We start from the raw sequence: 105,974 nt of genomic DNA, 5'->3' as shown, positions 1-105,974 counted from the left end.
TGGCGGTCCGAAGAATTTGTACTCGGAACCGTTATATCCTGCCGGAGACAGGAGGCAGGGGCGAGGAGCCTACCCCGTGCAGGACGGGACTCAACTGGTGGTGGTGGGGTGGTGGAGGTTGCCATGTTAGCACACTGAAACAGCAATGTGATAGATTGTGAGCAGACTTATAAAGCAATGGCTTACATGTGATTGGCTAGGAGATATCTAGCTAATGGTGCGATGATGTACAGCTGCTAATCTTCTCGCTAGAACTACGATGCACTTACATTTACTCCACATGTTTAAAATGAAATCCAATCCTAGTGCTTATTTAAATTTTGTATCATTTATTTCATGTTATAAAAAACTACCATAGTATTTGGTCAGCAAGTTAACAGCTTTTTATTTCTGCAGGCACTTTAAATGGTGACTTGTGTGAAAAGACCCACAGCCTCATTAAACATGATTTGAATTCTCCACATTCTCAGCTCGGCTCTCCTCAGATGACCCAGCCAGTGCAGGAACTTATATCTGCACTTAAAGAGCTTCTGAAGGTGACTGAAACACTGAACAAATATCCTCCTTTGTTTCATTTTTACTGCTTCTATTAGTTACATACTTAGTCACCATAAAACTTTGTTCGCAAACCTTTTTACTTCTGTAAAGTGAGTGAAATAGGATATTTAAGAGAAACAAATAAAAGGCGAGACTTTTTATCCATTGGGAGTTGATTTGACTATGGATAGTGGTCTCTATGCAACAGGTGGTTGGAGGGGTGGGGATTGAAAAGAGTCTTTTTTTTTTTAGTCTTTTATAGGGATTGCATTTTAATGAAAGATTACGAATGCAAGCATTTCTGTTTTCTTTGTGTATCTGCTAAAATTTTTTTTGTTTTTTTTAACTTTTTGGAAAACGTTTACGTTATGTCCTAATGAGATTATTTAACCACAAAAGCTGTGATTTAAATAGATAAATGTATAGCTTGCATGTGCTTTGCACTTCAAATGTGAGTGTTTGTGAATGTGTGGAGTTGGCGTTGTGACAATATAAAGACACACAGTGCTCGTAACTTTTAGAACACCTTGGCTTACATGGAAAACACCATCTTGAGCATCGCGCTCCTTGTTTATAGCAGATGATAGCGAGCAGAGCGCTAATTCACTTTTTAGTGCAAGGCACATACAGACTACATATTTATTTAATTAAATAGCAGCCTTTTGCGGATTAACAATCACTTTGAGTCACGTTGCAACCTGCTTTTCCGGATTGAGAAGCTACCGTCATAACAACACAGAAACAAAAGCTCAATTTAAAGGAAAAATGTACAACAGAAATAGATCACTACTGTATAGTTATGTAATATTCACTTTAATACTACTACTACTACTACTACTACTACTACTACTACAACTAATAATAATAATAAAATGCTGTTTTGACAAAAATAAATAATGTAGTATTTTGAGTTGTAAGGTTCTGTAAAAAATTAATTTGATAGAAATAATACAGTATTATGTTGAAAATGATTTGCTATATTTTCATTTGATTAACGTTTTAATGAATGCATTTATTTAATCACCATTTTGATGATAAATTTGAAATAAACTGTTTATATTGAATTGAGAAAAAGTAAAAAAAAAAAAAAAAAAAGGAATCGTTCTCAGTATCAGACTCGGTAAAAATTGTAACATACTCATTCTCGTTCTCAAAAAAATGGTATCGGGATATCTAATTAACCTAATTTTGATTTCATGTTGACTTTATTATTAAAGTTATTAAAGAACAGTAGAATGTGCTATGCTCAACAAATTCTCATACTCACAGAACTGTCAGGGACTTTTAGTTTAATTATTAATTAATTAATGAATTATTAATTAATTAATTAATTAATTAATTAATGAATTAGTTTAAATCTCAGGTTATTCTCTGTCTCTCTTCCTCTCTTGTTTCAACAGTGCCATACTTTCTCCATATACTTAGCGGTTATGCTTGCTTAAACACACACACACACACACACACACACACACACACAGACTCTCTTACTAACACTTGCCACGTCTGACCCCCAGGTCACACCGAAGTGACTTTGCACCCTGTGTGTAGCTGGGCCTCTATGAAAAAGTTGGCCTCGCATTCCTTCTCCCTCCAACAGGGGATGTCCTGTGACTATGACTAGCGAGAAGGAAGTTTCTGCCGTGAAGGATTATGTGCAGTTTCCTCACTCAGAAGCTTTGGGCTTGTCCTCTCCCACTCTTGAAAAAGCAGCGAGTCTATAAAGTGGAAAATGGTGTGAACTAAATACCTGCCTCTCCAACCACCAGGCTCACCTTTGTGCCACTTCTTTTCCGCCCAGCTCGTCTGCGCTTGTGCGCTAGCAAGGAGGAGGCAGCCGTGCTCCGTCCGCTTTGTGTGGCTGTACAGAAGTGCTGTGGGTGGGAGGAGGTGGAGGAGGTGGAGAGGGAACAGCTGCTCCCCTCACAGAAGCCGGTTTCCCAGCCTGACAGGCAGCTAGAGGCAGCCAGCGCCGGGCTGTTGTCCCGGGAGCCCTCAGTTGGTTTGCCAGCCTCTCCCCTCTGCCTTTCAGCTCCGACTGGAGTTTTTATGACAGCACCGAAACCCGAAATGGACCAGAACGAGCAGGATTCTTTCTCAAGGCCATGCGCTCGTGTTCTCAGTGAGTACTTTGTTTTCTGCTAAAGTTGCGTGGACACAAAAGATTGTGCTCTCTTACGAGCTGAAATCTTCCGAAATCAGGTCCTCGGTTGTTCTCTTTTGGCTTTTGGTGTTGTTTTATTTTGGCTTCTTTCTGCTTAGTTGAGAGAAATGTCAAAAACTCTTGTTTCCTCTGAGAAATAACTAGGGCAGTTTATCACTCATGCTGAGCTGCAGGTTTTCGTGAAAAGAGAGCTTTGTTGCTTTTGAATTGCAGCTGGGGTAAAGGGTCACGGCCAGAGGCACTGGTTCTGTGTGTGTGTGCTGTGAGTTAGTGTATGTGTGTATATACATACCAAATACAGAATACAATCTGATAAAGGCGGTTTATGAATTGATGAAAGGCTATTGGTATTGCTTTTGTGTTTTCACAGGAGTTTTAACACGTCTGAAAGTTACGGGACACAACAGCATGCTTTGAACTTGGCAGTGAATGAGAAACTTTGCTTTGAAACTGTTTGAAGGACTCTACAGAGGGCAGTTTGCACAGTTACATACCTCATGGCTAACGAGCATTGAATCAGTGATGCTTTCACAAAGTATTTGGAGGAAATTTTGTTAGTCCTTGAACTAATTCATTATTTCGACAGAGTATTTTGCTGTCTTTGGAATTTAGGAAGTAGTATTAACATTCTGGTGATTGAAAAATATACAGTAAATTGATATTTATCTAAATAATATATACAGGATATCTATATGTAAATCAATGATTGAGGCACACATCTTATTCTAAGATGTTGTTTTCATTAACACAGGCTAAATTAATGGACTATATTAAGCCAAGAACTCAAGCTGCATTGTCCTCAATTCTTTACAATATATAAAGAAACTAAAGCAATCTGTTTATTATAAAGCTGTTCTGTATATTCAGGGACTTTTTAAAAAATGAATAAAATCAGCTTTTTATGCAGTATAATTGTGGTTATGTTTAATGACAGGGCCGTTACCATAGACGCTGAGACATCCTCCCCAATATGGGAATTGTGCTCGATCAATGTGGGTTTTAAATGACTGAATACATTTGGTCCCACTAATCTTAAATATAAAGTAGTATTTGTTTTGTCTTCTTCTATATTTGGTTTATTAGTCCAGTATTTAGTAATTATCAAGTCTAATTGTTTATTCCTGCAAACAAAACTTTGATAAGTTGTATCAGTCAATCTTATCAGTCCGAAACCTGTGCTTGCCTTTATTGACATTTATTTTGTTTTTAGACAACCTGCCTGCCTAATGGACTGTGACACTTCACCTGTTCTTTCAAGAGCCCAACTTTTCTTTGTCTCTAAGAAAAGCTGTGGTTCACCTTTTCTGTCGCCCACTCAGACGACCTTGTTTCACAGGAATGAGATGTTTGGACAGGCATTGTCACACGGCTTTCTTTTCTAGAGTGCCGTTTAAAAGCATTGCCGGAGGCATTGAAAAAGTGGGAATGCAAAAAAGATAAAAGATAAAAGAATAGTACAAGGCTTCCAGGACATTTTTTTTTTTTCTTTTTTTGTGAGAGCAGTATAGTTGTCAACAGTATGCAGAAAGAGAGAGGGAGAGAGCACCACCGCTGAATGTAGTTCTATATTTTAGGTATGTAGGTCACTATCCTCTAAAGAAGTAGATCTGCACACCTTCTTAATGAGGACTTCTGAAGTCTTTGTGGCAGATGGTTTATTTTTGGATCTTTGCTGTTCTATATTAAAGTTTCTTCAGGGCACATCAAGTTGATGCGCAGGCTTGAAAAAAAAAAACACAAAGTCCTCTCCTCTCCTCTCTTTCTATTGGGCCACCTGAAACCTGTTTCTATTGGGCCACCTGAGCAGAAACACAGACCTATGCAAAGAAATAAAAAAAACAAAATCATAATGCAAGATAATTTATTTTTAAATAAATAAATAACAAATAATTATTATATAATTGTTATTATAATTGTAATAAATATTGTGAAATTTTTAAAATAGAAATATAAAAAAAAAAAAAAGATGTATTATTTTTATATTTATATGCTGCAAATATTTGGGCTAACTGAGAAATAACTAATAAATAATGAATAATTATTATATAATTATATATATATATATATATATATATATATATATATATATATATATATATATATATATATATATATAATTTTATAGAAATAAGATATGTATTATTTTTGTATTAATATATTGCAAATATTTAGCATTAGATAGACTGATGAAATGATTTACCCTTTTGTTTTTGGAGAAAATCAGAGAAAAACTGGATAACTTTTGTCAAAGTAACTCCTGCTTTCTTATACTTATTTAATATTTGTTAATATATTATGATCTCATGAAAACAAGACAGAAAAATAATAAAGTGTGGTTTCTGTGGGCTTCTGTATGTTTGGAAACATTATTTTCATGGTTCCGTTTGTTGCCGCTATGAACCTAAAATATCTGTCCTATTTTAGCAGACTTTTTCCATGCAAATAAATCAGTGCTTTATATTTCTAAGATTTTACAAAGTTTCTGTCAGCTTTAATTCCATACTGAAAATCAAATGGACATGCGGATGAACTCTAGTTGAAATGCGGTCCATTTATTTAGCTCAAATTTAAGAAATCTCTAGCTTTATACCACACATTTTTGAGTGTGCCTTCTGAGCAGAATATATATTTGGTCTGTGCTGGAGCAACATCAGAAGTGGTGCAGCTTAGAGGGAACATTGGTTTAGATTCTAATGAGCAGTGCTGTTCTTAACTTTAGTGATTTTGACAGGAAGGAAAGGGACATTATTCTGTGTGTGTGTGTGTGTGTGTGTGTGTGTGTGTGTGTGTGTGTTCTCGGTGGTCTACTGCGGTTTTAACGGGCTACTAGGTGGATGCGTGCTTGCTCTCAGTTGACAAGGAGAATGCTGAGTGCCGCATGTGTTTAACTGCCTTGCTGGCTGTAAATTTGTCACACTGTCATTTGCCAGGAGGAGAGTGAAAACCGCAGTTTGCCACTGAGCTTTATGAGCTGCGAGCTTTCAGGTGCTGTGTGGTCAGACAGTGCTTGTGATCAGGAACTGGGCCTGAAACATGTTTTTCTAGGTATCGAGTTTCCACTAAAGCTCCTGGCTTTGAGTGGCATGTTTTAAAGATCATTTTTGGATGGGACTGTGTGGATGGATGTGCAGTGAGCTGAAAAACTTTCTGGATGAAGAAAATTTTCACTGGAAGACAGAAATTCCAGTGTCTCTGATTTAACTTTAGACAAACTTGCAGAAGAACTTTATCTCGGCCTGTGTTTTCTTTCTTCTTACAAAATATATATTTAGGTTTATTACCGGTAGTTTATTGTAATTTTGTTTAGTTAATTATATTTTCATCACTTTGTAATGACATTTAGATTAGCTATCAATTCTCTGGCTCAGAGAAAGGAATGCTTAATTGTATTTAAATAAAATGAAAATACTTCTTAACCAACTTCTTCAGCTTTGGTTCTGGAACCCAGAGTTTGAATTTTAATCATTTTCCTGATGTCTCTTTATTGATGACATATTCATTTTCCACATAATAAATAACATCTGTTTATTCTGTTTTTAAATATTTAGCCATATGGGAAAAATCCATGTTTTTCTTCAATAAACAGTTTTACACAATACCTTGATACCAAATGTTCAAATGTTCAAAATTATATCCTTCAAAAGAACATAAATACAACAACTTTTTAATTATATCCAGCATATCCTGGTTTACTTAAATTTTTAATTATTAGACATAAATACTAAATGTTTTATTTTGAGTTGTCAAGTGTTTTCAGGCTTAAGTTCATTTGAACTCTGACGCTCCACAAATTATTAGTTTGACTACAGTTTTTGTTAAGGTTTCCGATGCCTAGTTAAGTGTGATTTATAGAGGGAAACACACACACACACACACACACATACACACATGGGTTTTGTTATCAAGAAACGGTACTAAGAAGCTTTCTCTCCCTCACACACACACACACACACACACAATTCGTGTCCTGGAGAGCCATAAAAGAGGTGATGTCATGTCTGAACGGGAGACTGTGTGTGTTTGCACTGATCCGTTTTCATTCAGGACTGTTGAATGGCTCCGATCGCAGTGAAAGAGGACCAAAAAAGCCCTGAAATCCCCTACAAATTGATTTCTGACAGTCTGAAAGATCCCTATTCTGGTCAAATTTAATTTAACTCAAGCTTCTACAAAAAAGTAGACCTGCTAGTTTGTGCATTTAAGGGATTATACCTTTTCCTGAATGATTTATTTAAAAAAAAAAAAAAAGGAGTGTAAGATGGCCAAATAAAAATACAAAAATAGAAGAAAATAAGATTTAGAGAAAAAATATAGAATTTCAAAATATTGTTTCAAGTAGCCTTTAAATATATTGGAAATGATTGTGCTCTTCTTTACTGTCTAAAACTAATGCCAACATATTGAAGTGGAACAGTTTACTTTGTTACTATGCTATAATATAAAAAGAACAATAGATTAAAATAGATATTTATGTCACAAGGAGAGATTTAAAAATATGTATGAAGAAAGGTTAATTGTAGGGTTATATAATTTGAGTTTGGGAAGATTAGTATTATTGTGTTTAAAAGTACTTTTGATTTGCTTTAAATTTCCTGGCAAAATGCAGAAAAAATTCACATGCATTTTTTATCTTTTTCCACAGATTCCAAAATCGTGAAAAATTATCGTTTTTGTTACTGATATTTTTCTGATATTTAAGCGAATGAGAAGACCTTTGGGAGTGTGCCTGTGTGCTAAAGAATAAGAGAAATCATTATTTCATTACAGTCCCTTAGTTCATACAACATCACTTCCTCCTAATAGGTATGTTGACGAAGCTTAGGAAGTGAAACACATCTCCTTGTTTTACGGCTGCTGAAAGTCCTGGTTTACTTGTTTAATGTCCAGCAGTCTGTCGTTCTTGCCTTTCTAGTGTCCTAAAGGGACAGGGGTGGGACAGCATTGAGAGCTGGTGCTCATCAGAGGCTTTTGACTGCTGTCTGAAGAGAGGGGAGTATTCAAGACACAAAAGACAAGCACAGATATTTAGTGTTAGATAATGACTGGCCTGAGCAGCCCAGTGAGGGGTTAAACTCTCCTATTGTTTGCATGCAATTAGAATATCACTGTTTTGTCTTGTCATGTCATCAAGACTTTACATACAATGTTGCTATAGCAATAAATCTCCTACAGTTGTCATTTCTTCAGCTATGTTTATGATAATTTAAGGGCTAGTTTCAATAACTGTATGGCTTTTGGGGTGTCTAACCTGTACTTTAGTTAGTTAGTTAGTGGTTGTTTTTTTTTCCCCCCATCTCTGATTACTTAACCTTCTTTAAAAAAAAAAAAACATGTTTGCATTGTGCAGTTTTGCATGCTAACAAATATGTAACATAAATGCAGGGGTGGAAAAAGTACTGAAAAATCATACTCAAGTAAAAGTACTGTTACTTCCCAAAATATTTAGTGTGAGTAGAGTAAAAGTACCTGTCCTAAAAACTACTCAAGTAAGAGTAAAGGAGTAGCTCATTTAAAAGTACTCATGAGTTGTGAGTATTGAGTATTGGGTTGCGAATGCGATGACCCCTTATTATAAACACTGTATGCTGCATTTTCAAAATGTAGCACACATACCGTAATTTACATTCCCTTTTATGGCTGTTTGCCAGAAAGAATAAAAAATATAGGTATTTTATAGGTATTTTTGACTGCCAAGTTTTAAAATACATCACTTATCTATGATAAACACTATATGAATGTGGTTTTTAAAAAGTCAAAGGGCAACATGATTACAGAAATGAAAAGATGAAAAAGTTATTTTCAATTTTCAATACGATCACCATTTTAAATCGTAATGTATGAAACAATTACATTAAAATCAATTTATGTGTAGGGTCTAAAAATGCCCTTAATGCCAGCAGAGCGAGTTATTGTTGCGCATAAAACATGTTCAAAACAATGCAAGGAATGCACAAAAACGCTAAAAAAGCAGGGTCACTTGGCGTGTCATGTCCCTCTGCCCGCACAATAGAGGAGGTAGAGCAGGGGTGGGAAAAGTTGTTTGGTACAGGGGCCACATCGGGCTTTAAAGGAATAATTCACCCAAAAATGAAAATTCTCTCATCATTTACTCACTCTCATGCCATCCTGGATGTGTATGACTGTCTTTCTTCAGCAGAACACAAATGAAGATTTTTAGAAGAATATCTCAGTTCTTTTGGTCCATACAATGCAAGTGAATGGGTGCCAAAATTTTGAAGCTCCAAAAATCACATAAGTGAACATAAAAGTAGCCTAATCCATGTGACTCCAGTGGTTAAATCAATGTCTTCAGAAGCGATATGATAGCTAGTTGAGAAACAGATCAATATTTAAGTCAATTTTTACTATAAATTCTCCTCCCTGCTCAGTCAATCTCCACTTTAACTTTCACTTTCACATTCTTCTTCTTTTGTTTTTGGTGATTCACATTCTTCATGCATATCGCCATCTACTGGGTAGGTAGAATCATTTCTAGCAAAAATGGACTTAAATATTGAGCTGTTTTTCACCCACACCTATCATATCACTTCTGAAGTCATGGAATTAACCACTGGAGTCATATGGATTACTTTTATGCTGCCTTTATTTGCTTTTTGGAGCATCAAAATTTTGCCACGCATTCACTTGCATTGTATGGACCTGCAGAGCTGAAATATTCTTCTAAAAATCTTAATTTGTGTTCAATAGAAGAAAGAAAGTCATACACATCAACTATTCCTTTAAGTAGTACATGGGGGGGCCACATTGTCCTTTTGAGATACAATGTTCCGCATTGATTTAGTTCTTGAATCTTTTAAGCCCAGAAATAAATTAGTTGTGTTCTCATTCTAATGTATAATGCACAATTTTCTGAAGTGTATTTGTGACTGATGATGGGAATATTGTTTTACTCTACAAAGTAAGATACTTTTCTATCAGGCATTAGAAAAAACTTGATAAAGGCTAAGCATAATTATAAATTATTTTAACATCTCAACTTTCCTGGTAAATTATTTTACAAATTAACACACTCTCTACATCAGGAGTCGGTATTATTAAAAAACTAACGATATTAATAAAAAATATTATTATTAAAAATGTCTGTTTTATTATGTTACATTAACACTTTTAAAGCTATTCAAGTTATTCAGCCAAAAGCATTGAGCAGTTTTCTTGTTATTGTTGTTTGATTAATAGCCTTTTAATGGAATACTAGACAGTGGTCTATTCGGTTACATGTACACTTCAAGTCCGACATTTTGATACAAATAAATTTTTTGTCCCACTGTTAACGTTCACTTTAGACATAACCGACTGGGTTCAAATTAATGCCTCACCAAGACGGGCATTGGTGGAATTACGATGGGTATTTGATCATTTAGGCGCGTACCCGCATTAGCGGTCTCGGAACATACGCGCATGTTGTGCACAGCACACAAACTTAAGCCGCTTGTCAATCAAACAGCGCGCAGCTACAGACGCCAGGAAATAAAAAAATCAATCTTTTATATTTTATCTAGATTATCATGTTCGATGTAATGAACACCCCTGGTCTAGATGTAGAACATAGGCTAAGTATAGAAAATTACACAAAAAGTTTGTGACACGATATAGAGGACATCTCTTTTTTCCGATAAACGTCGAGATCGTTTTACCACCCAGCCCTATTGATAACATTGCATTATTCTCTCACAGCAACCCGATAATCTCAGTGATAGATAGCTAAATTACAGGCTGTTATAGACACATAGAATCTAGTAAGCAGAAATATGAAATTTACCTCGTTATATTTCTTCAAATTAGAGGCAGAATTAATGCTGATATCTGGCTTGAGCTAAACTCACATGACACGATCAAGCAATTGGCCTTTTTTCACTGCGAAAAGCCCTTTCAGGGGCGGCTGTGGATGTTCAGGTGTTGAACTGCGCTTAAGGCATTCTCCACAGTTAACTTGGTGCCCGATCTACAGCTGCCGTTCAAGTTTTTTACGTGTGATTTGATTTGACGGGAGTCACGAGACTCTGCCTAGCCAGTCACATTGATGGATAAAAATAAAATCAGGACAGGGAAGTAGCGAACACAGATGGTGGGAAAATAGCGCAGTAAAAGTAGGTACAGCACTTAAAATGTACTCAAGTATAAGTATAAAATGTTAAACTACTTAAAAAAGTAAAATTCCTGGGAAAACTACTTAATTACAGTAATGTGAGTATTTGTAATTCGTTACTTTACACCCCTGCATAAATGTCAAGTATGTTTTGAATTTGAAAATCCAAATACTAAGAGATTCTTCACTTCTTGGGGAATGCATTGGCAAAGTGTGTGTGTGTGTGTGTGTGTGTGTGTGTATGTGTTGGACTAAAGCGCCCTTGAGAGGCAGGTTTAGAGGCAATAAAGGAAGATCTGGGGAGGGGAAACTCAATAGCGGCAGGGGCTTCTGTTGCTATTGTGCTCATGAAGTCTCCAGCATCTGTAGACAGCAGTCTGTGAAGTAATGAGTCGTCTAGATTTATATTGACTGGTCTGTTGCGGTGGCCATGGGGACGATTATATTTGCTATTCAGAGTGAAAGGATTACACATCTAAAATAATTGAAATGCAGGGAATGAATAGATGGAGGTTGAAAATGAGGCGGCCACGCTGCTAACCAGCCTTCCCCTGTCCTCTCGCTTTCTGCTTTTTTTGCCCTTATGTGACGTCTTGAAAATAGGACGTTGTAGATTGTAGCTGTTTTTTATATACTGAATATATATTTTTAAAGGTGCAGATTTTTTATGAAAGAGTAGCATCTGCTTTTTGAATTGTTTTTGTACTGATATATAAATAACAAATATTAATGCTGATATAATCTAAAAAATAATTCTGTAACCAACATAGTTTCATGACAACTTGTAATAATTTGTACGACTTGGCTCATATGAAAAAGTATGACTCTTATTCCCATAGTGACCAACCAGTCAACAAACAGAATTACATACTGATACAGTAGATCGTAACAGTCTGGTTCCGGAAGTAAAAATCCAATTAATTTGTTCAATAGACAAATTGATTTTAAACGATATCTTATAATCCTTTAAAGACAGACCTACCTTGAGCTCTGAGTTTGTTTATCGATGGTATTTGCTTCTGTTAAAGCCATCCGTCTGCATTATTTCAACTTCATTGTTTAAAAATCTTGTTTGAAAGCTTCACCAATCAGAGAACTGCCCACTCCCATGACGCACTGTGAATGACGTAATCGAGTTGGTGTCTCTTCACCCTTAAACTACTTATCTATTTGTGCATATTGGAATTATTTTAAACTTAAAATATATTGTTTCTATACTTACAATCAACAACCTAAAATCAATAATTTTATATATTCCCATAGTTTTTTAATTCAATGACATCATTTGCAATGCTTTATGGGATTGTAGTCCGTGCCCTCATGAAAAACGGTAAGTACCTTTGTCTTTTTGTCCAAATTTCAAATACTTTTTTGCCTCAAAACAAAGTTTTTGATGTTATAATTTACCTCAGAGCTGGTTGGTTTGGTTCATGGCTTACAACTCTTCTTTTTTCAGAAAAGTCTATGGGAAAAATTAATAGGGAAAATACTTCTGGAACCAAGACAGCTGTAAAAGTGGGCGAGCACTGTTGCGCTCTATACAGGCATCCAATTCTAGCTAGCCTCCTATCCAACACTTTATTTGAAGAAAGGAAACATCTGAACAAATTTGCTTGCTTATTTCCATATTTATGGAATATAAATGACTGATGTCAATAACCTGTAATACGCTTCCCTCGTCTCGTTCCAAACCATGTTTTCTTTCTTCCTTTGTACACAAATGTTATTTACCTATTATAATCATGGCTAGCTTTAGGGTTTGTGTAAGAGGTTACACTTTATGGTTAGGTTAAGGTATGGGTTAGGGGTTAAACTTTGGAAAAATCGTAATAAAATTCTTCATTTGTTCGTTTATTTTTCTCTTTGTAAAAGTAAATGTTGTACGAGCCAACTTGTTCGATTTCTTCCGATTTTGTTATCTTGTGCTAAAAATATTCTGGGTTACATGCAAAGAATTTTAAGCATCTGGGGCATGCTGTCCATTACCACAGAAAATTATTTTGACTTTTACTTCTGTTTCTAAAAAATAAATAAATGCGTTAACACTTGTGTGCAATTACAGTATGTCTTATGAACGTTGTTCAAGTTCATTTCTATACACATGTTTTTTATTTTTACAAAATGTATAGCCTCATACATTTCTGTTAAACATGTAGCCACAATGTTTGGATCGTTTACGCATATATGATTTTATCCTCAATTAATCTTAGGCTTTACATATTAAACTCAATAAAATTTGATTTCTCTCTGGAAAACAAAATTCCCTGTTTGGACTAGGGTGATGTGACACTAAGACTTTCTCTGTGAGTGGGAACCCGATCTGGGCTGGGCCAGGCCTTCAGGGAATGGGGTTGGCTCTCTGTTTACAGGCTCTGATTGGTTTCACTTACGGCCGGGCGGAGAGGCAAACATATGCGTGTGCTCATGAGACCGAAAGCTCTTGAGGAGTCCGTCAGTGCGGAGGGTGAGTGTAATGCAGCTGAGGGGTCCACAAGTCTAAACCGTAGCCGCCTGCCAGCAGCCGAGTGCGGTGAACTCTGTGCCCCGGTGTCAGGGGAGGGAGTGGGGTGGGATGTGTTGGTCGAAATCCCCAGACCACGCTGTAATACGATCAGACCTTAATGGTGGTCAGGGTATATTTGAGCTCTGGTCCATATTGGCTGTGTCTAGAGTGGTGGTTGCATAAGTCGGTCGTTTGGGCCGCAGAGGTTCGAGTGTATCTTTGGGATAACCAAGCACTGATGTCATGTTGTTATTTTGGGTTTGTGTGTGCTATGTTAGACCTGTTCCATCTCAAGAAACAAGATTTAATATGGGCGGAAACACAGTTTCAGGGTTAGAGAAAACAGCATGTTCTCTTTTGAAAAAGCCTCTTTGGTTCAATCCACAAACTGAGCTGCTTTTGGGATCGTTTACTGTGATTTCATTCGACATACTCTGTATTTTGAAATTCTTAATTTTATCTCATAATGATTAGTTTGGTCTGCACATTTCATTCAGAAATTTCTGATTGTATTTCAGATATTTTTCTGTAACAGTATGTTATGAAGTAGTTTCACGTTTGTTGATTGCATTACAGTTTTATATAATTTTACCACATTCTATCCTCATTTTTGTAAAGCTTTTTCTTGCAAAGAAATTAATTGAACTTAATTAAAAAGTAATTATAAGAGCCAAACAGTCTAACATTGCAAAAGAACCAGAAAACAAAAAGACACTAGTCAAGCAAATTGAACAGGACTGACAATTTCTGTATGTACTCTCTACATTTTAAATGATTATGGATGTTTGATTATATATTTTTCTTCTGTAATGTGTGTGAATGTATCTAGAGGGAATAAAAAAATTGTGTAAGGAATATTCCAGATTCTATAAACGATAGAAAGAAAAAAAGAAGAAGAAGCAAAAATCTTAAACATTTAGTAAAAAAAATTAAATAAAAATTAAAACTTGTTTTGGAAATAAGAATTTGGCAGTAAAATTCTAAAAGTGTCCTGAAAATAATGTCACAATATAAAAAAAAAAAAAAAATCTTAACAATCCTAAAAGTAGATTTCATTTTCTTTATGCCAGTATAATTTCATATTTTTGGGGTAAAATATGACCAGGACATTTTCTTGACAGGTTTTGTGAGAATTAGAAATATATTGTATTTGGTTTTGTGTCATGTACTGGTGTGAATTCTGCTGATTTAAATGTCACCAAGGTGAGGTTATCTAGCTAGCAAAATTGCAAAATAAATTGTGATAATCTTGGAAACAACAGAAAGAATGAGTTATAAACCAATCAGTGATGTTTTGGACTGTATGTTAATTTATATACATTAGCTGTCGTGTAGTTATTTTAGCTGTATCATTTCAAGCTCTTATTTACAAATTACAAACCTAGTATTTTTTTATTGAAGAAAACTTAACATTTAATAAAAAAAATATATATATATATATATATATATATATATATATATATATATATATATATATATATATATATATATATATATATTTTTTTTTTTTTTTTTTTTTTTTTTTTTTTTTCTATAACAGATTAACATACCTGGCTAAAAATAAAATGTAAAGTGTTTTTTGCGATGGAGCCAAAGAGAATATTGGAAGGGCAAATAAAAATCTGAACTACCCAACCGGGCCGGCAACAAAAAGAAAAAAAATTGTACTGTTGAGCCATGTCTTTCAGTTCTACCCCTCTCATTTCTGTATTTCATTTATCTCTCCATTCCAGTGCTTTCCGAGACTATGGCGTCACAGGAAATGATGTGTATTCCATGTAACCTAGATGTGTCCACCTGATCAGCTCTGTGTGTTCCAGGCATGCAGAGCTGCTGTGGTGCAGCCTAGGTGGAATTCTAATTGCGTGTGTTTGTGTTTGCACAAGCGTGTGATAGCGCAAATTATGTGTGCACACGTGTGTGCGCATGTGTGTTTGGGTTGACAAGCTGCTCTGCCTGACATTGGGGTCGACCCTTGTGTGTGTGTGTGTGTGTGTGTGTGTGTGTGTGTGTCAGGCTTACATATGGCAGAGGTGTTGTTTGGGGGGGGGGGATGCACTGAGTCTATTCTATACGTAGAGACACAAGGCAAATAGGAATTTTTTAGTGACTTTTTCATGCCCCGTCCCTCTTGACTTCCGTGGTGACAGGATCTTGCAATTTCAGGCGCTGGTGTTATGAAGCATTCAGATGGTAATTAGGGCCGAGGGGGGGGGGGGGGGGCAGATTCTCACATAAACTTGATTTGTCCATGAATAGCTGCTTGTGTTGGCTTGACCTCTCCACTGCCCAGAGACACCAATCACCCCAACCCCTACAGATTCCCGAGATACACACACGCACACACAAATTCTCTCTTTCTCTCTCTCTCTCGCTGTCAAACATACACGCATATACTCAAAGTCAGCTCAAATACAGCTTAGCATTCTTAAAGACAGACCCAACTCCGCTCCTCTCTTATATAACGTCTGTTTTATTATCCTTTTTTATGTTCTCTCTCTTTTCCAATTTAAATGGACCCATTTAGCCTTGCTTTACCTCTTATTCTTCTTTGAGATGAGGATGGCTCTGTTTTGTGGGTTCTGATCAGGTTTCAGATGGGGTTTTTCAGTTGTTCTGCCTTCACTTATTGTGGTCTCAATCAGCAGAACTTTAAAAGTAAGGAAATATAAAACAAATGTACAAATATAGTAAAATGTTTCAAATCAACATGAAAAAATACTAAAATGTTTAAAATAAAATAAATTATAAAACACAAAATAAATAAAGTAGGTAGAAAAATAGAATAAAACAGTGATATTAAGTTCATGGATTTCAGTGGGTTAGTGTTCAATATTTTTTTCCACATTATTATAATATTATAATTATAATACTCTAATAAGCTACACTCTTCCAGACAAATCCAGTACAGAGAATGCAGAAGAAACCTTTTTTTTATTTTTTTATTATTGGGTCCTGTTTTTGCCTTAGGCTAAATAAAGTGTTCCACAATATATAATGTTGCCTTAGGCTATATTTTTTTCCTGAATAAAAACATTTGTCCTGGTTGAAATTGTGCTCCAATCGGCTCTATTCTGCCACATCACATTACACTTCCTGATTATGTGTTAATCAGAACCCTCCCATACACATACACATACACATACACATACACACACACACACACATGTTGGTGCAGCTATCATTATGAGGACTCTCCATAGACATAATGATTTTTATACTGTACGAACTATAGATTCTATCCCCTAACCCTAACCCTACCCCTAAACCTAACCCTCACAAAAAACTTTCTGCATTTTTACATTTTCAATAAAACATCGTTTAGTATGTTTTTTAAGCAATTTGAATTATGGGGACACTAAAAATGTCCTCATAAACAATATTTATAACATAATACCCTTGTAATTACCAGTTTGTAACCTAAAAAAAAGTCCTCGTAAACCACTTAAACCTGCCCACACATACACACACACACACACACACACACACACATGTTGATGCAGCTATCATTATGAGGACTCTCCATAGACATAATGATTTTTATACTGTACAAACTATAGATTCTATCCCCTAACCCTAACCCTACACCTAACCCTCACAAAAACTTTCTGCATTTTTACATTTTCAAAAAAACATAGTTCAGTATGTTTTTTTAAGTGTTTTGAATTATGGGGACACTAGAAATGTCCTCATAAACCACATTTATAGCATAATACCCTTGTAATTACCAGTTTGTAACCTAAAAAAAAGTCCTCATCCTGTTTTATTTCCTTTCGTTTTTCCCTTCTACTGGTTTTATCACTGTATGTATTAGTTGCTTCCTGTCTGTGAAAATCATTATGTTTGATGCATAAAATTGTTTCATCCGAAGCTTGGGATTTTGCATCTCTTTTTGAAACTCATCTGAATTTGTTCCAGTATCTTTCATATTTTTGCACAATAACAGTACAATTAGACAATTGATTAGACAACATTCATGTAATGTTTACAAAGTTGTATATATTTTATGTATATTTTTATATATTGTGTAAATCTTGATTTAAAAAAAAAAAAATTTGTGTTCAATGTTAAAAGGTTATGTACAATACATTTTGAGAAATCGCTTAATTTCTTTTAATATCTTTTATATTTTTAGCAAAAGAACAATACAGACAGACAGACAGACAGACAGATAGATAGATAGATAGATAGATAGATAGATAGATAGATAGATAGATAGATAGATTGTAGTACTTCTTAATTCAAACCAGTGACACTCAATTGTCTGGAAAAAAAATCTCATAGGCATTTATATTCATTTTGTTTGTTTTTGTTAAATATGGCCATTCTCAGCAATGCACGGACCTCTCATTGTTTTTCAGCAGTGTTGCTAAGGGCTGAACTAGACATGAATCCATGGGTCACAACTGCAGATTACCCCAAATACCAAATTTTTCTCTGGCTACAAAGATAAGTCTGACCTTACTGTAGTCAAATCCGGAGACATCCCGTTTTAACAGAAATCAAATACACAGAGATTTGAAGTCACTGGAATTCCCCTGTAAATATGAGAGTGACATCATACGTGTGTTTTGACGGAAGGTATCTGGGTCGTGGTAATATTATTGTAAAGGAGAGGACACTTTGTTGTTTCTCCATCAGTTTACAAAATGAGTCACAAAAGCAGACTCTATAATTGTTAGCACACTCATGTGCAAAGCTGTGTGTTTCTCAAGGGAAAGACCTGTGCTACAGCGATAGGTATTCCTAAAAATGTGGGTGTTTAGACACTGCAGGAGCTGTAGCGTCCCGCTGTCTTACAGGAGCACATAATTAAAAGCTCTTTGTGTTGTGATGATAGGGCTGCCCTTTTGTTGCTGTTGAGCAGAGCTCTGATCGTGAGGTGTGGGTTTACTGGAGTTTACCATCTCAAAACCTTTGCTGTGAGATTTGATCGTTTCATGGGTTGAATTGCACTTTCTTGCCTGAATTTGATTGAGCAATCTCCTCTCTGTCTTAGAGGGAAGTATATATGTAAATATTTAAATGGTCTGCTCCAGAAATTGCTCTTTATTAATGCAATCTCAAAATATATATATATATATATATATATATATATATATATATATATATATATAAATCTTATCCAGTAATAACAACCAACTAGAAAAGTCATGGAAAATGTATTTGGTCAAAAGTTGTAAGAACCTTGAATATAGTAAATGTATTACTCCAAAATGCCTGACGGCTGATTTTTTTTTTTTTCTCTCTTCTTTTTAAAATGCTAAATACACCTGCAAAACTTGACAGCAGTAATAAAATTTGTTAATTACCTATTGTGTGTCGCTAAGTTAACAATAAGGCTGTTTTACAATACGTTAAAGAACAATACAGCTGCCACAGCAGTGTCTGAATGCAGGTGAATGAATGTGTGTTTGACCTGTGGGGGGTGAGAGGGGCTCTAAATGTCAAACCAGAGAGCTATTATAAAGTGAAGGAGACGCCGGGGGTTTTGAGCATTGGCCCTTTCCTGCCCAGACAGAAAGGATAAAAATAATGTTCTTGTGGCTGATGTACACTTTTAAAGACCATTTACCAGGAGGGTTTCTTTTTCCTCATCTGTTCTTGCATATTCGTTTGTTTCTGATGCAGTTTTCTTACCAAAGCGACTAATCGGAAAGTACATATAATTTGTCAGGGAAGATTATTTCAGCAGGTAGCTAACGACACAAATTGAGAACTAACACGAAAGCATAAGTCTCTTGCTGTTTGTACAGGTTTATGGTGCTGTTTAATATGTCTCACTTTTACTCTCTCCTCTCCTCTCCTCTCCTCTCCATTCCATTTAATCAGTTTTGTCATGTTGTCATTCAAGGGGAGTGACAGATAGATGGCAGTCCATATAAAGATGTAGATCAGAATGCTCTTTCATTCTTCTGGGCATTATTTGCTCTGATTGCTTTGATAATGTATGTTATCAGTTTGCATTAGAATTTACATTTTCAGCATCAAATAGTTCCAGTCAGATTGTTTGTAGATTTTTTTTTTTTTAAAGTATAAAAACCACACTTAAACATGTTTCTGGAACATATCAGTGATTTTGAATGGTCTGAGCATTAGTGGTGATTTGTGCGGGGATGTATTCACTTACGTGTAGCCGTGAGGTTCATTGGCTCTCTGGAAGAGATTAAACTCTGCATCTTCATGCTGTCTGAGCATGTTTGCTGCATTTCTTCCCACCCATGTGGATCTCTGCATGTGGTCATCCTGATTGCGTGGTTATTTCTCACAAACAAGCAGAAGAATTCTCCTTTAAAACTCATTACCTATATTTTAGTCTTATAAATTTACTGCATGCTACATAGATACAATGAGTTAACAAATAATATAAATGTTACTTCATATAGAAGTGTAATTATGCATGATTAAAAAAATCTACACTGCAGTAAAAATAATTATAAAAATAAAAAGGTTATAATAAATGATTATTAAATAATACAAATAGTTTTAAATGTAAATAAAATATGTTTAGTTGTAATTATTATTATGTAATATGATTATAGTTAAAATAAACATGTTTATGGTGTTGATGAAATGCTTTTATGGGTGACATTTTAAATAATGTGGTCCCATAGTATTTTGTTGTATAATTCTTTTACAATGTATATTTCAAATATTTGATTTTATAATATTTTTGAATCATAAATATTCTAATTTTCCTCCCTTTATCTCACTTAAATGTACATGTAGACTGTACTTGTGTATTTGCATTGACTATTTTCTTTGCATTCAATTGCTAATATACTTTTAGCTGGTTTAATCATTAAAAATAATTGTAATATTATTGTTGTAATTAAATATGGTTAATATTTATTATTAAATTAAAATAGTAACAGGCTAATCAGCATCATCCTTGTTGATATTATTTATATATGATGTATTTTTAGAACAATACATGTTTTATGTCATAGCTACAATATATAATATAGTGTATTATTTGTTTAAACAGACCTATTAAAAACTGTTAATAACTTTAAAATCTAATTTATGCTGTCTGAAATAAAAGTTTTGCATTGCAATATTTTTGAACATCATTTTTTTTAATGCAAAATAGTACATTTTATGTAGCTAATTCTGTTTGCAATTTACATACATATAGGCTACAACATATAGAGAACTGAAAGCTTTGTAAACCTTATAAATAAAATCCACAATGTGTCTGCAAGGCAAAGCCTTTCCAACAATTTAATTAATCCCTCCGAAGAATCGAGCTGCAAATTCTATGTAAAAGAGCAAATGTTTTATTTAATTCTGCTGTCTGCTCATATCCGAGAGAGCTGCGGTAAAATTGTTCTTTATTGTGAGTGCTTGTCTCTTCCCAGAGCAGATCTCATTTTTTTTCCTCTTTGCTTTTACGGCATTGATTTTCTGCGTCCTGACAACAATGACATTGTCTTCTCACTTGGCTGATCTCTTTCCTTCCTTTGCCTTTGAATTTGCTCACTTTCTGCTGTGGTTTTGTCCTCCGTCCTCTAGGTCTCAGCGTCATATGGACAGCGAGTGTCTTCGTCCCTGTGTCTCTAAATCATTTGAATAAGAACAGAGACACTGATATCTGCTTAAAAACATGCATGTTTCACTGACTGACTTTTCTAAAATCTTGAAATGCAACCCAAAAATAGATTATAAAATATCTCCCACAAATCTTAGAAATGATATATTAATTATATATGTGCAAATATTCGTTTTTCTTCTTCTAAAGTAATATTTTGAAAAAAGAAATTAAATAGTTTTAACAGACATTGCTGTTCCTGTAAGATTATATTTGTATTTGTAAAAATCATTAATGTTCCTAGATTTAGGACTTCAGATCCTTAAACCAAAATACCAAAAACCTCTAAAAAGAAGACAATTATATAAGATATTTAAAAAACAAATTTGATTATTTAAATAATACACTTAACAAAATATATAGGTTTTTGCATAGTAGGCATTAAAGCTAAAATGTTCTGTATTTCATTTTAAGGAGGAAGTCTAATGTCAGATTCAAGCATGTGTTCACATTCATATTTCTAATAATAGACATTGAAATAACAGTTGATTATTTACTATATTTTGTGTGTGTGTGTGTGTGTGTGTGTGTGTGTGTGTGTGCATTCTCAGCAGGGAAATGTTTTAAAAATGACACGCCATTTAAATTGCTCAGTTTCCGAGTTCACCTGTGTCTGCTGTGTATACGTATATATACACTGTATGTATGCAAAAACTGCCTCTGTCAATGTTATTATCTTTAAAAAAATTAAAATCTAAAGATAATTGTGTGTTATTTAGTGTAATAACAGGCAGGTATTATTTATTGCTTATACTTTTAAACCTTTATATCACTCTTACCTCATTTTATTTTCTTGATTTGTTTGTTAATTGCCTCTTTCTGTATTATGAAAAAGGGAGAGAAATAGAAAAGAAGATAAATAATTTAGTAAAGAATATTAGAACCTAAAAATATGATTATTGAAAAAAATTATTTCTTTAATACTTTAAAAAAATCTTAAGGCAGACATACTTTAGAAAAATGTCTGATCATTAAATGAAATTAGAAATTAGAGCAATAAAGGAGCAGTCCAGACTGACCGGTGGAAGAAAAATGCTGGCTAAGCTATCTGTTTCACACATGCACCGACAGAAGGTTCGATATGCATTCGATCGATGAATGAAAAGGCACAATGGCAAAATTGGACGGGGCTTCTTTTCAAATCCACGTCCCCAGCGTTCCCCGCAGTCTGCATTTCCACGGCAGGCAGAGAGCAAGGGTTACATCAAGGCTGCTCTGTGGACCGTGCAAACAAGTCTAGACCAATGACCTGCTGAATAGCTCCCTTTGAAGAGCACGCAAGTTCGGTCAGGATGAAGAGAAATTGAGGCGGACCCTCTTTTGAGTGCGGAGCAGCCCGTGGCCACTGGGAGGTAAGGGGCAGGGGAGATAGACAGCATCTGCTTCCATGGTTACTGGCCGGGCATGGAGACCTCGCTATTGTGGAGAATCAGTTCTCATGCTCTCACCAAGGAAATGTCACACATTTTAAGAGCGGCCAGTCCGGGACGCTCTCTTCATCAGCCAGACGCTTTTTCTTTCTGACTGTAATCAAACGATAGCACATGGCAGCTTAGAATAAGCGGGAAAAGGAGGGGGGTGCAGAGAGGAAAGATTTGGTGATCAGAAAAGAAAAATCTTATTTTGGAGTAAGATATTTGGAGTGAGATTTCTGTCTGGGGGTGATTTGAGAGGGGGTGGGCGTCTTTTTTTGTCTTTTGCCTCATGTTGTGATGATGGATCATTGTGGAACAGGCCAAAAGTCAAGGTGTATATTGTGAAGTCAGGGTCTTTTGTTGTGTCTAGGTAATATTTATGTAATTTGGCTACATTGCGGTTCGCTTGGAAGAGGTTTTGCAGTTGACAGTGTGTTTCAAAGAAAATTGTCCCTGTTTTTGTCTTAAAAGCCTGTTTTCAGTAGCTTGTATCTTTTGATTTTATAAATAAGGTTACTATATTAATTTACTGGCATAATTTACTCTGCCTTTTTTTTTTGTTCCCTAATGACTTTCTTTCTTCCATGGAACACAAAAGGAGATTTTAGGCAGAATGTTAGCCTCTGTCACCATTAGATTTCCTTGCATCTTTATCTTTTTTGTATACAGTGAAAGTTAATGGTGACTGAGGCTGTCATTCTGCCAAAAATCTAATTTTGTGTTCCACGGAAGAAAGAAAGTCTTGTTGGAACAACATGAGGGTGAGAATTTCCATTTTAGCGGGGAACTATCCCTTCAATACATTGTGCACTATGGAAATGTAGGCGAATATATATCATGATGTCAGATGTCGGGTGTGTGCGGATGGTTTTGGGTTGGGTGTTTGTCTTTCTGTGGGGGTTGTGGTGGAACGCTGAATTTGGCCGTGCAGCTGACGTCTGCCCTCCCATAGAGAACACAGAGGGGCCAGATGGCAGCGCTCTGCCGAGGGTTCAGGGCAGAGGATTTGTCGGGGGATCGTGGGAAAGTCTTAGGCTGAGTTCACCTGCTCAAAGAACAGCCTCGGGATTAGGACCAGCCCAGATTTAAACCTCAGTTGTGAACATAAATAGATAATCAGAACCTTGGAATAAATGTCTCATTTACTCTCCATTTGAAATTGTGCTACCTGGATTTTCGTTTATTTATTTATTTTATTTTTATTTTTTAAATAAAAAAAACACCTAATTTTTGTGATGTGAAGAATTATGATTTTTATTCAACAAAAACAGCATTTTATTATTATTATTATTATTAGCCTATTATATATTACCATTTTATTATATTTTATTATTATATTTATTATATTTTATCATTTTAAATTTAATAGGGGATTTTATACCTCTTCTTAAAGTATTCTAAATAAGAGTACTGACGTATATTTATATAGTATAGAACATTTTCTGGATCTTATTTTATATAATAAATAAAACTACACATATAATATAAACTATATATAACAACATAGAAATACTGTATATATAAAATATATAAAAATATATTTAGTTATATATACAATTAAAATATATATATATAATTTTATATTTCTTATATATATATATATATATATATATATATATATATATATATATATATATATATATATATATATAGTTTATTTATTTATTTGTACACAATTCCTCCTGATTTTTGTGGAATTTATTAGATTTATCTGGATAATTATTGGATCACATATGTATTCTAAAATGTTAAATAATTTGAATGTTAAGAGATAAAACCATTAACAAATTTACTGTCATATTTTTAATAAAAAATACAGACACATACTACTAGTCTCTATATGCCTTGTAACAAATTTCACAGCCATTTGGATGATGTTTCACAACTTTATTTGAATACTTGTTTTATTCTCTATTATTTAACTTACATTGGAACAACGTTGTTATGTCTGTACAATGACAATAAAATCACTTGTTCATGATGATTCAGAATAGATGTATTCCTTCCCTAGCTCAACCCTGAAATTAAGTATCTCTTTGATTGCACCATAAACTTAAATGAGATTTGTGGTATTGTCAGAAGCACGGTTAAGAATTCAATTACAAAGTCATTTTCAATATTTAAATAGATGATAATCTAACCTCTTTGCAAAGATTTACATCTTAGCAGGGCCATTTGCTGTTTGTGTTGGAAAAATCATGTTCTAAATAAGCTGTCACTTGAATAGGAGAAAGGGGGACAACAAAAAATATTTGTTGTTTTCATCTTGTTTTTGGTCTTATTCTGAAGTAATTTCTTCAGCAGTTCCTCAGGGTTTTCTTTGCCATTCTTCAGTGTGAGAAGTGGATCTTGGCGTGGGCTCAGGAATTTGGGCCAAGAGGTGAAGACAGAGAGCGTTCTGTTAGCAGAACCACGTGAGGACACTCATCTTTGTACGTTCTGTCCAAGTCCCTCATGTTTCATAAAAGCAGCTGAACGCAGGGGCCATGATGGGGTGTTTGCCTGCTGACAGCACAGGGCCATCATGGGTCAAACTCAAGAGCTCTCCAGCAGCTGAGAGATCAAACATATCCGCATGATGCTGAGTAATGATATACCGCTCGACTCACACTTTGAACTCTGGGAGTGTTTAAGAAGCCTCTTTTAAGTTATGTCATGCAGGCATTAGGTTTGTTTGGCTTCGGCTGTAGTTGAGGATTTAGTTTGCATTCCAGTTTTCACTGTCAAGAAATGTGATCATTTAGGGGAGTTTTTGTTGACATAAATCATACTTAGTGGAGTGTGGAAACTTTGTATTTAGAAATATGAACCTTTTTTTCTTAGTTCTGTTTAAAACTACTTTCCGCTTGTTGGAATTCAGACTAAGTTTGGCTAGAACGTTTTAGCGAGCACCTATGGAGAGATCTCGTATGGATAGAGATCAGAAGAGGGTACAAACTGGGCAGGGGGATCTCATTAGTATTCATATATATTTGTACGTAACATTTACACATACATTTTGTACACATACACATTTGGATGGACGCTGAAATGTACAGTATGAACATACTTTTATGTATGTACAGCTTTAGAGACATACATCTTTTTCGAATCCTCTGGTTACTGTTCAGAACAAATTCCTGCAAACTTTTCGAGAGTTCAATACTTTTGATGCAATCCCTTAGCAGGACTCTCATCTATCAGTGATTAATAGAGAAAATTTGTCCAAGAAAGACCTTTTTAGATGGCAAATTTATTTAGATGGGACTATAGAAAAAGTAAATAAAAAGTAGTCATTTGCTCTCTTTGTATTGCTGAATTTATTTATAATAAGTGAAAAACAGTTGATGTTATAATATTAACACTTTTCACACCTATACTGATTTTTGTTTGTGTATGGTGTCACAGTTGTTTTGTGACTCAATTCTGTAGGACTGCCCCCCAACCAAAGATTTTAGTTGTTAGATTAAACCATTAGTTGACTAGTTGTTGCACGTTTATGATATTAATTTAATGACTTAAATATATATATTTTGGGGAGCATCAGGAAATGGTTTGAGTTCCAGGACTGAGAAAGAATGTTATAAGTAACATTGCTAACACTGTTCTACATTACAGAGAAATACTAAACCGTAATAATGAGCCTTTAAAATATACATTTTACAAGCGCACGCACGAAGCGAGCCACAGCGACACCGGCAAAAGCAGTAATGATTCTGAATGTGTTGGAAAAACCAGCAAGGAGACTGTCTGAACATTTTGTTAATTTATAGAGAGAAATGCACATTAAGGTTGTGCCGACAGACGATGATCTCGGGGATCGACGATGGTCAGAGTGATTGCCAATAGCTGATGTCTTTGACGATGTCAAGACGATATTTGGCTCGTTTTCCCATGAATGTATTCAATTATTATTATTATTATGCTATTATTATTATAAAATTAATATTACAAATAATTTGCCCGTAGACACACAGACATGCGCTTGAAGAGACATTTTATATTATTATGAACAGATGATGGAAAAGCCGTCTATGCGCATGTATGACACGCTGTTTAAATGGAAAGGTGGTTACTTATATATATATATATATATATATATATATATATATATATATATATATATATATATAATTTTTTTGATCACTTCGTTATTTTAATTGCTTTTTCATTTCGTTTGGAGTGCAATTTGAATTTAGAAATGTATTTGATTTAAGTTTTTCGGTTTTTAAATAAATTAATGTAATTTTCAATGCAAAATCACTAAAGCAAGAATATACACCAATCCCTCAGCCTGGGGGTTGCCGATGTAATTGGATATTGTGATATATATATATATATATATATATATATATATATATATATATATATATATATATATATATATCGTGAAGGAGGGTACAAAACAAATGTATTCACACACATGATGTATTTTCCGGACAACTAAATACCCGACCGGTAGAGAGTGCACAGATGAAGTAGATTCTTTGCCAGAGAGATGTTGACAACTGTTGTAAAGCCATCTTTCAAATAGTTGAAAAACACACATTTTAATTGCACTTAATTTTTTTCCAGTTTCATTTCAATTTTTAGTTAAAATAAATAAAAAAATAAAGTTTTGAAATCAAGGTGTCTTGCTTTATGGTGTAGGCTTAACCCTAACCCTGCTTAAAGATGCAGTATGTAAGATTCAGTAACCCTTGTTATTAATGACACCTGTGACCGTTAAGTGAACTGCAGCCAGCTACCTGTTGCTCATGCACACACTCCATAGGGACGCGAGCGAGCATCAACCAAAACAATGACGTAACATATAAAGTGACTGAACGTGATTCACTGACTTCATGCTGACAGATGATGTAGCATAATTAAAATTACACAGTTATGATTGTTTTACTACAAACTTTGAGACTGTATATTATATTTGACTCTCCAGTGCTGGAACAAGGCTAAAACAAAGTGTGGATATACTGTAGGTCTGACTATGCAAGACTGTAGTTTGAAGTAGTCATTTTTCTTTGCATGATACACTGACTGCATTTATGCGATAGCCTATGTCGGCGTTAGCTAGCTAGTCAGCTTTATCAATAGCTGTTAGCTAAATTTGGTGGATGATGACATAGAATATGTTTATAAAATAGACTGTACATTATAAATATGTTGACATAGTTCAGTATTGATGTGATTCCATCATAAATGTCATTTTGATATATCGATGTGCTATTGTTTTATAATAATAGAATGTATATATTTTCTGTATAACCAAGTTATGTTAAACTAATGAATGGGTCTTTTTGCATTATCTTGAACATTGTCTAGCATTAATTACTTGTGTTATTGTAGTTTACCATGCTGAATAATTACAGATTAACATTGTTTATGTCGGTTACCATGAATCAGCATACCTGACTTTTAGGGGGCTTTCACACTGGGCACGTTTGCTGCGGTCCGATTCCGAGTGTGATTGTTCCCGGTGCCCCCCGCAGCTTTGGTCTGGTTTCACACTCACTTGATTCTATCGAACCCCGGTCCATTTGCGTTCATCTTACATCATCACAAACACGCATGGAGAACACAACACGACTCATCATACTTTTTGTTTTTTTGTTATTTTGGTGCCATTATGCACAGCAGAGTGAACGACAACTGTGTATATGTGCGCTTCATGGTGTAACTCATCAGATGTCCAGGGGAAGGCGGCTTGCTGCTGCTCGCAAACGGCGTTTTTTGAGGAGACAGCTGATTGCAAGGAATTCATTTGCATCTTTGTTTACACTGCACGCTTACTCACGCTCGTGTCCAAGGTGAAGTTATTGCCACTGTCATCTCCTATTATACCCTATATTTATAACCTATAATAGTATTTATATATAGTATTTATAAGATGTATAGATAGATAGATAGATAGATGTCGACATCGGCTAAAATGCAAGCACAGGTTACTTTACTTCCTGAACGAGTGCGCACCCGAGTCCGAGTTGCTTTCACATTCACACGAATCGCGCTACAGTTCCATTGCAACCGAACTCAGACCACCTCCTACAGGTAGTCTCGGGTTTGGTACCGTGGTGCGCTCCCCGGTCCGCATGACAGCTTTCATATTATGCGAACCGTGCTGTGTTTCGAACTAAACTGCCAGTGTGAAAGCACCCTTAGTATAAAGAGAAGATCGTCGAAATTATTTGAAAGTTATGAAGCAAGGTAGCTTGCAGTTCGTCAGCGTTAACAGGCAAGATCAAGTTAGCTAAAATAACACAGATCAATCCTTACAGCACTATATTTCACATGCTTTGCTGTTATGTAAGCTTACCTGTCCAATAAGAAGAACGCCAATTTAGGGTCGGTTTTGATCCCCAAAACCGAACGAAGGTCCCTCCAGGAATCAAATGCCCTGCCGATGTTCACTCTCGTTTTTTCACTCGACTACGATCACGTTACCGCTTAGCCAGATGGGATTCAGTAGATAAATGTTTTTTTTTTTGTTGTTGTTGTTGTTTGGCTTACTCTGAGTTTGTGTAGGAGTTGGTATTGTGCTGAGAGCCGGATGTTTGCTGAGTCAAGGCTCTTGGGAGCACGCATAAACATCCGCAACCCGCTCCCTTCACATGAAAATCAGTCTACAGGCTTTAATAGGCAACATAGGAATTCCGGGAAGGGCAAATATTTTAAGTTGCGTTACAAGCCGTTCACACATTGGCAAAAAAAGGCAAATATTACATGAAGATTTTTACATATTGCACCTTTAAGGAAAATTACCCCATAGTCACACCTAGCGTCCAACCAGCGGTAATATCGGTGTTCATCGGTTTGAACGTGAATAATTAATTACCGCATGGACCAGCCATGTAAATGATCATGTCTGTCCGTCACTGACTGCGTGACTTCGCCACTTCCTGTGGAGTTTTTTTATTCTGCGACCAACCGACCAATCAAAATTTGGTCAACCAAGACTCTTCTCATCGACTAACGTTTGGTCGACTATTAGGGGGTAGCCCTACAGTTTTCAGTTTCTTAACATAATTTTTTTTTTTCCAAAGTATGCGGTAATGGAGAGCATCAGTTTTTGACAGAGGAAAACGGCGTTCTAGTAAACGAGACGTAAACATAGCTAATTTAATGTGTTTAAAACTATGCAAAAGGGTTTACATTTAGATGGTGTCAATACCTTGATAATAAATGTTTATTGTCTATGCAAATATACAAAAAATGTATGTGTGTCAGCCTATATTAATATATGCACCAACAATTAGTATGGTGAATTTGCTGACCTGATTGCATCATGAACTGTATTTTTATTACAGTAATTTGCCTCTAGTATCTGAGCTCAAATTCATCCATCACATAGACACAGCTCTGCAGTGATTACAGTTGTGAGGTTACCTTTGGCTGCACTGGTCGAAAGTCAGTGCTGTATGCCAACAACTAAACTCATGTACACCCAAATGGAAAATTCTGCCATTATTTACTTACCCGAATGTCATTCCAGACCTGCATGCTGTTATTTTTACCACAAAAGGAGAAGTTTTAAAGAATATACACACTCCTTTTTTTATACAAAAGCTTTGTGTGAGGAACAGAGAGAAATTTAATAATTAAAAGCTTCATTTTTTTTTTATGCAAAATGTAATTTTAGACTTTGTTTATTATTATGTTTTTATTGTATTTTATTGACAGGTTTTGTGAGAATCACTCTTGTATAAAGCTTGACAGTCGTGGTAACTATGAGTTGCCATTGACTGGATACAGGTTTGGAACAGAATACAGGTTTGTAATGACATAGGTGTCTGATAATAATAAATGTTTTAGGTGCATGCTTTTCTTTGTTGATCACTCATAGCTTTGAAATTACAATGGATAATGTTTTGTTTCAAAGTAATAAGAATGCGTAAGTGTCTCGACCCTTGGGAAGGGGACCCATTGCAAGGGTGTGTAACTCCTTTAAGATCATTGTTCCGAACAAAATGGCCCCCCGGTGTGTGTGACACTTTTCTCAAAAGCTTCTCATGAGGGTTTTAAAGGGTTAACGGCAAACAAAAGAAACTGAGAACATGTAACTCAGCAGGAGACCCTGTGGAAACTCCGGGCAGCCATAATCTCGACCCAATCACTTCCTGTTTGCTTTACCCACAATCAGGAATTTGTCACAGGGCTGAATTAGAGATGGCAGCCACATGTTGATTCAGAAGCATATTGACGTGCACATGAAACATTCTGAGGATTTTATTTGATTGAATCAGTTTTTTTTCCCCCAGTCCCTTTAAGTGCAGAAAAGTATTGTGATAACTCATTAACTGTTACATATAGATGCTAACTAAATAAGAAGATGATGCAGATTGGCTTGTGTCTGAGCATGCTACACAACTTCTTGTCCAAGCTCTCGTCATATCTAGAATGGACTACTGCAATGCTCTTTTGGCAGGACTTTCTGGATGTACAGTCAAACCTCTGCTGTTAATTCAGAACACGGCAGCATGTTTGGTTTTCAACAATCCCATGAGAGATAATATCACGCCTCTCTTCATTAAACTGCACTGGCTGCCATTGGTTGCTTGCGTCAAGTTTAAGGCATCGATGCTCGCAAACAGTCATTTTTTCCATGCCCCCTGTCTACATTCACTACCTCTAAGTCTATGTGCCCTCCAGAAGCTGGAGATAGGTGAGTGAACATCGCCTCTTGGTGCTATCTCACAGAGGCACAAAATCGCTTCCTCTGACTTTCACTTCCGCCGTTCCTCGCTGGTGGAATGACCTTCCGAACTCCAAGTAGCTGATTCTCTAACTTTTTTCAAGAAACACCTTAAGACGCATCTCTTTCATGAGCACTTGACCCAACCTTACTAATGCATTACTAATCTTCCTACTAAAATCTTACTAATTCTTCACAAAAAAAGAACCACTGTTTCTCCTACTTTTACTTCTTATGTTATTGCCTACTTATGACAAATTGCTTTTGCTGTATTCCTCATTTGCAAATCACTTTTAATTAAAGCGTCTGCAAAATGAATAAATGTAAATGTTGTGTGTATGTTTAACCCTTTGACTTATTGTGAAATCTTGTACTTATTGTGATTTCCTGTACAAAGTCTTCTCTCACCTTCATAGGAATTAATCAATTGTTGTCAATGCCCTGTGTCTTTTGATAATCAATAATTGTATCTTTTAGAGTTTAATGTTTCCAGATTCTGTTAGTTATTTGAAAAAAATTGGGTTTACTCTTTGTATGCAACTGTGAGCTCTGGTTTTGTTCAATCAGAGGTGGCAGTTTTTGTTTTGCACAAAAATGCAAAACAATTTTGGTTCAGCAATTTCCTGCACAGTGCAGGGGTGAATAATAATTATGCCTTTCCATGTTGCTCCTGCTGTGCCCTTCCAGTGTGCTGCTGAATCAGCAATGGATCAGGCAGCAGAAAATGCCATGATTTTCATGCTTAACGCTTTTTATCATGGCTGCAGAACAGTGAGTTTACGAACTAGACAGACTGTGTGTGTGTGTGTGTGTGTGTGTGTGTGTGTGTGTGTCTGTGTGTGCACCTTGAGTCTATATTGCACTGCAGTCGATATAATTGTATAAGTTTCACCCAGTTAAGGTTGTTTTTCAGGCTTTCGTTAAAAATGCCTGAGCAAAACTCATGTGAAAACCAGAGTTGATTTATTCTTGTCAGAGAGCACGACTCAACAAAGCATTCTTTTCATGGTGCTTTTATAAGCATAGAATTGAATATTCCTCTTGATTGTGATGTCTACCTTTTCCCTGGCCTCTATAATTGTAGATGATTGCCTCAAATGAGACTTAAATGTATATTTTAAGTGTGCAATTTTTTTTCTAAAAGCTTAAACACATTTGAGCAATGTCTGAGGTCTCCTATCCATGTCTGTCCATGTCTGCTGTGTATTTTCAAAGACAACAAAAGGCAGACATGGGGAAAATTTTTAAGGAAAGTACCCAGAAGTGACAGGAAGCATGCGCAGTAATAAGACCTATCACCTCACTGGCCAACTGAAAATAAATCTTGTGTTGAGGCAGATTACAACGACCGACTAATTCCCCAGTCACATTATGAAGGTGGAAAAATGTATTAAGTGATGGGCAAATATTTTTCTTGCATTTTACTGATATAATGAAAATGGAGTTATGGCATGCCACATTTTGTGAAAAGGATTCAATAACTTCTTGATAAAGAAAGGTTGAGTTGGGAAATGAGGATTGTTTATAACTTAGTGTAGAACCAACTTAGTTCCATTTAAACAAAGTTCTGTGTTTTGTGTTATGTATACTTACGGTTTGTGAGACTTCGTAAATGTGTTGTTAAAGATACACATTTAAAACAGAGTTTTGTAAGAAAAACATTACATGACAATATGTTTCCAAAATGTAGTATGGTGTTTGTTTCGCTTATTTGATAAGTACATACAGTAGTTAGGACCAATTATTATTAAAGTACTAAAAAGAATCGTTAATAAAATCATTAAGTGGGATCTTAATCTGATCCAGAATCATTAAATTCCTTAGGATTCCCATACCTTTAGAAAAGTTGTTCTTAGAACATTTGAGAGTAGCAATATCAGTCTAACAACCTCCTTTATGTAAAAATCTCAGTAACTTTAATAAATATAAAGTTCTATTTGTCTCCAGTCTGGAGAGTTCCAGAAGAGTTGATGAGCTATGTTGAGATTTTCATTTTTCCTCTGGCTTCTTACCTAGGGGTCTTGAGAGTAAGCAAGACTAATTAAACCTGAAGTCATTTAAATTCATTTTAATGGCCCTGGTCAATTAACATGATGCATTCTCAAGTCTTGTTTAATGCCATTTTTATAGATCTGGTCCTTTGTTCTCACTTGCGGAATACTTTTTTACTCTCCAAAGTTTAATATTCAGTATTCATAATGTATTGATTGTTTTTTGTGATGGTAAACAAGATCTATGTTTGCTTGTCGCTCACGCTTTGCAGCGTTTTGGTTATCGATGTGGGCTATTCACGCATTACTTCATTTAATTAAAAGCCCTTCTGCGTTACCGCTTGGAGTTGCTGTTTATGTTATTGACCATAATTTAATAGAGAGCCCAGCTAAACCCAACGCAGTCTTTATTATTTGTGATTTTCTTGAATTAGCATAATTTAAATGTAGGTTTCGTTCCTTTTGCAGTTGTTGTTTTTTTTTTTTTTCTTTTAAAGAAACTCTATATGAACAAATCAGATGCATTATAGGCATGGTGCGAATTACGCGGGGTCTGGGGGGGTCTAAGTCCCATGAATGTTCCAAGAAACCCCATAAAAAGCTTATCTGGGAATTGTTGGAAGGTGGTTTTAAGTGAGTTAACCACCCTGCCCCTCGAAAGTGTGTATTTGCATCCTGATTGTGGGATCTCAATAGTTTTTCAGTAGGTGAATTGCCCTTTGAAGCTTTGAGAAAGTACGTTCAGCTGATGTGTCTAGGATGTCCTTTTTGTTTCGCAAATCTCAGCAAATTAGTGTTTGTGTTGTGATTAGATAACCTGTCCCGTGGTTGTAGAGCTGCCCAGCAACATGCAAATCTGTTACGATTTCTTATTCTATGTAAAGACTTTATATTATAATTATTGATTAAAGTTTAGCCCCTTGCCATAAATAAATTCATGAAATCAGCTTTAGCTGAATCAATGCCTTTTAACCACTTTTTTCTATGTGTTAGGTTGCTTCACTCCTACTGGCTGTTTGTGTGCTCTGCACCAGCTCTCTGCTTCCCTTTTCCCCATCAACAGCCTTGGTTCTGAACCTGTCTCTGCCCACCAAAGGCAGCTGCAGCCAATGAGGCTTGCTGAAAAAGTGTCAGCATTTAATACAGACCCACCCATCCGAACTGATTGGCAGTCAAACAAAGTCATTTTCTTGGCTGGTTGCCTGGCAAACCTCTGCAAGCATTTAAGGAAAAGCAGAAAGCATGGTCTCTCTGCACTGAGAAAACCTCTAATCTCACTGCACAAAACCTATTCGTACCATCAACTTTGTTATTTTTTTGTTGGCCCTATCTCCTTAGAGGCTAAAGCAAACTAAAGTACGAGTCTGACAGCTTATTACCAACTGCATTGAGACTAGATTGTTTTATCGTGTTTCGATTGATTAGGCTTTGCTCCTGCAGTTAGTAAATGTTTGCACATGTAAATCTCTACTGTCTCTTTTACATCATGTTTCCAGATATTAAAACTGATATTGGAAAAAGTTGGAACTTTTGTCACAATAAAGTAGATTCCACTCTGTGCTAGGGCATGGCTAAATGTCAAACATTCACAACATTTTCGGCAGTAGTTGTTGAGCGGTGGGGGGTGGGGGGTACTGTAATATAGACTCCTCCGCTTAACTCTCTGCGCTATTAAAGGCACCTCCGCGTTCTTAAAGGCACCTCTGCTTAAAAGAGCACCTATTCATTTGTGAAGGGCACCTTTAGATTTGTGAACGAAAGGGGCAGGGGCTTATGCCCCTGTATCCACCACGTGCACAAAAATACATATACATACTGTATATATGATTATACATTTAATCCACAATAAATACAGAATTATTGAGATACATATACAATATTGTCATAAGACTGAAAAATATTGAAGTATATTTTTTTTTGCTATATCGTCCACCCCTAACCTGCGCACATATGTCTTTTTTAACACATATGGTTCATCTGTGTGGCTAGAGAAAACATAAAGTCAGTTACGATGAAGACCTGTCGCATGTCTACATGGCTTTGAAATGAAAATAACAGTTTTTCCACAGTGAATTCTCTCAAATAAGAAACGGACAGTAAATCTGCCCTTTGAGCTTAGTCAGTGGTGCAAGTTTGTGGTGGAGATTAACAAGGCATGTAGAAATAATGTTTGACATTTCACTTTCGGCAGTAATAACTCGGCTCGGATATAGGGGTAGGTCAGGCAGGGTGGGGGGGGGGGGGTCGGCACTGCAGAAAAATTTCACTCTGGTTTCTCCTATCATATCTTTAATCACAAACATACACCAGTGGAGGATTAATGTCAGGCTATTCTATCACCTTCAGCCGACATTGTTTATAGAGCCAATGAATAATTGCAATTAAGAACGAGAGCGGCGAGTGTTGATTTTCTGTTGCCATCTGGTTCTTTCACCCCTGTGCAGTGAGCAGCGTGTGCAGTTGGTTCACCCCGCTGAAGGGACCGCATTACGACTGTTTCACATTACTGCGACGTCTGTCTGATTTTCCCCCCTGTCTGGTTTTCAGTGGGTCGATCTGTCCTGCGGGAAAACCTTCCTCCCTCTGCTCTGCGTTTTCTATGCAATTTTTCTCTGAGCTCAGTTGAACTTTGACCTTAGCGTACTGCTTCTCTGGATATGAAACTGCCCTTATTTGAGGTGACGAGGCGGCATTGATTTCTGGAAAGACTGTTTTAAAAGATTATATTTTATGATAAAGAAGTATAATAGGTTGCATCTATGTAATTTATTGTATTATATACAGTTTATGATGTCATGGATGTCTTTAAGGATTGATTTTGGAAATTGAATATAAGTATAAGGTCTTTGTGCATGTGTGTTTGAGGGGGGTCGCCACTGATATTCTCTTTCTTCAGACGTATTAAAATGGTAAACCATGTTTTTCGGACATGTTAATCTACACTCCTCCAATTTTCTTTTTTTCTTTAGGCTTGCAAAAATACCATTTTATTAGCTCGTTTTCAGACATATATCATGGTAATACCATATTTTTTGGACATGTAAGTTAACACTCTTCTGATGTTCTCTTTTTCTTCAAACGTTACAAGACATACCATATTATTACCATGTTTTTTGGACATTAATCTTGGTAATACCATGTATTTTTTATATTTACCATGGTAATACCATGTTTTTTTTTTACATTTACCATTGAAATACCATGTTTTTTGGACATGTAAATCTACACTCCAATTTTCTTTTTTCTTCAAAAGTTACAAAAGATACCATATTATCATGTGTTTTGGACATGTTCCATAGTAATACCATGTTTTTTGGACATTTACTATTGTAATTCGAGATTTTTTGGATATGTTAGTCTGCACCCTTCTGATTTTCTCTTTTTCTTCGTACGTCACAACCATTATAACCATATTATTACCATGTTTTTTTTGGACATGTACCATTGCAGTACCATGTTTTTGTACATGTAAATCTACACTCCTCTGATATTCTCCTTTTCTTTAAAGGTCACAAAAAATACCATGTTATTACCATGTTTTTTGGACATGTACCATGGTAATGCCATGCTATTCTTTGGTATACCTTTGAGGACCATGTAAATACTATAGTACATGAATATGTTAAACATTCAGTATTATGCTATATATCATTATACCATTGTATTACTATCTGATACCATTACTGTCAAGTACGGATTAAGAACTGAGAGGCCCATTGGCTGGTACACCATGGAGGCCTCCCATGACGTGTCACATGACTACGTTCGCCTTTATGCGCTACAAGACACTTGCCAGATTTGGTTGGGTTTTTTCAAATTGACAGAAGAAAAGTTTGGAGCAATGACTTACACAGCCAATTATATGTACTTTTTAATTATGAACTGATCCAAAACCATGCATTTTTAATAGGGATGTGCATGGTATTCAAATACCAAAATCACTATTCGGTTATCCTGCACGTGTTTAGAGGTCTTCAACCCGATCGGAGTCTGACGGTTCCCTACAAACCTATGGGTTTGGGCCAGGTTCGGATCAGTTTTCAAGTAGGCTATAGGGCGAGTTACGGGCTGTTCACATGTGCGTTGAGGCCATGTAAACGCACTGGAAGGACGTCTTATATAGTTATGCCACAACTCACTTTTTTCAGTGTACCGCGCAGGACCAATGCATTTTTTTTAAGACTGTTAAGTTTAAAATAACTTTTATATTTATAAATGCATCTCAAGACACCTGCATTCTGTTTTACAATTCATTGTGTAGGACCATCGCATTTTTTTAGACAGTTAACTTAAAAATAATTCAATATTTATTAATGCATCTCGAGACACCTGTGTTCTGTTTCACCATTATAATAAACGTTCTTTATTCCCAAGTCCTGACTCCTGACAAATAACAGAATAACTGTTTGTGAACTCTCGCGGTTAACCAAATATTACAAAAGGTTACTGTGCACATAGTATTAAGGCATCTTTCGCTTTATCATTAAACAGTCAATGCATGCAGGACTTAAACATATTAAAGTCATCCATACTGTTGCACAAATTCTGTCTTTTATATGAATTTAAACCATCAGCTTTGTACACAGCCAGGGTAAACTGCACCTTATCTTTGCGTTTTGTAAATCAGATTCTGTTCTATGTACTCCTTTAAATAAACGGGCTGCACCTGTGAGGTGCAGGTTCTCTGAGCACGCACTCGAGTGTCTGTGCTCACGCTGCTGTCACCCAGCACGCATTCGGTCGAACAAATGGTATTTCACATAAGGCTGACATTTAAGTGGATTTATAATAGATATCTCAAAATAAATAAATAATTGATTTAGCGCACGGGGCCCTTTGGGTTTAGAGGCCCCTGGGCAACGGCCCAATCGGCCCAGTGGTTAATCCGTCCCTGATTACTGTACCATGATGGCATCACTGTACTGTTTTAAAAGGGCAATCAATCAGCAAGCTACAAGAGAAAGTCATGTGACAGACACGCCCACCTTGCCTTGTTTTTGTGTGTTTTTTAATCATGCATGGAGCTGATGCAAACTAGCGATGTTTAAAAGCTAAATTATGTGAGGAAAACACATTGAAGGTGTTTTCGGTGCATAAATTAGATTCTCTCCCTGTTGAATGTAGGCTGTGTTTTAGTCCTGTGGTGAGACTTAGCGATTGCTCTGAACTGTATGAATCCAGCATGAGGGGAGTTTCTCCAACCCTGTGTGAGAATTTATTGGCCCTGGAAGTTAAGAGTGATGTTAAAATAGTTCATCCTCACAGGTCTGCACTTTCAAAGAATAGGCTATAATACATACACACACACATACACACACACACAGAGAGAGAGAGAGAGAGAGTGAGAGAAACAGAACCATTTACCTATTTCTTTTGGCTTATATTGTAGTTTAGGATGAGGGAGAAACCTGGACTCTGACTTTCTGCTTATGTTATCAGGGTGGAAGATTTGGACAGAAGTTTGTTTAACAGATAAATCTGGCATGAGCTTTTAACTTTAGGTGCAATGTTGGATGCTGTTTTTTTTTTCTTTTTTTTTTCTTTTTTCTTTTTTTCTTTTTTTTTTGCTGTGAGTGGGCCAGAATTGTTCTTTTCTTCTTGTTTAAAAGATTTGACATGATCTTCATGTTTAAAGGATGCACCGATATATATATAAAAAAAAATGGGCATATACTGACTGTCAAATATTATTTGTATGTTATGGACGATTTCCAATATTATGTCTAATATTATAAAACTATACTGTTTTGCCTTTTAATATAAAAAAGCATTTACACTAAAGCTTTAATATACAATTTTACATGCTCCAAAACATGTACAGTAAAAAGATGAACAGCTTTTTAAAACTGATACATAAGTATACTGTTTAAAATAGAAAACTTAATTATTATTTTCCTAAACTAATATCAGCCTAATCAGACTGATGCTGATAATAATAAAATAATAATAAAATAACTGTGAAATTGGCTGATACCAATTTGGTAACATCGTATAGTATATCACACACAAAATATACATACTGTACATCTTCTGTAGCTCCCAGTTTTGATTAATTATAGACATATTTGAAATTTGCCAATAATTTATAAATGGCCCTGTACTCAGAGGGTGCTTTCACACTTGCACTTTTGGTGCGCACCCGAGTACACTTAAAAAGTTGGTGTGGGGTACGGTTCGCTGCTGATAAGTGCGCAATCGTACCAAATTGCAGAAGTGAACCACTTGTGATAACATATAATTTGCGTCTTTGCAGGCTCCTGATCATGATTACTATGGTATTATGCATTTCTCATACCTGCTTGTCTCTAAATAAATCCCCTTCATAGAGCAGCTCACATTCTTCACATCTCTTGCAACGCATCCGCGGGCTCGCGGCAGACAAGCGCTAACATTCATCACATTCATCATTGCTCATGCAATGCATCCGTGGCAGACAAACACGTGTTGTGCTGTGTATCTAGAGTTTTGGTGGTAAACAGATGAAGCTAGTATCTTCTTCAATTGTTACCTAGTTACAGTGGTAAACAGCTGCCATTTGTACTCACGTTGATGACACAATATGACCGCAGTTTGGACCCAAATAATATGATATGAACAGAGACCAGCAGAGGCAGGGGGAATGGGGAGAAAACAAACTTGGGTTCATGTGAAAGCACTCTAACAAACAGTTTTATGTACACAAATTAAGTTTAGTGTTTGTTGTAACTTATTCTACAAACTGAAATTCTTCAACTGACTATTTAGATTTAATCTTGTACGAGTTCTTCATCCTAGTCTTTCAGGGCCAAATCAATATACACTCACATACATAAACTTCAACAGATCAACTCTTGTGATTAGATGCAGATCTACTGACTGCCGTCAGAGAGTGTTGGGAATTTACCCAGGAACAAGGGTGAATGAGTTCATGGTGATCAAATCCAAACATCTACAGTATTATAAAGTGATGGTGATTCAGGGCTGTTTTTTGGGTGGGAATTTCAGTTTTAGTGCATGAGAAGATCATAATCATAATGATTCACTTCACTGAAAAGCATCCCTCAAGTATACTTGTGTTGCAGTAAAAAGATTAAATTAAAAATTCATGACATGGTCTTTAACCGCATTAGTTCCAGCAGGTCAGATTTCAAATCCAGAGTTCTTAATGTTTATGGTGAAACTTACACACTGTACAAAAAGTTAAGAACACTCAAAATATAATGGCAACGGGCTATAAGGGATTTTTTACTTTTCTTAACTTTTGAATGAAGTACATCACACAACTAAAATGTTTAGATTTACAGTGCAAAAAAGGAGAAAAGTTAAAAATTCAAGCCGACATGATGTATTGCAATTTTTGAGTTCTCTCAACAAATGTAAATTATCCATAGTACTTTAGTTATCTTAGCTTTGTTTGTTCATTAAACTGCTAACTTGTTTCTAACCTAATTCAAATTGAATACTTTAATTAATCTAATTTTATTATAAATTAATTAATTTCATTGGATACCATAGCGGTAGCAGGGATATATCATTATCTGAGATGCCTTAAACTGCCATTTGAGGATAAGTGGCCAGTGTCTGATAAGAGACCAACATCTATTGTCTCCCTCATTTTACAGCATATGGTTACATAGCAGACACACACATGGGTCTCAACACTTTTAGCACAAATCACAATGATGGTAACACTCATCAAATAAAAAATCAAGTAAAAAGATGAGCTGCGAATTATTACTACATGACAAATAACTGAAAGTGACAACAAACACAACAACCAATAGCATAAATAAAATCAGCAAACTCTAAAACAATGAAAAATAAGATGGTAACACTGCAATTTGCATAATGTATTCATGTCACGGTGCATGCTGGGAATCTGAACATGTGAACATGACATGTATAGTTCTCTTGACTTATATTATTGAGTTCCACTGAGTAGTTTTTCTAAATATGATAACTTATTACAAGTTCAGCCAACAACAACTTGAATAATTGAGTTATCTCAACAAGATCCAATCCAGTACAGTTATTCTAACACTACATTTTAAGTTATGATAACAATAAGGCTAAATCTTTTTTACAGTGTACAGATAACTTGTTCAGCAAACTCTTGTTTGCAATAGAAAAAACTTGCTTCTGTCTTATTCTTTATCATGCACAGTTTTAAAGGATTGTTTGCCTTAAAAGAAGAGGATGCCTTGCAATGAAGACATGTAATTTATGTCATTTCTTTTTAATAAGATATACAGTAGACCCTTAACACATAAACCTCAATAATGGTGACAATCAACGAACAAATTGTTACATAAAAGGTGATTTCTGAATATCACTACACAAAAAACAACAGAGATGACAAAAACAACAATGACTGCATTAAGTAAGCACAACTAACAATAGACCTAAAACAGTAACTGTATAATTTATTCATTGCTTCAGTGCATGCTGGGAACACACAAACCCTTTACAAATCATCAACATTGTTCAAAATTAAATTATTTGTCCAGTATTTTTTAGTTAATGTATTGCTGCCTTCAAGTCCTCCTGAGAAGTTCCTTCTTACTCTGAAGACACATTCAAGTGATTTTTGAGATAAAGTTGTAATTATGACACTGTGGTTCATGTGCGCTCATCTCATAAATATGATAATTTCGACATGACAGGCAGAATATGAACTCAGTTCCCTACAAGTTTACACTGGTGTCCTAGCAGAGTAACCACAGGTGTAGTTTGAGAACCAGAAAGTCTCCAAATAATTATTTTGGAAGAGTATATTTTGTTGTTATTATTTAAAACCTTACAAACTTTTTTGTGAAGTGTTTCACTTGAAAAGTGTACTTGTGCTATCTTTTTAAAGGTGTCATGAATTGGATTTTTATTTTATTTTATAATGTTCCTTGAGGTCCACTTATAATGTTAGTTTGATTTTTTTCATTAAAAGTAGTCATAATATAGGAATAATTAGTCATTTTCTGTCCAGTTTTTGTGCCTCTGATTCAAACGCTCCATTTTTTGGGGGCGTGTGTTCTTGAAGACTTCAGTGGAAACGCCCACTGCTGTGATTGGGTAACATCTTGGCATGTGGATAAGTGTAAATGCCCCCGCCATTACGCACGTGAGGGGTTGTTTTGAAAATTTCGGATGGTTAAAAAAATGACAACCGGAGGAATTCATCCATACATGTTTGAGCCAGAGTCTGATCCCGAATTAAACCCCGCCACAAACACCACAGATACTGCAGTCTGTGACAGTGTGGTCAGTAATCACTGTAATTTACTTGTCTATTTGTGTAATAGGTATTACTTTTATTGTTGTTTAAACCAAGACGCTACACAACGGTTGTATCTTGTTACATAGTTGGGGTATTTTCCAACAGTGAAACATTTCTGTGTTTTACAAATGCTGAGTAACGCATGACAGTACCAAATAAAGTGTAAATACATGGTGCTATCACATTTATAACAGTGAAAGGATACACTTACCGTGTAACATGTAAACGTATACAGGATACATTCACCGGTGTTTGTCGCACTGTCATTCGTCATATAATCATCTTTCGTCATATATTCAGTGTGGTGACAAACGCATACGTTGTTCATTACAATGAGTCATGTTTTCATTAAAAAGGAAAGAGATTGTCTAAATATACTGATATCAATACTCTTTAGGTGCATCTGTGGCAATTGTGCCATCATGCCAACAGAACAAGAAAATATATGCTGCTTAGAGATCCCTGTGCATTAAAATGAATACATATAATACTCAGTACACTTCTAACAGTCTGTAACATACGAAGCAAAACATTTAACATGGATACTCACACTTGTTTGTTGCGACATCACTGTCGGGTCCAATATAGTTGGCACTGCATCAACTTTCACTGCAAAGCCTGCTTCGAACTGTGTCTTGTTTGTGAAAGAATCATCGGTAAAATGAAGCGAGCAAACAAACACGTTCTTACCGATGCGATCCGGGACTTCATTAAAAATAAATGTCAGCCACTCTTTCTTAATGTTGGGATCCTTGCGAAGCAAATGCAAGAAATCTAGTTTCCCACAACCTGGCACTGCACAATGTCTTGACATCTTCGTGGCCACTGTGACATCTCCTGTTGCTCCAAAAATAATCTCACTGCTCTACTCTAACGGCAAAACTGGTGGGCGGGCCTAAGCAGTGTCGACGATAAAGTAGGCGTTGATCTATTTATGCAGAGTCTGGCCTGTGCTGATGTAATACCTCACTATGACGTATTAGTGAGGAGGAAGTAGAGAACAAGTCATTTTGGCACCTTGGTTTCAATAAAGCATTTTTTTGGACTAACAAAGAAGTTTTCGGTTCTGAAATTTACAGTATGTTTTTATAGTGCTATGAACTATGTCAAGATATCATGGTAAGTTTGATTTTCCAATTCATGACCCCTTTAAAATAAATGCATCTTGCTTTGATATTTTGTTATTTAATGCAGTGACTCTTTAAACCTGGGGTTAGCAAGTGTAATTTCCCTTTTGCCTTTCGGTCCTCACCTCATTGCCTATAGAGTCATTCTATCCATTAATGTTGGTGGTAGAGATGATATATAGAGGTCATTCATGACCTCATGAGTGTGGTTTTAACCAGGGATGCAGGAAACGCCCACATGTGTGTCCTCCCATTTATCGAGCCTCGCAGCATCAGCAGTTTCAGGCCAGAAGCTCTAGGGCAGCAGACTTAGGGCGGGAGTGAGGGGGGGAGCTATGACATTTCATTTCTTATTCAATTGCAATATAAAACAAAGATAGTGTGTTCCTTGTTTATCATCAACCCTTTTGTATATCTTGTAACATGATTATGTAAGTGTTTTATTCACCACATATTCATGTTAATAAGCAGTCTCTAGGCAGGTTGTACCGACAGAATTTTCCTAAATTTAAGAGGTGAGACATGTGATATGGCCGAAATGAGTTTAATGGAAGACCCTGAAATATATTATTATATTATACATTTTGCAGTCCCATAGGTCTATGCAAGTAAATGTTGGTAAAAAAGTAAAAACAAAGAATGAGTGATCACAACAATTACAATAATCCAAGTTGTTTCTTCTTAAAAATGTAGTTTGTTTGGGAATAAAGATGTTATGGAGAAATGGCCGACCGCACCATCTACATTTAAATAACAGGCTAAACAAGTAAATCTTTATATTAGTGAAATACTGTGCTACAAATATAAATCTGTACTCATAAACAGCTTGAGATGAGCATACATTCATGGAGAAATATTTAAATATGTCCAGGATCATTTAAACAAACTATGAGTAAAAACGTGTGAAAACATTGCTGTGACAGGGGTAATGAATGGTCATTCTGAATCATTATATCTATGGTATTTTAATAGAAAGAAATACTCAGCACTCATGAATATTTGTAAGCTTGTTACAGTTTTTCCGGCAAACCTCTGTACTAAACACTTTGCCAATCTGAACAGTAAACATGCTATCCCCGGGGAATGTTCGACTTATTAAAGCATGACAACAAATATAAGCATCCACAAAACATATTCAAACAGTAAGTGAGTTAACAACTTCACCAAACAAACAGATAACTTCTGCCACGTGAACATCCATACTTGAAGGCAGCTGGTCCGAAATTTACTGTGGTTATGTAATACTTCAGCTCCGCCCCAACTTCCGCCCAGAGACTGCAGCCCTAGCGCTTCTGCCTTGAAACTGCAGGTGCTGCAGAGCCACAGCTGGATACTATTGCATCTATTACACTTTAAAAACCCTGGAGGTAAACTTTATCACCCCACTATCTCTAACCTACAAACTATGATTATGATGAAACGCTGTTTGTGTTTGAAATACAGCTTAAATGAGTCATTCACACGCACAGGCATAATGAGACACACATCGAGACAGGGCATCTTTCTCAACTACCATTTGCAACCAAATACGTTCTCAATGGCATTCCAGTGCAGATTCGGTCGAGAATGTTTTTACCAGCACTCAAAAAGCCTCAATACGAGCATCATCAAAATATATTGAGACGTTTCCTCCTCTTGTAGCGTCTAAGTGACTTTGCGTCATTGTTAGAATTTAGCTCATCTCTGTGTACTCTGCACAATTCCTCTTGTCCTTATGATGGGCATCATGCCAGGTAGAGGTTGCCATGACTCCCAACGCAACCCCTTCCTTCCCAGGAAGGTGGTGAATTTTCTGGGGTATGCTCAGGGAAAGGTTTTATTTGAGACAAAAGATGTCTACTCAGTGTCAGCTGAATGCTTTCCGTCTCAAACAGAGCGTCATGTGACCCGCTGGCGAAGATTTTGTAAAGGTTCCAGGACAGAGGAAGGGAGAAACTTGGAAAGCGATGCTAGTGAGAATTCCTTCTCTTTTTTTCCTCTTGTGTTTTGCTAGCTGAGAAAATGGCAGACGAATCTGTGTTTCAGACTTTCACCTGATTTTTACCTGGTTTTGTAGAACTTAATATTGGTGTTTTTTTAAATTATTTCTTGTTGTGTGACTCCCATCTGTCAGTTTGTTTTTCTCGTTGTGAATCTCGCAGGTTGTTTTGGGTGGTGTAGAAAATGTGGTCACACTTTATTTTCGGTGTCTTTAGCTACTATATACTAACATTAAAATACATACAATACAATATACTTAATGTGTAACAATATATTGTTCTGCAAAAATTCTTTCAAGTTTCACATTTGCTGCTACTGAAGTTGAGGTACAGGTAGGTTTAGGGGTAGGGTAAGGGTTAAGATTAGGGTTTAGGGTAAGGGTTGGGGTAGGATTAGGAATAGGTGTAATGTTAACAGTGTAACTACAGATGTATTTAAATGTAAGTACAATGCAACAACATGTATGTACATAAAAAGTACATTTTATCAAATGCTTAAGTACATAGTAGTTAAAGACATCTAATATATAGTGGGTCCAAAAATGTTCCTATAGAATATTTCAAAAACTAAAACCGAAACTACTTCAGCCACATCCACACTAATCCGTTTTCGTTTGAAAACACAGTTTTTAGTTTCTTAATGTCATTGTTTTCCAAAGTATGCGGTAATAGAGAGTGTTATTGAAATGGAAAATTGCCGTTAAAAAATTGCTAATGTGAATGAGAGGAGTAATCAATGCGTTTTCAAACAAAAGCATATTAGTGAACCTGGCCTTAAATTCTGCGAATGTATGTAAAAGTTGCCACCCACTTTGGCAAATGTTTACTAGGGGTGGGGCAGGGACCTGTCAGTATGATATTATATCGATATCTGTGTCACGATACGATAATATTGCAATTCGCAATATTGCAAGTGTATTTTGATTAACATTTTTATATATTTATATCTTTATCCCTTGTTTCTCGTTTATCTGCATAGGACATTGTTGCTTTGCACAATCATATTCTTAGCTTGTTCTGAGTTTGAAATTTGGTTGAATTAAATGATTGTTCGTTGACCAAATGACACAGTACGTTTCGCCTTTTCCCTTGCTCTGAGTGGTCATGAAATTTTGTTTCTTTACTCCCGCCTCTAATGCTGACATTCGATTAAAATCAGTAAGCAGGGGTGGCAGTCAAAGGACAGCAGCTGTTTGCAAAACATGCAGTTTTACCACCTTGACAGCTCTTGTGTTGGCTTTTAAAATCGGCATGTTCTTGTCTCAGCTCACCCTCACAAACAGTCACGTATGACGTTCTTTGGCAGGGATGTGATCGAAAAAGCTGTTGACGCCAAACTTTTAGATATTTTCCCAGGCAGTGACAATATATGTAGCCATCTAATCATTTACCTTTTGATCAAAGCATAAATGTCATGGGTGAGTCATGTTTTCACCATGATCCACTTCAGTCTCCATGTGTTAGTCATTTTTACAACTGTTGTTTGGCAGGCAAATAGTTGTATTTGCACTAATATTAGAATTTAATTCAATATACGGTACATGCAAAAAAAATCTGTAGTGCCCTATACAGATGGCATGTTGTATAAATATTATTCAAACCATGTAATAATCCTGATTTAGGCACAGACTTAACATCAGAATAAAAATAAAAATGGATTCCATTTACTTTCTTAAAGGATTAGTTCACCCAAAAATGAAAATTCTCTCAAGATTTACTCACCTTTAAGCCATCCCAGATGTGTATGTCTTTTCTTCTTCAGCAGAACCGAAACGAAGATTTTTATAAGCACATTTTAGCTCTGTTTATCCATACAATTAAAGTGAATGGGTGCCATTAGACTGCTGGCTGTTTGACAGTCCAAAAGGCATATTTAGGCAGCATAAAAGTAATCCACATGACTCCAGTCTATCAATGTATGTCTTCTGAAGCAAATCGATGGGTGTGTGTAAGAAGCAAATCGATAAATAAAATGTTTTTAACTTCCTACCCAGCGCTGTACTGCTGTTTGAAATGACCTAACCGTTCATTCCTCTGTTGTAAACAAAGCACGCTTCCATCTTCTCGCATGAAAGCGCCATCAAGCTTACGACACGCGACAGCTCCGTGGTGGGTCGACTGGTAGCAGGAAGCATTTCTTAAAAGTTAATAAAGTTTTAATTATAGATGTATTTTTTTTACACAAACCTGTCGATTTGCTTCAGAAGACATTAACGGAGTCGTGTGGATTATTTTTATACTGCCTAAATATGCCTTTTGGACCATCAAACAGCCATTCACTTTAATTGTATGGCCATACAGAGCTGAAATGTGCTTATAAAAATCTTCATTTTGGTTCTGCTGAAGAAGGAAAGTCATACACATCTGGGACTGCTTAAAGGTGAGTAAATCATGAGAGGATTTTCATTTTTGGGTAAACTATTCCCTTAATACACTTTCCTTGTCTTATTGTGAACTATTTATCAGTGTATGTTATTTAAAATAAATATGTTTTGTCCTCACGATTTTTCATCAAAATGAAATATAATACTAGAAATAATAACTTACTCCACCTCTGAAATGATTTTCCTTTTCAGTTGACATCACCAAGCCCTTTTATTTTCACATAAAGACACAATCAATTACCGTTCTGCATTTGTTCTCATTGAATAACCTGTTTCACTTGAAAATACGTCATATTATAGAAGTAAAATGGGTTGCGAATGCCATTACATGTTGACTTCAATTTAATTATTTGCTGTAGACTCTTAACTGTTGATGTGCTTTCTTATGTCGTGATTTCTTTCTCTTCACAGCATGAAAAGAAGGAGCAAACTTGGATAATTTTAGCATCTTCACTGAAATTTGACCAGGTCAGTTGAAGCTGTTTTCTCTTTCACCCACATTCTATATTTATTGAGACTCCACGACCTTGTTTTGTTCATGCAGGGGAATATTGCTGTGGTTTATCTGATTTGCAATGGCTCATCCTCAAAGACTCTGAGACATGCGTATGACCTGGGATTGGGTTTCAAAGCTTTGACCACTTGTCACAAACCCGTAGATCCGATCTTGTGGCGTAATCAGCAACCCAAGCTCGATTCTGTGGGTCTCTGTCACTGTGATGAACTCAACAAACCTTGGGAACCTTTCATTTAGCACAGCGAAGTCTCTCTAAAAGGATAATCCATAGAGGATCTGTGAGAGTATTATATCATTCATGTAAAAATTTGAATCATACATTTACTGAACACGCAGAAGATGACTCCTGGCAGCCCAGAGGAGCGGGAGAGAGGACGTGTGCATCCAGGCTGAGGTAGTAGGTTGTATGGTTTCGAATGACACCATGGGAGTTAACTGTACAACCTTCTAGCTTTCCTTGGAGTACACTCATTTCATCAAGAAAGACTCCTTCTCACAAAGAGGAACCTCTAAAATTGCATGTGAACTAGTGTCCCTTGGATTTCTTGACAGATGCTGGCTTCAATATACTGGCTTAGGCTATTTTGCTACTTTTTTAAATTATTTTTATTTATATCTCAAGTGAAACAGGTTTGGGAAATGGTTGCAGGCCAGACTTCAACTCTCATTAGCCACATAAGCATTATAGCTCAATAGCTAAAAGCATGTGTGCTAACTGCTTTTTGGGAATTTATACAGGTCTTAAATCATTGGAAGCAGTCAAAGATTTATAGCACAGGATCTGTTTTCAGTGCAGTTTAGCACACAGATGATTTATGCAAATTTATATTTCCTGTTGCTCCAGGATGGGACAGACTGTCAATTTCTGTGTCATTTTGCAGTGTTGTTTATACCGTAACTATTGTTGGATGGGGACATGTAGCATATTTTTAAAACTGTAGTACATATTCACTAAAATGACTACATGAACAACCACTGACATTACAGAATCCCTTTCAGCTGACTGCACAAAGTGTGGTGTCAGATTATCTTGTGTGTTGCCATCAGTGCAGAATATCAGTCTGTTTTCCCTCGAGATGGTTTATTATGGTAACGTTCAGAAATTACACAGAATCTGTGCCCACAAAAAGCTCTGCAGATTTCGAATGTCTTTCATTATATAATGTAATTATGCTTTCAACTATTATTAAGAGTTTAGTACTATCAGTTCTGTTTCAGACATTTTATCATGTTTAAATCCATCCTTTCCCCAAATATCTGTGCAGAAAATGCGGAAAAAAGTCTGCAGATTCAATCTGAACCTATAAATCAGTTTTTGAAATTTTGAAACTCATTTAAAGAATAATCAAATTTTCTCATTTTTTTATATGTTTTGTTATATAGCCATCAGGAGATTTCTGTGGCAGGTTCATGTTGTTAGGATGAGAAATCCATTTCCCATGATCTGCCCTCTGCCTGTCATCCATTTCCCAATCTGTCAGCTTCTAAATGTGTTTCTGTGGCCCCAGACATCCACTGCAGCTTTATTTTGCCCCCTAGAATCAGTTGAGGATTAGAGGGATTTTCAGAGTCCTGGGACATAAACAGAGTATGAAATTAAATATCCAAACTGTAGCAATTGGGAACGGCACCAGAGTTATTGGTTTCTGGATCCACTTAAGTTTTTTATTATCAGCACTGATGTCACTTCCTGTGAGAGATGTGGTGAAGTGGGTTGATTTGGTCAAGACCCCAGGTCGACTAATCCCACACCTGAGATCTCAGTTTAACACAACTCTATATAGCATGTTTTGCCAGATGTGTGCTTTTTTTTATTTATTTTTTTTAAGCAAATTTGAATAATCAGAGAGGAGGGAGTATGAAGGAGGTTTTAGAACTTTGTATGTCATGAAGCAACTTTTCTAATATTTTGAGAAATTGATTATAGGGAAGGATAGTTAACCCATAAATGTAGTTCCAAACCCATATGACAAACCCTTATTGTGTCCATTAAAAGTGCCAGTTATTTGCACACACTGTCTGCACTGGTTAAGCGTCTGATTCACTGAAGGAATGATGCAGATCCGCAACAGAGCAAACGTGCCCACAAAATCGCTGCTGAACTCACTTTGCATGCGCAATTCTGATTTTGCGAGCCGATTCTTAGCACTATATAGCGTAGGATGCAGCAGACAACCTTGTTCTGACGCACTCTGCCGGGACTGTCTCTACAGTGATTCAGACATCTAAATCATCTCTTTAACATGTTGAAATTGCACTTGATTACACAGCACATCAGGATATATGCCAGGTTATAACACTTTTCTCCATCATTTGATCTGCTTTTCATCTCGGTAATAGCTTGATGTTAATTGCGCCGGCCATTTTTTGTGAATGAAGCGCATCTATAGTGAACCTAATTTAAATTGAAAGGAGATATGTTTGTGCGGAAAGGAATGACATTGACTTATCATATCACTTCTGAATATATGGATTAATTTTATGTTTTCTTTATGTTATTTTTGGAGCTTCAAAGGTCTGATCACTATTTATTTGCATTGTAAGGACCAACAGAGCTAAAATATTCTTATAAAATCTTTGTTTGTGTTCTGCAGAAGAAAAAAAGTAATTCATTTTTGGGTGAAGTGTACCTTTAAACTAGATTGCGGAGGGTTAGTAAATATGATGCAGGTTTTTGTGCTGAAATACTAAACATAAAAGTGGTGCAACTGTTTAGTGAATTCACCCCTCTGTCTTCCATTGATACAACCACTAACTAACTAACCATCCAACCAACCAGCTAACAACTAACCAACTAACAACCACTAAATAACCAGCTCACCAACCAACCAACTACTAAGTATGTAACAATCTAACAAACCACTAACTAACTAACCAACCTAGTTAAATTAGCTACTTAGCTAGTAGATGGTTGTTTTTTTTTTAGCTTGTAAGTTAATAGCTGGTTGGTTAGTTTGTTGGTTGGTTGATTAGTCTGTGGTTAGCAGGTTGGTTGGTTGGTTATTTAGCTAGTTAGTTTTTGGTTTGTTTGCTGGTTAGTTAGTTAGTGGATGGTTTGTTAGCTGGTTAATTTGTAGTTGATTAACTAGTTAATGATTTGTTAGCTAGGTAGTTAGTGGGTGGTTAGCTAGTAAGTTAATGGTTGGTTGGTTGGTTAGCTGGTTATTTAGTTGTTGGTTGGTTGAATGGTTTGTTAGTTAATTGTTAGCTGGTTTAGGCAGAATGTTAGCCTCAGTCTCCATTCACTTTCATTGTATATAAAAAAAATGCAATGATTATGAATGGTGACTGAGGCTACAATTTTGGCTAACATCTATTTTTGTGTTCCACAAAGGAAAGAATGTCACCCGGGTTTGGAATACCACAGACTTAAATGTTTGGAAATGTAAAAAAAAAATAAAAAAAATAATAATAATAAAAAAAAAAATAATTTTTATTAGAATTGTTGGGTATTTGGCAGCAATTCCAGACATGTTGTTAACATTTTCAAATAAAAACTGGATAATTTTTTATGTGTGTGCAGTTATATTCCTACTTGGCTTCAGAATTGTGATTCCGAAATTTCTTTTGTTGAGAATATTTTGTTCTCATTTCTTAGTAGGCTGTAGCAGCTATGCAGTTAACTGCCTCATATTTCTGCCCGGAGTCTTGTTTTGGTGGCTCTCCAACATTAATGCCTGCAGTCTGTGAGGCCCAGTGCTCATGCAGTATTTTTGTCTGGCCTGAAAGGCCCTGTAAGCACACATAGGCCCCACAGCAACACAGCAAACAACATGGTGAAAGGGACTTAACCGCTATCAATTAAGCACAGTCAAATGAGCAGTGAAGTAAACGAGGATTCAAAAGGCAGGCGTGAGTTACCATCATTGATTCCCCTCTCACGCTACGACAGGCTTGGAACGGGCTTAGCGTGGCCCCTATGAAGCTTGAAAAGACGTGGGCTCCTCCACCCCTGGCTTAAGTCCACTTCAGTCCCCTTTAGTCTTGGAGTCAGCTGTCTCTCTTGATCAGCCAGACCTTCATGCAGCTTACATCTGAATTTTGCCGGGCCTTTGTTGGGATTTCATTTATAGAAAAACAGCAATCAAACCTCCTAAAGGGGCTCAGCCAGATGAATTCCTGGTCTTAAATTCACAGTGTTTGGAACCTTAAAATAGTAGTTCACCTCCAAAATGTAATTCTGTCATTATTTACTCACGCTAATGTTATTCCAAACCTGAATGTTGTTTATTTTTTTCTGTGAATCACAAAAGGAGAATCCTCAACAGCAATTCAGAGTGACAGCATTTATTAAGCTTTCAAAAATTAAAAAGCAACATAAAAGTATGTCCATATGACTCATGTGCTACAGTATATAAGTCTTTTGTAGCCACTTGAGAACAGTTGATTTTGACTGAACAATTCGTCCATGAATCGGACTGGTCTGGTCCTCAATTTCAACTCATTGATTCAATTACAACAGCTTTCAAGGTAACAGCTCAGTGTAGAAGATTATCAGTTAACAACTACATAAATTCAGTCTCTTACCATAAGACTTGGGATATAGTGCACAAGTCATATGGACAACATTTGTGGTGTTTTTTTTTGTTGTTGTTGTTGTTTGTTTGTTTTTGGAGCTTTTGGAGCCACGCCGGTATGACCTATCTTTGTATGGAAAAGGCCTGTGTGAAGATTCTTGAAAATATAAAAGATTTTGTTCTTGAGAAAAAATAAAGCCATATGGGTTTGGAATGACCTGAGAGTGAGTAATTAATGACATAAATTTCTTTTTTGAGTGAACTATTCCATTAATGTCAGAGCAGCAATGAGTTGAATCTAAGTGAAAGCCTGTAGGTTTAGGTTAGGGGTTAGAGTTAGGTTATTATTAGTTAACAAATAATTTCACTATTTGTTAAATTAATTCATTTAGAGGAGGAAGGGTGGAATTTATCAGTTTTTCCCAGACTTGGGCAAATAACAATAACCTTTCGGTCACGATAAAATCTGTCTGATATTTTCTATTACATTTCCTGGAGCTTTGGTTTTCCAGAGTTTCCTGTTTAAACTGACAAGCTGCTTTTATTTTAAGAGGGATTTTTTTGTTTTTTGTATTCACCTCTGCTCTCGGATGACTCTTCCAGATGTAGCAGAGCCAACCCGGCTTGAAATCCTGCTGGTTCAGCAAAACCGAGTCCAGCTGGCAGCCAAGTCGAGCTGCAACGCGTTGGTTACAGCTGTGCTTAGATTTATGTGATGGCTGAACAAATAAATTAGTGGATTTGATCAAGAGAAAGTTGAGGCTTTTGTTTCATTGAGGCCCCAGAAAAGAGTGTCAGTGTCCCAGGAGTTTTTCAAAGTCAATTCAAGCGCTAAATTGTAGTTTTTACATTTCCGTCAAATCTCCATGAATAGGCAGGGGAACACTAAGTGTGTTTACATTAATAATAATAATAATATGTTTAATTTATATAGTGCCTTTCCAGAGCTCAAGGGCGCTTCACAATAAAGAACAGTAACATAACAATCATATGGACAGTGGACAGTTGCCCAGTCCAGAACAAAAACAAATGCAGTTGCATATAGCAGATATCAGATGATGCAATCAATTAGACATTTCAATCCAGTACAAAAGAACATGTAACATTGTGTAGACAGTATAGAAAGTGTAAGCAGTGGCCCAATCAGAATACAAATAAGCATACAAATACAATGAGCAGTACATGAAGCATATACAGTACACATTATGACTGATAATATTGGGAGAACAAATAGGTTTTGAGCTGAGATTTGAATTCAGAAATAGAGGTATTAGTTTGGAGAGCCAGGGGATTGAGTTCCATAGCTTAGGTGCCACAACAGAAAAAGACCTGCCGCCCATTGACGAAAGGCGAATCTAGGAACAAGAAGAAGTTCACACCCAGAAGATCGGAGTGGAATATAGGAATATAGGGAGAAAGTAAATCAGAAAGGTAAGAAGGAGCTAGACCATAGAGTGACTTAAATGTAAGCAGGAGAATTTTGTATGCAATACGGGATGCGACAGGTTGCCAGTGAAGGTTAAATAGGATGGAAGTAATATGTGCAGATCGTTTAGTTTAAGTTGGTACTCTTGCAGCAGAATTTTTAATATATTGCAAGCGGGAGATAGAGTGTTTACACATTACACAATACACATTATGATTATGCTTAATCGTTCGAAATTTAAATCATGTATACATTGTTTAAGCAAAACTTGATTGACCCATAGATATTTGTTCGTTAGTTTCACTTTGCATGTAAATGCCTTTATTGGTGTCATGTCAGCTTATTTAATGTGCACGTCTTGTGTACAATTGTTTGTTTTGACGTTAAGATATATTAAAAAAAAACACCATTTAAAATTCTGTGATAAATGTGGTTTTCGCACAAATATACGCATCACTTTTTGCACATTTTGGGATAAATTCACTAAATTCATTCAGGACGCTTTTAAATTGTTTCGTAGTTCTGAGTGGGGGAAAAATTTAGGATAAGACTATTTTGTCCATCAGGATTTGATTGGATCATGACCAGTGATGGGTGTAATCCAAGTACAAAGTAATTAGTTACTGTAATCCAATTACTTTTTAGTCAGAAAAGTAGCATAATGCATTACATTTTGTAATTATTGTAATCAGATTACAGTTACTGACTTTCAGTTAATTTAATTACTTTTGAGTACATTATAGGGTTATGCTTATTTCTGATATATTATTTATGTAAATAAATATGTTTATGTTTTTTAACCTTATTTAAAAATGTGTATAACAATGAACAAGGAAGAAATATAGACATTTTTTTGAATTTGTTGAGTGGAAAATTTTTTTAGAAAGTAACTTAAAAGTAAAGTAATTAGTAATGTGATTACTTTTCCAGTAATTAGTAAATTAATCTAAATAAATTTTTTGAGAAATAATTAGTAATTTGTAGTGGATTACTATTTTTTAGTAACTTACCCAACACTGATCGTGACACATTTGGTTATGTTATTATGGGTTAATGTTATTTATCCCCACCCATGCTGCTTAGGTTACATCAGCAGAAGAGAAAATTAATTTTAGAAGTCCCAGAACGTTATTACATTTTGATGGAAAGATTAAAACAAACCCTTTTTTGTAGTTTTTTATTTTTAGAAAAGCGTGCAGTAATGAATCGTTCACAATAAGACCAGTTATGTTTTTTGTTTGATTTCATGTTGTCTTTAAATTTGTTGCTATATATTGTGTATTTTTCAGAGTTTTCTTTTTTGTACAATTCTGTCATATTCTTCCATACATGTGACTTAATCTTGCTTATTGGTTCTGATTAGAAGGACTGTGTATGGTCGTTTACCCTGTTGCCCCCTGTACAGAAGCATGGATGAACATGACCTCCTGGTGTTAGACTGCTCTCAGCCTTACTGGGGCCATAGCTCGATCAGAAGCTGCCAAACGTTACCGTGGTGATGGGGTGATGGGATTTATGACAGATGAATAAGAGTAATCTAAGCATGGCAGACAGAGGTGTTATTGATCTGTCTGGAGTCAGGTCTGCACTGCTGCTAATGACACTTTTTCCCGTCGATATGCATTTGACCTCTGACCCTGCAAGAAGATCAATGAGTTCAATTGGGAGGGGCGGGGCATGCACACCGGGCCACCAGCCAGTCAGACAAGATGTTATAGTGGTTAAAGACCTGCGTTCAGCAGTCTTTTAAACTGCGTGTGTGTTCTAACTGTCTTTCAAAGGTTCTTTGGGTTCTTATGATTATTGTTCTTGGATCATAATGTTGGATAGAACTAAAACCCACCGAACTGGTCTAAATTGACTAGTTAATGATATGATAGTTTTGGTTGAGAAACAGAAATTGAAGTTGTTATTCACTGAAAGTGTGGACATCTGCCCTAGGTTTTTGATGGTATGTTCATGAGAGAAGTGGCGATGTCTGATTTGTGGAGGTTTTTGACACCAAGGTTCCCAACCAATTCAATAGACTGTCCCTCACAGTTAAATGTCATCAAATAGATATGCAGTAGAGATTAAGGTCCATTGGCTGTAAAAAGACATCCATGAGATGATATGATCACCAGGAATGGAATTGTAATGTTTTATAAAAATAAAGAGATTTCTGAATGGATCTGAAGCCTTGTAAAGTCACACAGTTCAAATTTCATTCATTGTGTGTTGTTTAGAGTCTGTGTGCATTGTTGTCTGGTAGTGTGTGGTGACAGCCCATTACTGATGGCCTGTGTGTGTGTGTGTATGTTTGTTGATTGATTACCATCATTCCCGTTTGGTCCCTGCTGATCCCGGCAACCTTACCCCTTCGACACACACATGCCTCTCAGTCCTGCGGTGTAATAGACTTGAACCTGTACGCTGCTCATTCATATCAACAAACCTGTGTTTAGACGCTGCCCAAGATGGTGTGACTTTAAAACATTGAATCTATGTTGATTCGTGAGCTCCCGCGCTTGACGTTTATGTGTGGGTGTGTATACACCAATCAGCCACAACATTAAAACCACCTGACTAATATCATGTAGGTACCCCTCGTGCCGCCAAAACAGCTCTGACCTGTCGGAGCATGGACTCCACAAGACCTCTGAAGGTGTCCTTTGGTATCTGGCACCAAGACGTTAGCAGCAGATCCTTTAAGTCCTGTAAGTTGCGAGATGGGTCCTCCATGGATCGGACTTGTTGGTCCAGCACATCCCATAGATGCTCAATTGGATTGAGATCTGGGGAATTTGGAGGCCAAGTCAACACCTTGAACTCTCATGTTCCTCAAACCATTCCAGAACAATTTTTGCAGTGTGGCAGGGCACATTATTCTGCTGAAAAAGGCCACTGCCATCAGGGAATACCATTGCCATGAAGGGGTGAACGTGGTCTGCAACAATCTTTAGGTAGTTGGTACGTGTCAAAGTAACAGCCACATGAATGCTAGGACCTAAGGTTTCCCAGCAGAACATTGCCCAGAGCATCACACTGCCTCCACCGGCCTGCCTTCTTCCCATAGTGCATCCTGCTGCCATCTCTTCCCCAGGTAAATGATGCACATGTACCTGGCCGTCCACATGATCTAAAAGAAAACGTGATTCATCAGACCAGGCCACCTTCTTCCATTGCTCCCATGGTCCAGTTCTGACACTTACATGCGCATTGTATGCACTTTCAGCGGTGGACAGGGGTCAGCATGGGCACTCTGACCGGTGCGTCTGGTGCTCGAAAAGCCACACAGGCCATAAATGCAGAGCATATGATTTTATCACGAATAAACTTTATTCGTGCTTTTATTTTAAATATAGGCCTAGGTGTATGTACACTGGGCATTATTCATAAAACACAAGCAGTTTTCTATGTAAATAGTATGTAGAACTATTCTCGCGTAAACTGTCGCATTGAATTTAATGCAACAGTTTATGTAAGAATTGGTTTATGAACAATTTACACCAAAAGTTGTTCTGCTTTTATTTCATGAGGTCTATTCTGTTTTATTTGCATCACACGCTTTCAATCAATTACATGTTTTTGCATTGTTTCATGTTTAATTTTTGTTTTGTTTTAATTGCAATTGTTTTTCATCTCTAAGTTTTGTTTAAATTGCCATCGTTTAAAAATTGTGTTGCTTCGTCTCATTGTTTTGTTTAAATTGCCATCGTTTAAAATTTTTGTTGCTTTGTTTCATTGGTGTGTTTAAATTGTCATAGTTTTTTATTTTTCGTCTCACTGTTTTGTTTAAATTGCCATATAAATGTTTTTTGTTGCTTTGTCTCATTATTTTGTTTTAATTGCCATTGTTTTTCATTTTTGTTGCTTTGTTCCATTGGTTTGTTTAAATTGCGGTTGTTTTTTTTGTTTTTTCTCTCTTAATCTAGTTTAAATTGCCATCCTTTCTGTTACTTTGTCCCATTGTTTTGTTTAAATTGCCAGTGTTTTTCATTTTTGGTGCCTAGTTTTATTGTTGTTTAAATTGCCATTGTTTTTCATTTTTCGTCTCTACATTTTGTTTAAATTGCTAATGTTTTTCATTTTTGTTGCTTATTTTTATTGTTTTGTTTAAATTGCCATTCTTGTTAATTTTTATTGCTTCATTTAATTGTTTTGTTTGAATTGTCATGGTTTTTTGCTTTTGCGTCTCTAAGTTTTGTTTAAATTGCCCTTGTATTTTGTTTTTCATCTCTACATTTTGTTTAAATTGTCATTGTCTGTAATTTTTCTTGCTTGTTTTTATTTTTATAGTTTTGTTTAAATTTACATTTTACATTTGCATTTTATGCATTTGGCAGACGCTTTTATCCAAAGCAACTTACAGTGCACTTATTACAGGGACAACCCCCATGGAGCAACCTGGAGTTAAGTGCCTTGCTCAAGGAAAAAATGGTGGTGGCTTTGGAGACTGCACCGGCAACCTTCTGCTTACCAGTTCTGTACTTTAGCCCACTACGCCTCCACCACTCCACAAATTGCCTTTGTTGTTCATTTTTGTTCATTTTTGCTCCATTTCATTGTTTGTTTGAATTGTAGTGGTTGTTCTCTTTTCCGTCTCTAAGTTTTGTTTACATTTTTTTTTTATTTTTTATTTTTTAACTACACTTAAAAAAAAAAAATGCTATAACAGCTGTTGTATTGCTTGCTTATCTGTGCATGTTTGATAATTTCATATAAATCGACGAATCGCTTCACTGTGGCGGTCAAACACATCTCAGCGGCTGTGTGCATGGGGTGGCGGCCCTTGTCAAATCAGTTGCGAAAATGTTGTCACAATATTGTGACAGACAGATTGTCGTGTGGCTGTAGAGAGCGCTGTGGAGAGCCAGACGCCATTTCTGGCTGCTGGCTGGCTGCGTTTTTTAGAGCCTTCGGAGAAAGTGAGAGATTGATCAGTGCAGAGTGGAAGAGGAGGGAGAGAGAGAGAGAACGACAGAGGGGGAGGGTTCTCGCTGCAGAATCCACCGCTCGCTGGCACTCAGTCATACTGAGAGAGCAAGAGACGGTCTCGCAGACGGCCCAGGTACACAGGTACAGAGACGCCCAGGACAGGTGTCTGGACCAGAGGAGGAAGAGGAGGAGGTGTTTGGGTGAGTTTGTCACCAGCATAAGGTGTGTATCAGACTGATGTGTGGGGTGACAGTGACAGGAACGATGTGCATTAGTCCTGATGAAGATGATGATGATGGTTTAGTCTGGAGTGTATGCCTTCGGTCACAAAGTCCAGGACGTCTCGCTCTCTCTGTCCTCTCTTTTACTCTCTATCTCACGTTTTTCTTTTTCATGAAGAAAGCAGACACAGGTTTGAAGGTAGACAGTGTGTGTGCGTTCATGGTGTGTGTGAGGCACGTGGCAGCCGCTATCATTTCCGGAAGTGTCCACACTGTCTGCTCCCTAAGGATAAGCAATGCTGCTTGTTTGTGAGGGGGGAGGAGTCTTAAAGGTGTGTGTGTGCTAGATGTGCATTTGTAGTGTAAATTACATGCATGTTTTGGCTGCCGTCTGCACTATTGGATTCGCTTGCCAGCGTTGTGTGTCAGTGTGAGGTTGCATGATCTCGTCTTCACAAAGTCACAACTTATTTCTGAAGCCCGTCGGTGGGGGGGGGTTTCAGGCAGTGTGCGTCTGGGTGGGTGGGTGTATGGATGTGTGTGGGGGGGGGTGTACATGGAGCTCTAACACAAGCCTTGCAAGAAGCTCTGGCGGCATCCAATCCGATTGTGTCTTTTCTTTGTTAATTTTGCCTCAACAATGGGTAAACGGCGACAATCGTTGCTGATCAGTTGTCGTTTTTCCTATGTTTTTTGGTGTAATGGAGTCAGTGGAGGGAGACGAGAATGTAGACACAAACAGACAGACAGACACACACACACACAGACGTTCATGTCTGAAGCTGCAGACAGAGGCCAGCGGTTCTGCTAGTAAATGCTCACAAGAGATCCTGAGGATGAGAAACATTCTCTATTGACAAAAAGGATTGATAGAGACAGACAGAGAGAGAGATACAGACTGACCATTTGACCAGAGGGTTTTCTCAACCAACAGAGGCTAGTTTGAGCTGGACTGCCCTTATCCCGATCCGTGTCAGCCCTGTTCGACGGACAGCTTCCGATCCGATTTCTTTTCACCTTTTCTGATGAAATTATGTTTTTGACCGTCTGCTTTTGTGTGCATTGCGTTTGGTGCATGACATATAACTGTGTGTGGTGCAAAGCTCCTGTTGAGCCACTGGGAATGCTGGGAGAACTTATTTGCATAGGCCGAACAAAAATTTGACAAAGTCTAATAAATGAGTAGGAAGGACGTTCGCCGGACAGAGAGGACAGACGAGGACATGCGCTAAGGCGTATAAGCAGGCGTACGTGAGTGTGTGTTTGTGTGTGTGTGTGTGTGTGTGTGTGTGTGTGTGTGTGTGTGTGCCACTAGACTGTGCGGACACCGCTGCACTCTTCCTGGTCCCTGAGACCCTAACTTGTGAGCTTTGTGTGCTAATATCACAGGTTAGGCTCTTGGGACCTGGGCAGAGAGCAAGAGCACGCGATCCCTGACCGTGTTCCATATGAGACGGACGTGGGACGGATGTCTGTGAGAGTTAAGAGAGAAACAGGAAAGAAACCAGGAGGGAACGAAGATGCGGCATTGGCTTGAGTCTCAGAGACTAAATGTTCACCATCATAATGATGATAGTTTTTTGGTCTGCAAATTTCTCAATAAAGACTCAAACTTGTACTTGTGCAGAGATTTTTTGCTTGATCGCAAGCCGGTGAGGGGTACAGAAGAGGGTCGACGTGCTAATCGCTCGGTCTGGCTGTCTGATCGCCACTGCAGCTCATCTATAACAGACCTTTATCGCATCGACGGGAGGAGGAAGGGTAGAATTTATCGGTTTTTCCCAGACATTACCTCTATTACTTGGGCAAATAACAATAGACTATCAGTCGCGATAAAAGTTATCTGATATTTCTATTACATTACCTTTTTGCTTTCTGGAATCTTGAATTTAGTTTTCCTGCTTTCCTGGACTTTGTAGGCAAAGGTTTTTTTCTTAAATGAAGGTGAAAATGGTAATGAATAGCTCTTTTCTCAGCACCTGTACTCAACATATTCTTACAAATACAACATGTTTTATGTTGTTTTTTGTTCAAACCACTGATATAAGATTTGCCTGATGCACATATATATTTCTTGTCTGATTTATGCTGTTTAAATAAATGAGCAACATATTGCACCAACATATGCTGTCTCCTCCTATGAGCACTTTTTTAAACTGTCTCTATGAATTGAGTTTAAAGTTTCTTTTTTTAGCTTAGCAATAGAAGGGTTGAATTGATGCATACGACACATAAAAAAGCACATTGTAAATCACAAAATTAAATACTTTTATTACAGTTCTGAACCTTGTGTGGACCAAAGTCTGAGGTTAGCTGAACAGAAGGCTTGCAGATTATTTTATTTACTGGAACAGCCCACAGGCGTCCATGTTTATGGATCTCAATGTGTCATCACAATTTTTTAACACAAGAAATGTCTTAAGAAATGACATTGAACTCCAGAAGTGCAGTAGTTTAAGGTCAATTGGCACAACATTGTGCACTCTTTCCTGTCTTTCTCTTTCCTTAAGAAATGAACTCATTACGTGTTAAGTCTGGCTTTGTTCTTTACCTCCCTGGAGTATTTAACTTTTTTAACCCTAATTTTGCTAAATTACCAACATTAGAAACATAGTTTCAAAACAATTGATTTCCTCTATTACTCTCTCTCTCTCTCACTCTCTCTCTCTCTCTCTCTCTCTCTCTCTCTCTCTTTCTAATTATATTTTTCCCCTGCTTGGTTTGGCGCTGAACAATGGCGGATGCCAACTAATCAGGCTGGGTCGGTGCCACGAAGCTCCCGGCACTAGCTGAAGCTCTGCCATGCTCTGTGCATACCAAGCAGTCAGCCACGACCACTCGAATGCCAGCCTGGTGCCCACCGCAGGGCCAGACAGTTTTATTATGATCTGTCTGACACTCAGTACAGGCTGGCAGTGCCAACATAAAGATGAAATCTTCCACGCTGTTCACACTCTAGCGGTCAACTGAACAAGGCCATAAATGCTCCCTCATCCACACACACACAGAGCCATCAGCCAGATGAGAAATGGAACAAAGACTGGATCCTGCCAGGAATGAAGATTTTGTTATTTAATAAATGGGCGAGTTCTGCAGTGGTCCAGCAAGCGTCGGCTCTGATGTTTCAGCTTCAGTGGCGTAGTTTCATATTTACATTCTTGGCTGACAGCACATCAGATATGGGTGTATCAGAGCAAAAAATGGTTAGTTTTCTGGCTGATAAGTTTGGCCGGCATTTTCAGACAGACAGACATCCAGAGATAGATAGACAGAGCTGCTGACAGACAGATAAATAGACATGCAGACATACAGAGAGTCAAATAGACCACCATACTGAATGCGCAGACAGGGTGAATCAATCAATCAATGTAAAATATAAATAAACCTGTAATGATTTAGGATCAATAATATTATTATTATATACAGTTTCCCAAATGTTTGTCTAAATTGTCTGTCTGTCAGAGTGTCTGTGTGAAAGAAAGAATGAGAGTGATTTTAAAATCTTTTTATTTACAGTCTTTTTTCTATTGTTACAGTATATTAAGCATAAATTAAAATAGGCCTATATTTAGTATTAAACATATTTTAACATTTAAAATCAACTTCATATAAATGCTGTAAAAGTATTGTTCTTACTTGTATCTTAGTTCATATTTACTGTTGCGTTAACTGTATAAAATGTATACAACCATATGGTAATTACCAGAATGTAACAGAGAAACACAACATGTACTGACAGATCTAATACATTTATAAATATGAAACTCACATAATCTGATATAAAATCATTTAATTAAAGAATCACAGTCTTCTTTGTTTTAGACTGCAAAAAATAATAATAAATTAATTAAGCAATAAACGTCAGGCGATAAAACCAGCCATAGAGGACTGCGAATTTAAAGAGCTTGCCAATGGTGTGTGAGAGTAAGTGTGTGTGTGTGTGTCCTCCCTAACAGCGTGTGGTTTAAATAAACTTAACATTTGTCTGGGATAAAGGTACTGAAATAGATTAGGAGCTGAGAGCTCAGTTGGGAGAAACTGCAGGAGCTGGATGAATTTACAGGATAACAAGATATTTTAAATTTTTTTAATTTTTTTTCATTGGTTTTTGGGAATTGTTGTTCTGCATGGTGACTGCGCAGGTCAGAGGAGACAATTGGCAGTTCTCACTGCAGGTGTAGAAATAACAGATGCATATGTAGGAAAGGGCTGTCACGATGTCCAGACACCGAAAGACAGACAAATACTGGCACTTCAGTGCAGTCTGCTAAACAAATGTCACAGGACTCATTTGCTTACAGAACTAGAGATGCACAATATATCGGAGACCATATTGGTGTCTGGCAATCGGGTCCGATTTAAGATATCTGGTCACATTTGACCATAGAACTTGAGATGCACGATGTATCACTGACCATATCAGTACCTGCCAATATTTGCTAATTGTCTATCAGATTTTAGAGATCAAGTCAAATTTGCTCACAGGATTAGAGATGCACAATATATCGCTGACCATATCTGTATAAGGAAATATTTGCTTAATATTGGGTCAGATTAGGCCAGTAATTGATGCAAAAAATGTCAGGGCTTTTTTCCCCCAGTTATACACAGTCTACCTGTATATTTCAAAAGTACTAAACAGTTGTCAATGCATGATTTTTCTCGCAAAGTTTTACCGTAGAATAGTTTTACAAGTTTAACTGCATTGGCATTTGGGTGTCATCGAAATAGTTATTTAGATAAATAAAGAGTCATTATTTACTCACACTCATGATGTTCAAACATGTATGCTGTTTTTTTTTTTTTTTTTTAATAGACTCGTTAGCTCTTGCCATACAATGACAAAAAACATCCTAAAAGTACACCTTAAAAGTATCTATGTGACTGTATCCAATACAGACAGAAATTGAAGTCGTTATTCACCAATAATCTTTACTTCCGCCAAAGCTCACATCTAGTCAATGCCCAGATTTTGTAAAACGATGGTGCGGCGACATTACTGAAGCCAAAACAACATTGATTCTCATGTGTGTAGTAAATTAACACAATGTGGCAGTTTTTAATTCTTGACACAGAATGCTGGCTAGACACAAGCTTTGAGAAGGTCAAGATTATCAGTGGATAATGGCTAGAAATTCAGTCCATGCACAAAACCTATTGTATGACTTCAGAAGACTTGGAATGTATCGCATGTCATTGTATGGCCAAAAGCTGCCAAAAGATTCTTTAAAATGTTCTACTTTTGGGTTCCATGCAAAAAAAACAGCATACGGATTTGAAATGGCAAGAGGGTGACTAAATAATGACAGAATTTTAATTCTCAGGTGAACTATTCCTTTAAGTAATGGGTAATTTTTGGCACGCTAGTCTAGAGAAGCTATGTCCACATGGCCTGTCACTCATAAACTCTTATCATTCCCAATTTTTCCCTGCACTCTGTACCCTGTGACTGCCTGTCCTCTCTCTGTGATGTCTGCAGTACTGCTGTGAAGGCGTTGCCTAGGAAACGCAGTATCTGTCTGGCAGCGTACTGGAGTTACTGAACCACAACTGGCTTTTTGCTTTAGAAGATAATTAGACTCTGTCTCACAGGTTTCTCTTGGCTGATGGGACTCCAGTGGAACCTGCGGCTGCTCTGAGCATCTTCCTTTCATCAGAGCTTTTAACTCGTCAGATGGTGGTTAGAGGCGGCCGCAGGTGCTCCCTTTACCTGGACGAAATGCAGTGTGAGCCCCTGCTCTCCACAAACACACACACACACACACACCTTACTCAAGCAGACATCTTTTTGTTCTTTAGCACAAAGTGAGCTCTGCTAGAGATAAACCTGTCTCTGCATCCTAAAATGAACTCACTCTCTTTGTCACTCTCTAAAATATATATATATATATATATATATATATATATATATACACATACATACAAAGATTCCAGCCAAACAAGCTCATTCCGTATAGGAAATTAGTGTCCGAACTAATCAGTCAGATTAATTTGTTGTTATTTTGGACTAATTGCTGTAATTAATGGTTTTAATTGCTGTAATTTTCTCTTTTATAGGTGTAGAGGGCTGATGATGCATTATTTTTAGCTTGTGGGTAAGTCATACTTTTTTTCCAGCTGTACTGCGCAAACCATAATTCATTTTGTACCTGAGCAGCTGTTATTTATATTCTTTTGTTTTTTTTTAAATAGGCATTCTTGTTGTATTCTTATTTATTTACTAATGAACAGTTGTGGGACAAAAAAGTGTATGGTTATGTTTACATGATGTGTTAAATAAAGACATGAAAACGTATCACTGTTTATATGTTATTTAAGGAGAATGTGTTTGTGTGTTGTTGTGAATTTGTTGAAGATCACATCAAAGTTGATGGCCAGGTAAAAACAGAGGGTGCACATACTTTTCCTGCAACTATATGTATTCTTACATTACAATAAATACATAATGAATCCATAAACTAGAAAAAAAAAAATCCCACAGTGCATGTACTGCAGAAATAAAGCATTGTGTGTTTGTAAGTGTACTGTAGCAGTTTCAGCAGGTAAGTTTGCCACACACACACACACACACATTCCCGCATTAAAAGAGGCGGGGATTTGAGACAGACCCTTTGACTTTCTGCTCTCAGACATACACAAAAAAAAGAAAACAACGCAAATGCATGCAAACACTTTTAAACACTCTCAAACCACAAATGTCCACTAAAGCCTGTTTAATCTCTCTCTTTTTTTTTTTTTTTTATGTAGATTTTCAGGACTTCCTTAAAAATTCTATTGAGATTTCTTATCTCCTTTTTTGTGCAGTGTTTTTTGGGAGAGGCCGGTTATTAATTTGGCACTGACCTACTGTATACATCTTTGTAGAGTTTAGTATTAATGGTCAAAGACATAAATCAAAATGGTGAAACAGTAACACTGGTGTCTCTCTTTTTCCATTAACACATGAAATCATAAAAATATTCCAACTGCTTGTATATAACGTGGAATATGTGCACAAATGAAGGTGGAAGTAACTGAGTTTGTTTGTGTAAACACATTAAAGGTTGTAGCAGCAACATCACAGCATTAGTTACATGTGTGAGTGTTTGCACACAACCTTGCTGGCTTTGTGAAGTTGTGTGTGTCCAACCCTGTGTGCTTGCAGACGTGTGTGTGTACATGTTTATACTACATTGTGAGTACCAAATGTCCCCACAAGGATGGTAAAACCTGAGATCACCTACCTTGTGGGGCCCAGCCAGCAGTCCCCACAAGAGAAATGGCTTATTAAACATACTAAACAATGTTTTTATTTTTTTTAAAAATGTAAAAATGCAAAAAGGTTTCTGTGAGGGTTAGGTATAGGGGTAGGGTTATGGTTAGGGGATAGAAATTATCGTTAGATCTGTATAAAATCCATAAAATGCATGGAAGTTTATGTTGAGTCCCCACAATGGTGGGTGTGTGTGTGTGTGCTCCATGTGTCGCTCTCTCCTCCCGTTGAGCGGCCGGCCAGGCTGCAGATATCATCCATCTCCTTGTCACAAAGCGCTGGGGTTGCTGGGTAGGCAGCAGACAGCCACTCTGCGCTGAGGATGGGAGCTGAATCCTAATTCTGCCACTCCTCTCCCCCACCTCCCACGACGGAAAATCGTTAACCTCAGGATCGGAGAACAAAGCGGAGAGCTCTAGCCAGCTAACTGCTGTAAATACAAAATGCCCCCCTCCCATAACCATACAATAAACGAAGTCTCAGAAACATCCTGAAAACATGCAAGTACCTCAAGATTTACGGCTTTTAGTTTATCTGAGGTTTTTTGACGAAAATATTGCATTATGATATGATTACAAAGATGATTCTGATGCCATCAGCACTGTTAAAGGTTGATACTTTTGTTCCCTAATGTATTTGTATTTGTCACATTATGTATTCAGGTTGAGTCATGTGAAATTATATTTTTAAACTGAATAAAACTAGTTAATTTAGATTTACAACTCGAGAAATAATAAAGATGAAATTTAACCTGAAAAAAAAATGTATACATTTTTACACTGTGTTTATTCTGAGGCCTGTAGAAACCCTACTCCTACCCCGGCAAGTGTCCATCATTTTAAAGATATATTTTAAGTTACTATTTATTTCTTTAGTTGTTAAATTTTGTTACAATTACTTTGTGTACCTTTATGCTAATGAGCTACTTGCGGGAAGGATTGTTTATTTACGCTCGGCTTATAACAGAAGCCTTCTGGTTTTGTCGTGTCATCTCGCTCTCACTGATGTCTGTTTTGGAGTGAGTTAAAGTCTCTTTTGTCATAGATCCAGTGATCTGTTTGCTCAGGCTGTTGAGCAGCTATTTGACTGCAGCTCTCCGCGCAAGGGCATGAATTCTGTTATAGCTCTTGGAAGTCACCAGGCACAGACCTCTTTGTTGTTTTGAACTCGATGGACCCTCCTGAGTCTGTAGGCCTGGGAAACAGATCCGGTCCCACACACAAAGGAAACTTTGATTCAAGGGTGAGTAAAACAAATGCACTGCTTGTACGTTATCAAAATCTACTGGCCTTTCATCTGAAGTTCAGTCCCAAGGGATCTTCCATAAAAAAAAAGAGGAAAGAAAAACTAAATTATCTTCGATGCAAGCTAAACTATCATCTTCTAAGAGTTACAAACCAAGCGCATGAGTCCTGAAGTCCAAAGTAAACAGCTGAAAGCAAGAAGAGGAAGATATGCACAGATATTGAGTGTTATCTGGAAATTCAGGTCTGTTTACTATGTCATAAACTCTTCACCCTGAGTGCCCGAATCCTTACCATGTCACCTGATTGGGTTTGCTATGAGTAAAATTAATAGTATAAAAATAAAATAAAATCTGTCCTGAAGACTTTCCAATTCCATATGACCTTCTTTCTTCTATGGAATTCAAAAGGAGAAGTTTAGCATAATGTTAACACTGCTCTTTTCCAATGAAAGTGAATAGGGACTGGGACGGTCAACCATAATAGTTGTCCATGTGACTCACAATCTATATTCTACGTTTTCTTAAGTCAATATATATACACAGTATATTGGTTAGGAAAAGACTGCAATTAAATGGTTATTCACAGAACATCTTGCCTTTCCCAGCAGCTCTCAAATCTCATTAGAGCTCATTGACGTCAAACCTGGAGCGATGTGTCGTGAGGCACCACATTTTAATGTACGCAAATACTTTCAACTCATCTCTCAAGTGTATTCAAAGAACAAGAAACTGGTGTACAGTAAATACACTTACAATAGAGGCTTAAAGGGATTGTTCGCCCAAAAAGGAAAATTCTCTCATCATTTACTCACTTTCATGCCATCTCAGATGTTTATGACTTCCTTTCTTCTGCAGAACACAAATTAAGATTTTTAGAAGAATATCTCTGTAGGTCCATACAATGCAAGTGAATGGTGACCAGACATTTTAAGCTCCATAAATCACATAAAGGCAGCATAAAAGTAATCCATATGACATCAGTGGTTTAAGAAAGTGAAAGTGGAGATTTATAGTAAAAAAGGACTTAAATGTTTATCTGTTTCTCACCCACACCTATCACATTGCTTCTGAAGACATAGATTTAACCAATGGAATCATATGGATTACTTTTATGCTGCCTTTATGTAATTTATGGAGCTTAAAAGGTCTGGTCACCATTCACTTGCATTGTGAGAACCTACAGAGCTGAGATATTCTTCTAAAAATCTTCATTTGTGTTCTGCAGAAGAAAGAAAGTCATACACATCTGGGATGGCATGAGGGTGAGTGAATGATCAGAGAATTTTATTTATTTATTTTTTGGGGTGAACTGTCCCTTTAACAGGCAAACAAGCTGGAAGATTTACATCTGAAACGTGAAACTCTTTTTTTTATTTTTTTGTTAAAGCACTTACATAAATTCCTCATTAAATTATATTTGTTATTTGAGCTGTAAATTTGTATAAATCATCCTTTTGATTTGGAACTACTTTTCTAGGTGGAGGAACATCCAGCTATGTGCTGACGGAATTCAAGTGGGCGGGGTTTGCAGTTGTGCGGCCATGCACACACAGTTACGTCATGTCTATTCATAGTATTGTGTGTATACCAAGTGAAAGAAGCCAAATTTACTTTTTTAGCTGATCATGACATGATTTGATCTATTTGACTTTTCGTAGACAGTGTTGGCAAGTGATTCTATCACACCTGTCTCATGCTGACAGATTCTGTTTAAGTCTTATGTTTCATATTTTTGAAACCGCATGATAGTGGATAATAACATTCACAACCACAGTTGGCATGGTGGAGGGTTTTCCTGCGTTTCATGAGTATGTACATGGGAAGAGCAGCTCAAAGGCCACATGTCTCCTGTCGTTCAGCTGCTCAGCGATGCATGTTCTTCTCCATGAGCTCTTATACAAACACTCATACAGCTGTGTGTTAGACATGAGCGCTCTCATCTGCTGCAGCCCAGGATCTGACAGCCGAACCCAGCCAGAACATGTGGAGAACTTTTATAGCACGCAAACAGATAGAGCCACCCAGCTGTGGTGGGTGGGCAACCTGTCTGATGGACAAGATGCTTGTTGGAGTGAGTGTCCTGATCACAGGACAGCTGTGAAAGTTCAATGGTCTGTGAGATCTATCAACATGTTGACTCACACCTTTATGTTGCAGCAGTTTGCAACATCAACAGAGCCACAAACATGTCTTGGTATGGTGGGATATATCTCCAAACTCAGTCGAATCCAACAAATCCAATTAAATCTAAGTCAACAGGGTCAAAAACTTGAGTGATTTAATCCATGTCTGACAAAGCAATAGGGTTAGGGCTAACCCTAACCTGCTTTGGGTGAAAAACAGACCAAAATGTAAGTCCTTGTTCACTTTAAATCTCTATAAATCTTATGAATCATGCACACTATGATAATTTATTAACAATGTAAATAGGGTCATGTTGACTTTAACCACTTTCACATTTATTTCCATTGTGGCTGTACCACAGGAGTCTTTTTTTTTTAACGAGCAGGAGTACAAAACATGGGCTGCAGTGTTATTGCAGCCTGAAGACCATTGACCTACACTCCCACTTTTCCAGAATTATTATTATGAAGTTTGTGTTGCCATGGCAATGAAATGGCTGTAGTGTTATTGGTCAGCTCAGGTGAGTTATCTGACCCCCAGGCTCTGGTTGACCAGACATACTGATGACAAATCAGCACTTCACACTTATAAACTCTACCTGGAACACTAACTTCTGACCAGCAATAAAGCAACAGAGATATGGAATTGCAGTTGAATCATTCTCCAGTTTAGTGAAAGTGACATTCAATGCACACTGAGCGATTAAGTCTTAAAGGGATAGTTCACACAAAAATGACAATTCTGTCATTTACCCAAATGACAGCTTCAGTCACAATTCACTTTCATTGCATCTTTGCTCTCAAGTTGGGGTACTCGAGTTCGGACTCGAGTCACTAGTCCAATTTTAATGGACTTGGACTTGTCACGGACTCCGATGCATTTTTACTCGGACTCGAGCCTTTCGGACTTGGAATTTTTTTCCAAGATCGACAGAGTCCATGGCATTTGTGATGCAATGAAAAACAAACAAATGAAAAAATAACATAACATAGGGTGACCATATGTCCTCTTTTCCCCAGACATGTCCTCTTTTTCAGACCTGAAAAAAGCGTCCGGCCAGGATTTCAAAATTGCCTCTAAATGTCTGGGATTTGGCTTTGTCTTTATATTGATGTGCTCTCTACAGTTAGTACTATCATACATTCTGTGTATTTTATACTGCGCATCAGTTTTCACGCGTGATTATTCTGGCTGAGAACAGCAGTGTGCACTTTTTCAAAGTACTTTTTTATCTCTCTTGCCCGTGTGCCCATACTGTATGTGCGTGCAGGAAAGAGATCGCCATTCGCCAGACGTGCTCTGTCGCTCTCATCCAGAAATATCAATAACGTAAGTACACTTTAAAAAGTATGTTTAACTCTGCAAATTATTAAATAGAACACATGTTTTATCAGACTCACACTTACTACGCAAAGTCATTTCTAACTGAAAATGTTGACTATTTTGAGACAAAATCAAATTTACTACATATCAGGAACATTTAAACTAATATGACGGATGAAATAGACCATGATGGAAATTGTACAACTCAGTCCGTCACATATTTGTATATAGCGCAACCTCTGTGTGTTACCTGTAAAGCTGGCACTTGCGTTTCAATGGTAAAAAAGTCAGAAAATACAATGAAGAACACAAGTGAGGGGAGAAGTCTCTATTCACCTATTATCCATACTAAATATAATGTGAAAAGAAACATCAGCCCAAGGTGAGTTTGTCAAAAATTTGATCTTGACTTTAGGGATGTAGGCTACACCTGGACACAGCAGGAGGACTGAAAATTGTGAAGTGTATTACTGTAGTATATAAATATTTTTTTAATGGTATCTGATCTTTTCTGTTTTTATTTTCTGTTGTTGTATTTAATTTTATGGGCATTATTAAATGTTTTAATATGACCATTTATTAAATGTATTAAATACATTAAATGTATTTAATTAATTACATTAAATGTATTTCACCCATAATTTTAGATTAAACTAAACTATATAGAATGGACAAATTGAAAATGAAGTAGAAATTCAAAATAATAATAACTCTGGTTTTAATGACTAATGCAGCTTTCACTTTCTTTAGTCTATGTTTGAGTGGAGGGGAAAAGCAACAAATAATTGAAATGTCACATTTAATTCAGATTCATGAACAGATTAATTCAGACTCTGTTATTGACTCAGTCTTAAGACCGACTCTGCCCCTTTTGGACTCGGACTCGACTCGGACTTGATTGTTTGAAGACTCAGACTCGACTAAGGTGAGCTCGAACCCAACACTACTTTGCTCCACACTTATGCCTAGTAGTAACAAGAAAGTAATACAGGTTTGAAGCAACATAAGACAATGAGGGTAAGTAAATCATCTCTTTAAAGAAACCTACTGTATCCTTACGCAGACATCTGAGCTCTCTGAAATGTACCCTAAATCTTTTTTTTCTGGGAGATCTCTCACAGATGTTCCTGAGATCTGAGAAGGATGGCAACTGGACAAGTGTGACAGCAAATTTCAAGAAACACTGCATATGAAATTCAATCACCTGCATATGGCTTTCCTCTAAAAAGGCAACAATCTTTAAATGACATGCTGACTGTGTTCTTGAAACTTGATGGTTATCAATATGCCACAGCAAAACTACAGGAAAAGCAATATGTGAATATGTCTGATTTGACTGTCCATATGGTTTCACACAGTTATGCTGTTTTTCATCAAATAAATCACACATTTCACTTAAGTAGGCTTATAGAACTTATAGAACCCACATCCAACATAAAGGGGAAAATCCAACCAGTTACTGTTTAAGTTACTGCAGTTACTGTTTAAGTTACTGCAGTTACTGTTTAAGTAGTCTGCGTGAGAGTTTTGAGACCTCGGTCTATGAATGGAATGTAATTAGGAAGCAATATCACTTTTTGAAAAAAAAAAAAAACGTCTGGACAAACTGGATCTTCTCTGCTTCCCTTGGGCTGCTCACAATGAGCAAAGGGAGGGTAATTACATCAAACTCATTGGTTCATTATAATAATACAAATAAAACAGAAGAAGGGAAAATCATGTCAGTGTAGACCACAACTTGCTGGGGTTTGTCGAGGGCACTTGAGTGTTGGTCTTTTTTCTATTATGAAGTGGCTCTACCGCCATCTGGTGGATAGGAGAGTTTCTTACAGCTGTTATAAACAAGGTCCTGGTCATGCATGGCCTATATTTCTTCATATAATACAATTAAAGTTTTAATTCACCCCAAAATGAAAAATTCTCTCATCATGTACTCACCTTCATGCCATGCCAGATGTGTGACTTTCTTCTGAACACAAATTAATTTTTTTAGAAGAATATCTCAGCTCTGTTGGTCTTTTTCAATGCATGTGAATGGTGGCCAGAATCCTGCAGGTCCATAAAGCAGATAAAAGCAGCATAAAAGTAATCCATAAGACTCCAGTGGTTAAATTAAATGTGAAAGTGAAACTAAACAGGAGCCACATGTGACTTTCAGATGTGAAAGTGGAGATTTATAGTAAAAAAGGACTTAAATGTTTATCTGTTTCTCACTCACACCTATCACATTGCTTCTGAAGATATGGATTTAACCACTGGAGTCGTGTGGATTACATTTATCTGCTTTATGGACCTGCAGATTTCAGGCCACCATTCATTTGCATTGAAAAAGACCAAAAGAGCTGAGATATTCTTCTAAAGATCTTCATTGTGTTCTGTAGAAGAAAGAAAGTCATACACAACTGAATAAGATTAAAATAAACTTAACTTGTGATAATAATAATAATAATTATAATAATAATAATAATAATTCCTTACATTTATAGCGCTCTTTCTAGGCACTCAAAGGGCTCTACATAGTAAATAATTAATATAATAACATAAATTATTAAAAAGCATTATATAATGCTTAACAGATCACTCAGTAGCCTATCTTCATCTAAATATCAATAGGCCTATATATGAACATATATACATTTCTGAAAGTTATATATATATATATATACTTTACAGTGTTGGGTGTATCCAATTACAAAGTAATTAGTTACTGTAATCTAATGACTTTTTAGTCATTTAATGACTTACAATTAAAGTAATTACTTTTAAGTACATTACTTGCACTAAAGTAATGTGTAGAATCCTTTTTAAATGTGAATTCATCCATACGTCTGTTAGCTTTTCTGTGACAGCTGAAGGTGTGTGCGATAATAAATAAGGAGGAAATATAGACATTTTGAATTTGAGCAGGAAAACAAAAACTTTTCTTGGTAAAGTGATTTAGAAAGTAATTACGTAAAATAATAAGTAATGTGATTACTTATTAAATGAAGTAATTAGTCATTTGTGGTGGATTACTTATTTTGAGTAACATATACACACACACATACACATGAATAGGAAAGTTTCATGGCATTTCTAATTCGAACTGAATTATATCATGTAAATGTTAGAAAATGAATGAAGGTATATACTGTATAATATGGTGCCAATTATTATCACATTAGAATAAACTTATTCCCTGCTGTGATTTTGTGCTGCACACACTTGTTCTGTGCAGAAGGGGGCAGCAGCGCGTCAGAATCTGCCTTCAGTCATTACTATATAATGCAGAATAATGTCTAATCTGAGAAATGTGGAATGAAAAGCACGTTCCTTGTTCTCCATCGTTGATAATTTGACAGTAATGTTAAAGGATGGTTTGATCAAATAGAATCTCGGCACGGACGAGAAATTAATTGTAAAATTGAAATTTGTTGATGAATGGCCAGCAACCCTTCACACAAACACACACACAGAGTTCAGAAACCAGTACCACACATACTGTCTCATCATTTAATCAAACATATTCCTCAAATCTGATGTGCCGTTTATGTGTCCCGTGAGGCCGGGTGCATAAGGAATTAAACTAATAATAAGAATTGATCAGAGACGGATCTCTCTGGCTGCTCGTTCCCTGCGGTTGTCCTGATTAATGCGGCCTGTCAGTCTCCGTGATGAAGACAGATGCACTCGGAATAACTGCGGCACAATTCGCCTCAGTTTGCTGCATTTAAATGATTTTAATTCAAAGAGGAAATTATTATTATTATACTGACTGACTGAAGTGGCGGCAGATGGTGAACACAAGCTATTGTGTGTTGGCCTATGCCTAAGTGTGTTTGATTTAAGATTCAATGATATCCTTCATATGAGGAAATTGCCTATATATTTTAAGAAAATGACTTTGGAAATGTCTAGGACAGATGAACATGGTTTCCCATTCTGTTCACATGTGTTTACACGAGACCTGCATATGAAAGCACCACCTGCACTGCTTTTAGGATCTGGATGTAAGGACAAACTATAGTAGTTGATGCATTACAGAGAATTCTTTTTGTATCTTGAATATTTAGATTAACGAATAAATCTTAAGAGTCGGTTCTTTGAATGAATCACACCAAACGACACGCCAACTCACGATCGGTTTGAATGTCTGACGAATCCACCACCGAATCAATCAGCCAATTCGCTGGCTGCACACAAAGACGAACATACAGCGCATGACTAGCATATTTCGATTCACAAACAAATGACTCTTGAGCTGGTTCTTTGAATTAATCACTCTAAACGACTCACCAACTGGCGACTTATCGGTTTGAATCAGTCTGACGAATCCTCCACTGAATGAACTCGCCGAATCAGTGAGAGCGGTTACCGATTTAAAGACCCAGTGAAATAATAAAAAAAAAGTATATTTATTAACTATAAGGTCATCTATATGCAGTGTTGGGGAGTAACGGAATACATGTGTGAATGTATTTTTAACATGTGTATTTTGTCTTACTGTACTGGCAGAGTTTTATAGTCAAAACAAGTGAAAAAATCTACCAGTGCTGAAGAAGTAATCCAAAGTATTTAGAATACATTACTGACCTTGAGTAATCTAACAGAATACATTACAAATTACATTTTACAGCATGTATTCTGTAATCTGTAGTGGAATACATTTCAAAAGTAACCCTCCCAACCCTGTATATATGCTAGTGTACTTCTAAACATTGATAAAATTAGTTTAAGATATAAGCATTTAAAATCTGCAGTCTCTCTCTTCTGGCTAAAAAGACTCAGGAACATCCATGATGTCATGTAGAGGTTGAGAAACCTTGTCCAATCAAATGCTTTCTAGCATGAGAACACCACCTCCCCCTATAACTGTTTTAGCCGTATTAACACACGGGTTTACCGGGGCTTATGGCCCACGGGGGGTGGGAAGGGGTGTGCCGAACTCCCAGGGGGGGCCTGGTCACGGCATCCTCCACCGTATTCTCCCCTGTCGAAGACGTGCATGTAAACACGTTCAGCGGGAGACGCTGATGTAAACACAAAGAAGGTGTGCAACGGTTAAACACATATGTGTAGCGCATGGTGATTGAGTGCGAACGTTCTTACACAACACTCATCATTTTCACATGCTCCAGGTTAGGCAGGTTGTCATGTGACTTGTCATGTGATTGGTCAGTTTTGATGTATGAATGTTTGAGAAAGCAAGCAGCACATTTATCAGTCAGCCAAACCTCAAGACTGAAAAGGTGAAGAAACAATCCCATTATTTTGTGTTTCTTTTAGCATTGTTTGTTGAATAATTCCAATTTAAAAGGAAAAGAAACCCAAAAGGAGATAAAAGTAGCTAACACACACACACACACACACACACACACACACACACACACACATCAGGACCATAGCTAGTGGGGTGAAAGGTGGTAATGATTCTAGGGGCCCAAAGGGACAGAAGGCCCCACCACAAATTCTAAACTGTATTTTTTAATAGGAAAGGGGCCCAGAGCAATATACAGTCAGGGGTCCCAGATTACCTTGCTACAGCCCTGACACACACCAACCATCTTTCCGTATGTCTGCTCTTGCTCCAGCACATACAGGCATCAAAATGATTAGTGCTCCGTTTTCATTCTGTTTTTTGTTTTGTTTTGTTTTTTGGAGGGAGAATGAGCTTTTGGATGGAGTTGTGTACCTCAAAAACTATTTTATAGTTCCTCTAATAACACAACATATTTAAGGTCCTAGACAGGTAGAGTGACCAGTGGGATGACCTGTTTGGATCAATATTTCATGCAGTCAGTCTTTCATGAGCAGCTGAGCTTCTTAAACTGACTTAGACAGAATGCCTGTCCTTTATTCGGGAGAATTTCACATTAAAAACTGTCTGCTGTTTCTATTTAGAGATAAAAATAGTCCTCATTAATAAATCTATCAATCTAAAACCTTTCTGAAGTGATTTTATGAGCTGTTTTTGATTTCTCATTCATCTACAGCAGCGTTGGATGTGTTTTCTAGTGAGAAACATGTCAGTACATGCTTCACTTCCTGTGACGGCTATCCCCGGCTTTCACAAGGTTGTCATGGTGATCAAACAGCCGTTGTGGTGCTTTCTGATGGTGGGACACAGCAGACAGCTTGACATGACTGAAGCATGACTGAGCTCTGTTTAGTTGCAGGGGCGACACATGCTTTGGTGTAAATTACACAAGCTGGCAGATGTGCTTTTTATAAAAACATGAATCTTCCACAATTCTGCATGCTAAGACCTTCTGTTGCTGCATTTAATTGCTTATGTGGTCCCTGTGTTGGGATCTGAAATTAAAGCATGTACGTCTGTTCTTTTGCTCAGAGAGCTTTGTGTAGCCTCACAGCTGATGTACGCTGTTTACTTTTCTGTCCCTCCTGAACTGAGCAGAACTGAGTTTGTGGATTGCCTTGTTGAGCTGGGAGCTGTTTGGTTTGGAGATGATTTCTTTGTTTTGTCATATGTCTGGACATCCTGGCTCAGTGAGGAAAGAGGTGTTTGTTTTCTCTGAGGTGATATTACCTCATAAAAAGTCTTTGAATGAGAACCCAGAGTTTTTTTTTATCGACCACATAAGTGAGAAATATTGCCTTGTGTTGCTGTCAGTGTGCACTCTTACAAATAAAGGATTTTTAATGGAACTCTCTTCTCATAAAGAGCAATTTTCACTGCATGATGTTCTGGAGTTGGTTTTATGGTTCTTTGAGTTTGGAGATTACAAATGTTCTTTATCTTATATAATACACAGGTTTGGGGAGTAACGAAATACATGTAACGGGATTACGTATTTAAAATACAAAATGTATTCCACTACAGTTACAATTTAAATCATTAGTAATTAGAATACAGTTACATTCAAAAAGTATTTTGATTACTGAAGAGATTACTTTGCATTTTATTGTCATTTGTTTCATTTAATATTTAGTCCTTTCAGATGGAAAACATTTATACATATAAATGATGTGATCCAAAGTGCATTTGAACAGCGGTGAAACACTTTCTTATGATGTGTTACATTCATACGAGCAGACAGAGAAGTAAATTTGAAGTAAGTTTGAACAGAATAAATAGAAATAAACCTTGTGTAAATTGTCAGCTTTATGCTAAGCTAAAATGCTATTTCTAGCCATTTTACATACACGTTAACAGGCACGATCATATTTTTTTATCAAGAAAATTCACGTTAGATCATAATTTCTCTTTTCTAGTAAGACCTTTGATATTAGGGCAAAAATCTTATCTTATTCTTATTAATTTTTGTATTGTTTTCTTGTAAAAATATCTAAAAATCCTTAAAACAAGATCAATTTGATTAATCTTGTTTTAGAAACAACACTGCATAAGATATTTATGTTTTTCAGAGAATGTATTTTTAACATGTGTATTTTGTTTTACTGTACTGGCAGAGTTTTTATAGTCAAAACAAGTGAAAAAAATCTACCAGTGCTGAAGAAGTAATCCAAAGTATTTAGAATACGTTACTTACCTTGAGTAATCTAACAGAATACATTACAAATTACATTTTACAGCATGTATTCTGTAATCTGTAGTGGAATACATTTCAAAAGTAACCCTACTGATTATACGTTCAATGGATTTTCATTTTGGTTTCTAGGTTTATTTAAAAACAAGTACATGGTTTCCTAAATACATAAGCCCTTATCTGCACTGTCAAAAAAAAAAAAATTCTAGGTGAATTTTTTAGGTGTCTTAGTGCTCTCCTTAACCTGTCATAAAATGTATTTATTTTTTTTTGTCAAATTTTTTTTTCTATCAAATTTTATTCTCTCTCTAAACATTTTCTTTCTGTCGAAATTTTTTTCACTCTCTCAATTATTATTATTATTATTATTATTATTATTATTATTTGTATTTGTAGATTTATTTTATTTTTTGTCTCTAAATTTTTTTAATTCTGTCTAAAAAAATATTTCTCTCATAGACATAGACTGAGGAAGGCACTAAGACACCTAAAATAAATTTTTTTCTCCTAATGAAAAATGTTTTCTCAGTGTAGTTCAGGGCTTCCGTACCTAAAGAACTAGATGAATAAAAATAACTTTGTTGAACTGCAAAAGGTTCTCCTTTGGCATCAGACTACAGTCACATCACACTTTTTATTTGTTTTATTTGAAAACGCATTAATTTAGCAACATTTATATGCCTCTCATCCACTATAGAATGGCAATTTTATCCACCAAAAACAGAGCATTTTGAAATTGTTTTCCATTACGTTAGAAAGACATTTCAGACAAAAATGGATTAGTGTCGATGTTGCCTGCAAAACTCTTTTTTTTTTTCCTGTTCATACTAATCCTTTTACTTTTTAAATTTCCATTTTCAGTTTCCTAACATCATCGTATTCCAAAGTATGCAGTTATGGAGAGTGTTAGTTTTTGGTGGAGGAAAACGCTTGGATGTGGGCCTTTAGCCATGACTAAGATGCTAAGAAACCATTGATTCTTTTAAAATAGACAGTTGGATAAATTGCTTTATTCTTGAGCTGGTTTATAGATTACTTATTTTTTCATGTGTCCCCAAATATTCCCTTGTGATGGAAGAGAGGAAAATTCATCATCTTGGAAAATGTATCCTCCACAGATACCTTCACCTGAAGATTCTTTGTACAAGACATTTGTATAGACATACAATAAGCTGTGTTCCAAAACCTAGTGAGCTGTCTACCTAGAAAGTATTTTAAGACATCATACTGTAAATCATACCTTTAACCTCAACATAACCAATAGTGGCATAAAACGCGAATGTGAGATGAAAACACAATAGCAGATGCAACCACGTCATTTTATAGTGCTTCTATTAAAGGGATAGTTCACGCAAAGATGAAAATTCTCACATCATTTACCATGCCATCCCATATGTGTATTTGAGGTAGACCATTGTATCGGTTTTACCAATTAATCAGTGCCGATAGTTGCTTTTTGGAACTATCAGTTATCTGCAAAAATCTATGCTGCTAGTTGCTGCTAGTTTTTTTTTTTTATTCCTATAATATAACAGCAGCCTCTAGAAGTAAAATAAAAATAATCACTGACAGCTTGTGGGGATTTGTTATATCTAAATCTTTCATCATTGATGATATTCATCCATATTTTTATCCTCAATTCAATGCATATTTTGTTATTTTGATAGATAAATCAACAACGTTCTAAACTGAAGCGAGAGCATGCAAAGAAAAATGCGAATAATTGTGAATAATAATAAAAAACCTCACCTGGTGACAAGGGCGGACTGGCCATAGGGAGGACTGGGTCTTTTCCCGGTGAGCCGGCTGCAAAACGGGGCCGAACTGGGCTGAACTGGCGGCGATAAGCTGAAACGTCAAACCACCAACCCCCCCACACAACAACATTTAGGCTGGTTTCTATGTAAAATCCAGGGCCGATTTCTCTTCCCAGTCCGCCCCTGCCTGGTGTGGCATAAAATCCTCAGTCTAGTGAATATAGGCTGTAAAAGCTTAATTGGGTAAAAACTTAAATATAGAGCATTCTAACTAAGCCAATTCTCCGTCATTTTAAAATAAGAGTCGCGAAATATGTAAGTGTATTTTGGGCTTAAAAGTCCTTCATTTTTCCTGGCTATTATTGGGATTTGTTTGCACAATAGACTGAATCTGGAATTTGATAATTTTGGACTCTTGTAGCCTCTGTCTGTGCCCGTCATAGTATGGAAAGTCTACGTTTTTTTTGTTTTTTTTACATTCTATAAATTGATTTTGAAAACTATCGACTGATTAATCGCCTAAACCACCTTAGTTATTGGTATCGGCAAAATCCACTATCAGTCGTCCTCTAATGTGTATGAATTTCTTTCTTCTGCAGAACACAAGTTATGATTTTTAGAAGAATATTTCAGCTCTGTAGGTCCATACAATGCAAGTGAATGGGTGCCAAAATGTTGACACTCCAAAAAGCACATAAAGGCATCATAAAAGTAATTCATACAACTCCAGTGTTTTAATCCATATCTTCAGAAGTGATATTATATGACTCCATCCAGGTCTCCTAAGCAACCAAATTGGCCCAGTTGCTAGGGAGGGTAGATTCATTTACATTTATGCATTTGGCAGATGCTTTTATCCAAAGTGACTTACAGTGCACTTATTACAGGGACAATCCCCCTGGAGCAACCTGGAGTTAAGTGCCTTGCTCAAGGACACAATGGTGATGGCTGTGGGGATTGAACCAGCAACCTTTTACCTTTTACCAGTTATGTGCTTTAGCCCACTACACCACCACCACTCCACTCACCTGGTGTAAGTTGTGCGTGGATCACGGAGAGTAGCATAAGCCTCCACATGCGGAGTCTCCACAGTGTCATGCACAACGAGCCACGTGATAAGATGCATGAATTGACAGTCACAGAAGTGGAGGCTAACCAGTAACCGCGCCATCTCAAGGATGTACTAAGTAGTAGGAATTGGGCATTCCAAATTGGAAGAAAAGGGGATAAAAAAATAAATAAATAAAAAGAAGTGATATTATAGGTCTGGGTGAGAAACAGATCAATATTTAAGTCCTTTTTTGCTAGAAATTCTTCTCCCTGCCCAGTAGGTGGAGATATGCTTGAAGAATGTGAATCACCAAAAACACAAGAAGAAGAATGTGAAAGTGAATGTTAAAGTGGAGACTGACTGAGCAGGGAGGAGAATTTAGAATAAAAAAGGACTTGAATATAGATCTGTTTCTCACCCATACCTATCATATCGCTTTTGAAGACATTGATTTAACCATTGGAGTCTAATGGATTACTTTTATGCTGACTTATGTGATTTTTGGAGCTTAAACATTTTGGCACCCATTCACTTGCATTGTATGGACCTACAGATCTGAGATATTCTTCAAAAAAACCTTAATTTGTGTTCAACAGAGGAAAGAAAATCATACACATCTGGGATGGCATGAGGGTGATAAATGATGAGAGAATTTCTGGGTAAACTATTCCTATAAACTTTTGGCTCACGTGTAAGTTTGTGTGCTCTTCTGGCATCTTGCATCGCAAGTGCAACTCTCTATCAGTTGAGCTATCAAACAATTTGCTCAAAATAGCTTGTTAAAGTAGTTGGTTATATAATGCAAACGTTAAAATATATCGCCTTCCAAATCATGTGCTATAGTAAAAGTGTTTAGATGTAATGTGATATCATTTTGTATGGGGTGAGAAGGTTTATGAACTGATAATGTGCCATTTTACATGTGATTTATGTCAAGTAATAAAGGTCATTGTTGTTGTGTTCATTTCACCTGGAAAGTGCTGCAATACAAGTTAAGTATAGTGATATGATTCTTTGAGACCAGGTTGTGATTAAATATACCTACATTTAATTCAGTACTGAAAATAAACAATACAAATCTAATTAAAATGTATTATTTTACCCAATTATTGTGTGTGCAATGTAGTTTTATACTTATTACCATATCTTAGCTACATGCTAACATTTAATCTCTATTGAAAGAAAATTATAAGTCGAGTCTCCTGCATGCATCATGTGAAGAACACTTTTTGTGTAACACAGAGTTTCTACCTATGGAACCTTTCAAATCAGTCACCTGAGAGGCTCAATGGCAGTTAGGATATTGCCCAAGAAGATAGGTTCCTATGTAGGCAGTAGACAGCAAGACAGTTTTGTTGGATGAATGGATGGATGGATGGATGGATGGATAAATTTTTTCTGTTGCATAATTTCAGTCCTCAGAATGTGGCAACAAATGCCTGGATGCTGAGTGTATTTTCTTGAGGTTTATGTACAGTCATATTGCGGTTTTAGTGGATGTAATGCTTATGTCTGAGATTTGAGATGCTCTGTAGATCAGCTAGGGTGTAACGGTCTCAGGTGAGGAGTTTGTAAGCTTGAAAAGGGACATCTAGAAACAAGTCACATATATTTCAGCAGAGAGCTCAAGGGAAACCTATCAGCCTAATAATCCTTAGGACTTAGAGAACCATAACAGTAATTTCCAGTCCAGTGTTTCTTCTGCCAATATTTCAGACATCAATAACATTCTACAGAGGACATGATAAAAAGAAACAATATTGATGGTTCCTCTCTTGTTGTAAAATTACTACTGTCAGGGTGACTCGAGCAAAATAAATAATGCATTCTCTCTCTCTCTCTCTCTCTCTCTCTCTCTCTCTCTCTCAGTGGCAGTTAAAAGTCACATACTGAAGGTCAATAATGACTTTTATCAGTCATTATTGATTGCTCTGAGATGAGTTTGTCACCTTTGTTCCTTGCAGATGACCTTAGTGGATTCAAAAACAGCTATCTGAGCTGCATCTTTCTTTCTCTGAATGAAATGATTGAATTATTATTTGATAGGTGGTTTTCTAGGGTGTTGTGGGTGGTTGTTTGGTGGTCATTTACTGTACAAAGCCTTAAAAGAATATTCTGAGTTCTATACAAGTTGATCTCAATCGACAGCATTTGTGGCATAATGTTGATTACCACAAAAAAGTATTTCGACTCGTCCCTCCTTTAAAAAAAGGCAAAATTCAAGGTTACAGTGAGGTACTTACAAAGAAAGTGAATGTGGCTAATTTTTGGAGTGTTGAAAGGCAGAAATTTGAGGCTTATAATTGTATAATTATAATTTATAATTATATTAACTTCTGTTAAATCTTGTGTATTATTTGAGCTGTAAAATTGTTTAAATCATTTTTACAGTCATATTAAGGTTTACAGCATTAAATCGTCATGGCAATTATTTATTTGGAAATAAATTAATTTGTATTCATTAATATGGATAGGACAAATCTCACAGCTCACCTTATATACAGTTTCAGAGGCTGCTGCCCGTCCCGCTGGACTTTCCTCTAATAATATCTGATCTGTTCTCTGAAATATATTTACTCGCTCGACTGGACCTAACAAACGCAAACAGAATCCATCGTTATTTATGGAGGTGTTTCCCCGCTGTAGTAAACCACTTTGTTTGTCTTCTGTAAAGGCCTAAAAACCTCTTACCGTTTGATGTGTTCACACTGGCTCAAAGACCCTTGATTGAGAAACACTGTTTTAGAACATGACTTGAGTGTCCCATGAGCCAGAAAAATCCAACTCATGATGAAATCTTGTTTTGTTTTTGTAAATATTTGATGACGAAATATAATATTTTAAAAGGTCTATAAATGTTGTTGTTAGCCGTATGTCTGATTTTATGTTTTATGGTCATATCACTCATAAATAAACCATTCAAAAGAAATAATCTATCATGGGCAGCCTGACAGTTTTGCACACATTTCCAGAGATTTTCTGTTTTAAACATGTAATTGGATGCTTCCTCGAGCATCACAGATCTGTTCCTCTAATGCTGGACCGCTCTGGTGCTCTGCAGGAGGTAAATTACAGCAGGCCTTTGTGAAATCATTGAATTGTGTCACATGTTGATGGATTGTTCCAGCAAGCTAACCATCATGCAATATTTCACAGATGGACGGACTGCTTGGCATGTTAGTGTGTCATGAATGTGTTTGGCAAAGAGCAAACAGAGCAGTAGTGTGCCATAGTTATTTATGACAGTGTCTCAGATTCATACATGCACCTTGCAGAAGAGAGCTAGGTAACATTTAGGCATATTTTAATGCAACAGCTACTTCAATTCAAATTGAAAGGAATAGTTCACCTCAAAATGAAAATCCTGTTATCATTTACTCACCCACATGTTGTTCCAAACCCATGACTTTCTTCTGTGGAACACAAAAGGTGATATTGGGCAGAATGTTAGCCCCAGTCACCATTCACCTTCATTGCATCTTTTTCCCATTTTGGGTGAACTGCTGTATCAGTTTAACATTTTGATGCAAGCAATTTTAATCTGCTATCATAAAAAGTACATAGATACAATGTTTTGGTCCGTCATCCAGAACCTACTGTATGTCTTCCGAAGACTTGGAATATGACGCATGAGACGCATGCATTCTTTGAAAGCTTTAAAGTGATTCACTCTAATTTGCTGTTGTAATGAAATCAGCAAGACGGACATCTAAAAAAATTCCTCCTTTTGCGTTCTGCAGAAAAAAAGAAAGATATTTGGAACATGGATATTTGGATCAGCCACTAATGGAAACCAGAGAGACAGTAATTCAGTCCAATCAACTTCAGTTTCATTTTGACCATGTAATGTCCCTTTTCATTGAAGTTTTTCAGTTTGATTTTGTGCTAGAAGGCAAAATGTGATTTCTGTTGGACCATCCATTCCATTTGTTGAACTTTCTCAGCTGTTGTAATCACTGAGCAAATTAAAAAATTCTACTTTCTCTAGCCACCATCAGTGATTACCTTAAATCAAGATTTGAATCATGTAGATGACCTGCCATTTTTTAAAACTGCATGAATTACAGTGAGTGACAGTTCTGCACATCACAGTCCAATCTCACAGAGTAATTCTGCTGTCAGTGTTTTTCTGCATCTTTCATCTTTGAGGCTGCAATCACTGACATTAAACACAAATCTAATTTTTAAAAGCACTCAAATTGAAAGGACTTACTGTATGTACCAGTTAATGCAAAATCTCCAAAACATCACAGCGTGAGCATGCTACTATTTGAAGATTGCCAGCAAAATGAAGCATTCGATTTTCCCGTCTTATAATTTTAAAAATAAGATTAAAGCAATAATTCACCAAAAATGTAAATTCTGTCATCATTTACTCACCCTCATGTTGTTCCAAACCTGTATGACTTTCTATCCTCCGAGGAACACAAAAGGGTTTTAGCCTTACTTTTCACATTAATTACATCGTTTTTTTTTTTGTTTTTTTTTCATACAATGAAAGTAAATAGTGAAAGGCAATCATTCTGCCTAACATTTCCCTTTGTGGTCCAAGAAATAAAGTAAAACGGGTTTGGAAGACATAAGTGTCAGTAAATGATGACAGAATTTTTAATTTAACTATATTTAACTATGTCTTTAATTGCCTTTCTCAATGGTGCCTTTTATGGTAAAAAAGGAACTTCGGGTTTCCAATGCTCCACAGCCTTTGGTACATGCAGTCATATTTATCTTGTCAAACACTGAGATTATTTTCTCCTTTTATAACTGCAATTTTGTAATTAGTAGGTGCAGTTGTTGCCATTTCAAAGGGCTTTTCTATCTGAGGTTCTTTAAACTTGTGTGATTTGAACATTCATATTGTTAGCGGGTGCGCTAACAAGGAGGCTAAAGGCTACAGCCTCTAGTGCACCTCTTGAGGTCAGGAGAGTGAGGTTTATACACATTGCACAGCTATCTATCAGCTGGCCACTGTCACACTCACCCCCCTAAACCTCAGTCCCATCTGGGTCACGGCACCATTGTAACTCTCCTGTTCTACCCTCTCTGTACGGGACTCGAACCAGCGTTGCTGTGGCATGGGAGGCGGGTGCGCTAACAAGGAAGCTAAAGGCTACAGCCTCTAGCGTCAGTCGCTAGTGCACATCTTGAGGTCAGGAGAGTGAGGTTTATACACATTGCACAGCTATCTATCAGCTGGCCACCAGCACGCTCCACCTCCTAAACCTCACTCCCATCCGGGTCATGGCACCATTGTAACTCTCCTGTTCTACCTGCTCCGTACGGGACTCGAACCAGCGTTTCTGTGGCATGGGAGGCGGGTGCGCTAAAAAGGAGGCTAAAGGCTACAGCCTCTAGCGTCAGTCGCTAGTGCACCTCTTGAGGTCAGGAGAGTGAGGTTTATACACATTGCATAGCTATCTATCAGCTGGCCACCATCACGCTCACCCCCCTAAACCTCACTCCCATCCGGGTCACGGCACCATTGTAACTCTTCTGTTCTACCCGCTCCGTACGGGACTCGACCCAGTGTTTCTGTGGCATGGGAGGCGGGTGCGCTAAAAAGGAGGCTAAAGGCTACAGCCTCTAGCGTCAGTCGCTAGTGCACATATTGAGGTCAGGAGAGTGAGGTTTATACACATTGCACAGCTATCTATCAGCTGGCCCCCGTTACACATCTCTGTGGGATGAATACAACTGTGCCCAGCTGAAGATGCTTTGACCCTGAAATTCCAAATCTAATCAGAAACACAGGTGATAAAATGTTATTTACAAATGAATACATGAACAAAATGAAACCAACCTGCCTCAGTATTTTACAATCTACCTTAAGGTTAAGATTATCATTAATTAAAATTATTACTTAAAATTATGCCAGTAAGACATCAAACTGCAGACAGCACAACCACAAACTAAATCACAAGCAAATGGTAGACAAACAAAAACATTCCAAAGGCTTTGCGAACTGTCGGTCATGTTTGTATCCAGGCACTTTGTGGTTCAGTTTCCTCCCCTCCAGTAGAGGGCAGTAGTATGTATCATGTAGTCTCATCTGGGCATGTACTCCTGTGGTAGGCCGCTGAGATTTCTGTGTCTGAGGGCTTCATCTACTGTGCGGATATGTTTATCTATACAAGCTCTCATCTCAGGGGTGAAGGGATCAAAGGTCAGACTATGAGATCCAGAGCGTTTAAAATGTCCATCTCTGTTGCTTTCCAAACATAGAAGTCTTTCATCTGGAATGCTGATGTTCAGAAAAGTGGTAATAGTCTTTAACTGAGGGAGAAAATCTTTCTGAAGATTCTCAAAGTGTATCACAAGCAGGCGATGGGCAAATCGCAGCCAGGTCAGAGCATGAGACACCCACCAGGATGAATAACTGTCCACAAACTCAGACCATTCTGTGAATGAGATGGTACTGTGCTTAGAACTAAACCCAAAGAATCTTTTACATGCTTAAAACAATTTCAATCATATGGAAATGTGAGAAATCTCTGATTATCAGTAAAGTGTTTACTTAAAGGGTGAACCAAAAATTAAAATGATGTGTATATTTACTCACCCTCATGTTGTTCCAAACACACATGTCTTTCTTCTGTAGAATACAAAAACAGATATTGAAGGATGTCCCGTTCGCCTGTTTCAATACAATGGCAGCTGATAGTGACTCACTTTAAACTAAAAAAGGTCTCAAAAGTGTCACAAAATCAGTGTGGCTCGTGTGTCATATTCCAAGTCTTCTGAAGACATGCCTTATTATTACATTTCAGCTCGTATTTTCACTGTATCATATGCACTTATGATATGGTAAAAAAATAAATCAAGTCAAAATGTAATAATAATTTCAATTTATAAAGCGCTTTTAATTGCAAAGCAATCTCAAGGCAATCTAAGACTGTAGAAAGACTTGCTGGTAAAGATGGGTTTTCAGATCTCTCTTTAAAGGAATATTCTGGGTTTAATAAAAGTTAAGCTACCAACTGAATGTCTTCAGAAGACTTGGAATATGACGCATGTGTTGCGTCCATTCTTTGAAAGCTTTAAAGTGAGTCACTCTCAACTGTCATTGTATTGGAATCACCAAGAGGGACATCCTAAAAAAATCCACCATTTGTGTTCTGCAGAAAAAAGACATTTGGAACAACATGAAGCTGAGTAAATTATGACTCGTTTTGGGGTGAACTATCCCTTAAACAGATATTTTTAAAACCCCCCTCTAATTTCAAGTTAGTGCTATTCAATTATTAAAGAGATTTATGAATGCTGAATGTTTTTACCATTTTGTGCCATGAGAGTTGTGTTTTTAAGACATGTTGAGAAGTCTGTCGAAACCTCTGGATCCCATCTGGCTAATCACCACATTTAAGGGGTGTACATACAGGTTGCATTCTTGCATTCAAAAACTGCTAGAATGGAATGGAACAAAACTCAGAGGTTTCGACACAGCGTCTTAAAAACAACTCTAATGGTGCATGATGCTATGAACAGCGAGTGTGACGTGATGCAAAATGTAAAGATGTGCACACAGTTCAACAATCAATACAACAGCACAAATAAAATGCATGAATGCTGGCTGCAATAAATTCTGTTTCTATCATTATTGGTACCTTTGCTTTTCCAGTGAATGTCTGACGCGTAGCCCAGGTGTCCGGCACACTTGCGGTTGAACTCTGCCATCAGAGAGCGATAAGGATTTCGCATTAGCAGAATGGCAGAGTTGAACATTTCAATCTCTCGCTGGCCGCTCTCGTGAGTCTTGACACAGATGACTCTCCCACTCTGCCAGTAATCCTTCTCTCCTTTAAAACCTTCAGAAGGGTGAAAACACACACACACACACACACACACACACACACACACACACACACACACACACACACATACTTGTGCATCAAAGCTCCACCCCCTTTACTGTAAGTAGGGATGTGCCAGGGTGGTCGACTAATTGACTAGTCGTCTAACAACTGAGTTGTCGAATAGTGAGGTCGACTACTAACATTAATATTTTTAGTTGTGGTGGTTTAAATGGGAGATGCAATTCTCAAATTAATTGAGAGATGGAACGTTTTTGCATTATGATAGCTTGTTGTGCTAGTTTCAATTCTTTAATGCTTTAGGTTTAGTTTTTTTATTCGCTGTTGTTACAACAAATCGCTGCATCAACAATACATTTCAAAACGATCAGACATGAAATCCTCTGCTGTGAGTAATTTATTTGTGAGGTGATGTGGAGAGATTAAAGTCTTTTGCTGATTCTGCCTGACACTGCTTATATAAAGAGTTGCATTAAAAAAAGTTTTAACTGCTTGATGTCGTGAACGAGATACCCACAATAGTATTTTGTAGTTCTGCGATTTTGAATGTGCAGCGAGGATAGCCCTTAAGCACTCCGGTTACATTGTCGCACGTCATTCAGGATGTGTATAAGAAATTTAGTGCCACTCTGTATTGGAGCTTTTCTAATTTCTTACTTTTCTTACTTTGATAGTTTTGTGCAATAAGATGTTATAATTATTTAGTCTATTCATTTGTTCAATATCCGTCACTCACCATGTTGACAAGATGCACTTAGCATTCGTATAAACCTCTAAAAGGCGTCTGACGGGGGTCACGTGAACATAATAATAATAGAGCCTAATAATACTGTATTATCCTTAACACAGACTAATTGTTTAAACAACTGACCAACTAATCGATTACGAAAATTGGTAGTTTTGCACATCCCTAATCGAGAGCAAACCTTTTTTCACAGAGGTTACTTTTTCACAGCTTAGGATATTTAATTAATGAAGTTCTTGATTACGTTTAATTTCAGTATCAACTAAATATTGAGGGTAGCATAGCTCAGATAATTTGATTGCATAAGAATTTTTAGAAGAAATGTTTGAGTTCACATTGGAAGCTATAACTCTTCATGGCAGCTTGTGTTATGTTGTGTCAATGTGTGTCACATTGTCACATTGTTGATCCCTTCTAGCACATTTCTTTTAAAACTTAAGAGGAAATATATTTGAGACTACTTTTATTTTTTTTTCTAAATTTTTTTCTAATTGAGCAAAATCAATAATGCAAAGGTCTCCATTTGCTCAGCATTTGATCTCATTTCAGTTTTGGGGAGACAACTGAGATCTCTGAGATATATATATATATATATATATATATATATATATATATATGGAATATTCCTTAAATTCCTTATATCAAGCTTGTAGTGCCACCTATTTTCTCCAGCGGGCAGTAAGCGAAACTAAACTCGCTGTATAGGCAACACGCAGCTTATACAGACAGAGAACAAACCACACTTACAGAGAGCAGACAACACAAGATGAGAACACGTTCTTGCATTCAAACACATTGATGGAGCGCAAATCCGAATGCAGGGATCTCAAGTTTTCCTAAGTTTTAAACTTCGTTTAACTTGACACAGCAACCTTAAAATGGTTGACACAACTGAGATGCTCCAAAAGCATCCGTCTGTTGCAGGTGTGCATTGACGCATCCTTAAACAAGCCCTTATAATAAATCTTGGACTGATTGATGAATTCCGTTGCAAAATGGATCGCTATGAACTGTAGGCCAATGATAGGCTTATGTTCAATAATATGGAAAAAAACAATATATTGGAATCTAAAGCCACTTTTTGTATTGTCTTTTTTTTAATGGTTTATTTGTGTGCCAAAATAATGTAATGCTTTTTTATAATATATATTTTATTTGTAATTTAAATATAACTATTTACAGTTATTTAATCATTATATATTGAATTATTATTATTTGAGGGGCTTCCTCAACAAATAATTATGTATGCGATTAATTCGATTAATCTGCATACCATGTAATTAATTTGATAAAAATTTTTATTGACAGCCCTAATATATATATATATATATATATATATATATACGCCGATCAGCAACAATATTAGAACCACCTGCCTAATATTGTGTAGGTCCCCCTCATCCTGCCAAAACTGCGCCAACCCATCTGGCACCAACAATAATGCCACAGTCCAAATCACTGAAATAAAATGTTTTCCCCATTCTGATGGTTAATGTGAACATTAACTGAAGCTCCTGACCCGTATCTGCATGATTTTATGCACTGCACTGCTGCCACACGATTGGCTGAATAGATAATCGCATGGATAGTTGTTGGTGCCAGATGGGCGTGTTTGAGTATTTCTGTAACTGCTGATCTCCTGGGATTTTCACACACAACAGTCTTTAGAATTTACTCTGAATGATGCCAAAAACAAAAAACATCCAGTGAGCGACAGTTCTGCAGATGGAATCGCCTTGTTGATGAGAGAGGTCAATAGAGAATGGTCAGACTGGTTCGAACTGACAAAGTCTACGGTAACTCGGATAACCACTCTGTACAATTGTGGTGAGAAGAATATCATCTCAGAATGCTATTCTGAGATGCGGGTTGGCGTTGTTTTGGGGCACAAGGGGGACCTACACAATAGTAGGCAGGTGGTTTTGATGTTGTGGCTGATCGGTGTGTGTGTGTATATATATATATTGTGCTCTTTATGTGTTCATTTTCACTCTCCTTCATGATCACAGTAAATCTCACAGATATGTGTTTGTGGAATCTCACCTTTGTTGTATAAAGAACCATCAAAGTAATAACTGCCAGTGTAGAATCCAGTGGCCAGCTCAATCAAATGACGTAACCAGGTGTTTCCTGCCCCTGGAAAGCTGGAGAGGGCTACAAGGGGCCTGGATTTCTGGGGCAGAAATGTGCGTTCTTTGCATTTTGCATCTGAAAGAACAGATCTAGGTAAAGATGAATTCTTGAAGAGCAACAAGAGTAAGTTATGTGACAGGTTAAATATGCACTCTCTTACAGTACCCAGCACAGGAGTACTGTAGACCCAAAAGTAGTCCAGGTCATAAATGGAAGTGTGGTTTGTTTGGTTGCCCCTCCCACACATGTGTTCCTGCTCACTCATCTGCATTGTGAAAAGAAAGGGGGCGTGGCTGCAGAAACAATCCCGACCTCTCAATAAAGCCAAAGACAGCTCCTGACAAGGTCAGACACAATGTTCAGCGGTACAGAAAAGGGTGCAATTAAAAAAAACATATAATTTGTAATGCGGTCTTGTTAGCCAGCTGATGTTCTTCTAGAGTAGACAGAAGTCCAGATTTCATCTACTATAAATCAATGCATGCTTTAAATTTGCAACAAATTTATGGATAACAAGTAAGTTCCTGTAGCTCAACTGGTAGAGCATGGCACTAGCACCACCAAGGTCATGGGTTTAATTCCCAGGGTCTATACCAAAAAATGTTTAATGCACTGTAAGTTGCTTTAGATAAGAGTATCTGCCAAATGAATAAATGAATATTTATGAATTAAACCTGATCTGTGCAGGTCTCTATACACTGTTGAGGCGTGTTTTTCATCCAAGAGGTCTGGATCAGGAAGTCAGCAGTAGAGTTCTTTGGCCTGTTGAAACAGCCGTAGTAGTGGATCGTTCTGTCTGAGAAACATTGGGCAGAAAACAGATGTTGTCTTGCACAAAGCCTCAGATGACATACCGACTTTTTTTATCAGATGCTACATAAAGTCCACAATCTCACACAGTCTTTCTGTTGTATCTAATATTTCTGAATCCAGGCTGGCACAAGGTTCTGGCCTGCATCCAATGGAAAACTTCCAAACAAAGTTCTCTAATCCATTACTCCTAACAGATATAAAGCATGTCACATGATTGAGGCATGTCCTATTCCAAGGACATCTGTGTGTGGCCTATTTAAGCAGAACTGTGCTTATCTTGGTCTGCAGGCATTCTGTTCTCATGCTTGTTATATTTATTCTTTAATGTGACTCACATCTCCTCTGTCCTGGAAGCTGATCCTCAACTCTGTAGACAGACAGACGGCCCACCCCTCCGCAGGGGGAGCCCTTCTGTCCCCGGCACTCCAGATTGCAGTCCTCTCTCCGAGCTCGACGGGCACAAACACGATTACCACAATGGCACTCCGCTCCATATTCCAGCCCAGCATACCGGAACCCACTGCAAAGAGAAAACCAGCTTCACTTTGGGGAAATTTACATAGACAAGCAATTTTATTTTGTTCTATTCTATTCTATTCTATTCTATTCTATTCTGTTCTGTTCTTTTCTGTTCTCTTCTGTTCTAAACGTGTGTGTGTACAGTGAGCAGCATTAGTGTTGGGCTTTTACACTTCCCCACATTTCCCCAACAAATTCTAATTCCACATCTACACTACGCCGCTCATCCACATTGGAACAACACTCATTCCACCATTTTCCTCCATCAAAAAACGGAGACTTTCGAAAACACCTTCCAGTACCACATACTTTGAAAAACAATGATGTTAGGAAACGGAAAAAAGGAGTTTTCAACTGTTTTCAGTTTGCTAACCTCATCGTTTTCCAAACTATGCTATAATGGAGACCATTTTGGAAACACTGTTTTCAGTGGGGGAAAAATATCGTTCAAGTGTGCATGAGACGCAGAAATTAAAGTCTTTCTGGCAAGTCAGTCAACTGGCGGCCATCTTTGGAACGCTCCCGGAAAGCTATTTCCAGTCATGAAAGTGCAGCTTCTATCTAATTGAATGGGGAAAGTCCGAAATCTCCTAAATGGTTGGTCAAGATTATGATCAAAGAACATATTTCAAATCAGCAGTAAAATCTGACACTTCACAAAAAGAAAGCCTTTTCAGTCTTCTCTAAGGTTTTTATAGTAAGAAAAAAATGTGGATCTTTCTGGTCATGTTGGAACTTTTTCTTCTTATTCTATACAATCCACCTTAAAATTACCTGTTGGCATTTCTTGGATAGACAGAGTCTCTCTAGATCTGTGTTACACCAGTCTAAATAAAGTGCACTTATATATATATATATATATATATATATATATATATATATATATATATATATATATATATATATATATATATATATATATATATATATATATATATGTATGTATTCTATTTATTCTCTCTGTTAGATGGTCTTTATAGTGTAGCATTCATATCTTTGGTGACTTTATCACTCTGACTTTTAGTCTTACTCTCTGGCTGGACACCAGGCTGGCCAAATCAGCCAACTCACAATCTGCCTCCTGCCTCTGTGTATAAACAATGAATGCATTATTCTGAAAGAACATTTTCTTTCATTTACTCTATGTACTTTTTTGAATTCTTGAAGGCATTACCTCTCTGAGCAGGTGTCCTGACACAAAGCACTGGTCATTTTACGGAAGTCATAAAGAATGGTTCCACCAAGTGCATGCTCCGTTTCATTGTTTATGAAACATCCAATATAGGTCCCTAGTTGAGAATGATTCAGAAAAGGAAAATAACATTTATAGACACATCTTTGAAGAAACTAAAATGCAAGGGTGGTAATTCTGTTATTTTTATCAAACCTTACCTTTATGTCTGCCATCCTTATGTAATAGATTGCGTTCAGTGTAGCTTTGCTGTTCAGCTCCATTACTGTGGAACCAATGGCGTCTCAGATGTCTGATCTCCAGGTTACGAGACACGAGGTGGCTCTGGTCCATTCTGCTGCCAGAAGGATCAAGAGGTTGGTTCTCCACATCCTGAATTACTCCGGCACCCTTCCTCCTGTTGAACCATCTTTCACCAGGTACCTCCAGGGCTTTAGCTGGTGCCTGTAGGGAGGGGAGTGCGACAGTATCTGTTTCTCTTTCAAACATTACCACACTGGAGCGTTGAAGCAGTAGCACACTTTCTGCCACGATGTAAGCCACGCCCAAGAAGAGGAGGAGCAACTGAGCCCGCCTTAAGAAGTGCTGCAGTCTATAGAACGGTTTGGCCATCCTTTTCTTATACTGGTTCAGACCATCCAGACTGATGTCAAACAAGACAGGACAAATAAATATGAAGTTCTAGCAAATACTCTGATCTTCATTCTCTGGAAGACTTATTGCCCATTGAAGTCAATGGCATCACAGCATATTCACAGGAGGACAGCAGCCCTAAAATAAATATGAAAGGCCTGTCAGAATATATGCAAGTATTACAGCCGTGCATTAAAAAAAAAAAAAAAAAAAAACTCCTTTCAGCTTTTAAATTTAGCCCCTCACTGAATTTGTATCTCAACTAAATCTCAAAGCACTACAGTGACAAAAACAACTGCACAGAATGAGATAAAACCAGTAACAGAAATCAAATAACTTTCAGTAGGCTCTCGTATATTTTATTATCTTTGTCATATTTCTCCACTATAAGCAGAAGAAGCAGAAAGAGTTGAGATGACCCAATAGATGTTTCGTCCCTGGGCTAATGAGCGTCTTATGTTGAATTGATAAGGGTCTAGTCATGTTTTTCTAACATCTGAAACAAAGTTTTTTTTTTTTTTTGCTTTTCACGTATTAATGTTGGAAAACAACTACTAAGCATCTACAGAAATCACTTTCTCTTAGTTCATGTGTTGTCTGGTGGTTTATGGTATGTGAGTCGCAGTGTTGTAGTACTCGAGACCAGACCGGACTCGAACTCGGCTGAAATCTGACTGTTTTTCTTTTATCAATATGACCCTTGAATCCCTTAGAGGTGAGGACTGTTTTGTAACAATTACTAGAGGATCAAGAAGAGTTTCATTAGTAACAATGATTCTGATTTCTATCCGAACTTTACAATGATGTGCACAACATAAGGCACTGCTTGTTGAAATTCGTCATCAAGCCTGCAGTGTTCAACAGTCTGGTTTGTATAATCTCTGGATTACTGTCTTTGCTGCTGGAGAATTCTCCAACCATGGACAGGAAAACAACACTTGTTCTTGGTCAAAGACTAATGCTTTGTGTCTGCAGTCTGGATGGGAATAAGAGGTACACTACCAGTCAAAAGTTTTGAAACACTTACTCATTCTCTATTATAATTTTTTTTTCACATTTTAGAATAATAGTAAAGTCATCAAAACTATGGAATAACATAAATAGAACTATGGGAATTATGTTGTGACTAAACAAAATCCAAAATAAATCAAAACTGTGTTATATTTTAGCATCTTCAAAGTAGTCACCCTTTGCCTAGAATTTGCAGACATGTACTCTTGACATTTTCTCAACCAACTTCTTGAGGTATCACCCTGGGATGCTTTTTAAACAGTATTGAAGGAGTTCCCATCTATGTTGGACACTTATTGACTGCTTTTCTTTATTATTTGGTCCAAGTCAACAATTTTAAAAACATTTTTTTTATTATAAATTTTTTTTTTTAATGAAATAAATTAATATGGTGGCACAATTATATTTTTGTCTACAAAACTAATTTCAAACATTTAAGCATACGACTTCAGATCAAAAGATTTTTAAGATCATGAGAAACATTTCAGTCAAGTGTTTCGAAACTTTTGACCGGTAGTGTATATCATATCCATATGATCATAGTCCAAAAAAAAAAACATTACTGTTTCTACTGTAATGGAAATCAGCACATGTGCCCCAACATCTAACAAAAGCAGACCTGACTGTCTTCAAAGGGTCTTTCATACATGAGCTATATTGGATGCTTTTTGTTCCTTTAGGTTTATGCTCTTTAAAAAGTGCAGTCAGTGTGTGCATTCACAGCTGATCTATTTTTAGTCTACTTTTTGTTTCAGTCTAGACTATTTTAGTGTGATGCAACAGGATGTGAGTAAAGACAGACATAAAGAAAAACTTGGGATTCAAGCACTAATTTGTATCCATAGTGATTTAACATAACAGACAAATGAATAACCTTAATAAACTAATACTAATAACCTAGTTATCTCAAATTGTAATATATATATATATATATATATATATATATATATATATATATATATATATATATATATATATACAGGTGCATCTCAATAAATTAGAATGTTGTGGAAAAGTTCATTTATTTCAGTAATTCAACTCAAATTGTGAAACTCGTGTATTAAATAAATTCAATGCACACAGACTGAAGTAGTTTAAGTCTTTGGTTCTTTTAATTGTGATGATTTTGACTCACATTTAACAAAAACCCACCAATTCACTATCTCAAAAAATTAGAATACATCATAAGATCAATAAAAAAAAACATTTTTAGTGAATTGTTGGCCTTCTGGAAAGTATGTTAATTTACTGTGTATGTACTCAATACTTGGTAGGGGCTCCTTTTGCTTTAATTACTGCCTCAATTCGGCATGGCATGGAGGTGATCAGTTTGTGGCACTGCTGAGGTGGTATGGAAGCCCAGGTTTCTTTGACAGTGGCCTTCAGCTCATCTGCAATTTTTGGTCTCTTGTTTCTCATTTTCCTCTTGACAATACCCCATAGATTCTCTATGGGGTTCAGGTCTGGTGAGTTTGCTGGCCAGTCAAGCACACCAACACCATGGTCATTTAACCTACTTTTGGTGCTTTTGGCAGTGTGGGCAGGTGCCAAATCCTGCTGGAAAATGAAATCAGCATCTTTAAAAAGCTGGTCAGCAGAAGGAAGCATGAAGTGCTCCAAAATTTCTTGGTAAACAGGTGCAGTGACTTTGGTTTTCAAAAAATACAATGGACCAACACCAGCAGATGACATTGCACCCCAAATCATCACTGACTGTGGAAACTTAACCCTGGACTTCAAGCAACTTGGGCTATGAGCTTCTCCACCCTTCCTCCAGACTCTAGGACCTTGGTTTCCAAATGAAATACAAAACTTGCTCTCATCTGAAAAGAGGACTTTGGACCACTGGGCAACAGTCCAGTTCTTCTTCTCCTTAGCCCAGGTAAGACACCTCTGACGTTGTCTGTGGTTCAGGAGTGGCTTAACAAGAGGAATACAACAACTGTAGCCAAATTCCTTGACACGTCTGTGTGTGGTGGCTCTTGATGCCTTGACACCAGCCTCAGTCCATTCCTTGTGAAGTTCACCCAAATTCTTGAATCGATTTTGCTTGACAATTCTCATAAGTCTGTGGTTCTCTCGGTTGGTTGTGCATCTTTTTCTTCCACACTTTTTCCTTCCACTCAACTTTCTGTTAACATGCTTGGATACAGCACTCTGTGAACAGCCAGCTTCTTTGGCAATGAATGTTTGTGGCTTACCCTCCTTGTGAAGGGTGTCAATGATTGTCTTCTGGACAACTGTCAGATCAGCAGTCTTCCCCATCATTGTGTAGCCTAGTGAACCAAACTGAGAGACCATTTTGAAGGCTCAGGAAATCTTTGCAGGTGTTTTGAGTTGATTATCTGATTGGCATGTCACCATATTCAAATTTTTTGAGATAGTGAATTGGTGGGTTTTTGTTAAATGTGAGCCAAAATCATCACAATTAAAAGAACCAAAGACTTAAACTACTTCAGTCTGTGTGCACTGAATTTATTTAATACACGAGTTTCACAATTTGAGTTGAATTACTGAAATAAATGAACTTTTCCACGACATTCTAATTTATTGAGATGCACCTGTATATACACACTACCGGTCAAAAGTTTTGAAACACTTGACTGAAATGTTTCTCATGATCTTAAAAATCTTTTGATCTGAAGGCGTATACTTACATTTTTAATTAGTTTTGTAGACAAAAATATGATTGTGCCACAATATTAATTTATTTAATTATAAAACTAAAATGTAATTTTAAAAAAAGTTTTTGAAATGTATGACTTGGACCAAATAATAAAGAAAAGCAGCCACTAAGTGCCCAACATATAGATGGGAACTCCTTCAATACTGTTTAAAAAGCATCCCAGGGTGATACCTCAAGAAGTTGGTTGAGAAAATGTCAAGAGTACATGTCTGCAAATTCTAGGTGAAGGGTGACTACTTTGAAGATGCTAAAATATAACACAGTTTTGATTTATTTTGGATTATGTTTAGTCACAACATAATTCCCATAGTTCCATTTATGTTATTCCATAGTTTTGATGACTTTACTATTATTCTAAAATGTGAAAAAAATTATAATAAAGAATGAGTAAGTGTTTCAAAACTATTGACCGGTAGTATATATATATATATATATATATATATATAAACTCAAAATTATCAAGTACAAAACTGCATCTGTGTGGAATACCCATAAGCCCCTGCACATGAATAAATGATGTATGTTTGGTCAAAACAAGGGAACTTTTGTGGAAATATAATAATTTTTATTAAAAAAATTATTTGTATTAATTCTTAAGACTATTATTGTTGTTTTGTTGTAGCTGGTTGATAGTTGTGATTTGTGTGAAGTCACCATTAACGTGATTAGTTTTACCTCTGTTTATTTTAGGTAATTCTTCTCTACTCAAGTGTACTTTACAAAAGTGCAGATTTATGTGCACTAAGAAGTCAATGTGCCAAATGACTTAACTAGAGTCCAGCCATAATTTCCCTTATAAAGACTCAGTTTAAATAATTAAATAAAAACAATGATACTTTGATCACAGATTAGTTGAGTTTACTTGTAACTGGTTAACTGTACTTAAAAGATTAAGTTCACTTTTATGTATGTTTAAAGCATGCAAACAGATTGCCTTAAAAATCGAAGTAAGGTCAACTAATTAGATTTTACAGTCTACATGAAAAAACACTTCAGTAATTTTTCTGTTTGATTACTCATAAATGAATTAAATCCGCATTTAAGACATCTTTATAACTTTTCAGACGCAAACTTTTTGAATATTATTTAAAAATATTTTTAAAAAGCGCGAGACTAAGCGCAATGTTGTTTTATCATCTTTGACCAAGTGCGTTTAGTCCTACACCTGTTTCAGCACCACGGACAGCTCCAGCACGTCAGTCCCAATAGACTTCTGTTCATTTGCCCCACATTTAAAGATTATTCGAAACAATTATCCACGTGAACAGATGAAACAAAGAAAATGCTAAGGTCTTGGTATAGGCTAACTAGAAGAAATTGTGATGTTTTGAAAGACTGCCGAGACAAAACTTGCGTATGCTCGTTTATAAATTCCAAACGATACCTGTAGGTAAAAATATACTGATTTGGACCTGACGTTCACAAACAATACTTTATTATTAGAGTGTAGTGAGAAAACCCATTTTTACCTTTATAATACGGCGTGTTTCGATTCTCACGTACGGATGTGTCCAGCTCACGCGCTCTTTGCATCTCCAGCGCGCTGCAGTATTTCTGAAGATTTAAGTTTACAAATAATATTCTGCTGTTTTGAACGACTTTTTCGTGTTTGTAGTTCCCGTTGAAGCGTTAGAATGAAATGAGCGCGAGAGGTCTCGTACCGAATATTTACCGAATGAGCCCGGCGCTGTTGTTCACTGGCAACGTGTAAAACATGGACTGAATTGGTGCATTTAGAAATCTTATTCGAAGAGTCTATGCTGTTATAGTGGATTATCTCCGCCCAATAAAACTGACATAGACACCAAGAGCAACTTGATGTATATTATTTGTACTACAGGCTGCCCTCTAAAAGTGTTACTAACGCCCTTGATTTGTGTGAGGTTTTGGAAGGTTTTTCCATCATAAACATATTTTCATCACCATGCTCAGTTTACATACTAATAAATATTTTGTAAAAAATTATATCACTTTTCTCCATCTCTCAGGGGTGTAAAAAGTACTCAGAAATTATACTTAAATGAAAGTATGGATACTAAGTGAAAATTTTTCTCAATTAAAAGTCCAAGTATCTAGCCAAAAACATACTTGATTGAAAGTAAAAAAGTATTCACATTAAATTGCACTTAAGTATTAAAAAAGTAAAAAGTAACTTTTTCCTAGCTAGAATGAAATCAAGAGAGGATACTGTGTGAGAGAGGATGTTGTTAAATTCGATTGGTTTCTTATGTCGCCTTTTTACTGTCTTCGACGACTGTCATATTTCTCCCCCAGTGGCATTCGCAGCCTTGTCATAGAATCATGTTACAATAACTACATTTATGCTAAATGATTTTTACGTGGCCTGTTGGCAATTTCCTGGTGGAATGAACACTAGAACTAAAACAACAATGACTTTTATCCCCTTTCACACAAATCACGTATAAAACGGCAGATTATCAGTTCATAAACACTTACTTTTCGCTCTGTTCCTCACACAATGCTGTCTTATGACATATAAACACTTTTACTCTAGTGCATGACTTATAGGGTGACACATCTTAACATTTGCATTGCATAATCAACTACATTTACAAGCTTGTTTAAGTGCACAACTGATTGAATGTTTCATATGCGATATAAAGGACCGGGGTACAAGTCCTAGGGAGCATGCGAGTCAACATGTGAGCCGACAGTGTCATAAAAGCACCACAAAATGGCATGGTTGCTTCAGAAATTGTGTTTTTCATCTCACATTCGCTTTTTATGACACTATGGGTTAGGTTTAGGTTTAAGGAAGGGAGGTTTGTTGATTTAAATTTCAATTGGACATAAACCTTAAAAACCTCATCTGTTCGAGAGAATATTACATTCGCTTTTAGTGGCACACAGTGGACATTTCACTTCAGAACTGCCCTGAGATGTGTAATCAAACACATCATTTTATTTCGCACAAATGTTGTCACAGTCACGCGATGTTCGATGCATGGGAGAAGGCACTCACGAATTGCGATTTCAGAGCACTCAGCCCCTTGAGACATAGAGAAAGATAATAAAAAATAAAAAATAAATTGTTTTATAAAGATTTTTTCTACCAAACCTTGCTGATGAGCAGATGAATGATTTCAGTCAAATTCATAATTAATATTTACTCAGATTCCAAGGCGGCTTCAATCCAGTAAAACGAAAGAAAATGATCTGAAAAAAATGTAATGAGTTCTTTTCAAGTTTACATAAAATTGTAAGGAGTAAAAAGTACTAAATTTTCTTTGGAAATGCAATTAAGTAAATGTACAAGTATTTTGTTTAAATTGCACTCAAATAAAGTACAAATCCAAAAAAATAATACTTAAATACTTTTACTCAAGTACTTTACAACCTTGCCATATCTTCATCTCTTCTCTCTGCTTTTCTTCTGTCTTTCTGTTGTTGTTTTTATATATATATGTCTTCAGCTGGGTAGTTATGAAATGTCATGCTCTACATCATCTAAACATCATACAATTATTTTAGCATTTTCTTTTTAAATATTTAAATATTTTTTATTATAAATACACAGGATTTCTTCTATGGCATGTCACACAGCAGGACACTACTCTTAAAATCTTGTATATAATTAGGCATTTAGAGTCACATGTTTTGCAGGCTTTCATTATCATTTTCTAAGGTTTACAGGCTGATTAATACCGACAGAGAATACATAAATCATTTAAGTGGTTGTCAGTTAGTGTAGCTATCAGCTATGTAGAGTCGTAAACACATAGGAGGCAGAGGTTCACTGATGTTGGGCTTTCTGGTTATAGAGTTTCTCTCGAACTAAAAATCTGGCACTATCTGTGCCAAGCAGAAAAAAACCTTTGTTATAGCAGAGAAAGAAGAGGAGTACATTCATCTGGGAAAGACACACATGGACAGATTCACAGAGAGAATGATGGGGAGAAACACATACAAATGTCCCTAAAAGGAAGAAATTATATTTAGTATTTTCTGTGCCCATGGCCATCTGAATGCCTGGCATCCACAGTGGTAAGAAAAAGTATGTGAACCCTTTGGAATTAGCTGCTTTTCTGCATTAATTGGTCATAAAATGTGATCTCATCTTCATCAAAGTCACAAGTAAAGACAAACACAATGTGCTTAAGCTAACAACAAACAAACAATTATAATCTTTCATGTCTTTACTGAGCACGCCGAAGTGCTGTAGAAAAAGTAAGTGAACCCTTGGATTTAATAACTGGTTGATCTTCTTTTGGCAGCAATAAACTCAACCAAGCGTTTACTGAGCTTCAACTGGCGCACAGCCACCCTGATATTATCCTGTATATCTTGATAAATTTGGGAATTAATTTTTCTCTCAATGATGGCAAGCGGTCCAGGCCCGAAGCAGCAAATCAGCCCCAAATCATGATGCTCCCTCCACCGTACTTCACCTTTGGGATGATATTTTCATGTTGATATGCGGTGCCCTTTCTACACCATATGTAATGGTGCGTGTTCTTTTCCAACTAATTCAACCTTAGTTTCTTCAGTCCACAAAACATTTTCCTGGTAGTGTTGTGGAGTGTCAGGGTGGTCTTTGGCAAACTTCAGGCGCTAAGCAATGTTTTAGTTGGAAAGCAGCGGCTTCTTTATTTGTGTCCTGCCATGGACACCATGCCTGTTTATTGTTTTCTGTAAAGTAGACTCATGAACAGAGATGTTAACCAGTTCCAATGATCGCTACAAGTTTTAGCTGTCAGTCTAGGGTTCTTTTTTACCCCATTGGGCATTCTGCGGTGTTCCCTTTGAATCATCTTGGCTGGACGGCCACTTCTAGGGAAAGTAGCCACAGTACTAAATTGTCTCCATTTATAGACAGTTGTTCTAACTGTGGACAGATGAATATCTAAGCTAGTCGACATTACTTTGTAACCCATTCCAGCTTTATACAAAGTAACAATTCTTGATCATAGGTCTTCTGAGATCTCTTTATTGTGAGGCATGGTCCATGCCAACAGATCTGATGAATAGCAAACTCAAAATGTTTGAGTGCTTTTTATAAGTCAGAGTAGCTCTAACTCACAACTCCAATCTTGTTTCATTAATTGGATGCCAGGTTTGCCAACTCCCGACTCTAATTAGCTTTTGTTGATGTCATTAGCCTAGGGGTTCACATACTTTTTCCAACTTACACTCTGAAAGTTTGAATGATGTATTCAGTATGTACAAGAACAGTACAATAATTTATCTGTTATTAGTTAAAACAGATTGTGTTTGTTCATTATTGTAACTTAGATGAAGATCAAACCAGATTTTAAGACAAATTTATACATAAATGCAGGTTATTCCAAAGGGTTCACATACTTTTTCTTGCCACTGCCATGCTATATGTGACCATAGTGTTTTCCTTACATAAAATATGGCAAACAATTTTATGTATATTTTAATGAGGTAAAGGAATACTACACTGTGGAACTTCTCTATGTACTGTGACTTCACTCATTGTAACTTTAGGACATAAATGAGGTATCCTTTGTACTGTAAAATATGAGGTACAAATCCAAAATGCATCAGCTATAAAGAAAATATCCAAATATCTATCCAACAACCAAGTAATTTTATACAAAATATTTTTAGTTCTGCAACGCCCATATCAAAGCCATGCTTATATGTAATAGAACAGAACTCTTGCTCGGGTTATATTGCTTACAGTAAATACATAATTACATTTAAAAGGTTACATTTAATGCATCCCATCCTCTTGTTGTTTTCTATATTAGGTTCATAAGTTCTGTAAAAATTGGAGGGAATTTTTTTGTCCAGAGCACATTAAAACAATAGCAATCTGTATGAGTGAGTCATATGTGTTTTCTACTAGGGGCTTGTGACACATTCTGTTAAACTGTTTTTGAGGTTTGTCCCTCAGGAACACTGACTGCAGAACATTGCAGCATGTTTTCAAATAATTATATTGCACTTATGTTCAAGCTCAGGGACCATTTGACAAATTGATTCCATTTGATGCTAGCGGCTCGGCCCAGTGGGGAAAAACCAGATTAAAACCTCTTGATGACCGAACAATTCAGGTCTTGTGGCACAAACCACAGATACAATCAGCTCTGCACTAAACATCAACATTATCTCTGATGAGAGCCATCTTCACTCCAGCTGTTTTTTTGCACCCGTTTCATTCTCTTAGTCTGATTAAAAAAACGGCATCTGCTGAGAGTTTCGCAATCCGTCAAACAGATTTGGCATGCGAGAATTGTACTGGAATCTCACCTTTTGTGCATTTCCATGGTTTGTGGTTTAGACCTGGGTGAAATGATGAAGCTCAATTTTCAAATGAAAAACATGATGCAAAATACAGCAAGAAATGGTCAATTAGTTAAATAATTTTCAGTTTTTGTATGTTGGGTCTTATTATTTTTGAAGCACAACAAGTATGAACTAGAAATATGTCCAGCCTTGTCTGAAAGTTAGGTTAATATATATATATTTGAAGTTTCAGACTCTTGGCTCATTTGAATATTCTATCAATGTTAGTGTATGGGAAAATTTGGCCAATCATAGCAACCGAATTCTGAACAGGTTGAAGGTCTGTGCTAAGTTTGGTGTGCTTGAAAGCTCAGACAAGTTACAGTCAAAAATGTACATGGTTTATGGATTTTGAAGAAAAAAATCTACCCAAGTCTTGTCAAGCCAAGGATATCACCCATATCACCCAGGAGCAAAACATAAAACTCAAAAGTTGGAAAAGTTCATACAAAAGTTAATATTTCTGTGTTAACACCGAAAATATTTCTTTAAATCTGGATCGGAAACAGTTCCGTTTACTTTTCAAAAATTCTTGTAAATACTGTACTGTAAGATCCTCATTAGAACAGATACATCTACCAAGCTCTGAAAAACTGAATTTGTCCAA

At 36.7% G+C, this 105,974-nt stretch overlaps 1 protein-coding gene and 2 long non-coding RNA genes across 3 annotated transcripts; 1 reads left to right on the top strand and 2 right to left on the bottom strand.

Moving 5' to 3' along the window:
* Nucleotides 1–20,410: 20,410 nt before the first annotated feature.
* LOC127434044 (uncharacterized) lies at nucleotides 20,411–22,016 on the bottom strand. The gene is made up of 3 exons (XR_007895969.1): nucleotides 21,919–22,016; nucleotides 21,679–21,718; nucleotides 20,411–20,867 (listed from the first exon to the last, which is right to left on the bottom strand). It is a non-coding gene; the product is annotated as an uncharacterized LOC127434044 (long non-coding RNA).
* An 88-nt stretch (nucleotides 22,017–22,104) lies between these two features.
* LOC127434042 (uncharacterized) lies at nucleotides 22,105–65,603 on the top strand. Its single transcript, XR_007895967.1, has 3 exons — nucleotides 22,105–22,251; nucleotides 48,122–48,178; nucleotides 64,901–65,603. It is a non-coding gene; the product is annotated as an uncharacterized LOC127434042 (long non-coding RNA).
* A 21,755-nt stretch (nucleotides 65,604–87,358) lies between these two features.
* Nucleotides 87,359–95,376, bottom strand: LOC127434040 (WSC domain-containing protein 1-like). Its single transcript, XM_051686477.1, has 8 exons — nucleotides 94,962–95,376; nucleotides 94,744–94,858; nucleotides 93,386–93,570; nucleotides 92,912–93,033; nucleotides 92,403–92,574; nucleotides 92,148–92,312; nucleotides 89,153–89,353; nucleotides 87,359–87,946 (listed from the first exon to the last, which is right to left on the bottom strand). Exons 1-8 carry the CDS (start codon nucleotides 95,371–95,373, stop codon nucleotides 87,594–87,596), a joined length of 1,725 nt encoding a protein of 574 aa, XP_051542437.1. The 5' UTR covers nucleotides 95,374–95,376; the 3' UTR covers nucleotides 87,359–87,593.
* Nucleotides 95,377–105,974: the final 10,598 nt, after the last annotated feature.

This window comes from Myxocyprinus asiaticus, chromosome 43 (assembly GCF_019703515.2).
Source record: "Myxocyprinus asiaticus isolate MX2 ecotype Aquarium Trade chromosome 43, UBuf_Myxa_2, whole genome shotgun sequence".
NCBI classification, from domain to species: Eukaryota; Metazoa; Chordata; class Actinopteri; order Cypriniformes; family Catostomidae; genus Myxocyprinus; species Myxocyprinus asiaticus.
Note: the sequence above shows the minus strand (reverse complement) of the source record. Positions and strands in the feature narration are given on the sequence as shown.

Bases quoted from the DNA above. Each gene is read 5' to 3' on its own strand.
- LOC127434040 (XM_051686477.1), bottom strand. From the start codon at position 95,373: ATGGCCAAACCGTTCTATAGACTGCAGCACTTCTTAAGGCGGGCTCAG. The intron at 93,034-93,385 runs GTGAGTCACATT...AATGTTTCTCAG, and splicing joins GCTTCCAGGACAGAGGAGAT to ACAGAACGATCCACTACTAC. The intron at 92,575-92,911 runs GTTTAATTCATA...TGACCTTGTCAG, and splicing joins TAGAGACCTGCACAGATCAG to GAGCTGTCTTTGGCTTTATT.